This window comes from Acomys minous, assembly GCF_964271855.1.
Source record: "Acomys minous genome assembly, chromosome: 20".
Taxonomy (NCBI): Eukaryota; Metazoa; Chordata; class Mammalia; order Rodentia; family Muridae; genus Acomys; species Acomys minous.
The window spans coordinates 18,515,828-18,639,432 of NC_140502.1; the positions used below are offsets into that span (position 1 = coordinate 18,515,828).

At 42.9% G+C, this 123,605-nt stretch overlaps 3 protein-coding genes across 3 annotated transcripts; 2 read left to right on the top strand and 1 right to left on the bottom strand.

The window, feature by feature from the left end:
• Window positions 1–579: 579 nt before the first annotated feature.
• On the top strand, window positions 580–18,229 carry LOC311591130 (pregnancy-specific glycoprotein 22-like; the record flags this gene model as incomplete). The annotated part of the gene is made up of 6 exons (XM_084770497.1): window positions 580–913; window positions 1,940–2,299; window positions 8,169–8,525; window positions 11,505–11,864; window positions 16,556–16,689; window positions 17,948–18,229. 6 exons carry the CDS (start codon window positions 580–582, stop codon window positions 18,227–18,229), a joined length of 1,827 nt encoding a protein of 608 aa, XP_084626623.1.
• A 20,036-nt stretch (window positions 18,230–38,265) lies between these two features.
• Window positions 38,266–62,054, top strand: LOC311591131 (cell adhesion molecule CEACAM3-like; the record flags this gene model as incomplete). The annotated part of the gene is made up of 7 exons (XM_084770498.1): window positions 38,266–38,329; window positions 39,339–39,698; window positions 51,852–52,022; window positions 55,521–55,880; window positions 57,252–57,608; window positions 60,391–60,738; window positions 61,771–62,054. The coding sequence occupies 7 exons, from the start codon at window positions 38,266–38,268 to the stop codon at window positions 62,052–62,054; spliced, it is 1,944 nt and encodes a 647-aa protein (XP_084626624.1).
• A 21,195-nt stretch (window positions 62,055–83,249) lies between these two features.
• On the bottom strand, window positions 83,250–101,365 carry LOC311591132 (cell adhesion molecule CEACAM3-like; the record flags this gene model as incomplete). Its single annotated transcript, XM_084770499.1, has 7 exons — window positions 83,250–83,545; window positions 84,589–84,936; window positions 86,453–86,809; window positions 88,189–88,548; window positions 91,639–91,998; window positions 99,729–100,088; window positions 101,113–101,365. The coding sequence occupies 7 exons, from the start codon at window positions 101,363–101,365 to the stop codon at window positions 83,250–83,252; spliced, it is 2,334 nt and encodes a 777-aa protein (XP_084626625.1).
• Between the last annotated feature and the right edge of the window lie 22,240 nt (window positions 101,366–123,605).

Sequence of the window (123,605 nt, forward strand, 5' to 3'; positions counted from 1 at the left end):
CCCCTGTCTCAGGAACCTTGAAGTCCCCTCTTTCCCAGTATCTTACATAGGGGAATACAGGATTAATGCAGGGAAATAATTTAGACCAGGACAGAGTTGATCAAGAAAATTAGAGAGAAAGTAGGCACTCTCAACACACATCCTCACCCAACACAATGTGGGAAGGCTGCCTTGACACCCTCTATAGGAAGAGGGAGCCCACAGTCCTTTCAAGGACACACTAACGACTTCTTCCTCAACACTGAGGAAGTGAAACTCCTCAAACAAACGATCCTGGGCTTCTCTCCTGGATCAGGAATTTGACTGGTGACATCAGTGATAAAGGATTGATCTTCATCCTTGGCCATCACTCATCTGGTCTCTTCCAAGCCCTCAGAGGCATCTCTGTCACCGTCCTGATGGGAAATCCCACATTCCCAGAGAAATGGGACCCACGGCAGACTGTTTGCTCTGCTTTCTCTCTGTGTCACAAGGACACAAATACATGATAGAGTCTCACTTTTTTAGTTGACAAACCCAAGGCCAGGACATGGCAGATATCAGGCCTGGGATGAGCTGTTGTTTTCTGAGGTCACAGGGATGCTTATCAGCCTTGTTGCTCAATGTGTTGCTTGGGGGAGAAACTTAAAGAGAAAAGTTGAGAAGGATGCTGGGGCAGCACTGAGAGTGGAAGGGACAGAGCAGCTCCTTGGACAAAGACCCCACCACTCACAGTCCCAGTCTGTGGGATTCTGTGAAGTGCTCCTGCCTGAGAAGACAATCAGCTCAGAGGGAGGAAGGACAGCAGACCTGGGAGCCTTGCTGGATCTTAAGCTCTTCTCCTCAGAGGGCATCACAGTGAGAAGTCTGATGGCGGTGTCCTCTGTGCTTTCCTTCAAAGACTGTAACCCCTGGCACAGACTCCTACTCACTGGTAAGTGTCCCCAATCCCTGACTGTGTGTGGGTGGAAGAGAATTTAGAGTCAGGCTTGAGTCTTCTAAAGATGACAGGAACCCTAGATGAGACTCAGGGCTTCTCCTTCAAGTTATAGGGCAAAAGAGCAGATTCAGCCTCCTGAAGCTCTCCAGGGACAGGTAGTGATGAGGAGAGAAGAGCGCCAATGTTCCCTACTCAAACCAAGTCACGGTGGCTGCTCTGTTCTGAAGACTGATGTTCCAAACCATGACTGGGTGACTCTTCAAATAGAAATCAAACAGGAGTGTCCATCAAAATGGCTCAGTGTGTGGAGCCCATGACAACCTGAATTCAGTCTTCAGCTCCCATGAGGCAGATGAGAGAACAGATTCATGCAGGCTCTTCTCTTCCCTTTGCACTCTTGCAGTGGCATATACTTTCATGTGCACACACTAAGACATGAGCCTTCACAAACCCACACACACAATAAATAAGAAATACAAGAATATTTAAATTGCCATTGAGTATCATTATTTGTTGTTAGCTACAAACACGGGAACTATGTAGATTAACCCATGAACACACCCTTCCCTCCTTCCTTCCTTCCTTCCTTCCTTCCTTCCTTCCTTCCTCCATTCATGCCCAAGTCTTTTCCAGGAAGTTATTCATCCTAATATGGCAGACTAACCCCTGTCCTCACATAGCCCTGGTCATAGAGGACCAGAAGTCAGAGTATCTGCAAGATGATGTCAGGGGTTGCCTGGTACCACAAAGAGAAAGGAGAAAGTCAGAAAGTGAGGACATTCTAGAGAAAGAGGTCAGTGAAGCATCCTCACACCAAATATAGGGATACTGTAGGGTGAACCAGGCAGACACTTGAGCAGAGAATTTCTAAGAGAGGTAAGTACACAGTGAGAGACTCTGAGGGGATGGTGGTCATACTGCTCACTTCTATTAAGGTGGGTAGGTGCACCCCTACCCACACACTTGAGTGATGATCACACCCACACAATATTGATTGTTTCTCTCTCTCTTTCCCTTTAGCCTCCCTTTTAACATGTTGGCACCTGTCTACCACTACCAATGTCACCATTAAATTAGTGCCACAGCACGTATTTGAAGGAGAAGACGTCCTTCTCCTTCCTAAAAATCTACCAGACAATCTTCTAGCCTTTGTCTGGTTCAAAGACATAACAAAGAAGAGCCACATGATTGCACTATATGCAGGGAACATTGAAGGAAATATGACAGGACGTGCAGACAGTGGCAGAGAGACAATCTTCATTGATGGATCTTTGCAGATCCGCAATGTCACCCAAAAGGACACAGGATTCTACATTCTTAAAACCTATAATTGTCGAGCAGAAACAGAATCAACAACATCCGTATACCTCCAAGTGTACAGTAAGTGATTCACTTCAGCTGCTGGGTGGGGTTGATTCCATCAGACACACACATTTCCAAGGTATCATGTTCACTTCCTCCCTTTATGTATTTCCTTTGGGATAGAGGGGTTATCCTAAGGGAATTACCTAGAAAGAGGTCCAAGGCACTTCAGAAAGCCACAGTGAACATATGTGCAGACCCATCACACAGCTGAGAAAGTGGTAGCATCGTCTTGAAGCCCTGCATGGGATGGTGGAGCTCAGAGACCTCTTTCAGGGACTCAGGTCACCTCCTCCCACACACGCAGGGTATGAGAGGCTCCTGATACATCTACTTCTGGGACTCTGTTCTGTGTCAGAACCCTGACTGGCGATTGCAGTGAGAATGGGTCAGTCCTCTCCCCCACTCATCACTCAGCTGGTTCTTTTGGATCCCTCACAGGCATTTTTGCCACATGCTTGCTGAGAGCAAACTCCATGTTTCCAGACCATTGAGAACACAGGTCAGACTGGATGCACAGCTGGTTTTCTGTTTCACACAGGAAATGCTGAGGGTCTCTAATTGTTGCTGACAGACCAAGCCGAGGACAGAGCAGAGGGCAGTCCTGCATTGAACGGCTGTTCTCTCAGGGCACATGGATGCTCAGCAGTTTGTAGCTCACCATGTGGACTCAAGGACTGAAGATGCCGCATGGTGTAAGATTTCATTCATTCATTCATTCATTCATTCATTTTCCACAGGTGTTGAAATTTGTTTTGAGAGGTGATACTTTTCATTAATTTGTTTATTTAACCTCTTTACAGCCGGATCACAGTCCCTTTTCTCCTCACCTCCCAGTCCCACCCTCATGCCCCCCTAAATTCCCCCTTTCCTATTTATTTATGTATTTATTTATTATGTATACAATGTTATGTCTGCATATACAACTGTATACCAGAAGAGGGCACCTGATCTTATTATACATGGTAGTGAGCCACCATGTCGTTGCTAGCAATTGAATCAGAACCTTTGGAAGAGCAGCCAGTGCTCTTAACCTCTGAGCTATCTCTCCATCCCCTTTTTCCTTTTTATCAGAAAACAGGAGGACCCCAAAAGGGAATAACCAACTCAGGCACTTCAAATGGCAACCAGATTAAGCACATCTTCTCCCACTTTCACCTCACAAAGCTGCACAGCTAAAGGAATGAGATCCAAAGGCAAGCCACAGAGTCAGAGACAGCCTCCACGTTCATTGTTAGGGAAGCCACATGTTGACCGCACTGCACATTGACCACGTATGTGTAAGGGGCCTAGTTCCAGCCCATGCATGCTCTATGGTTGGTGGTTCAGTCTCTCTGAGCCCCCACGGGCTCAGATCATTGACTCTGTAGGTCTTCTTGTGGTGTAGTTGAACCAACCAGCTCTATTCTTCTTCCCATTCTTCCCCCCCCCCAAAACTCCCTGAGGTCTGCCTATTGTTTATCTGTGAGTCTCTGCATATGTTTCCATCAGAGGCTGGATGAAGCCTCTCAGAATACACGTATTCTAGGTGCCTGCCTGCCCGCATAGGAGGGTGTCATTAATAGTGTCAGGGGTTGGCTCTTTCCCATAGGGTGGATCTCACATTGGGCCTGTCATTGGTTTGCCATTCCCTCGATCTCTACTCCTTTACCGCTGCACTTCATGAAGGTAAGACAAATTTTGTGTCAAAGATTTTATGGGTGGGCTGGTGTCCCCCTCTCTCCACTGTAAGTCCCACCTGGCTACAGGAGATGGCCACTTTAGGCTCTATAGTCCTCAGTGCTAGTAGTCTCAGCAAAGGCCATAGATACCTGGGACATCCCATGTCCCAGGAAGCCCCCATTTCTGCTCTCTCTCCCAGTCTTCCTCCTACTCTCTGAACACATGATTCCCATCCATTACACTTCTCACCCCCTCATCCACACAGTTCCCTCCCCTATATACTTCAGATGTTTATTTTATTGCCTGTTCTGAGTGAAATTCAGCATCTTCCCTAGGGACCATCATGTTTTTTTCTGTCTGTGCATAGTATCATGGTTATCCTGTACTTTATGGCTAATATCCACTTACAAGTGAGCACATTCCATGCACCTCTCTCCGGATTTGGGTTACCTCACACAGGATGATCTTTTCTAGTTTCATGAATTCACCTCCAAATAGCATGATATCTTTGTTTTGAATAGGTGTGTGGTATTGCATTGTGTAAGTATACATTTTCTTTATACATTCTTCAGTGGAGAAACATCTAGGTTGTTTCCAGTTTCTGGTTATTATCAATAAATATGTTATGAATGTAGTTGAGCAAGTGTACTTGTGGTATGGTGGAGCAGCTTTTGGTATATACCCAGGAATAGGGTAGCTGGGTCTTGGTGTAGACCTATTCCCAATTTTCTGAGAAAATGCCTTATTGATTTTCACCATGATTGTATAAGTTAGCACTTGCACTAACAATGCAGGAGTGTACCCCTTGCTCCACATCTTCACCAGCATGTCCTGTCCCTTGAATTTTTATCTTGGCCGTTCTGACAGGTGTAAGATGGATTCTTGGAATTGTTTTGATTTGTGTTTCCCTGATAACTGAATATATTGAACCGTTTTTAAAAAATGCTTCTCATCCATTAGGGATCCCTCTGTTTAGAAACTTCTGTTTAGCTGTGTAACACCCTCCCCCCCTTTTTTTGGCTTTTTGGGACATGGTTTCTCTATGGAGCTCTGGCTGTCCTTTATAGACCTGGCCGGTCTTGAACTCACAGTGATCCACCAGCCTATGCCTCCTGAATACTGGGATTACAGGGGTGTTTCATTATGCCTAGCCTTTGTACTCCATTTTTAAATTGGGTTTTTTTGTTTCTTTGTGTTTAATTTCTTGAATTCTTTATATATTTTGGATATTAGACTTCTGTCAGATGTAGGGTTAGGGAAAAGCTTTTCTCTTTCTGTAGGCTGCCATTTTTTTCAATTGACAGTGTCCTTTGCCTGTAAAAGCTTTACAGTTTCATAGGTTCCATTTATTAATCGTTGATCTTAGTGCCTAAGCTCTTGGTGTTCTGTTGAGATAGCTGTCTCTTCTACTATAAGTTCAATGATATTGCCCACTTCCTCTTGTAATAGATTTAGTGTATCTGTTTTTATGTTGAGGTCTTTGATCCCCTTGGACTTGAGTTTTTTGCAGGGTGATAGGTATAGGTCAATCTGCAGTCTTCTGCATGAAGACGGCCAGTTAGAACAGCACCATTTGTTGAAGATTCTTTCTTTTTCCATTGTATGATTTTGGCTTCTTTGTAAAAAGTTAGGTGTCAATTGGTGTATGGGTTTACCTCTGAGTTTCTTTGTGACCATCTCTATTCTCAATTTTGAAGAAGTTGTTTGAGCTGCTGTGCTGAGTGTTGAGGTCTCCTTCTATTAATGTGTGGGGTTCATTGTGTGATTTAAGCTTTATTAATGTTTGTTTTAAGAATGTGTGTGCCTTTGCGTTTGGGGTATAGATGTTCAGAATTGTGACATTTTCTTGGTGGGTTTTTCCTTTGGTGAGTATGAAATGTCCCTTTCTATCTCTTTTGATTAATAATGCCTGAAAGTCTATTATCTTACATAGTAGAAAGGCTATTCCAGCTTGCTTCCTGGGTACATTTGCTTTGAAAACTTTTTTCAAGCCCTTTATTCTGAGATAATGTTTATGTTTGTTGCTGAGGTGTGTTTCTTGTATGCAGAAAAAGGATGGATCCTGTTTTCTCAGCCACTCTGTTAGCCCATGTCTTCTTATTGGGAAATTGAATCCATTGATGTTAAGTGGTATTAATGACCAATGATTTTTAATTCCAGTTACTTTGATGTTGGTGGTGTGAACGTGTATATTTTTGTTTGCTCTCCTTACTTTGTTTTTGCTGGTGTGGAATTATTTATTTCCTGTGGGGATTTTCTTGGTGTAGTTAATCACTTAGAGTGGATTTTTTTTTGCCTCTAGTAATTTTTGTAGGGCTGTATTTGTGGATAGATATTTTTAAATTTGATTTTGCCATGGAATATCTTGTTTTCTCTATCTATAGTAAATTAAAGTTGTGCTGGATATAGTAGTCTGGGCTAGTATCTGGGTTCTGTTAGTGTCTTCATGGTATCTGAGCAGGCCCTGCTGGCTCTTAGAGTCTCTGTTGAGAACTCTGGTATAATTCTAATACTCTGCCTTTATGTGTTACTTTGCCCTTATCCCCTGTGACTTTTAACATTTATTATTTTTAGGTAGATTTAGTGTTTGGATTATTATGTGTTGAGTGATTTTATTTATTCATTTATTTATTTTTGGTTTTGGTTTTTAGTTTTTTCAAGACAGAGTTTCTCTGTGTAGCATTGGCTTTCCTGGGCTTGCTTTGTAGAGCAGGCTGGCCTCGAACTCACTGTGATCCACCTTCCTCTGCTTCCCTGAGTACTGACTGCAGGCACGCATCACCACACCCAATGGGGATGTCATTTGTAGTCCAATATGTTTCATGATCTATAAGCTTCTTGTATGTTTATAGGTATTTCTTTCTTTAGGTTAGGAAATTTTTCATCTATGATTTTGTTGAAGATGTTTTCTGGGCCTTTGAGTTGGGAATCTCATTCTTCTATTTGTATTATTCTTATGTTTGGTCTTTTCATGGTGTCCCATATTCCCTGCATGTTTTCTATTAGAACTTTACATACCTAGCATTTGCTTTGACCAATGTATCACTTTCTTCTATATCTTCTAATCCTAATATTCTCTCTCCCATCTCTTCTATTCTGTTGGTGATGCTTGTGTCTGTAGTTCTTGTTCTCTTCTTAGGTTTCGATTTCTAGGATTGCCTCAGTTTGTGTTTCCTTTATTGCTTCTATGTTCATTTTCATGTTTTTGACAGTTTTATTCATTTCCTTCTCCTGTTTGCTTGTTTTTTTTATTTCTTTAAGTGATTTATTCATTTCCTTCACCTGTTTGATTATATTTCCTGAGTTTCTTTGAGGGATTTATTCATTTCCTATTTAAAGGCCTCTATCATTTTCACAAGATTAGATTTAAGGAAGTTTTCTTGCTCTTTTGCTGTGTTAAGATATCCATGGCTTCTTCTTGTTTTCATAGGATAAAAGGGTTCTGTTGGTGACATATTACTCTGGCTTTGTTGAGTGTGTTCTTGCACTGACCTTTCATCATCTGGTTTTCTCTAGTGTTGGCAGTCCTGGTGGATCATGATAGCAGTAGGCCTCTGGGATTGCAGGTAGTTCTGGGAGTCTGTGGTGGCTGCAGACCTCTGGTGATCCATGGTGGCTACTGTCTTTGTAGTCAATAATGGCTGTCATGCCTGGAATTGAAGGTACTGATGGGGCCAGGATAATTGAATGTTGATAATTGAAATTTCAGCAAGAAATGATGTTTTTTCTTCCTTTTCAACTCCTTAATGGCAGGTAGAATGCCTGAATTTTTAAGAGCAGTATTTTTTAAAAGTATACAGATCTCAGTTTTCACAATAACCTAGTCAGAGTTAGCTTAGAGTAAATGAAGCTAAAACATAAAGTAGGTGTTGACAGAAACTACAAGTTGAACAGAACAACAACAAAAACAGTTAGAGACTGAAGTTCCTGATCTTGTAGGGAAGGAAATAGTGGAGGAATCACCCAATATCAATCTATATGGAGTGTGAGCAGGGAAATGAGGGCACTGAGCTAGAGCTATACTGATACCCAAGTGAGAGCTTCATGTTCACAAAATGCCAAGTGCAGGGACACTGAATTTGTGGAAGTAATTTGCTGACCTCCATAATGTAGGGTAGGAAGACACCCACACAGCTTGGCTGAGGAATGAACACATCTCAGGACACAAGGATCCATCTTAACCAAATACAAAAGATCTAAGATGGATCTCTATCTTTCCTTCTAGCTTCCCTTTCGACATGTGGACGCCCTCCCACCTCTGCTCAGCCCACCATTGAATTAGTGACTCCCAATGTTGCTAAAGGAGGAAGTGTTCTTCTACTTGTTCACAACCTCCCAGAGAAGCTTCAAGCCCTTTTCTGGTACAAGGGGGTAGCGGTGTTCAAGAACGAAGAGGTTTCTCGGTATGTAATAGCCAAGAATGAAAGTATGAATGGACCTGCACACAGTGGTAGAGAGAACATGTACAGCAATGGATCCTTGCTCATCCACAGTGTTACCCAGAAGGACACTGGATTCTATACCCTACGAACTCTGAGCACAGATATGAAAGATGAAGTGGTGCATGTACAACTCCTAGATGGTGGTAAGTGATTGTTTATGATTAGTCAAAAATGCTGGGTGGGGCTTAGACACACAAGACTGTCATGCATGGCATGTGACCTCTCTGCCTCTGTACTGTGTCCCTTTGTTAGATTTTGAGCACTTAGTGCTGTACATGCATGGTATAGAAATTAGACATAGATTAGACTCTTTTTCTAATTCCAATTTCATAGATGACAGAGAAAGAGAGAGACAGACAGACAGACAGAGGCAGAGAGAGATAGATACAGGGGGAGAGAGAGATGAAAGAGAAAGGATGATAGGAAAGGATTGCTTAGTCAATTAGCATTGGACTCAGTCTAGTTTCTAGAGGTTCTCATCATGAACGTGGTATTGAGAAAGACCCTATTGACAACAGGCAGAAGTCCTGGCTCCAAACCTCTGTTCTAGCTTGGACTACAAGTGATCCTGAAAATATTTTGCCAGTACTGGAGTCTTGCTGTTGCAGCTGACAGGGAACCATGGTTGTTGTCCATCCATATTACTTGGGAAACCAGCAGGTGCACTGAATTGAGAGACTCAGCTAAGCAAAGTCAACTGGGCACCTCCTGAGACTTGGCATGAACAGCCGAGCTGACCAGGCCATGAGCCAACTGTCCGCATCGGCTTATGAGACCTCATAGGAAGTTCAAGGTACCCAAAGGGAGGAACAAAGGACAAAGGTCCTCCTGTCAAATACTTGTCCTCTGAGCTGCAGCCAAGGGAATTCTCTCCTGTCGCCAAATATTAACAGGCTCTGTTGGTCATGACAGATCCCAGACATGAGCATCAGGCATCCTATTAATCACCAGGGGACAGTAACAGTGCACAGTCAAACACTGAGAAGCTGGTTTCCTGGAGAAGATGAAAGAAATGGTTTCCATTTCTGTCCCAACAGACATGGAGGTCCCTCTCATAACGAATGTTTAAGTTACTGGCTGTTTCCTGTATTCCAGAAAAGTACTAGGGAACCCTGTTTAACATCTCTTCCCTCTAGCATCTTGAGTTGGAGAGAGAGTGATGACAAGGGAATTGCCAAAGGACTGAGGCATCCCTAAAAAGTCAGGGTGGATGTGGGCAGACCTGAACAACATCTCAGACAACACAGGAGGCTGCAACTCATGTTCCTCACTGAAATCTTCCACAGCAGAGTGAGCTCACTCTTCTCCAGGCCTCAGGTGACCTTCTGGCGCACACAGAACATGAATTTCCTGGTACAACTAACTGATTATGAATGTCTGTCCTCGGTCACACCCTGAATGGTAACACTAGTGATAATTGGTAACTGTCCTATTCCTGGTGTCATCCTCCTGGTCCCTTCCCAGCTCTCACAGACATCTCTGCCATCTTTTGGCTTTGTACAAATCCCACATTGCCAGACCTGAGGACATGGGGGTCACTTTGTGCCCAATGGAGTTTCTGTGTCACCAAGGATGCATAGGGAGCACAGGATCCCCTTCTTGGACGTGAGAGAGACAAGGCTAGCACAAACCAGAGGTCAGCCCTGGAGCGAGATGCTGGATTCTGGCTCAGAGGGGTGCTTATCAGCCTATTGCTCACTGTGCAGTCTGGAGACTGAAACATAAAGAGAAGGGAAGGGAGAGAATCACCTGACAACACTGAAAGGAGGAGACAGCAGTGCCTCAGACAAGCACCCCATCTACAGCCATGTGACTCTGGGAGAGAGTTTGGTATCAGTGCAGACTCAGCTGAGAAAGAGGCAGGACCACAGAGATGCTGAAGCAGAAGCTCCTCTACATTGTGCAAGGATGGCACGTGCACCAGACTGTGGAGCCTCCAATGTTCCACCATACAAGGGGCACGGTGGCCAAGGGCCGGTACCCTAAGTGAGGAGAAAAATTCCATGACAGTGTATGGCAGGGCACAGCTCAGGCTCTGGCTGGAGTCTCCAGGGAGGACAAGAGTCTGAAGGACTTCACAGTGTCTGCTTGCCCCTGAATGGGGTTGACACAGAGGTGGACAGAGGTTCAGCAGCAGGAAGTTCTCAGTGAACAGGAAACGGTAAAGGGTGTGCACAAAAGCCAGATTGTTCTCTACTCAAAGTCAATCACATTGGCCACCATATTTTAAAGAGTGCTGTTCCCAACTATGATGGAGTGACTCAGAAAAATATTGGCCATTATAGGCCAGTGGGATGTCTCAAAATGTGAAGGCAAATTGTCCAGGCCAGAGGACCTGAGGTAAATTCTCAGCTCCCATGTGATAGAAAGACAGAACTCTCTGACTCCTCAAGGTTGTCCTTTGCCACACAGAGAGGTACTATGGCATACACCCACCAATATGTAGGTCCATGCAGAAATGCATGTAGTTCACTCCTGCACGTATTCACACACATATGTAATAGATACAAAAGTAAAAGTATTAAGTGAAAGTGAGGTATTCACTCATCCCAAAGCTGAGTTCTTTCATAAGTAAAACCCTTGACAGGTTGGAGTTTAGGACCATCAGTCTCTCATTAATTTTCATTCATTCTCTCATTCATTCCTCAGAGGTATCTGAGTTTTTTTCTAGGCACCATTTTTTTCCACAAGAATATTTAAGACAGAAAATGATTCTCATAAGGCTGTCTTCCAAATAGACTGGAAGAGAAGCCAGTGGTGGATGATAAAATATGAAGTCATGTTGCTGCCATTAAAGGAAAACAACAACAAGATTCAGAGAGCCCAGGCACAAAGTCCAAGGGGAAGGAAGTCAGTGAGGCATCCCCCTTCCGCCAATGTACACTGAGTGTGAACAGGGATCAAAGCACAGTGAACCAGGGCCATGTTGACACCTGAGGAGAGAGCGCCATACAGATTAAATGACAAGTGCAAGTATTTTGCTGACCTCCACCAAGTAGGACAGGACCCTCACCCACACACCACTGCAGAGCAATGGATACATCTGCTCAGGATACAGGGCCCCATCTTAGTGGAATTAAAAGGTCCCAATATTGATGGATGTCTCACTTCCCTCCTAGCCTCCTTTGTGCCCTGTGGAAGCTCGCCCACCTCTGCTCAGTTCAGTATTGAATCAGTGCCAACCCATGTTGCTGAAGGGCGAAGTGTTCTTCTACTTGTTCACAATCTCCCAAGCAATCTTAGAATGCTTTTCTGGTACAAAGGGCTGGTTGTGTTCAATGACCAAGAGGTTTCTCCGTATGTAACAGCCAATAATTCAAGTGTGGAAGGACCTGCACACAGTGGTAGAGAGACAGTGTACAGCAATGAGTCCCTGCTGATCCACAATGTCACCTGGAATGACACTGGATTGTACACCCTGCGCACACTGAGCACAGATCTGGAAGCTCAAGTGAGGCATGTGCAACTCCAAGTGGATGGTAAGTGATTGTCTGTGATCAGTCAGTGGTGGGTGGGGCTCTGAAACACAGTGCTGTGTCTTCTGGTCTTGGAATGCTGTCTCATGTTTAGATGTGAGGACTTAGAGCAAGACACACATGGTGGAGACAAATGGGCATAGATCAGACTCTACTAATGTATCATGTAAGGTTTTATGGAAAGTAACAGAGCCTAGGATGTCAGACACCACCGAGTCTTGTGGAAATATCAATGCTGTTTTGCTAAGAAAGAACCAGTGGGCATCAGGTAGGGGCTGGTTGGGGAAAACTATGGCATCCTAAGAGAGGTGGCCACCAGGAAACCCTGGCTGTACTCATCCATGCTAGGTTCAATTTCTAGTGATTCTAGGGAGCGATTTGTCAGGGCTGGACTATTAGTTAATATCGCTAATCACTGACAAAGGACAATAGTTTTGGTTGTCCATGTCAGACTGGTGTGGTTAGTCCCCAAAAGTGAGAGTCATAAATCAAATCTATGAACTGTTGCAGAGAGTGTGGAGTGCTGCCTACTGGCTTGCTCCTCATTATTTGTTTAGCATTGTTTCTTGTAGCCCCAGCATCCCTTAGGACTGAAGTGGAACTCCTTGCAATGAACTGCACCCTCCCATATCAATCAGTAGTGGCATTTTTAAAATTTGTGTTCCATCTTTCATATCTACTCCTTGTCTTTTAAATTTGGGTATTCCTAGACAGGTTCTCTGTGTAGCCTTGAATTTCCTGCCCTCACTTTATAGACCAGGCAGACCTCAAACTCATAGATATTTGCCTGGTTCTGCCTTCTTTAGGGTTGGGATTATAAGTGTGGTGTATGTCACTTTGACTAGTTTCCGATCTACCGTTGCTTGTGTGAAGCTCTCAAAAAGCCAGCCAGAATAGTTTCTTAGCATTTTCCAAGACTTAAGTCAGCTGGGAAAACCAGACTGCTCCCTGCCTTCACTGATTCCTAGACCTGTGAGCTGCAAGGCAGAGCAGCAAGAACACCTAGAAGGTTGAGTCAGGGGTTGACTGAAGCCACAAAGGAAACTGAACAAATGTCAGAGAATAAAAATGGGTCTGTGGAGAAAGAAATTCAAAGTAGGCATAATCTCAACCTACAGTGTGCATGAATGTGTGCAGTGTCTGCCAGCCATGGAGAAACATCAGGAGAGAGATTCATGCAGTGGAGATGACACATTCCAGGGCACTGAGGGAATGGAAGATGTCATGTTGCTGACCTCCACCATGTGAGATAGACTCATCCATACTTGTATCTCTTGGCTGAGTGATGAGACAACCCATCTGGTCAGTATGGGGGTCGCCATCTTTCCACCAAATACAATGATTCCATCTAACGTATTTCTCTCCTTTCTCTTCCAGCCTCACTTTCTACTTGCTGTAACACTCTCACCTCTTCCCCACTCATGATTTGTCAAGTGCCACAGGCTGTTGGTAAAGGGGAAAACGTTCTTCTCCACATTCATAATCTGCCACAAGATCTGCGAGCCTTTTCCTGGTACAAATCTGCCTATAGAAACCAGCATTTAAAAATTGCACAATACAGCAGAGCCACAAATTATATCATCAGGGGGCCTGAGCACAGCAGAAAAATGACAGTGTACACCAATGGATCCCTGCTGCTCCAGAATGTCACTGAGAAAGTTACAGGATTCTACACACTAGAAACTGTAAACAGTGGATTCAAAATTGCAACAACACACACACGCAACTTCAAATAAGTAAGTGATTTCTAGGATATGGGTATGTTGTATCCTGTTTTATACAGTGAACTGTGAGGTCTGGACATTGCCTGCTCTCGATAGATAGATAGATAGATAGATAGATAGATAGATAGATAGATACATAGATACGTAGATAGATAGATAGAGATATAGATATAGATAATATAGACATAGATATATAGATACAGATAGATAGGATAGATAGATAGATAGATAGATAGATAGATAGATAGATAGATAGATACATGGATACATACATAGATACATACATAGATACATACATAGATACATAGGTAATGTTGTCATTGTGTCTCCACACTAGAAATTGGACACTCATGACAGGACACACATGGGGTAGACCAACAGCATTAGATCAGGACCCCTCACTTGTCCTGGGGTAAACTGAGCTCCAAGATGTTAGACTCAGCCCACACACTTGGCTCACTCACTGTGCCCATGGACCTGAGGAAATCTCTGGGAGTCAGGCAGGCCCTGGCTGAGGAAGCCCTGGGTTCCTCACAGAGAACAAATCTCCATCCCTGGCAAAACTCCAGATGACATTAGAAGCTTTATGTCACTGCTTGGTTATGCCTTATTATTAGAGCTGACAGGGGAAAAGGATATGTTGGCCTCTGGAACCAGCCAGCACACTGCCATGATAACCATGGGTACATTAGGTCCTCTGGTCATCTTCTCCAGTGACTCAGCAGGGAGAATAGCTGGAAAGGTGTTCCCACCTTTAGCTATCTGTCCTAATGGACTCAGGAGACCCCACAGGAAGGTCAGGGTCCCCAAGAGCCAGAGTAAAAGTGACAAGTCCTCCTTGCAAGTACTTCTTCTAGGGGTACGGCTCTGGAATTCTCTCCTGCAAGCACTTTGTAACAGAGGTGCTCATCTGGACAGCTCCCAGACCCAAGGTGCAGTTCCCCCAGCAATCACTAGGGGGCTATAGAAGGACACATACTCACCACCGAGAAAATAATTTCCAGGAGCCAGGAGATTAACTGTAGCCTGGTTTCCACTCCCATTCCTACCTTCTCAAACCTACGGGCTGCTCCTGGGTTTCTAAGCAGTACTACCCTGCCAGAAGATCCTGTGTAGTCACATGTCTCTCCTGGCACCTTCCATGGGAATATCTAGATGGAGGACATGTGCATCCCAGGAAGGGCATGGGCTGACCCAACGCATGGCTCAGCAAGCACAGGAAGATGGAGGGTCCCTCTCAAAGTCTCCCTAGGCACATAGAGTCAGTGTTCTCTCTTCAGGACTCAGGTCACCTCCTGCTTCACACGCACAAGCACAATTCCTGGACTCATGAAGCTCCTGAGATTCATGACAATGCACTCTGACTGGTTCCTCCAGTGATAATGGCTCTGTCCCTTTCCCATGGCATCACTTGGCTGGTCTCTTTCCAGTCATGTCACCGTCTGGAAGGACCCTACAGATCCTTGAGAACAAAGGACAAACTAAGTGCTCAGATAGGATTCTGTTATAAAGGACATATTAGAACACAGAAAGGGCAGCCCTTGGGTGAGCTGTTGCTGTGGAAAGGCACAGAGATGACCATCAGCCTTGTTGTATGCGTGTGCTCTGGAGGACTGAAACATCTCTCTCTCTCTCTCTCTCTCTCTCTGTCTCTCTCTCTCTGTCTCTCTCTCTCTCTGTATCTTATCTATCTCTATATCATCTATCTCAGTCATCTATCTATTATCTATCTGTCTTTGTATCTATCTATCTATCTATCTAGCTGTGTATTATCTATCTATCTTCCAGATTGGAACCAGGAAGAAATATGTGTGGAAGGTACAGACATAGGTCTAGGACATCATCCTTGACAGCAGTCAGCATTACCCTGTGAAGGCCCCCTGTGTGTGAGGAGGCTGAGCTCAGAGGGCGGAAGACAGCAGAGCTTGGGGATAGGGCTAGATCAAATGCTGTTCTCCACAGATGGAGGGCACAGCAAGCATCAGGGGACATGGAGCCCCATTCTGTAATTCCTTGCAAAGGGTACAGTGTCTGGTAGTGTCTCCTGCTGAACCATCCCGCTGACAACACTGCTGGATGGTAGGGGAGGAGGAAGAAGGGAGCTCAGAGCCTGGGGAAAGGATAGGGAAAGCTCAAAAGTTTTACTCTGATCTCAATTTAGGGTCTGTGACAAGAACACCGGTTTCATACACATTCACAAACACATATACTAATACACACCTGCCCCCACACAGCCACTCCCCTGAAATGAATAGGTTAATGTGAGATGGAGGTTTAAGCTGTATTTATACTTCCAGATATGAGAATTTCATTAACATCTGGACTTGCAAGGCCCAGGGACGTTCATTTACCACTCACTTTTTTTGATTTTTTTTAGTCACAGTTTCTCTTTGTAGCCTTGGCTATCCGTGATGGCATTGATCTTACAGAGACCTACGTGCCTTTCCCTCCTGCGTGCTGGGATTAAAGGTGTGCACCACCATGCCTTCTCACCACTCACAAGTATCTGAGCCCATCCAATTTCTGGACCTTCCAGAACCATAAAATTTGTTTTTCCTAAAAAGACCCTAGCTCTTGTGGACTGTAAGACAGAGAATAAATAACTCACTGACATGAAGTGAGTAGTTGGTTGGAACAACGAAAGAAGAATATTTAAGATGTCAAAAGAAGAAGCCTGGGGGACTGTAGAGGAATAAGAGATCAGGGAAGGAACCCCCTCCCATATTTTCCTAGAGTAAGCAGGCATGTGAGGACACTGAGGGTAGAAACAACAGGCGGAGCAATTTCAACGTAGAGGAAGTGATATAATCAGGTAACATCAAATTGTTATTTGCTTACTTCCTCTGAGTGGACAGACACACCTACCTTCTTCGTGTGATAGATTTAGGCTTTCAGGGCCATCTTTTCACCAATGATAAAAGTCTCAATATTAATAAAATCTCTGTCTTTTTGCTCTACTCTCCCTTTTAGCCTGCATTCACCCTTCCATCACTGGGCAGCTCATTATCGAACCAGTGCCTCTCAACATTGTTGATGGGAGCAACACTCTCCTACTTGTTCATAATATCGCAGAGAAACTTCGATCCTTTTCCTGCTACAAAGGGGTAGCCATTCTCCACAAAAAATTAATTTCATGGAATGAAATAACCACGAATAGAAGTATGCTGGGGCCTGCATACAGTGGTAGAGAGACAGTGTACCCCAATGGGTCACTGCTACTACACAATGTCACCCAGAAGGACATTGGATTATACACCCTACAGACCTTAAATATGCAGCTTGAAAATCAGGACACATAAGGACAGCTCCACATATACAGTAAGTGACCCTCAGTGATGTCTGGGTGCTGGTAGGGTTGATTTCCCTGTACAAATACAGGGCTGTCAAGTGTGGACTATGCCTGCCTCTCCTCTACTTTGTGTCTCTACATTGCAGTTTGAGCACTCATTGTAGGGCACACACTGAGTAGCTATACAGAAATATATAAGAATACCTCATCTGACTCCATCTACAGAGGAAGATCTGTGTTAGGTAATTCAGCCCACAAGTGCCATTAGCCTCAGACACTTGGGGCTCTCACCATAAACGTGGCCCTGAGAAAAAGTCTGCAGATGTCAGGTAGCAACTAGATGAGAGAACTATGGCTTCCTTATTGTGAGGTGAACATGAGGAAGTCAAGGGTCCAGGTCTCTGTCACAGATTCAACTCTACTTGTCCCAAGTAAACATCTCTTCGGAGCTACAATTGAACTTCCTGTTCGAGATGATAGGGAACAGGGCTTTACTGACTGTCCAAGTCTCATAGAGTGTGGGAGCAGATGTGCACCACCATGAGAGCTGCAGTGATGTAGGCCATCTGGGCATCTCTGTTTCTTGAGTCTCAGTGGAGAGGTAACAGGTCATAAGCCAACTGTTCTGATGGGCTTAAGAGACTTATGGGAAGGACATGTTCTCAAGGAGAAGGACAGAGAAGATGGTTCTCCAGAAGCTCACTGTCCTCATGGCTCCAGCCCAGTGAACTCTCTTCTGCAGGTAAATGGTAACAGATGTTGCTTATTTGAGCAGCTGCTCCCATCCCAAGGTCAGGCTGTTGCTCATATCTAACTGTGACTCATGGACACAGCAATGATTATGTACCATGTGTTCAAGTATAGAAAAATTGAGACACATCAGACTCTGTGTCAGAATCAGAGTCACACAGGCTGTGAGTGGAAAGTTCAAAGCAGAAGAAACTTGTTTGTTGTCACAGTCCCAATGTCTCCACCATGGAGGCTCTTTGAGGTGTCTGTTGACTACAGAGGGTCTGGTTGAGCTCTCTGAAGGATGATTGTCATTTGCTCCCCTCCTCTGTTTCTCCATACAGCCCGTGACACAGCCCTGCATTCATGTCACCAACACCACAATCAGAGTCCATAGCTCTGTCATCCTCACTTGTCTCTCAGTCAACACTGGAATCTCCACTCAGTGGTTCTTCAATAACCAGAATCTGCAGCTCACAGAGAGGATGGCACTGTCCCCGACAACGTGCCAGCTCACCATAGATCCTGTGAGGATGGAGGATGCTGGAGAGTATCAGTGTGAGGTCTCCAGCCCAGTCAGTGTGCAGACCAGTCTCCCACTCAGCCTGGCTGTTATAAACGAGTGACCCCTCTTCTCATCCCATAGCAGATTGTGGACATTTCTTTATCAATTGGCTACAAAAATTGGAAAAGGTTACATATATAAGCCATCCCTGAATGCCTGGAATGAAGCCTGCCTCGTCATTTTGAATGATATCTTTGATATATATTTATATTCATTTTGCAAGTATTTTTGTGTCTATGTTCATAAGAGAAATTGGTCTGAAGTTCTCCTTTTTTGTTGGGTCTTTGTGAGGTTTAAGTATCAATGTGATTGTGGCCTCAAAAAAAGAATTTGGTAATGTTCCATTCATTTCTCTCTTTTGGAGTAGTTTGAAGAGTATTGGTATTAGCTCCTCTTTGAAGGTCTGGTAGAACTCGTTAGTTCAGAGAAATGCAAATCAAAATGGCTCTGAGATTCCATCTTACACCCATCAGATTGGCTAAGCTCAAAAATTCAAATGACACACATGTTGGCAAAAATGTGGAGAAAGAGGAACACTCCTTCACTGATGGTGGGAATGCAAACTAGTACAACCACTTTGGAAATCTATGTGGTGCTATCTCCGAAAACTGGGATTAAGGCTTCCTCAGGATCTAGCTATTCCACTCCTTGGAATGTACCCAGAAGATGCTCAAGTACACAACAAAGACATATGCTCAACCATGTTCATAGCGGCCTTATTCACAATAGACAGAACATGGAAACAGCCTAAGTGTCCCTCAGTAGAAGACTGGATAAAGAAACTGTGGTACATTTACACTATGGAATACTACTCAGTTATTAAAAACCAGTGGCACTCAGAGGAAAGATAGCAAGCTACCAAGAAGAGACTTGATACCCAAGGATCATATACAGTGGGAGGAGGTCCCCCTCAGTCACAGTCATAGGGGATGGGAATAGGGTATAAGTGGGAGGGATGGAGAAATGGGAGGGTACAAGGGATGGGATATCAATTGAGATGAATAATGAATGAATTAATAAACAAATGCTAAAAATGAAAAAAATCTAAAATTGTCTTTTTATTTATTTATTTATTTATTTATTTTTTATTAATTTATTCTTGTTACATCTCAATGGTTATCCCATCCCTTGTATCCTCCCCTTCTTCCCTCCCTCCCATTTTCCCCTTATTCCCCTCCCCTATGACAGTTCCTGAGGGGGATTACCTCCCCCTCTATATGATCATAGGGTATCAAGTCTCTTCTTGGTAACCTGCTGTCCTTCCTCTGAGTGCCATCAGGTCTCCCCGTCCAGGGGATATTGTCTTTTTTACTGTGTATCTTTCTGGATTTGCTATCAGTATGATGGTAGCTTTGGAGAATGGTTGTCTAAGTTATAGAATAACTGGAGAGTAACTGGGTTTTGTTCTTTTCAAAGATATGCTAGAGAACCAATGAGATGGCTTAGTAGTTCAGAGCAAGGGCAGTATAATTTGATTCCCAACAGACAAATGGTGGCTCACAACTATCTGTAACTCTAGATCCAGACACAAAGCACTCTTTTCTGATATCTACAAGCTCCAGACATGAAAGTGGTACAAGACATAAGTGCAAGCCCAAGACATGTATGTGTCAATAAAACAATTTTTTTAAACTAGGTAAAGATATGGAAAAATTCTGTGATGATTCCATTTTCTTGTAATATGTTCTCCGATTTCTTTCAGAAATTTTTATATTTATGTGTACTATACTTTATATGTGTGCACCACACATATGTAGGTCAGAATATGGTCTCAGATTCATTTGGAACTGAAGTTACAGATGATTTGTCAGCTGCCATGTAAACCCTGGGAATCAAACCCAGGTGTTCTTGAAGAGCACCAAGTGCTCTTAAGTGTTGAGCCATCTCTCCAGAAGCTGAAACATTTTATTACTGTTTCAATCCCATTTCTTGTTGTGTACATGCCCAATCATGTACCGTAACATGGTTTTTGGAAATCCATCCATTTATTTCATATGTCCTGAATTGATGAAATGAGAATTTCTTATGTATGACCTCTTGGGTTTCAGGATTTGATGATGTATCTTTTCACCTCTAATCTCAATATTTTGCATGTACTAGCACTTCCTTTTGGTTAATTTAGTTAAGAATTTGTTAGTCTTATCCATTTTAAAATCCACTTACTTCATATGCTCTTTATGTTATTATGTATTGTAGTAGGTGTCCATTTATTTATGCCCTGATGTTGTTCTTTCCTGTACTAGTTTGCATTTCTACAAGGTCTTAAGAGACATTAAGTTACTTGTTTAGATTCACACTTTCTTTGTAACATAGGCATTGGGAGTTGCAAACGTACCTCTTAGGATGGCCTTCATTATATCCCATAGCTTTTGACATTTTGTGATTCACTTCGTCCAATTAAAGGACCTTTCACATTGTATCTTCATTTTCTTCTGAGCTATTGAGTACTCATGGATGTGCTGTTTACTCTCCGTGTGTCTTTATATTTTCTGCTGTTTCTCTTGCTGTTAATTTCTGTCTTTACCCCATTGTACTACAATAGAATATGAGATTTTATATCAAATTACTCATAGTTGTTGAAGATTTCTCTGTCCTCTAATGTTATATACCTAGACAAGACGTATGGTATGCTTTGAAGATTATGTACCCCATACTGTTTGAGTAAAATATCCTGGAGATGCATGTTATCTATTTCATCTATGTTTCCATTTAACTCTAATGGAACCTCATTAACTTTTTGTCTGTGTGACTACTCTATTGGTCAGAGCACTAAAAGAGATCATCTCAAAAACTCACAGACATTTCTTTTTTTTTAATACATTTTTATTAATTTATACATATTACATCTCAGTTGTTAGCCCATCCCATGTATCCTCCCATCCCTCCCTTCCTCCCACTTCCCCCCCCCCTACTCCCCTCCCCTATGTCTGTGTCTGAGGGGGATCTCCTCCCCCTGAATATGCTCATACGGTATCAAGTCTCTCCTTGGTGACCTATTATCTTTCCTCTGAGTGCCACCAGGCATCTCCATCCAAGGGACATGATCAAATATGGGGCACCAGAGTTTGTGTGAGAGTTAGATCTTCTTCTCCACTCAACAGTGGAGAATGTCCATCGGCTAGTCCGGGTAGGGGTTCAAGGTTTTTACTGCCTATTTTTTCCTTGGCTGTTGCCACAGTTTGCGGAGGACCCCAGGGCCCAGACTCGCCTGTAGTTTTCCAGGACCCACTGGATCCTTCCATTTCCTCTTTCTCCCAGGCTTCTCACACCTAAAGTTTCAATAGGATGTCCTCCCCTCTTACCCATTATTCTGGTAGGGCTTCCTCAAGACCCAGCTATTCCACTCCTTGGAATATACCCAGAGGATGTACTACCACACAACAGGGACATATGCTCAACCATGTTCATAGCTGCCTTATTCATAATAGCCAGAACTTGGAAACAACCTACGTGTCCCTCAACAGAAGAATGGATAAAGAAACTGTGGTACATTTACACTATGGAATACTACTCAGCTATTAAAAACAAGGAATTTCCAAAATTTGTGGACAAATGGATTGAACTAGAAATTGTCATAATGAGTGAGTTCACACAGAAGCAAAAAGAGCTAAATGGTATATACTCACTTATATCGAGACACTAGCCCAAGGTGTACGTCCCCATGAAAAACTGTACCTCACAGACATTTCTAAACAAGGGGTAAAGGAACCTAAAGTTGGAAAGTGGAATCAGCACCGTACATTATTTCTCCACCATGAATCTGCATTGCTAATCGTAGGGTCCTTCCTAACCCATGAAAATGTGGGTAGAATATGAAAAACAATATGACATCTGCATTAGAGAAGTAGAAATCAAGCATCCCTGGTGATGGGAGAATTGAAAACACAGCAAAAGAGGCTGAAATTCAGAGATGCTCATAAACTCCTGTGCTGCCTCCATAGTGTGAAGAATCCCTGCGGAACAGGATTTCTGTCAGAAATTACTGTTTGACATGTTTTGAGATTTATTTTTATTTTATTTTTTAAGATTCATTTCTTTATTATTTATACAGTGTTCTGCCTACATGTGAACTTGCACACCAGAAGAGGGCACCAGATCTCAGGATAGGTAGTTGTGAGCCAACTTGTGATTGCTGGGAATTGAACTTAGGACCTTTGGAAGAGCAGACAGGGCTCTTAACCACTGAGCCATCTCTCCAGCCCTATTTATTTATATTTTAAATGTGAAGATGTTCTTTCTATATCTATACTTATGTATTACAAGCATTCCTAGGGGAAAGCTCTACACTACTGCCCAGGAGAAGTATAAGGACTGCTCTCCTGAGTATTGTAGCCTGTGAGGGACATGGGCAGTTCTCTCACTCACATGTCCCTGGAGCCATATCTTTTACCTGCCATAAATAGGATGAGATATCTCTCCCTCATCTGTGCCACCACAGGTCCAGCTCTCCTTCACTCAAATCCCTGAGGCTAGCTTACCTGCAACTTCCACATCCAGGTCCAATTCTATTGTGCTTCTCAAACAAAAGACAGGCCTTGCTCTCCCTAGTGATGCAGCAGGTGATGGGCAGAGACATCTCTCCTATTCTGATGACCAGGCCAGCTGTCCTGCCTACCACTGGTGGTGAAGAGAAATAGGAAGTGAGAGGATCTCTCTATTACTAATACCACCACACAGCAGACAAGAAGCTGTATTAGTTCTCCCACATTCATGCTCTTGGGGCAGCTCACCCACAACCCACACACTTATGGCACCAGCTCTATTGTGCTCCCAAGATTAAGACAGGGCCTGCTCTTCTGAGTGCTCCAAAAGGTGAGTGAAAGTGACAGTGCTCCTTCTCTGATGATGTAAGGTATAGCTCCTATGCCTGCCATAGGTTGCAAGGGGCAAGGAGGGCATATCTTGCTTACACATGTCACCATTCAACAGAAAGGTTGCAGGGCCCCCTCTCCCATGTTCTTGGGGCAGTCTCAAACATGCCACTAGGTGAGGTGCAGGGCTTGCTCTCCAGATTGCTGCAGCTGGTGAGGGTCAGGACCAGCTCTCCTCCTCTCTTGACTCCAGGGCCCCAGGATCTCCCACCTGCCACAGGTCATGAGGGATGAGAAGGGAAGATAGTATCTCTCTCTCTCTCACCTACAGCACTGCACAGGAGACAAGTGGTAACCCCAGCTGGTCTATGCTACTATTCTTAGGGTCAGCTCACCTGTAAACCCACAATGTGCAGGGCTCATTTTCCCAAGTACTGCACCTGACTACAGACAGGAACAGCTCTCTTGAGATCATGCCCCAGAACCAGATATCCCAAACTGCCAATGGTAGGGGTGGGCCACTTCTGCACAGCCTTCAAACATCAACATGTTTCTGGGTAGCAGACCAGACCAGGAAAATCTGCCTGGGATTTGTTTGTAACAGACCCCTGCTGCTACTGGGCCAAGGACCCAGACATGATCCCCACTCACAGTACACGTGAGGACTCCACCATAGTCCCAGGTGGCATCACTGGATACTCACATCAGGCTGTTTCTCACTACCCAAGTCTCTAGTTTTGCCTCTCTTCATTGTGTCAACATCCCTCTCTTTCTCTATCTCTTCCATTTCTCCAGCCCCTCTCCATTAAGTGGAGCTATGGTCTCTGCATGTCTGCGGTCATCTCAGATGTGGTCTTAGCAGTGCTATGCCCCACTGCTATGGCACCAGGTAGAGGTCATCTCAGGCAAGACCTGCCCTGCTCCCAGGTCTACAGGGCACTGGACTTGTGGTCAACTTAGTGTAGCTCCATGTCCAGGCCTGCTAGCAATGGTGTGGTGGTCATCTAGTGCTTGTTCCTTCCTCGGCCCACCCAAGTGACCCTATGCAAGGATATTCTGTCTCAGGCTCACTCCTACCTGGGCCCGACATCATAGGTGGGGTTTGTCTAGTCTCCAGCCTTCTCCCTATCCTGGGAGCTTGCCTGGGCCTGGGGAGTAATGGACTTAGTTGCCTCAGGCTACTTTCCTTTCTGGGGCCCCTGGCATAAAACTGGTGATCATCTCACACTTGCTTCTTTATGGAATGTTAGGCTACTAACATTCAGATGTTCACAGGTCAGAGCACTCAGCACAGAGATAACCTCGATGCTCTCTGTTTTACTTTGACTTCTTCCTTTCCAAGCTGCATCTCCATTATCTCTTTTAGCTGTCTTATTGCTTCACCTCAAACTACAAGGACTATATGAAATAGATAGGAAGAGAGTGAACAGCTTTATCTTGTTCCTGAATTTAATTGAATTCCTTCAATTTGATGTTGGCTATTGGCTCCCTGTGGCTAGCTTTTACTATGTTTAGGTATGCACCATGTATCCCTGATTTCTCCAACACTTTTTATCATGAAGAGGTGTTGGATTTTTGTCAAAGGCGTTTTTTGTCATCTAACAAGATGATCATGTAGCTTTTCCTTGTCAGTTTATTTATATTACATTAATGGATTTGCATATATTTACCATGCCTACCTCTCTAGTAGGAGGCCTATATGATCATGGTGGGTGATGTTTATGATTGTGCTCTTTTAATTATTTTGGAAGTATTTTACTGAGTATTATTGCATCAGTGTTTATGAGGAAATTGGTCTGTAATTCTCTTTCATTACTCATTATTTCGGTGGTTTGGTCACAGTAACATACTGTCTATGGCCTCATAAAAATCATTTAGTGGGGCTGGAGATATGGCTCAGTGGTTAAGAGCACTGGTTGCTCTTCCAAAGATCCTGAGTTCAAACCCCAGCCCCCACATGGGTGGCTCACAACCATCTGTATTATGATCCAATGCCCTCTTCTGATGTACATGAAGACAGTGTACTCATATACATTATATATATATATATATATATATATATATATATATATATATATATATATATATATATTTAAAATAAAAAATAAAAATTTCTCAATGTTCCTTCTCTTCCTTCTATATGTGATAATTTGGGGGACCTTTGCGACAGATTTTACGTCTGTGCCTCAAACAAACTGTGCATCAAAACCACTTAGATGCAAGTTATGTCCAGTGGGAAAGATGGACAGTACCCTCCCCTGTCACTCTTCCTCACTTCACATGGATGACTGGTGTCTAAAAACCATCAGTCTTATGTGAATCAGTTATACACAGAATATATTTAATCATATAAAACGTGTTTATCTTTGAAAATATTACACCATGTTAACAGGGGACTCAGAACATCCAGAAGTTTGTAGCTCCTAAAATGAATTCATATACATTCTGAAGGTTGGCTATATGTGTGTCCAACAACCTTAGTTCTTAAGGCCTTTGCATGTCTCTATAGTATATTGATGTATTTGTCTCCCTTTGGAAATGGCTTCTCTCTTTACTTCCTGGCTGGTTGTTGTACATGTTTATGCCAGTATTGCACCTGTGAATCAACATGCTGGCTGTACCTGAGTGGTACATAACAATTTCTACCACTTAACTTTTTCCCATTTTTTTATATCAAATGATAAAGAAATGCCCCCACTCTGCTGTAGGATGAGAGGAGGGGTCATGCTCTGATGACAGCCAGGAAGATTGGGCTGACATCTGCCATGTTCAGGATTTAGTCTGTCAACATCAAAGAGGGAGACTCTGTCATGTCTGTGTGTCCCTGTGATGCAGAGACAAAGCAGAGCACCCACTCTGACTTGGGACCCCATTGATCTGGGATTTCCCAGCGGGAAGATGAAACATGCCTCTGAGGGCTTGAAAGAGACCAGCTGAGTGATGACCAGGAATGATTATCAATCCTTTATCACTAATGTCCCCAGTCAATCTCCTGAACCAGGAGAGAAACCCAGGAGCATTTGTGTGAAGAGTTTCACATCCGTGCTGTTGGGGGAGAAGTTGTCAGTGTGTCTTGGAAATGACTGTGGGCTCCTTCTTCCTATGGAGGGTTTCAAAGCAGCTGGCCATCAATTTGTGTTCACTGAGCTGTGTGTTGGGAGAGCTGAGGTTGTTTCTAATCTTTCTGGGTCACCTCTGCCCTTGGTCTAAATCATATTTCTGCATAAATCCTGTATTTCCCTATGGAAGATGCAGGGAAGGGGAACACAAGGTTCCCCAGACAGTGGTGTTCTCAAACAAAATTAATTGAGCAGGACCTTGGGAGGGAGCTCCATGTTAGGAGGGACAGGATGGATACCAGTCTCCTAGGCAAGGTCATGGCTCAGGGAAACAATTTTCTGAGTGTTGAATGTGTGTCCTGATATTGCCTCCTGGAGATCAATAGGAAAACAGCAAGATCATGCCTCGGCCAACAGCAGGGATGACCCACAAGTCAAATTTGACCTGCCATTGTCCTTTCATCACAGGTGGGAAGTATGGCCTATCATCTGGCTACTGTGCACTCCAGAACTCCTGTTTCCATCTAATGTAGGGTACATCTAGACAAGATTCCACATTTTTTCCTGGGAATCCCTGGACTAAAGGTGAGATAAGACTTGATCCAGAGAAGGAGCTTTGTGCTCAGAAAATTTCAAAGAAATTCAAAGAAAATCATTCCTTCTGTTTGCCCACCTTAGGGGATTTGCTCTTGACTACATAGAGTATTGATTCAAATGGCTGTGTCCTCTGCTCTTCCCTATAGACTGTTCTAGGTCTCTTTTTGTTTCTGTGACTAAAAAGCACTGTGAGAATCAGCACATCAAGAGAGAGTAAATGACATGTTTCCTTTCTTGGTCAGGGTCATTTTGTAGCTCTGAAAGCAATCAAGACTGAAAACTGGATTCTGGCTGGCTCATCATCCACTGGCTGGATCTCTGGTTTATGCATAGCTAGCTAACTTTCTTATATAACCACTGACAATCTGCCTAGTGATAGTGCTGTCCACATTGGCCTTGTCCCTCCTGCATCAATTAAGTAAATAACTCACAAACATGTCCACAGCCCAACTTCAGAAGGAACTTATTCAGTGGAATCTCTTTCCCCCAAAGACAACTCTGGGATGTGTGAACTAGGATAACTATAAGACTGTTTCAGAATGTTAGTCGTCCTTGTCCACTGGGAAATGCCAAAAGAAGGTCTCTATTGTCCAAGTAAATATTCTCTCTGTTTCCTGCAGTAATCACAAGCATTGATGTCCACAGCCCTGCACAGCTGGACTCTCAGAGTTAGGACACAGCTCATGGGATCTCTCCTGGGTTTCACTACTTCCACTCCCTGAGGCTGAGGCCATGGACAACACTATGTCCACCACTGATATTGTGCGGAGTAACTGAAACAGCATAACCAAAGTCCTGCTTGCATCCTGACTCAGGAGAAGCTTCCCAGGCACATACATCACCTCTTTCTTCCAGCACCAATTGAATCAGAGAAGCCAATGCCCAGCCGAGACAAGTCAGGACCTGTGAGCATTGTGGTAAAAGAGTGTGAGCAAGGTTCAAGGCTCTAATTGGTCCTTCTGTGTCTTGAAGAACAAAAAACAGGAAATAAAATAGAGGGGACAGGAAAGCATGAATGAGTGACTGAAAGAAAAACGTACTTGAGCTAAAGTACATTGTTCCAAAACGGTGGGTCCTCCTTCTTCGAAAAATACATGCACTCATATTGAAGACCAATCCATGTTTAACCAGAAGAAATTAGAGTTATAGGGAGAGAAGAAAGAAATGGAGCTGGAATCTCACAAGAGTATTTGGAATTTTTTTTTGCCTGTGAGCATGAGTTGGTAATTTACTTCTATATTCATAAGGCATCTCCCCAAAGCTCAGTGCGAGTATTTCGGAGATCCATGTACCAGGATCTTGACTGTGGACCCATTGAGGACAGGGACAGAGTTGGAGACAAGGCAGATATAGGTCCTGCTATTGTTAATAGAGATGTTTGGGATAAAGGACCCTAGAGAGTATGACAGGGACTTTCAATGGGTAAGCTAAGAGTACTGTGCAGGTGAGTGAGAGGCTGCATGTCAGGAGACGTTGAAGTTTGCCCCTAGATGGAAATGGACATATGAGGAGGATATAACTAGGGTCTCTGGACCATCTGGAGTAACAGAATAAAGCCACATGTGATGTCAGAATTGGGAAGGGGAAATACTGGTCTCTAGAAGGCTATATTAACTGTATTTCAACCTCAGGTAAGTATAGCTATTATTGGCTGCATATGAATTTGTCCACCATAAGCATGCCTGGTGTCCACAGAGCCAGAAGGGGGCATTGGATCCCCTGAAACTCAAATTAAAGAATGTGGTGAACTGCTTTGTGTGTGCTGGGAGTTGAACTTGGGTCTTCTATAAGAGCACACAGTGCTCCTAATCATTGAGCCATGTCACTAGCCCTCCCAGGTAGATGTTTTTAGAGACAGATCTGACTGGTAAAGGGAAAGAGCAAGGATTTGCTGGAACTATGCCAGGAAGGGATGTGTGAGTTTGGTGGATCTGGGCTAGGGATTTAGGACACTAACTTTCTTCATATGAGACTATTGTATTTAATACCCAGGATTAAGGGCAATGCATGCAGTATTACCTCTCCAAAATAGACAGTAGCATAAAAAAAGAGGCAGACAGCAAAGTTGTTTGAAGTAAGTGACTCACTGTGCAGAAAATTCCTTTGATAGATACAGGATCTACTAAAGGAGGAGGACAAAAGAAAGGCTTGTCACTTACTCTCCAGGGGTAGTGACATCAGTAACACACAATTTTCTGTCTACGAAATGACTTTTGGATTATTAGAAATCTGCAGAAATCCTCCATACTAAGGTGGCTTCGTTCCGTAGTCAAATCTAACTGTTTGTTCTCACTTCCTGAACCAGACGTCGTGACAAGCTGCTGATCACCAATATTAACATCAGTTTCTCTCCATTCCAGACGCTTGAGAAGGCTTCCAGGGCGGAGACAGTGATTACCTGACTGCAGACAGACAGCTTGTTCTTCTTCACATCTGCTGACTGTGTGAGCCTCACGTCGTCACTGTTTTGGCTGTATCTCAGTTCCCCAAGGATACTACACAGCTGTGGGTGTGAGGAAAGTTGATTTTTAGCTTGTGTGTCAGTACCAAACCTGGTGGCATTTGGGAGATCAGAGCACCAAGCCCTAGTCAGGTGGCTACAGAGGCACCTGAAAACACCAGGCATCTCGCTCTGTCAGATCAACACTACAGTAGGCAGAGATAAACAGCTGAAACTGAAGGCACCCATGCAAGGCAAGCTCTAGTGGTGCCCATTGAGATTCTGTGGTGACTCCCTGGCCAGATGTCAAATATTGGAGCCTGGAAATGGATTCTTCATGGAGAAAGGAGGTCCTTCTTTCCACAGTTCTACAAGTCAGTGTAAACGGCCTGTCTGAGATATCTGTAGGTTAAATAGATAGTGCTCACAGCAATATTTCATGAGAAACAAGGATTTAAGCACCTTTGGCAGTACGGAGGGGTTTTGAGGATGAATGTGTCTCATTAGCTGAGAGGAAGGACATTGATAACAGTTTATTCACATGGGGAAACATAACTGGAGGTAAGATTACACCTGGGGGTTGTATCATGTGCTCCTGAGTATGTCATGAAAACAAGGAGAGAGCTTGACCTTACTCCTTCTGTTCTCAGGAAATTTTAAATTTCAAATTTCAGATTGCCAGGGCCAATCATCTGAAGACATGAATCCAACAGACAAATATAAGCAACAGAATCCAAAGCAAGGAGGAGAGAATCTCAGGGGCTGGAGATACAATAGAGGAAACTGATACATCTCGCAAAGAAAATAGTAAAACAGAAAACTTTGTGACACAAACCATCCAAGAAATCAAGGACACCATGAGAAGACGTAACATCAGGATTATAGGAGTAGAAGAAAAGGAGGATGTAATGTTCCAAGGACCAGAAAATGTTTTCAAGAAAGTCTTAGAGAAAAATTTTCACAATCTAAAGAAAGAGATACCCTGGAACAAATAGAAGACCTACAGAACATCAACTAGTCTAGACTGGAAAAGAAATTCCTCCTGCCACATAATAATCAAAATACTAAATCTGCAGAGCAAGGAAAGATATTAAAGGCATCATTGGAATACGTCAAGTAGCACAAAAAGGCAGACCCATCAGGATTACACTTGACTTCTCAGAGACAATGAAAGCCAGAAGGGCCTGGGCTGAGATCATCCAGACACATAAAGATCACAGATGCCAACCCAGACTACTATATACAGCAAAACTTCCAATCACCATAGATGGAGAAAATAAGATATTCCATGACAAAACCAAATTTAAATAATATCTAAACACAAATCCACCTCTACAGAAGATAGTAGAAGGAAAACTTCATTACAACGAGGTCAACCACACCCAAGAAAATGCAGTGTATAATTAAAGTCACAACAGCAGAATCAAAACAGATACTGACACACACAATCACCACCAACTCCACAATAAAGAGTTCTAATAACTGTTGGTCACAAATATTTCTCAACATCAATGGCTTCAACTCCCAAGTAAAAAGACAAGGTTAGCAAAATGGATGTGAAGACAAAGATGCATCATTCTGCTGCATTCAAGAAACACATCTCAGCAACAAAGATAGATGTTACCTAAGAGAAACGGGATGGAAAAAGTTTACAAGCAAACAGCCCAAGGAAGCAAGTGTGGGTAGTCATTTTAATTTCTGATAAAGTAGATTTTCAATTAAAATTGATCAAGAAAGATGGAAAAAGACACTTTGCTCCCATCAAAGGAAAAATCCATCAAAAGGACATTACTATTCCAAATATCTATGCCCAAAATGCTAAAGTGCTCACATCCATAAAAGAAATAATTTTAAAGTATAAATCACTCATAGATCATAACACAATAATAGTGGGAGACCTCAACTCTTTACTCTCACCAATGGACAGATCTTCAAGGCAGAAACTAAATAGAGAAATAGTCAAGCCAACGGAGGTCATGAATCAAATGGACATAAAAGACATCCACAGACCTTTTTACCCAAGCAGAAAAGAATATACCTTCTTCTCCACTCCAAAACTCACCATATAATTTGTCACAAAAGAAGCTTCAACAGATAAAAAAAAAATCAAAATAACCCCCTGCATCTTATCAGACATACATGGCCTAAAGCTGGCCATCAACAACAATAGAATTTGAACCCATGGAAACTGAAATAGGTTTTACTTGATGACAACTGGGTCAGGAATGAGATAAACAACAAAATGAAAGAGTGCTTAGAATTCAATAAAAATGAACGCACAATATATCTAACCTTTGGGACACATTCAAATAGTTAAGGTGCCTTTCATAGCACTAGGAGCCTTTAAAAAAATAGAGACATCATATAGAAACAATTTAATGGAATACCGGAAAACTCTACAAAACCAGAGAAGTAGACACACCCAAAAGGAATAGATGGTTGGAAATCATCAATCTCAGGGCTGAAATGAATAAATTAGAAACAAAGAATACAAAAAAAGAAACAAAGAATACAATGCAAAGAATCAACAAAACCAAGAACTCTTTCTTTGAGAAAATCAACGAGGTAGACAAACCCTTAGCCAAACTAACTAACATGCAAGGGGAGAGTCCACAAATTGAAAAAAATCAGAAGTTAAAACTGAGAAATAAGAACGAATACATAAGAAATACAAAGAAACATTAGGTTTTACATAAAAAACCCATATGCCACAAAATTTGAAAATCTAAATGATACGGACAATTCCCTTGATAAATTTCACTTACCAAAGTTGAATCAAGATCAGGCAAACCAATGAAATATCCCTATATCCCCTAGGGTAATGACACAGTTATCAAAATTCTCCCAACAGCAACAACAACAACAAAAGCCTAGGGCCAGATGGATTCAGCACAGAATTCTACCAGACCTTCAGAAAAGAACTAATAGCAATAATCCTCAAACTATTCCATAAAATAGGAACAGAAGGAGCACTACCAAACTCATTCTATGAAGCCACAGTTACCTTAATACCTAAGCCACACAAAGACCCAACAAAGAAAGAGAATTTCAGAAAAATTCCCTAATTAACATAGATGCATAAATAATCAATAAAATTCTGGCAAACCAAATCTGAGATCATATAAAAAAATCTCATCCATTATGACAAAGTAGGATTCATCCCAGGCTTGCAATGGTGGGTCAATATATGGAAATCCATCGATGTAATCAACAATATAAACAAAATCAAGGAAAAAACAAAAGATCATCTCTTCAGAGGCTGAAAAACCATTCGATAGAAATCCAACACAGATTCATCTGAACAGTCTTAGCGAGATCTTATATATAAGTCATGTACCTAAATATACTAAAGGTGTTATACAGCAAGCCTGTAGCCAACATCAAAGTAAATGGAGAGAAACTTAAATCAATCCCACTGAAGTCAGGTACATGACAAGACTTTCCACTCTTCATTTCTTTTCAACATCATGCTTGAAGTCCTATCTAGAGCAATAAGACAGCTAAAGGAGATCAATGTGATACAAATAGGTAGGAAGATGTTAAACTTTCAATATTTCACATAAAACGATATATACATCAGTGACCCTCAAAATTATACCAAAGAACTCCTTCAGCTGATAAACAATTTCATCCAAGTGGCAGGATACCAAATTAACACAAAAAGTCAGTAGACTTCCTGTATATAGATGACAAAAGGGCTAAGAAAGAAATTAGGAAAATCACTCCATTCACAATAGTATCAAATAATATAAAGTATCTTGGTGAAATATAATCTAGCAAGTGAAAGACTTATATAAAAAAAAACTTCAAAGCTCTGCAGAAGGAAATTGATGAAGATCTCAGAAAATGGAAATATATCCCCTTTTCATGGACTGGGATAATCAACATAGTAAAAAATGCTCATTCTAGGAAGAGGAAATCTACAGAATCAATGCAATACATATAAAATACCATCATAATATTTTACAGAACTGGAAAGATCAATTCTCAACTTCATATGGAAAAAACCTAGGATAGCTAAAATGATCCTGTACAATAAAAGATCTGACAGAGAAATCGTCATCCCTGATCTCAAGTTGTACTATAGAGCAACTGTAATAACAGCATGGCACTGACATAGAAATAGGCCAGTTGACCAATGGAATTAAACTGAAGACCCAGAAATAAATCCACACACCTATGGTCATTTGATTTTTGACAGGAAAGCAAAAAACATACAATGGAAAAAAGGTAGCGTGTTCAACAAATAGTGCAGGTCTAACTGAATGTCTACTTGTACAAAATACAAATAGATCCATATTTATCACCCTGTACAAAACTAAAGTCCAAGTGGATTAAAGACCCCAAGGTAAAACCAGGCACACTGAATTTTTTAGAAGAAAAAGTGAGAAAGAGGCTAGAACTCATTGGCACAAGAGACAACTTCCTGAACAGAACACCAACAGCTCAGGCTCTAAGATCAAGAATTAATAAATGGGACCTCATGACACTGAAAACTTCTGTGAGGCAAAACGCTGTCAACAGAACAAAGTAACAGCCTTCAGATTGGGAAAAGATCTTTACCAACCCTACATCCGACAAAGAGCTAATACCCTACTGTGTTTTTTTCAGAGGTAATCCTGCATGGATTGTCCTTAATCCTGGGTATTAAATACAATGGTCTCATATGAAGAAAGTTGGTGTCCTAAATCCCTAGCCCAGATCCACCAAAGTCACATGTCCCTTCCTGGCATAGTTCCAGCAAGATCTTTCTCTGTACCCTTTACCAGTCAGATCTGCCTCTGAAATCACCTACCTGGGAGGACTGACAAGACGGCTTCGTGATTAGGAGTACTGCATGCTCTTATAAAAGACACAAGTTCAGTTCCCAGCACACACATAGCAGTTCACCACATTCTTTAACTTGAGGTTCAGGGGATCCAATGCCCCCTTCTGGCTCTGTGGACACGAGGCATGCTTGTGGTGAACAGATTCATATGCATCCAAGAGTAACTATACTTACCTGGGGTTGAAGTACAGATCATATAGCCTTCTAGAGACCAGTATTTCCCCTTCCCAATTCTGACATCACATATGGCTTTATTCTGTTTGTTTCAGATGGTCCAGAGACCCTGCTTATATCCTCCTCATACATTCATTTCTATCTAGGGGCAAACTTCAACCTCTCCTGGCATGCAGCCTCTCACCCACCTACAAAGCACTCTTGGCTTACCTATGGTAAGTCCCTGTCATACTCCCAAGAGCTCTTTGTCTCAAACAACTCTAGTAATTATAGAGGAACCTATATCTGCCTAGTCTCTAACTCTGTCACTGGCCTCAGTGGGACCACAGTCAAGAAGTACAGTCCTGATAAGTGAATCTCTGAAATACCAGCAGTGAGCTTTGGGGCAAGGACTTATAAATAAGAGAAGTAAATTATCAACTTATACTTACAGACAAAAAATATCCACATAGTCTCCTGAGATTCCATCTCATTTCTTTCTTCTCTCCCTGTATCTCTGATTTCTTCTGGATATCCTTGGACTGGTCTTCAATATGAGTAGAGGAATTTTTACAAGTAGGAATACTACCCAGTGGGAACAATGTAATTTTGCTCAAGCAGGATTTTTTTTAGTCACTTTTTCATGCTTTCCTGTCCTCTCTTTTTGATTTCACGATTTTTGTTCCTCGAGACACAGAAGGACCAATCAGAGCCTTGAATCTTGCTCATGCCCTTTTAACACAAATGCTCACAGCTCCTGACTTGTCTCAGGTGGTGACTGGCTTCTGCTCTGATTCAATGGAAGCTGGAAAGGGAGGTGATGTATGTGCCTGGGAAGCTTTTCCTGAGTCAGGATGAAAGCAAGTTTTGGTGATGCTGTTTCAGTTACTCTTCACAATGTCAGTGGTGGACATCAGGGTGTCCATGAGCTCAGGATCTGGGAAGTGGGAAATGTGAAACCCAGGGTAGATGCTCTGAGCTGTATCTTACCTCTGAATGTCTGGCTGTGAAGGGCTTTGGACACCAGTGGTTGTGATTACTGAAGGGAAGAGAAGGGGACTCTTACTTGGAGAATGGGGAACTTTCTTTTGGAGTCCCCCAGTGGACAAGGAAGCCTTAAAAGTCTGAAATAGTGTTGTAGTTAGTCTAGTTGACAAAGCACAGAGTTGCCTTGGGGGAAAAAGAATTTCAACTGAATAATTTCCTTATGAGGTTGGGCTGTGGACATGTCTGTGCGGGATTGTCTTAAGTGATGCAGGAGAGACCAGGCCACTGTGGACAGCGGTGGCCTAGGAAGATTGTCCCTGGTTATATAAGAAAGATAGCTAGCTAAGTGTGAGCCAGAGATCCAGCCAGTGGATGAGCCAGCCAGAATCCTGTTTTCTATCTTGACTGCTTTCAGTGCTACAAAATGTCCCAGACTCAGAAGGGAAATTTGTTATTTACTCTTTCCTGATGTGCTGTCTCTCAAAGTGTTTTTTAATCACAGCAACAAAAAGAGACCAGAACAGTGTGTAGGGAAGAGCAGAGGACACATCCATTTGAATCAATGCTGTATGTGGGCAAGACAATCCCCTAAGCACCCGGTGGGCAAAAAGAATGAACAAGTTAGACACTACAGTTGAGCCAGAAAGTGAAGGTACAGTCCGTTTGTAAGGCTCCTATCCTTTGAATACATAGTCAATGTTCTAAAACATTTGTTTGAAATTATCTGAGCAAAATGCTCTTCCTTTGTATGAACTCTTATTCCACCTTTAGTCTAGGGATTCCCAGGAAAAATCTGGACCCTATCTAGATCCAACCTACAATAGATGGAAACAGGAGCTCTGGAGTGCACAGTGGCAGGATGACAGGCCTTACATTTCACCTGTACTGAAAGGACCAGGGCCGATCACATTTGACTTGTGGACCATCCCTGCTTTTGGCCTAGACATGAGGTTTCAGTTTTCTCAGTGATCTCCAGGGGGCAATATGAGACCACACCTTTTTTTTTATTCTAAACATACTTCTTTTTTTAAATTTTTTTTATTTTTTAAAAATTTTTATTTTTTTAATTAATTTATTCATATTACATCTCAGTTGTTAGCCCATCCCTTGTATCCTCCCATTCCTCCCTTCCTCCCACTTCCCCCCTACTCCCCTCCTCTATGTCTGTGTCTGAGGGGGACCTTCTCCCCCTGTATATGCTCATAGGGTATCAAGTCTCTCCTTGGTGACCTATTATCCTTCCTCTGAGTGCCACCAGGCATCTCCATCCAAGGGACATGTTCAAATATGGGGCACCAGAGTTTGTGTGAAAGTCAGATCTCCTTCTCCACTCAACAGTGGAGAATGTCCTGTCCATCGGCTAGTCTGGGTAGGGGTTCGAGGTTTACTGCCTATATTTTCCTTGGCTGTTGCCATAGTTTGCAGAGGACCCCAGGGACCAGACTCGCCTGTAGTTTTCCAGGATCCGCTGGATCCTTCTATTTCCTCATTCTCCAAGGCTTCTCACACCTAAAGTCTCAATAGGATGTCCTCCCCTCTTACCCACTTTCCTGATAGGTACAGTTTTTCATGGGGACGTACACCTTGGACTAGTGTCTCGATATAAGTGAGTATATACCATTTAGCTCTTTTTGCTTCTGTGTGAACTCACTCATTATGACAATTTCTAGTTCAATTCATTTGTCCACAAATTTTGGAAATTCCTTGTTTTTAATAGCTGAGTAGTATTCCATAGTGTAGATGTACCACAGTTTCTTTATCCATTCTTCTACTGAGGGACACGTAGGTTGTTTCCAAGTTCTGGCTATTATGAATAAGGCAGTTATGAACATGGTTGAGCATTTGTCCCTGTTGTGTGGTAGTGCATCTTCTGGGTATATTCCAAGGAGTGGAATGGCTGGGTCTTGAGGAAGCCCTATTCCCATTTTTCTGAGAAAGCGCCAGATAGCTTTCCAAAGTGGTTGTACTAGTTTGCATTCCCACCAGCAATGAAGGAGTGTTCCTTTTTCTCCACACCCTCGCCAGCATGTGGTGTCAGTTGAGTTATTGATCTTAGCCATTCTGATGGGTGTAAGATGGAATCTCAGTGTCGTTTTGATTTGCATTTCTCTGATGACTAAGGAGGTCGAGCATTTCTTTAAGTGTTTCTCAGCCATTTGATATTCCTCTGTTGAGAATTCTCTGTTTAATTCTGCGCCCCATTTCTCAATTGGGTTATTTGGTTTGGTGGTGTTTAATTTTTTGAGTTCTTTATATAGAGACCACACACTTAACACTCAGAAAATTGTTTCCCTAAGCCATGACCTTGTCTAGGAGACTGTTACCCCCTGTCCCTAGTAACCTGGAGCTCCCTCTCAAGACCCTGTTCAGTTTCTTTTGTTTGAAAACACCCATGTCTGGGGACCCTTAAAGTGACCTGCTTCCCATCATCTTCCATAGAATAATACAGGATTTGTGCAGGGGAATCATTTCGACCAAGTGCATAAGTGATCCAGACAGAGTGAACTTAGGCTCTCCCAACATACAGCTTAGCTAAAACACAATGCAGGAAGGCTGTTTTGAAACCCTCCATAGCAAGAGGGAGCCCAGAGTCCTTTCCAGAACACACTCACAACCCCTTCCCCAACACTGAGGAAGAGAAACTCCTCACACAAATGCTCCTGGGCTTCTCATCTGGCTCAGGAATTTGGTGATATTAGTGATAAAGGATTGATCTTCATCCCTGATCATGACTCACATGGACTCTTTCAAGCCCTCAGAGGCATCTGTCACCTTCCTGATGGTAAATCCCACATTCCTAGAGCAATGAGGACCCAGGGTAGACTGTGTGCTCTGCTTTGTCTCTGTGTCACAGGGACACACACATGATAGAGCCTCCCTCTTTGATGCTGACAGACCCAAGGCCAGGACAGCAGATGTCAGCCCTGGGATAAGCTGTTGTTCTTTGAGGTCACAGGGATGCTTATCAGCCTTGTTGCTCAATGTGTTGCTTGGGGGAGAAAGGTAAAGAGAAAAGTTGAGAGGGATCCATGGCAGCACTGAGAGTGGAAGGGACAGAGCAGCTCCTAGAACCAAGACCCCACCACTCACAGTCTGTGGGATTCTGTGAAGTGCTCCTTCCTGAGAAGACAATCAGCTCTGAGGGAGGAAGGACAGCAGAGCCTGGGAATCTTGCTGGATCTGAAGCTCTTCTCCTCAGAGGACATCACCGTAAGAAGTCAGATGGCGGTGTCCTCTGTGCTTTCCTTCAAAGTGTGTAACCCATGGCAGGGGCTCCTGATCACAGGTAAGTGTCCCCAGTCCCCGATTGTATGTGGGTGGAGGGGAACTCCAAGTCAGGCTTGAGTCTTCTAAAGAGGACAGGAACCATTGATCAGACTCAGGGTTTCTGCTTGATCCAATAGGACAAAAAGTACAGAGAGGAAATTGATTAAGCTTCCTGAAGTTCTTGGGGACAGGTAGTGAGAGGAGATAAGAGCACCAATGTTCTCTACTCCAACCAAACCACATTGGCTGCTCTGTTCTTCAGACTGATGTTCCCACCATGACCAGGTGACTCTTCTACCAGAAACCAAAGAAGAGTGTCCAGCAAAAAGGCTCAGTGTGTGGAGGCCATGACAACCTGAATTCATCTTCAGCTCCCACACACTAGTTAAGAGAACAGACTCGTGCAGGATCTTCTCTGTCCTTTACACTCTTGCTGAGGCATGCACTGTCATGTGCACACACTGAAATATGAGCCTTCACAAATCCACCCATATAATACATAAGTGATATAACCATATTTAAATTCCCATTGAGTATAATTATTTGTTCTTAGCTACAAACAAACTTTTCCTTCCTTTTCCCCTTCCTTCCTTCTTTCCTTCCATCCTTCCTTCCTTCCTCCATTCATGTCCAAGTCCTTACTAGGAAGTTAACTGTCCTTACGTGGCCGACTAAACCCAGTCCTCACATACCCCTGGTCATAGTTGACCAGAAATTCTAGTGTCTGCAAGATGATGTCAGAAGTTGCCTGGTACCACAAAGGGAAAAGAAAAAAGTCAGAAAGTGAAGACATTCTAGACAGAGGTCAGTGAAATATCCTCACACCCAATATAGGGACCCTGAAGGGCAAGACAGGCACACACTTGGGCAGAGAATTTCTAAGAGAGGTAAGTACACAGTGAAAGACTCTGAGGGAATGGTGGTGATATTGTTCACTTCCATTAAGGTGGGTAGGTACACCACTACCCACACACTTGAATGATGATCACGCCAACTCAATATTGATTGTTTTTTCTCTTTCCTTTTAGCCTCTCTTTTAATATGCTGGCACCTGTCTACCACTTCCTATGTCACCATTAAATTAGTGCCACACCACGTGTTTGAAGGAGAAAACGTCCTTCTCCTTGTTAAAAATCTGCCAGACAATATTATTGCCTTTATCTGGTTCAAAGGGATGACAGAAATGAGCCACGCATTTGCACTGTATTTCATGACTGCTAAAGGAAATGTAACAGGGTTTGCATACAGTGGCAGAGAGAGAATCTACAGTGATGGATCTCTGCAGATCCACAAGGTCACCCAGAAGGACACAGGATTCTACATTCTACAAACCTATAATGAGCAAGCAGAAATTGTATCAACATCATCCATATACCTCATTGTTTATTGTAAGTGACTTCCCCTGGCTGCTATGTGGGGTTTATTCCACCAGACACACACACATTTCCAAGGGATCATGTTCACTCCCCCCCTTTATGTATTTCTTTTGGGAAAGAGGGGGGTATCCTTAGGGAATTACATAGACAGATGTCCAAGACATTTCAGAAAGGCCCAGGGAGCACCTGGGCAGACCCAACGCATAGGTGAGAAAGTGGTAGCATCGTCTTGAAGCTCTGTCTGGGATGGTGGAGCTCAGAGACCTCTTTCAGGATGCAGGTCACCTCCTCCCACACACCCTGGGTGTGAGAGGCTCCTGATACATCTGCTCCTGGGCCTGTTTTCCTTGTCAGACCATGTCTGGTGATTGCAGTGAGAATGGGTCAGTCCTCTCCCCTAGCCATCACTCAGCTGGTTCTTTTGGATACCTCACAGGCATTTTTTTTGCCACATGCTTGCTGAGAGCAAACTCCATGTTTCCAGAGCATTGAGAACAACAGGTCAGACTGGGTCCACAGCTAGTTTTCTGTGTCACACAGGGAATGCTGAGGTTCCATGATTGTTGCTGACAGATCAAGTTCAGGACAGAGCAGAGAGCTGTCCCAGGTTGAATGACTGTTCCCTAAGGGTTTTTGGGTTGCTCATCATTTGTAGGTCACCATATGGACTCTAGGACTGAAGAATAAAGGTAGAACAGAGCGGGACATCAAGAAGCATGAAGAGTGATGCGTGGTCTGAGACTTCATTCATTCACTCATTTATTTTCCATAGGTGTTGAAATTTGTTATGAGAGGTGATTTTTTTCATTTTCATTAATTTGTTTATTAATCTCTTTATAGCCATAATCCTGTCCCCTTTGTCCTCACCTCCCAGTCCCACCCTCTTGCCACATACATTGCCCCCTTATTTATTTATTTATTTAGATTTTATTTATTTATTGGATTTCATGTGGCTTTTTAAAGATTTTATTTTATTAATTTATTCATATTACATCTCAATTGTTAGCCTATCCCTTGTATCCTCCCATTCCTCCCTCCCTCCCGCTTCCACTGACTCCCCTGCCCTATATCTGTGACTGAGAGGGACCTCCTCCCCCTGTATATGCTCACAGGGTATCAAGTCTCTTCTTGGTGACCTGTTATCCTTCTTCCGAGTGCCACCAGGCCTCCCCATCAAAAGGAGGTCAACAAATTTCAGGAATTGCTTGTTTTTAATAGCTGAGTAGTATTCCATATTGTAAATGTACCACAGTTTTTTTTTATGCATTCTTCTACTGAGGCACACTTAGGCTGTTTCCATGCTCTGGCTATTATGAATAAGGCAGATATGAACATGGTTGAGCATATGTCCCTGTTGTGTGGTACAGCATTTTCTGGGTATATTCCAATGAGTGGAATGTCTCGGTCTTGAGGAAGTCTATTCTCATTTTTCTGAGAAAGCACCAGACAGCTTTCCAAGGTGGTTGTAGTAGTTTGCATTCCCACCAGCAATGAAGAAGTGTTCCTCTCTCTCCACATCCTCGCCAGCATGTGGTGTCACTTGAGTTTTTGATCTTAGGCATATTGATGGGTGTAAGATGGAATCTCAGAGTCTTTTTGATTTGCATTTCTCTGATGACTAATGAGGATGACCATTTATTTAAGCGTTTCTCAGCCATTTGATATTCCTCTGTTGAGAATTCTGTTTAGTTCTGAGCCCCATTTCTCAATTGGGTTATTTGGTTTGGTGGTGTTTAATTTCTTGAATGTCTCCTGCCATACAGAAGCTTCTCAGCCTCATATGAAGTTGACAATTGATGTTTCAATATCTTCAAAATATTTTGTAGGTATTTTGATAGGGATTGCATTTAATCTGTAATTTGCTTGGTTAGAGTTACTCCTAGATATTTTATATTGCTTGCAGCTATCATGAAGGGTGTAGTTTTCCTAATTTCTTCTTCTGCATGTTTGTCATTTGTATATAGGAAAGCTACTGACTTTTTTGAGTTAATTTTGTATCCAGCCAATTTGCTGAAGGTGTTTATCAGCTGTAGGAGTTCTCTGGTGGAATTTTGGGGTTTACTTATATATACTATCATATCATCTGCAAATAGGGATAATTTGACTACTTCCTTTCCCATTTGGATCCCCTTGATATCCTTGTGTTATCTTATTGCTCTGGCTAGAACTTCAAGAACTATATTGAAGAGATATGGAGAAAGTGGGCAGCCTTGTCTGGTCCCTGATTTTAGAGGGATTTCCTTGAGTATCTCTCCATTTAATTTAATTTTGGCTATTGGCTTGTTGTATATAGGCTTTATTATGTTTAGACAAGTGCCTTGTATTCTCAATCTCTCCAGAATGTTAAGAATGAGTGTTGGATTCTGTCAAGTGCTTTTCTGCATCTAGGGAGATGATCACGTGGTTTTGCTCTTTCAGTTTGTTTATATGGTGATTACATTGATAGATTTCCTTAGTTAAACCATCCCTGCATGCCTGGAATTAAGCTTACCTTTTTATTGTGAATGATGTCTTTGATATGTTGTTGTGTTCATTTTGCAAGTATTTTATTGAGTATTTTTTCATCAATGTTCATAAGAGAAATTCATCTGGAATTCTCTTTTTTTTTGTTGGGTCTTTGTGGGGTTTAGGTATCAATGTGACTATGGCTTCATAGAAGGAATTTGGTAATGTTCCATCCATTTCTATTTTTTGGAATAGCTTGAATAGTATCGGTATCAGCTCCTCTTTGAAGGACTGGTAGAATTCTGTGCTGAAGCCATCTGGCCCTGGGCTTTTTTTGGTTGTTATACTATCAATGCTTGCTTCTATTTCTATAGGTGAAATAGGGCTATTTAATTTGTTCATCTGGTCTTGATTCAATTTTGGGAAATGGAATCAGTCAAGAAAATTGTCCATTTCCCTTAGATTTTCAAATTTTGTGGCATAAATGCCTTTAAAGTAGGTTCTTATGATTCTTTGTGTTTCTTCGGTGTCTGTTGTTATGTCTCCCTTTTCATTTCTGATTTTGTTGATTTGGATAGCGTTTCTCTGTCTTTTAGTTAGTTTGCTAACAGTTTGTCTATCTTGTTAATTTTCTCAAAGAACCAGCTCTTGGTTTTGTTGATTCTTTGGATTGTCTTTGTTTCTAATTTATTGATTTCAGCCCTGGATTTGATTATTTCTAGGTGTCTACACCTCTTGGGTGTTTCTGCTTCTTTTTTTCTAGTGCTTCCAGATGTGTTGTTAAGTTGTTTATGTGGGATATTTCCATTTTCTTTTTAAAGGCACTTAGTGCTATGAATTTTCCTCTTAGCACTGCTTTCAATGTGTTCCACAAATTTGGGTATGTTGTTCCATCATTTTCATTGAATTTCAGGAAGTCTTTTATTTCTTCCTTATTTCTTCCATGACCCATGTATCATTAAGGAGAAAGTTGTTTAGTTTCCATGTATGAGTAGGCTTTTTGTTATTTCTGTTGTTGTTGAAGTCCAGCCTTAGACCATCATGATCTGATAAGATACAAGGTATTATTTCAATCTTCTTGTATCTGTTGAAGCTTGCTTCGTGACCTACTACATTATCAATTTTAGAGAACATTCCATGGGGTGCTGAGCAGAAGTTTAACCCTTTGTGTTTGCGTTAAAAGTTCTGTAGATATCTGTTAGATCCATTTGATTCATGACATTGGTTAATGAAGTTATTTCCCAGCTTAGTTTTTGATTCAAAGACCTATCCTTGAGTGAAAGTGGGGTGTTGAAGTCTCCCACTATTAATGTGTGGGTATTGATGAGAGGTTCAGGCTTTGTTAATAGCTCTTTTATAAATGTGGGTGCCCTTTTATTAGGAGCATAGATGTTCAAAATCGTGATGTGTTCTTGGTTGACTTTACCTTTGATGAGTACGAAGTGTCCTTCCTCACTCCTTTTGATTAATTTTGGTTGAAAGTCTATTTTATTAGATATTAGAATGGCTATCCCAGCTTGCATCTTGTGACCATTTGCTTGAAATATTTTCCCCAACCTTTTACTCTGAGGCAATGTCTATCCTTGTGGTTTAGATGTGTTTCTTGAATGCAGAAGAATGTTGGGTCATGTTTATGCATCCACTCCGTTAGTCTGTGTTTTTATTGGAGAATTGAGGCCATCGATGTTGGGAGATATTAATGAGCAGTGACTGCTAAGTCCCTTCATTTCTGCTGTTTGTTACTGTCGAGAGTTTGTGAGGTTGTGATTTTGTGATGGTGTAGTTATCTATTTCCTACATAGTTTTGGTTGCAGTTTGACCCTTTGCATGAAGTTTTCTCCTAGTAACTTCTGTAAAGCTGGATCTGTGGCTAGGTAGTGTTTGAATTTGTTTTTGTCATGGAATATCTTGTTTTCTCCATCAATGATTATTGATAGTTTTGTTGGATATAGTAATCTTGCCTGGCATCTCTGTTCTCTTACAGTTTGCATGACCTCTGTCCAGGCCCTTCTGGCTTTCATGATTTCTGCTGAGAAGTCAGGAGTAATTCTGATAGGTTTGCCATTATATGTTACTTGGCCTTTTTCTCTTGCTACTTTTAATATTTTTTCCTTCTTCTGTATATTTTGTGTTTTTATTATTATGTGACAGGAATGTTTTCTTTTCTGGTCTATCCTTTTCAGTGTTCTGTAGGCCTCTTGTATGCTCATATGCATCTACTTCTTCAAATTGGGGAAATTTTTTTCTATGAGTCTGTTGAAGATATTTTCTGGGCTGTGGAGTCGGTTGTCCTTTCTTTCCTCAATACCTATTATTCTCAAGTTTCATCTTTTCATGGTGTCCTTGATTTCTTGGATGTTCTGTGTCAGGAACTTTTCAGATTTAGCATTTTTTGATGGTTGTTTTGAGTTCTATGATTGTATCTTCAAGTCTTGAGATTTGTTCCTCCATTTGTTGCATTCTGTTAGATAAGGCCACCTCTGAAATGCTTGCTTTCTTTTCTGATGCCTCTCTATCACGTTTTTCTTCTGTGTGTTCCTTTATCATAGCTTCCATTTTTATCTTCAGGTCTTGAACTGTTTTAATGTTTTCCTTCATCTGGTTATTTGTATTTTTCTGAAATTATTCAAGTGCCTCTTTATATGACTCTTTTAAATCTTCAGTCCTCTTGTTTTCGTCCTCCTGCAGTTGTTTACAGATTTTATTTGTTTCTTTCATTATCATCTTCTTTACTAAGAACTTGAGGTCATTTTCTTGTATATCAATTGTTTTTGGGTTCTCCAGATTGTTTTCATTGGAATTGCTGGGATCTGGAGATGCCAAACTGTTTTGGTTTTTGTTAGCGTTCTTTCACTATCCTCTTGTGTTTTTGGTGACTCTGATGTTGGGAGGTAGTTTTTAGTGACCTTCCCTGGTTGAGAGTTGATGACTGATTATAGGTAGGGTGTCTTTGCCTGTGGTGATCAGGGAGTATTTCCCTGGAACAGGTGGGTGATTTGGTTTTCACTCCTGGAGATTTTTCTCTACACCTTAGGCTCCAGGCTGAGTCAGGCAAAATAGGTTTCTGTTTGGGCCCTTTCATCTTACTGCTGTAATTCAGATCAGCAGTTTTGGGACTTAGAACAAGGTCAGCACACAAGCACTCTGATTGGGTAGGTTGGTCCCAGCTGTCTATCTTTCCTGTCACTTTGTAGCCAAGACGCCAGGTGATCAGATCTTCTGGGCTGTAGCCATCTTTTAACTGTGCCTCTATACTCTGTAGAAGTGTCCAGCCTCTCCCAGGAACATAGGAGATCTTGCTGGCCTGAGGGAGCTGACTCAGCTAGGTTCTGTCTGTTGGAGAAGGCAGGGTCTGTGCACGGTAGGTCGGAGACAGTATAGATTCAGACCGCTGGTGGTGATCCAATGTGCCAGTCCTTTCTGTGCCGCTCAGAGATCCCTCTAGGTCACCAATTAGACACGGCAAGCACAACCCACATCTCCAGATAGCACGGGAGATCCTGCTGGGCCTGTGGGAGCAGTCCAAGCTGATTTCTAACTGCCCATGTTTGCAGGCTCAGTTCGCTGTGTCTGGCTTTAGATTGGGCCCAGGACAGTCCACAAATTGCATGCCCACTCTGTTTTTGGTGGGCCTCGCTGCCTGTGCTTCCACTCAGCCTGGGTGGGCGACCTCCTCAGTTTGGAATGGTGTGGGTGGAGGGATCCAAGGGTAGTTTCACCCTAATCCCTGAGTCTCCTCAGGCCAGGGGCTCCAGAGAACCACCTCCTCACAAAGCGAGTTTGTGCTTTATATGCCAGCTGCAGCTCGCATGTGGATTCTGTTCCAGAGTTGGGGGGGTTGGAGGAGTGCGCATAGCACCGCTGGGCTATTGCTTGTACCGGGCTTAGTCCCACTAGCGCTCTGCAGAGTTTGGGGCCCCACTCACCTACAGTTCTCAAGATCCAGCTGTCTGTGGCTCCATTCACTTTCCTGGTCTCCTCGGAGTAGATCAGACATGGTACATACTGATCGATGCCATCTCGGAACCTATTTACTTATTTATTTATTGTGTATACAGTGTTATGTCTGCATATACAACTGTATACCAGAGGAGGGTGCATGATCTTATTATAGATGGTTGTGAAGCACCATGTGGTTGCTAGGAATTGAACTCAGCACCTTTTGAAGAGCAGCCAGTGCTCTTAACATCTGAGCCATCTCTCCAGCACCTCTTTCTTTTTTTATCAGAAAAAGGTTATTATCAAGGAGGAATAACCAACTCAGGCACTTCAAATGGAAGCCATATTAAGCACATCCTCTCCCACTTTCACCTCACAAGGCAGCACAGTTAGGGGAATTGGATCCAAAGGCAAGCCACAGAGTCAGAGACTGTTTCTACACCCATTGTTAGGGAAGCCACGTGTTGGCCACACTGCACATCAGCCATATATGTGTAAGGGGACTAGGTCCAGCCCATGCATACTCTGTGGTTGGTGGTTCAGTCTCTGTAAGCCCCCATGGACCCAGAGAAGTTGACTCTGTAGGTCTTCTTGTGGTGTCCTTGACCCATTCAGCTCACTCTATTCTTCTTCCCACTCTTCCACAAAAGTCCCTGAGCTCTGCCTATTGTTTGTCTGTGAATTTCTGCATATGTTTTCATCTCAGAAGACACTTATTCTAGGCTCCTGTCTGCAAGCATAGGAGGGTGTCATTAATAGTGTCAGGGGTTAGCTCTCTCCCAAGTTTAAAGTTTTGGAGAGCTAGGGGATACAAGGCACATACCTAAACATAATGAAGGTTATATACAACAAGCTGATAGCCAACATCAAATTAAATGGAGAGATACTCAAGAAAATTCCTCTAAAATTGGGGACAAGACAAGGCTGTCCACTATTTCTATATCTCTTCAATATAGTTCTTGAAGTTCTAGCCAGAGCAAAAAGAAAACACAAGGATATCAAGGGGATCCAAATGGGAAAGGAGGAAGTTAAATTATCCTTATTTGCAGATATGATAGTGTACATAAGTTACCTCCAAAATTCCACCAGAGAACTCCTACAGCTGATAAACACCTTCAGCAAATTGGCTGGATACAAAATTAACTCAAAAAATTCAGTAGCCTTCCTTTATACAAATGACAGTCATGCAGAGGAAGAAATTAGGAAAAACACACCTTTCATGTTAGCCACAAGCAATATAAAACATCTAGGAATTACTCTAACCAAGCAAGTGAAGGGATTGATTCAAAAAAACTTCAAATTTCTAAAGAAAGAGACAGAAGATGACTTGAGAAGATGGAAGGATCTCCCTTGTTCATGGATCGGGAGAATTAACATAGTAAAAATGGTGATCTTACCAAAAGTAATTTACAGATTCAATGCAATACCTACCAAAATACCTATACACACTTCTTTAAAGACAGTGAAAGGGCAATCCTCAACTTCATATGGAAAAACAAAAAACCCAGAATAGCTGAAACAATCCTGTACAATACAAGAGCCTACAGAGGAATCTCCATACCTGATCTCAAGCTGTAGTATAGTGCAACAGTAATTAAAACTAAATGGTACTGGCATAGCAATAGGCTGATTAATCAATGGAACTGAATTGAAGACCCAGAAATGAATTCTCACATATATGGTCACTTGATTTTTGACAAAGAAGCCAAATTTATTCAATGGAAAAACAATAGCACCTTCAGCAAATGGTGCTGGTCTAACTGGATGTCTACATGTAGAAAAATGCAATTAGACCCCTATATGTCACCATGCACAAACTCAAGTCCAAGTAGATTAAAGACCTCAACATAAAACCAGAGACATTAAATAGGTTAGAGGAAGAAGTGGGGAAGATCCTGGAACCCATTGGCACAGGAGAGGACTTTCTGAACAGAGCACCAACAGCCCAGGCCTTAACATCAACAATTAATAAATGGGACCTCATGAGGCCGAGAAGCTTCTGTAAAGCAGGAAACACTGTCAATAGAACAAAGCGACAGCCTACAGACTGGGAAAAGATCTTCACCAACCCTACATCTGACATAAGTCTAATAGCCAAAATTTATAAAGAACTCAAGAAATTAAACACTACCAAACCAAATAACCCAGTTAAGAAATGGGGCTCAGAACTAAACAGAGAATTCTCAACAGAGGAATATCGAATAGCTGAGAAACACTTTAAAAATGCTCAACCTCCTTAGTCTTCTGGGAAATGCAAATCAAAACGACTCCGAGATTCCATCTTACAGCCATCAGAATGGCTAAGATCAAAAATTCAAGTGACACCACATGCTGGTGAGGATGTAGAGAAAGAGGAACACTCCTTCATTGCTGGTGGGAATGTAAACTGTACAACCACTTTGGAAAGCTATCTGTCATTTTATCAGAAAACTGGGAATAGGGCTTCCTTAAGACCCCACTATTTCTTTTTTTCTTTAATTAATTTATTCTTGTTACATCTCAATGGTTATCCCATCCCTTGTATCCTCCCATTCTTCCCTCCCTCCCATTTTCCCCTTATTCCCCTCCCCTATGACTGTTTCTGAGGGGGATTTTCTCCCCCTGTATATGCTCATAGGGTATCAAGTCTCTTCTCGGTAGCCTGCTGTCCTTCCTCTGAGTGCCACCACGTCTCCCCCTCCAGGGGATATGGTCAAATGTGAGGCACCAGAGTACTTGAGAAAGTCATATCCCACTCTCCACTCAATTGTGGAGACCGTTCCGACCATTGGCTAGATCTGGGTAGGGGTTTAAAGTTTACTGCCTGTATTGTCCTTGGCTGGTGCCTTAGTTTGAGCAGGACCCCTGGGCCCAAATCTGCCTACCATAATGTTCTACTTGTAGGTTTCTAGGACCCTCTGAATCCTTCTACTTTGCCATTCTCCCATGCTTCTCTCATCCAGAGTCTCAATGGGATGTCCTCCCCTCTGTCCCAGTTTCCTGGTAAGTGAAGGCTTTTATGGGACATGCCCCCAGGCTAGTATGCAGATATAAGTGAGTATATACCATTTGAGTCTTTCTGCTTCTGGCTTAACTCACTTATTATGATCATTTCTAGCTCAATCCATTTATCCACAAAACTCAGGAATTCCTTGTTTTTAATAGCTGAGTAGTATTCCATAGTGTATATATACCACAGTTTCTTTATCCATTCTTCTATTGAGGGACACTTAGGCTGTTTCCATGATCTAGCTATTATGAATAAGGCTGCTATGAACATGATTGGGCAAATTTTCTTGTTGTGTGCTGGAGCATTTTCTGGATATATTCCAAGGAGTGGAATAGCTGGGTCTTGAGGAAGCCCTATTCTCATTTTTCTGAGATAGCACCAGATAGATTTCCAAAGTGGCTATACTAGTTTGCATTCTCACCAGCAATGAAGGAGTGTTCCTCTCTCCCCACATCCTTGCCAGCATGTGATGTCACTTGAATTTTTGATTTTAGCCATTCTGATGAAGACCCCGCTATTTCACTCCTTGGAATATACCTAGAAATTGCTCTACCACACAACAAGACCATATGCCCAACCATGTTCATAGCGGCCTTATTCATAATAGCCAGAATCTGGAAGCAGCCTAAATGTCCCTCAGTGGAAGAATGGATAAAGAAATTGTGGTTCATTTACACTACGGAATACTACTCAAGTATAAAAAACAAGATATCTAGAAATTTTAGGCAAATGAATGAAATTAGAAGTGATCATACCGAGTGAGTTAACCCAGAAACAAAAAGACTCACATGGTATATACTCACTTATAATTGAACAGTAGCCCAAAACACATGCCCCATGAATATGAATGTCTTCAGTGACCAAGATATTGGGACAGATGTGAGGACATCCTACTGGGACTCTAGGTAAGAGAAATATAGGAGATGGGGAAATAGAAGGATCCAGAAGATCTTAGAAACCTACAAGAAGAACATCATGACAGGTGGATCAGGGCCCAGGGGTGTCTGCTGAAGCTATTGCTCTAACTAAGGACAATGCAAGTTGTGAACACTGAACCCCTACTCTTATCCAGCCAATGGACAGGACATCCTCCACAGTTATGTGAAGAGCAGGGACTAACTCTGACATGAACTCTGGCGCTCCATATTTGATCACCTTCCCTTGATGAGGAGCCTTGGTGACACTCAAAGAAAGAATAGGCAGACCACCAAGATGAGACTTGTTAGCCTGGGACCATAAAGTGGGGGAGGAGATCCCCCTTGGACATGGACCTAAGGGAGGATAATAGGGTTGGAGTCGGAGGGTAGGTGGAATGGAAGGATAAGAGTGATGGGAAAACAATTTAGTTGTAATCTCAATAAATTAATTAAAAATGTAATTATGTAAAAAAATTTAGATCTTGAATTGTCTTTGACCAATGTATCAATTTCTTCTAACATATCGTCTATGCCTAATATTCTCTCTTCCATCTCTTGTATTCTGTTGGTGATGCTTGTGTCTGTGGTTCTTGTTCTCTTTCCTAGTTGCCATATCTAGAATTGCCTCAGTTTGTGTTTCCTTTATTACTTCTATTTTCATTTTCATGTTTTGGGAAAATTTAATCATTTTCTTCTCCTATTTCCTTCTATTTTTTCCTGTATTTATTTCAGGGATTTATTTATTTCTTTTACCCACTTGATTATATTTTCATGAATTTCTTGGAAGGATGTATTAATTTCCTGTTTAAAGGCCTCCATTATCTTCCTATGATTAGATCTAAGGAAGTTTTCATGCTGTTTTGCTGTGTTAGGATATCCGTGGCTTGGCTTAGTAGGATAGCTGAGTTGTGGTAGTAACATATTGCTCTCAGTCTTTTTGAGTATGTTATTACACTGGTCTTTAGCAATCTGGCTTTCTCTAGTATTGGCAGGCCTGGTGAAACCTGTTGGCAGTAGGCCTCTGGAATTGCAAATTACAAGTAGATCTGGGAGACTGTGATGGCTGCCGGCCTCTGGGAGGCCCTGATGGCTACTGTCTTGGTAGTAGCTAATGACTGACACCTCTGGAATTGAAGGCACAGCTGTGACCTGGTAAAATGTCATGGCAATAATTGAAAGCTCTACAAGAAATTCTGGTTTTCTTCCTTTTCATCTCCTTAATGCCCAGTAGAATGCCTGAATTTTTCAGGGCAACATTACAAAAATTATACAGAACCCAGTTCTCACAATAACCTAGTTCTAGTGGGCTTGAAGTAAAGGAAGCTAAAAGGTTAAGACAGGCGTTGACAGGAACAACAAAAGGAACAGACAAACAACAGAAAGAGTTAGAGAACAAAGTTCCAGATCTTGTGGGGAGGGAAGTAGTGAAACAATCACCCAATATCAATCTACGTGGAGTATGAGGAGGGAAATGAGGGCACTGATCTAGAACTATACTGATACCCAAGTGAGAGCACCATGTTCATGAAATAACAAGTGCAGGGACACTGAGTTTATGGAGGCAATTTGCTGACCTCCAGAAAGTAGGGCAGGGAGATGCTCACACACACAACTTGGCTGAGGAATGAGCACATCTCAGGACACAGGGCTCTATCTTAACCAAACACAAAAGTGCTAAGATGGATCTCTATCTTTCCTTCTAGCTTCCCTTTTGACATGTGGACGTCCTCTCACCTCTGCTCAGCCCAGTATTGAATTAGTGCCTCCCTATGTTGCTAAAGAAGGTTCACAACCTCCCAGAGAAACTTCGAGCCCTTTTTTGGTACAAGGGGGTAGTTGTGTTGAATAACAAAGAGGTTTCTCGATACATAATAGCCAAGAATTCAAGTGTGGAGGGACCTGCACACAGCGGTAGAGAGACTGTGTACAGCAATGGATCCTTGCTGATCCACAATGTTACCCAGAAGGACACTGGATTCTATACCCTACGAACTCTGAGCACATATACGAAAGATGAAGTGGTGCATGTCCAACTCCTGGTGGATGGTAAGTGATTGTTTGTGATTATTCAATTCTGGGTGGGGCTGAGACACGCAGCACTGTCACTTCTGGCATGTGACCTTTCTTCCTCAGTACTGTGTCCCTATGTTGGAGTGTGAGCACTTAATGGTAAATACACATGGTGCAGAAAGGGGAGATAGATTAGACTCTTTTTCTGATTCCACTTTCCTAGATGACAGAGAAAGAGAGAGAGAGAGAGAGAAAGAGAGAGAGAGAGAGAGAGAGAGAGAGAGAGAGAGAGAGAGAGAGAGAGAGAGAAAGTACGATGGAAAGGGTTTCTTAGTCAAGGAGCATTGGACTCAGTCTAGTTTCTAGAGGTTCTCACCATGAACATGGTATGAGAAAGACCCTGTAGGCAACAGGCAGATTTTGTAACCTCACAGAGATTGAGCACCAGGAAGTCCTGCTTCCAGACCTCTGTTCTAGCTTGGACTACAGGTGATCCTGAAAAGTATTTTGCCTGGGCTGGTGTCTTACTGTTGCAGCTGACAAGGATCAATGATTTTTGGCCACCAATATTTCATGGGAAACCAACCAGTGCACTGATTTCAGAGCCTCAGTTAAGCAAGGTCACCTGGGCACTTCTTGAGACTTGGCTTGAACAGCAGAGTTGACCAGGTCACCAAGCCATAAGAAAATGTTCACATCAGCTTATGAGACCTCAAAGGAAGTTCAAGGTACCCAAGGGAAAGAACAAAGGACATAGGTCCTACTGGCAAGTGCTTGTCCTTTTAGGTCCATCCAAGGCAAACAGTAACAGGCTCTGCTAGTCTTGACAGCTCCCAGACATATGCATCAGTCATCCTATTGATCAACAGGGACAGTATTAGTTCACATTCAAACACTGAGAAGCTGGTTTCCTGGAGAAGATGAAACAAACAGTTTCCATTTCTTTCCCAACTGACCTGGGTGTGCCTCCCACAAGATCAGCTGACCTACTGGCTGTTTCCTGTAGCTGAGAACAGTACTAGGGGACCCTGTTCAACATTCTCCCTTATAGCATCTTGAGTTGGGCAGAGTGATGACAGGGGAATTGCCAATCAAAGGACAAAGGCATCCCTCAAAAGTCAGGGTGGATGTGAGCAGACCTGATCAATATCTCAGCCAACAAATGAAGCTGGAATTCAGGTTCCTCACCGAAATCCCACACAGTAGAGTGATCCCACACCTCTCCAGGGCTCGAATGACCTTCTACAGCACACACAGAACATGGATCTCCTGATACAATTAACTGCTCCTGAATGTTCTGCATCAGACCCTTAATGGTAACACTAGTGATAATAGATGAGTGTCCTACCCCTGGTGCCACCCAGATGGTCCCTTTAAAGCCCATACAGACATCTCTGTCACCTTGTGGCTATGCATAAATTCTACGTTCACAGAACTGAGGACATGGGGATCACTAGGTAGCCAATAAATTTTCTGTGTCACCAAGGATGCACAGGGTACACAGGGTCCCCTACTGTGGTTGTGACAGAGTCAAGGCCAGGATGAAGCAGAGGTCAGCTCTTGGATGAGCTGTTGTGCTTTGGCTCACATTGGTGCTTATCAGCCTGTTGCTCACTGTGTAGTCTGGAGACTGAAACATAAAGAGAGTGAGCATGGGAAAAGCACCCTGACCACAGCCATGTGACTCTGAGAGTGGCTTTTGACTCAGTGCAGACTTATCTCGGAAGGAGGCAGGGACACTGAGATGTTGAAGCAGAAGCTCCTCTATATTTTGTAAAGAAGATACATGCACCAGAGACCCTCACTGTTCATCCACACAAGGTGCATTATGGGCAAGGGCTGATACCCTAAGTGAAGAGAGAATTCCCTGACAGTGTGTGGCAGTGTGGAGCTCAGGCCCTGGCTGGAGTCTCCAGGGAGGACAAGCATCTGAAGGAATTCAAGGTGTCTGCTTGCCTCTGAGTGTAGTTGACACAGAGGCGGACAGAGGTTCAGCAGCAGGATGTTCTCAGTGAACAGGAAATGGTAAGGGGTGTGCACAAAAGCCAGATGGTTCTCTACTCAAAGTCAATCACATTGGCCACTATAATGTGGAGAGTAATGTTCCCAACTATGATGGAGTGACTCAGAAAAAAAATGGCTGGGACAGGACAGTGAGGTGTCCCAATATGTGAAGGCAACTTCTGCTAGGCGAGAGGACATGAGGTAAATCCTCAGCTACCACACTGTAGAAGGAGAGGACTCCCTGACTCCTTAAGGTTGTCCTTTGCCATACACATAGATACTGTGGCTTGCACCCACTCATATACATGTCTATGCAAAAAGGCATATGGCTTACACCTGCATGCACTCACATACAAATGTAATAGATATAAATGTAAAATAATTAAATTAAAGTGAGGTATTCACTCATCCCAAAGCTGTGTCTTTTCAAAAGTATAATCCTCAAAAAAGCAAAAAAGCTGGACCCTAGGACCATCAGTTTCTCATTAATTTTTTTCTCCTTTATTAATTTATTCTTGTTACATCTCAATGGTTATCCCATCCCTTGTATCCTCCCATTCTTCCCTCCCTCCCAATTTCCCCTTATTCCCCTCCCCTATGACTGTTCCTGAGGGGGATTACCTCCCCCTCTATATGATCATAGGGTATCAAGTCTCTTCTTGGTAACCTGCTGTCCTTCCTCTGATTGCCACCAGGTCTCCCCGTCCAGGGGACATGGTCAAAGGTGAGGCACCAGAGTATGTGAGAAAGTAATATCCCACTCTCCACTCTACTGTGGAGAGTGTTCTGTCCCTTGGCTAGATCTGGGTAGGGGCTTAAGGTTTACTGCCTGTATTGTCCTTGGCTGGTGCCTTAGTTTGAGCGGGACCCCTGTGCCCAAATCTGCCTATCATAATGTTCTACTTGTAGGCTTCTAGGACCCTCTGGGTCCTTCTACTTTGCCTTTCTCCCATGATTCTCTCATCTAGAGTCCCACTAGAATGTCCTCTCCTCTTCATTTGCTCATTAGCTCCTCTCAGTTATCTTAGTTTTTCTACACACCATTTTTTTCCACAAAAATTTAAGACAGATTCTGATCTTTACAAGACCCTATCCAAGTAGACTGGAAGAGAAGCCAGTGGAGGAACATAGAAGGTGAAGTCATGTGAGCACTTCATTAACAACAACAACAACAACAACAACAACAACAACAACATCAGCAGCAAAAACAACACGAATAATAAGATTCAGAGACACTAGACAAAAGTCTATGGGGAAGGAAGCCAGTGAGGCATCACCCAACCATCAGTTTACACTGAGTGTGAACAGGGATCAAAGTGCAGTGAGCCAGGGCCATGTTGACACCTGAGGAGATAGTGCCACACAAGGTAAATGACAAGTGCAGTTATAGTGCTGACTTCCACTGCAAAGGACAGGATGCTTGCCCATATACTTCTGCAGAGCAATGGATACCTCTGCTCAAGACACAGGGTCCCATCTGAGGTAAATAAAAAGGTCCCAATATTGATGGATGTATCTCTTCCTTTCTAGCTTCCTTTTTGCCCTGTGGACGCTCTCCCACCTCTACTCAGTTCAGCATTGAATCAGTGCCACCCCATGTTGCTGAAGGGGGAAGTGTTCTTCTACTTGTTCACAATCTCCCAAGCAATCTTCTAATCCTTTTCTGGCACAAAGGGGTGGTTGTGTTCAAGAACCAAGTGATATCCCGGTATGTAATAGCCATGAATTCAAGTTTTGAGGGACATGCACACAGTGGTAGAGAGACATTGTACAGCAATGGATCCCTGCTGATCCACAATGTCACTTGGAATGACACTGGAATCTACACCCTGCGCACCGTGAGCACAGATCTGAAAGCTCAAGTGGTGCATGTGCAACTCCATGTTGATGGTAAGTGATTGTCTGTGATTAATCAGTACTGTGTGGGGCTCAGAAACACAGTTCTGTGTCTTCTGGCCTTTGAACGCTGTTTCCATGTTGAAGTTTGAGCACTTATAGCAAGACACACATGGTGGAGACAAATGGGTATAGATCAGACTCCATTATCTGGCTCCCTCTGCATCAAATAAGATCTTCATGGAAAGTAACACAGCCCAGGATGTCAGACACCATCCAGTTGTTTGGTCATCTCAATGCATGTTTTGCTTAAGAAAGTCCTTGTGGGCATCAGACAGTGGCTGGGAAACTATGGCATCCTAAGAGAGGTGGCCTACATCAAAACCTGATTGTACTCATCCACACTAGGTTTAATTTCTAGTGATTCTAGGGATCATTTTTCCAGGGCTGGACTATAAGATAATACTTCTCATTGTTGACAGGAAACAGTGGTATTGGCTGCCCCTGTCAGACTAATGTGCTTATATTCTCCAAACGTGAGGATCATAAAATCAAATCTAATAACTGTTGCAGAGAGCATGGAGGAGTGCTGCTTACTGGCTTGCTCCTCATTACATGCTTAGCCTTGATTCTTGTAGCCCCAGGGTCCATTAGGTTAGGATTGGAACTTCTTGCAATGAACTGGACCCTCCCATATCAATCAGTAGTGGCATTTTTAATTGATGCTCCATCTTTCAAATCTACTCTTTTTCTTTTAAATTTTGGTATTTCTAGACGGTTTCTCTGTGTAGCTTGGCTTTCCTGCCCTAATTCTGTTGACCAGGGTGGTCTCAAACTCACAGAGATCTGGCTGGCTTTGCCTCCCTGAGTGCTGGGATTACAGGTGTGTGTCATTTTACCTACCTTTATATTTACTCCTGCTTGTGTGAAGCTCTCATAAAGCCAGCCAGCATAGTTCCTGAGCTTTTCCAAGACTTGAACCCGCCACAAACCAGAATGCTCCCTCTCTTCACTTATCCCAACCTGTGAGCTGCAGGGCAGAACAACAAGAACATCTAGAAAGTGGAGTTAGGGGTTGACTGGAGCCATAGAGGAAATAAAAATGTCAGAGAGTGAATATGGGTCTGTGGAGAAAAATTCAGAGGAGGTATAATCCCAACCTACAGTGTGTATAAATGTGTGCAGTGTCTGGCAGCCATGAAGACACCTGAAGTGACACCAGCATGCAGAGGAGATGACACATTCCAGGTCACTGAGGGAATGAAGGATGTCATGTTGCTGACCTCCACCATGTGAAATAGCCCCATCCACATTTGTATCTCTAGGCTGAGTGATGAATCAGTCCACCTGGTCAGGATGGGGGTCGCCATCTTTTCACCAAATACAATGATCCCATGTTATATGTTTTTCTCCTTTCTATTCCAGCCTCCCTTTCTACCTGTTGTCACCCTCTCACCTCTGCCCCACTCATGATCGATCAAGTGCCACAGAATGTTGCTAAAGGGGAAAGCGTTCTTCTCCATGTTCATAATCTGCCACAGGATCTGCAAGCCTTTTCCTGGTACAAATCTTTGTATAAAAGCCAGCTTCAAAAAATTGCAGTATACAGCAGTTTCACGAAGTCCATCATGAAGGGCCCTGCACACAGCCGAAGAATGACAGTGTACACCAACGGATCCCTTCTGCTTCAGAATGTCTCTGAGGAATATGCAGGATTCTACACACTAGAAACTGTAAACAGTGCTTTCAAAATTGCAACAACACACACACAACTTCACATAAGTAAGTGGCTTCCATCATTGGGTATGTTGTATCTTGTTTTATACACTAAATTGTGATGTCTGGGTTGTGCCTGCTCTCATTCTTTCTCTGTCTCTCTGTCTCTCTGTCTGTCTTTGTCTCTGTCTCTCTCTGTCTCTGTCTCTCTCTGTGTCTCTGTCTCTGTCTCTGTCTCTGTCTCTCTCTCTCTCTCTCTCTCTCTCTCTCTCTCTCTCTCTCTCTCTCCTCTCTTTCTCCCCTTGGCACCATGTCACCACAATGGGGATTGGGAACTTATAGGACACACATGAGTTAGACCAACAGCATTAGATCAGGACTCTCACCTGTCCTGGGGTAAACTCAGCCCAAAGATGTTAGACTCAGTGCAGGCTTGGGTCTCTCACTGTGCTTATAGACTTGAGAATATCTCAGGGAGTTAGCAGGCCCTGCCTGAGGAAGCCTCGGGGTCCTCCCAGAGAGCAAATCTCCATCCCTGGCTGGATTCCAGATGGCATTAGAAGCTTTACCTCAATGCTCGGCCTTACTTTCCTATTAGAGCTGACATGGGACAAGCCTTTATTGGCCTGTGGAACCAGTCAGAACACTGCCATGAAAGTCATGGTTAGCATAGGTCCTTTGGTCATCTTCTGCAGTGATTCAGTAGGGAGAATAGATGGACAGGTGCCCATGCCATTAACTAACTGTTGTAAAGGTCAGGATCTCAAAAGGATGGGATAAAAAGCAAAAGTCCTCCTTGCAAGTGATTGTTCTACTTGTCTATCTCTGGAATTCTCTCTTGCGGGCCTCTGGTAACAGAGGTGCTGATGCAGACAGCTCTCAGACCCGAGGTGCAGTTCTCCCCGTAATCACTAGCTGGCTATAGAAGAGCACACACTCACAACCTAGAAAATTATTTCCAGGAGCCAGGAGATTAGCTGTAGCCTGGCTTCCACTTCTATCCCTACAGACCTGAGGCCTCAGGCCCAACCTTCTCAGACCTACTGGGTGCTCCTGATTTCTAAACAGCACTACTCTGCCAAAGGATCCTGTGCAGTCACACCTCTCTCCTGGCACCTCCCATGGGGAAATCTAGACAGAGGACATCTGCATCCCAGGAAGGTCATGGGGAGAACCAATGCATGGTTCAGCACACACAGGAAGAAGCAGAGTCCAAGGAAAGTCTCCCTTGGCAGATAGAGACAGTGTCCTCTCGTCAGGTCTCAAGCCACCTCCTGCTTCACATCCACAAGCACAATTCCTGGACTCATGAAACTCCTGGCTTTCATGGCAATGCACTCTGACTGGTTACTCCAGAGAAAATGGTTCTGTCCCTTTGCCATGGCATCACTTGCCTGGTCTTTTCCAGCCATGTCAGCTTCCTGCAGGTCTTTGACAACACAGGGCAGACTAGGCTCTTAGGTAGGATTCTGTGTTATAAAGGACATGTTAGGAGGACAGAGAGGGCAGCCCCTGTGGTGAGATGTTGTCCTAGGGTACAAAGATGTCCATTAGCCTTGTTTCTTGTGTGTGGTCTAGAGGACTGAGCCATCCCCCCCTCTCTCGCTCTTTCTGTCTCTGTCTCTCTCCCTCCATCATTTACTTATCTATCTAATCTATCTATCTGCCAAATGGGCCATCAGGCAGAAATATGTGTGGAAGGTACATAGATGGGTCTAGGACACCATCCTTGACAACAGTCAGCATTATCCTGGGACCAGCTCCTGCCTGGGAGGAGGCTCAGTTCAGAGGGAGAAAGACAGGAGAGCTTGGTGATAGGGCTAGATCAAATGCTATTCTCCACAGAGTGAGAGCAGAACAAACAACATGTCCCAAGTTTCCCCATTGTGTAGTACCATGCAAAGGGCACAGCTTCTGGTAGTGGCTTCTGTTGACCCGACAACTTGGACAGCACTGCCAGATGGTAGGGGATGGGGAGGGGAGCTCAGAGCCTGGGGGAAGGATAGGGAAACCTCCCTTAAATTGTTCTCTGACCTCAATCTAGGTGTCATGACAAGTACCCACCCATCACAAATGATTTCATACACCTTAACAAACACTTATACTCATACCCTCCGAAACCTACATACTCATTCCCCACAAATGAATAAGTTAATGTGAGCTGGAGGTTTAATTAGTGTCAGTATGTCCAGATATGAAAATTTCATTAACACCTGGAATTGAAAAGTGAAGGGACTTTCATTCACCACCCACTTTTTTTGTGTGGTGATTCTCTTTGTAGCCCTGGCTGTCCATGAAGACCTTGAACCCACAGAAACCTACTGGCCTCTGCCTCCTGATTGCTGGGATTAAAATGTGTGCCACCATGTCCTCTCACCACCCACATACATCTGAGCCTGTCCAATCTCTGGATTTCCAGAATCATCAAACTAGTTTTTCCTAAAAAGACACTAGCTCTAGTGGACTGGAAGACAGATAATAAATCCTTCATTGAAATGAAGTCCAGGGTTGATTGGAACAAGGAAAGGAAAATACTTAATAGGTCAAATATTGAAGCCTGGGAGTTTGTAGAGGAATAAGAGATCAGGGAAGGCATCCTCTCCCACACTTTCCTAGTGTGAGCAGGTATGTGAGGACAGTGAGTGTAGAACCTTCATGAGGAGAGATTTCAAAATCGAGGAAATGACATTGCTGATCAGGTGCAGCAAGATGTTATTTGCTTACTTCCCAACCACCTCTTCTGACTGGTGGACCTAGGCTTTGAGGACCCAGGGTCCATTTTTTACCAATGATAAAAGTCTCAATATTGATAAAATCTGTGTCTATTCCCTTCTACCTTCCCTTTTAGTCTGCATTCACCCTTCCACCACTGGGCAGCTCATTATCGAACCAGTGCCTCTCAACATTGTTGATGGGAGCAACGCTCTCCTACTTGTTCATAATATGCCAGAGAAAATTCGAACCTTTTACTGGTACAAAAGGGTAGCCATGCTCTACAAACATTTAATTTCATGGAATGAAATAACCATGAATAGGAGTATTCTGGGATCTGGATACAGTGGTAGAGAGACAGTGTACCCCAATGGGTCACTGCTACTGCACAATGTCACCCAGGAGGATACTGGATTCTACACCTTACAAATCTTAAATATGCAATATGAAACTGAGGAGACACATGTGCAGCTCCACATATACAGTAAGTGATTCTCTGTGTCATCTCTTTGCTGCTGGGGTTGATTTCCCTTTACAAACACAGGACTGTCAAGTGTGGACTATGCCTGCCTCCCTTCTACTTTGTGTCTCTTCATTGGAGTTTGAGAACTCATTGAAGGACTCCCACTGAGTAGAAATACAGAAATAGATAAGAATCCCTCACTTGACTCTATTTGCAGAGGAGAATGTGTGTTGGGTAACTCAGCCCAAGGGTTCCAGTTAGCCTCAGACTCTTGGGGCTCTCACCATAGATGTGGCCCTGAGAAAGATTCTACAGATGTGAGGCAGGGACTAGATGCAAGAACCATGGTTTCATTATTATGAGGTGAATATCAGGAAGTCAAGGGTCCTGGTCTTTTTTCCAGACTCAACTCTAGTTGTCTCCAGGGAGCATCTCTTCAGAACAAGAATTGGATTTCCTGTTAGGAACAGGGCTTTATTGACTTTCCAATTCCCATAGACTGTGGGGGAGCAGCTGTGCACTGCCAAGACAGCTGCAGTTATGTAGGTCAGCTGGGCATATCTTTTTGTTGAGTCTCAGTGGAGAGGTTTCAGGTCATAAACCAACCGATCTGATGGGTTTAGGAGACTTACAGGAAGGACATGTTCTCAAGGGGAGGGACAGAGGAGACAGTTCTCCAGGAAGCTCCTTGTCCTTATGGGTCAAGGATGGACTATTCTTTTCTGCTGATAAAGAGTAACAGATGTTGCTCTTTTTAACAGCCGCCCCATCCCAAGTCATGCTCTTGCTCATATCAAAGGGTAACCCAAGGACACAGCAATGATTATGTACCATGTGTCCAAGTATAGGTAAACTGAGGCACACCAGACTCTATCAGAATCAGGGTCACACAGGCTGTGGGTGGCAGGTCTAAAGCAGAAGAAATTTATCTGTTGTCACAGTACCAATGTCTCCACCCTGGAGGCTCTTTTAGGTGTCTGTTTACTATAGAGGGACTGGTTAAGCTCTCCGAAGGATGACTGTGATTTGGTGCCCTCCTCTGTTTCTTCACAGAGCCTGTGACACAGCCCATTATTCAGGTCACCAACACCACAGTCAGAGTCCAGAGCTCTGTGGTCCTCACTTGTCTCTCATCCGACACTGGAATCTCAACTCAGTGGTTCTTCAATGACCAGAATCTGCAGCTCACAGAGAGGATGACGCTGTCTCCAACAAAGGGCCAGCTCACGATTGATCCTGTCAGGATGGAGGATGCTGGAGAGTACCAGTGTGAGGTCTCCAACACAGCTAGTTTTCAGACCAGTCTCCCAGTTAGCCTTGCTGTTATGAATGAGTGACCCCTCCTGTCATCCTTCAGCATATTGGGGGTGTTTCTTTGTCAATTGGATTAAAAAATTGAAAAAATTTACATGGTACAAATTGTTAGGTACCACTCACATACATCCATCACATTAAGTAACACTTGTAATCCTGGGATAAACATGTACAACAACCAGCCAGGACATAAAGAGAGATTCAGTTTCCAAAGTGGGACAAACACATCAATATAGTAAACAGACATTACAAAGGCACTAAGAACTTAGGTTGGTATCAAACATATAGCCAAACGTCAGAATCTTTGAGATCACATTTCAAGAGCACCAAACTTTTGTTTGTTCTGAGTCCCCTGTTAACATGGTGCGATGTTTTCATAGAGATAAACAGATTTTTATATGCTTAAACACATTCTGTGAATAACTGATTCACATAAGACTGATGCTGCTGAGACACCAGTCATCCATGTGAGGTGAGGAAGAGTGACAAGGGGAAGGTACTGTCCATCTTTTCCACTGTACAGTTTCTTTGATGCAGAGATGTAAAACCGATTACAAAGGAATGACTGGATGCTATTTATTCTGGCAGTGACTTTCATATTGTGAATTTATATAATATTCTTTTTCCTGTTAACAATTTTTGGGACATATATGGGATTTCCCACTTTGGTCATATCTGAGTGGGCAATTAAGTGGCACAAAGTACACTCATATTGTCATGTGGCCATCAACATTAACCACTCTCAAATCATTTTTAAACCCATTGCTGTGTAAATCCATCTATTTCACTCTCTATTCATGTAAGAAAACAGTTCTTCTAATTGTGGTCTATTTAAGTTTACAGAACTACAGCTCACGTGGGTGTGTTCGCTCATGAGTTCCAGAAACTTCTGTAGAATCTCTCAGATTGTCTACAAATAAGTTCATGTCATATATAGACATATTTTACAGTTGATCAACTGCCTGCCTTTAGTTTCTTTGAGATGGCTCATAGTTCTGTCTAGGACTCCTAAGGGAATACTGAAGAGAGGTGGCCACAGCAGCATCCTTGTGTCCATCTAGTCTTAGAGAGAATACCAGCACTTGTCACCACTGAGTACTGAGTAGGATATAGGTTTTCATGTGTGTCCCTACTGAACTGGCATAGTGTTATATCCCTAATTACCATTTTCATCATTAAAAATTGTTCACTTTACCTGGTGGTAGTGACATATACTTACAATTTCAGCATTCTCGAGATAAAGGCTAGCCTGGTATACAAGCAAGGTCCAGAAAAGCCATGGTTACAAGAAGCCCTGTCTTGAAAAAAAACAACAACCAACCAACCAAACATTCCATAAACAAAAAAAAAAACAAATAAAAAACTAAAAGGAAAGAAAATAGGGACAATAACTTGTTGCACCTGTTCTGGTGAGCCAGGTGTTTGATATGTGTGCAAGCCACCACACCTGGATTTTGTCCCTATTTTCTACATGTTACATAAGCAGTATCCAACTGAACCTCAAGGAATCTCTCTACAACATCCACAGATATGAGAGAAGGAATGTTAAAACCCATTGCCAAAAAGTGGCTCTGGTGAAAGCCTGACCTGATCCTTAGCATTTGTTGATCATTCCTAGATTCATGTTTTATCCTTAAAGAAACAGTGGCTCACGTCAGTCATCAGGAACCACATGAACAGAATGGCTCACTGTATTATTCAGTTGGAGTACTGAACTGAAAGGAGAGGTTTCTGGTCATGCATCAAGTCCTGAGGAGAGGCTGTGAGGCTTCTCAGTGAAGCGACTTGTTAACGCTCAGAACCACCTATCTGTAGTATCCATGTAGGGTGCTCTCTTATACTGAACAATGGAGGTCAGTGCATCTGGAAGGGACACAACACTCTATGCTGCAATGTTGTCCTAGGTCTAAGTACCATCATCAAGCTCTGTAGCTCAGCTCACACATGAAAATCTGTGTTTCTCCAATACAGCACATGAAGTGTGAGTAAAGGCACACAGATCCTCTGCATCTGCCTGTGCTTTGCCCCCTCATGCATTTTCTTTGGACTCTGGTTGGCAAGGAGGAAATACTTCAACACTAGTGAAAAGACCCTTGCTAGTATCAGAGGTTCCATACATGGCAATCTACTCTGTGTTGTCTGTACAGCACTGTTACATACAACCATAAGCAACAAATCCAGTCCAATGGAGAGTGAGGCTATGGTAGCATTGACAGGTGAACTTGAGGTTCATGATATAAAATACACTGTGGCAAATAAGAGCCTCTCAGAAGGTGATAGACTGAGGATGTCTGAGAGCAACAGGACTCTCCCTTTTCTCAGTTTTATTAGGACTGACTCAGATCACTGTGTGTAATCTAGAATCCAATGAATGCAACACCTCATGACCTAGTCAACAAATGATAGTTTAGGTTCCACTATAGCCACAACTGTATAAGTACACAGGGCCAGAGACAGCCTGCTCTGTTCCTGTTAGTTTCATGACAGAGAACAACCTATATGAACACCTAGGTTGGCCATGTCATCCTGGGCTTGCTCACACACATCCAGCAAAGTGCATCTTGATGCCAAGAATGACATAGAGGGAATTTTCTTGTCTGGATAAGCTCAAAGCTGGCAACTGTGGTGGAGAAATGTGACATCTCCTGTTCAGTTACCATATGTGAGTATAGTTGGGGGTTTTCAGTATGAATGATGTTCTAGCACTGGAATCCAGCTGTGTGCTTGGCACAGAAGTACCTGCTTATTCAGTACACTTCAAGCCTCGGTTGGATGGTATTTTTAGAGTTTGACATGGCTTTAAGATCAACTGTAGCATTTTAAAGACAGAAACATTATCTCATGTGACTCCACATTTAGATTTGTTCTGTTTACTCCATAAACATAATCCTATCTCCTCTGATATGGGGCAATTATGAATTTAGGTTATTTTTCTATTGCTGTAATAAAACACCACGATCAAGCCAACCTACAGTGAAAATAATTTATTAGGGTTTATGGTCCACCAGGGCAGGGAAGCATGGCAGTAAGATACAAACATTATGGTATGAGCAGGAAGGTAGGGTTGTCAGCTCTTGAACTACAAGCACAATGCTCCAGGGATTTTTAGTCTCAAGGCTTTCCCAAGTGGCCACTTCCTGCAGAGGTCATCCTAAACCTCACCAAACAGCACCAACAGCTGTGGACCTAGAGTAAATATGGCTGAGGCCTATGGGGGACATTTGTCATTTAAACCATGACCAGGGAAAAACTTCAGACATTTTCTATGCACTCTCAAAGTGGTTAGCGAAATAGTCTTACCTTTTCAATGTGAAGCCTTATCTAGTCTCCACAGGACCCTTTATCCTCAATATTATTTCTAAAAATGGGACCTCATACATAACTCTGCCACTGGTCACAGTAGGATGATAGACAACAAAATCATAGTCCTTTCTTCTAATTGGAAACCTGAAGTGTCAGCACTAATATTGAATTTTAAAATATTTTGAACTTCTGAAAAGATACAGCAGTTGGCTCCTAGCTTGTGCCCATCAGTCTCAGCAAATCCTAATCATTCCAACTTGAAGCTTCATTCCCAGTCTCTCCAATCCTTGCATCCCTGATTTCTATTTTCCAACTATGGACCCAGCCTGGAATGTGAGTAAAATGTCTCCCAGCCCTGTACAGTCTCATGTAATCCAAAGGACTTTCCAGGGGGCAGAGTGTCTTTAAGGGAAAGTTGATTTCTTTTTGTCTCAAATTCATGACCTTTTGCCTCTGTCAATAATTTTTTACAACAGTCCCTATATAGAGGAGCCACTAGGGATTTGAGACATACTCACATTTCCTGTATCTCACATGAGAGGAGAAAATACCATATGGATGGGGACTAGCATTTCAGAGCTCTTCTCCCTCCCAGATCAGTCTCACAAGGTGAGTGGCTTTATGCTGTGGGTGAAGAATGTCTCTTACAGGTCTATTATAGGTCAGGATAAGACATTTCTGCAATGACTTGATGACACTATTTAACTGATTTATTTTCTTCTTCTTTTAAAACTATTCATTTAAATTTTTTATTGATCTTTTTGTGAATTACACATTGTGATCCCCAGCCCAACTCACCTCTCCAACTATTGATATCCTCCTTCCACACTTGCAACATCCACACAAATACAAAACAAAACAAAATCCCACCTCCTGCTGCTTTCCTGGAGGCCATGACAGCAGGAGGGATTTCAGGTATGACCCTTCGTCAAGCCTTCCAACTTTTCTTAAAAGCAGACCCAGCCAGCCCTAAACTGCACCCCTTCCTTAGGCTCCAAATTCTGTACCATATCTTTGGTAGAAATACTCTACTTTTGTGAAGGCCACTTCAGTTCTAGGGACCACAATGGCAACATTGCCACCCTAAGCCACAGAAGTCACACAGCTCACAAAAATGCCAATGTGTAAACTCTACTGGAAGTGAAGACAAGTTGATGAGCAGAAGCACAGTCCACTTAGACAAGAAAAGCAGAGAAAAAAAGAAACCAAGAGAAAATATCCAAACCCCACCCATCCATTAAAAAAGAAACTATGCTATCAGCACCTAGAGATATAATAACCTCAAACTGATATGACTAGAGGCCAGCATAAGAACACTATAAACAACAGCCAGGGCAAAATGGTACCATCAGAGTTCAGCTACAGGAAGACCTGGAGATTCCAACTTAGCTGAAACACAAAGAATGACTTTAAACCAAACATGATAAAAGTGTTTGAGACATCAGGCATACAAGAGGCATACCAAAACATAATAAAACCAAGTTATAGCAAGCCAATAGCCACCATCAAATGTAATGAAGGGAAACTTGAAGGAATTCAATTAATTCAGGAACAAGACAAAGCTATCCACTCTGTTCATGTCCATTTAGTATAGTACTTGTAGTTTTAGGACAACTAAAGGAGATAAAGGGGACACAAACTGGAAAGGAAGAAGTCAAAGTGAAGCAGAGAGGAGTAAGGCTATCTCTATGCTCAGTGCTCTGACTTGTAACACCTGAATGACTGGTAGCCTAGCATTCCATGAAGAAGCAAGCCTGAGATGATCACCAGTTCTATGCTGGGCCCCAGATAGGAAAGTAGCCTGAGGCAACCAAGTCCATTACTTTTCAGGCCCTGGAAAGTTCCCAGGATAGGGAGAAGGCTGGAGACTAGAAGAACCCTATCTAGGACTTCGTGCCCAGGTGGAGTGAGCCTGAGACAGAATATCGTTGCATTGTGTGACTTGGGTGGACTGAGCAAGGTTCTACCCTAAGATGACCACCAGTCCAGTGGCCCATAGACCTTGAGGCAGGGAAGATGTTGCCTGAGATGACCCCTACCTGCTGCCAATGCAGTGGGACATAACACTACTAAGACCACTCCTGATATGACCCCAGACACTCAGAGACCAGACCGTGGCTCCACTTAGGGGAGATACGGTGGAGAAATGGAATTGACAGAGAAACAGGAGGTAGACACAATTAAGAGAGGCAAAACTAGAGACTTAGATACAGAGAAACAGCCTGATGTCAGTATTTAGTGATGCCATGGGACCATGGTTGGGTCCTGGCTTGTACTGCCCCTAGGGGTCAGGTCTGGGTCCTTGGTCCTGCAGCAGTAGGTGGCTGTTACAAACAAAGGGAAGGCAGATGTCCCTGGTCTGGTCTGCCACCAAGAATTATGTTGGTTTTTGAGGGCTGTGCAGAAGTGGTGTACTCTAGGGGTAAAATATCAGGAGAGTTGTTCCTGTGTGTAGCCAGGTGCAGTACTTGGGAGAATGGACCCTGCACTTTGTGGGATTTGCAGGTGAGTCGACCCTGAGGATACTAGCATAGACCAGCTGGGACTACCACTTATTTCCTGTGTGGTGGTATGGGTGAGGGAGAGATATCTACTTCCTCCTTCACCCCTCATGACCTGTGGTAGGTGGGAGACCCTGGGGCTCTGGAGTCAAGTGAGCAAGAGAGCTGGTCCTGACCCTCACCTGCTGCAGCACTCTGGATTTCAATCCCTAAGCCTTACCTGGGCAGCAGTGTAGAGCTGACACTGGTAGCAGTGGCATGTGTGAGCTTGACCCAAGAATAGGGGAGAGCTACCACTGCAACTCAGCTGTTGTGTGGTGACATGGATGAGGGAGAGATGCCCTCCTTTTCCTTTGTCACTTATAACAGGCAGAAATCTTGCCCAGAGATAATAGAGCAGAAGAGCTTTCCCTGCTTGTACCTCCTGCAGCTCTCAGGAAAGCAGGTCCTGCTCTGCATCATGGCAGCACAGTAGAGCTGGTGCTGTATGTGTGGGTTGTTGGTGAGGTGTCCCAAGACAAGGAGTATGGGAGAACCAGTCCTGCCTCTCATCTGTTGTGGTATTTGTCTTTACCACCAGTGGCAGGTGGGAGAGCTGGCCTGGTAATCAGAGCATGAGAGCTGTGCCTGACTCTCACCAGATACAGCACAGAGAAGAGTTAGACATGCTTCTTGCTTGGGAAGCACAGTAGAGCTGGAACTGGATGTGGGGGTTGCAGGCGGCCTCAGGGGTGTGAGTGAAGGAGAGCTGAACCTGTGGTGGCACAGATGAGGGAGAGATATCCTCATGCCATTCATGGCAGTTGAAAGATCTAACCCCAGGGACTTGAGAGTGGTGGAACTGTCCATATCACACAGTGGCTGCAATACTCAGGAAAGGGCTGCTTGTACCTCTCCTGGGCAGTAGGATAGAGCTTACCTCTAGGCAAGCTTGTAATGCATAGGTATACACGTAGAAAAAATATTCATACATTTAAAATATAAATAAATAAATCTCAACAAAACATATCATAATGTAATTTGTGTCAGAAAAACCTGATACACCAGGATCTTTCATATTATGGATGCAACACTGGTGTTTATGAGCATCTCTGAGGATCAACCTCTCTTGCTGTGATTCAATACTCCCATAGTCAATGATGCTTGATTTCTACTTCTCTGACCCAGATATCACATTTTTTCATATTATCCCCACATTTTCAGGGTTTATGACGGACCCTACAATTAGCAATGCAGACAGGTGGTGGAGAAATGATGTATGGTTGCTGATTCTGCTTCCAAAATTTAGGTTCACTTACCCCTTTTCTAGAAATATCTGTGAGTTGTTGAAATAATCTCTTTTGATTCTCTGGCCAAATAGTAGTCACACAGTCAAAAAGGTAATGATGTTCCATTGGAGTTAATTGGAAATATAGACAAAATAGATAACATAAATCTCCAGGACATTTTACCCAAAAGTATGGGGTACATATTCTTCAAAGCTTACCATAGGTCTTGGTGTAGGCCTAACATTAGAGCACAGATGAAGCATCAACAAATATGAGTAATTAGATATAATGTCTTGTAGCCTATTGTAGTATAAAGGAGTAAAGACAGAAATCAATAGCCAGAGAAACAACAGAAAGCATAAAGACACATGGAAAAGTAAACATCACACTCATGAGTACACAATTGCTCAGAAAAAATTAAGATACAATTTAAAAGGTCCTGTAATTGGGTGAAATGAACCACAAAATGTCAAAATCTATGGGATATAATGAAGGCCATGCTAAGAGGTACATTTACCATTCCATATGCCTATGTTACCAAGGAAGGGAGATTCTAAAACAAGTAACTTAATGCATCTTAAGGCTTTGTAGAATTTTTAGAGGAAATAACAATGTCAGAGCATAAATAAATGAACAAAACACCTACTAAAACACATAATGTTATAAAAAGTATATAAAGTAAAGGGCTTTTAAAAATTAATCCATTGATATTACATCTCAAGTGTTATCCCATCCCTTGTATCCTCCCATTCCTCCCTCCCTTCTGCTTTCACTCTATTCCCTTCCCCTATGACTGTGACTGTGGGGGATCTCCTCCCCCCCGTATATGATCATAGGGTATCAAGTCTCTTCTTGGTAGCCTGCTATCCTTACTCTGAGTGCCTCCAGGCCTACCCATCAAGGGGACGTAGTCAAATATGGGGCACCAGAGTTCATGTGAAAGCCAGACCCCACTCTTCACTCAACTGTGGAGAATGTCTTGTCCATTGGCTAGCTCTGGGTAGGGGTTCGATGTTTACATCACGTATTGTACTTTATTGGTGCCATAGTTTGAGCAGAACCACTGGGCCCATATCATCCTGTCATAAGTTCTTCTTGCAGGTTTCTAGGACCCTCTGGATACTTCTATTTCACCATTATCCCATACTTCTCTCACCTAGAGTCCCAATACAATGTCCTGACATCTATCCCATTTTCCTAGTAGATGAAGACTTTTATGGGACATGTCCCTTGGGCTAGTGTCCAATTATGAGTGAGTATATACCATTTGAGTCTTTCTGCTTCTGGGTTAATTCATACATTATGATCATTTTGAGGGATATTAAGAATTGAGATGTCATATTGAGGAGATTTTCCTTTGATGAGTATGTAGTTTTATCTTTCATCTCTTTTGATTAATGTTGGTTGACAGTCTATTTAATTAGGGATCATAATTACTACACCACCTTGCTTCTTAGTGTCATTTGTGGGGAAATAACTTTCCAGCCTTTTTTCTGATGTAATGCTCTGTTTGTTACTGATGTGTTTTTCTTTTTTTTCCATTTTTCTTCTTTATTAATTTATTCTTGTTACATCTCAATGGTTATCCCATCCCTTGTATCCTCCCATTCTTCCCTCCCTCCCATTTTCCCCTTATTCCCCCCCCATGACTGTTCCTGAGGGGGATTACCTCCCCCTCTATATGATCATAGGGTATCAAGTCTCTTCTTGATAACCTGCTGTCCTTCCTCTGAGTGCCACCAGGTCTCCCCCTCCAGGAGACATGGTCAAAAGTGAGGCACCAGAGTATGTGAGAAAGGAATATCCCACTCTCCACTCTACTGTGGAGAGTGTTCTGTCCATTGGCTAGATCTGGGTAGGGGTTTAAGGTTTACCGCCTGTATTGTCCTTGGCTGGTGCCTTAGTTTGAGTGGGACTCCTGTGCCCAAATCTGCCTATCATAATGTTCTACTTGTAGGCTTCTAGGACCCTCTGGATCCTTCTACTTTGCCATTCTCGCATGCTTCTCTCATCTAGAGTCACACTAGAATGTCCTCCCCTCTGTCTCAGTTTCCTGGTAAGTGAAGGCTTTCGTGGGACATTCCCCTTGGGCTAATATGCAGATATAAGTGAGTATATACCATTTGAGTCTTTCTGCTTCTGGGTTAACTCACTCATTATGATCATTTCTAGCTCAGTCCATTTATCCATACATTTCGGGAATTCCTTGTTTTTAATAGCTGAATAGTATTCCATAGTGTATATGTACCACAGTTTCTTTATCCATTCTTCTATTGAGGGACACTTAGGCTGTTTCCATGTTCTGGCTATTATGAATAAGGCTGCTATGAACATGGTTGATCAAATTTTCTTGTTGTGTGCTGGAGCATCTTCTGGGTATATTCCAAGGAGTGGAATAGCTGGGTCTTGAGGAAGCCCTATTCCCATTTTTCTGAGATAGCACCAGATAGATTTCCAAAGTGGTTGTACTAGTTTGCATTCCAACCAGCAATGAAGGAGTGTTCCTCTCTCCCCACATCCTCGCCAGCATGTGGTGCTGCTTGAATTTTTGATCTTAGCCATTCTGATGAGTGTAAGATGGAATCTCAGAGTTGTTTTGATTTGCATTTCCCTGATGATTAAGGAGGTTGAGCATTTCTTTAAGTGTTTCTCAGCCATTTGATATTCCTCTGTTTAGAATTCTCTGTTTAGTTCCATGCCCCATTTCTCAATTGGGTTATTTGGTTTTGTGGTGTTTAATTTCTTGAGTTCTTTATATATTTTGGATATTAGACCTTTGTCAGATGTAGGGTTGGTGAAGATCTTTTTCCAGTCTGTAGGCTGTCGCTTTGTTCTCTTGACAGTGTCACCTGCCTTACAGAAGCTTCTCAGCCTCATGAGGTCCCATGTATTAATTGTTGACATTAATGCCTGGGCTATTGGTGCTCTGTTCAGGAAGTTGTCTCCTGTGCCAATATGTTCCAGGCTCTTTCCCATTTTTTCTTCTAAGTGACTTAGTGTCTCTGGTTTTATGTTGAGGTCTTTAATCCACTTGGATTTGAGTTTTGTACAAGGTGACAAATATGGGTCCAGTTGCATTTTTTTACACATAGTCATCCAGTTAGACCAGCACCATTTGTTGAAGATGCTATCCCTTTTCCATCGAATGGATTTGGCTTCTTTGTCGAAAATCAAATGACCGTATGTGTGTGGATTCATATCTGGGTCTTCGATTCGATTCCACTGATCAACCAGCCTGTTGCTGTGCCAGTACCATGCTGTTTTAATTACTATTGCTTTATAGTACAGTTTGAGATCAGGTATGGAGACTCCTCCCGAGCACCTTTTATTGTACAAGATTGTTTTAGCTATTCTGGGTTTTTTGTTTTTCCATATGAAGTTCAGAATTGAACTTTCAATGTCTTTAAAAAATTGTGTAGGTATTTTGATACGGATTGCATTGAATCTGTAGATTGCTTTCGGTAGGATGGCCATTTTTATTATGTTAATTCTCCTGATCCATGAGCAAGGAAGATCCTTCCATCTTCTCATGTCATCTTCAATCTCTTTCTTTAGAGTTTTGAAATTTTTTTCAAACAAGTCCTTCACTTGCTTAATTAGAGTAACTCCTAAGTACTTTATATTGCTTGTGGCTAATGTGAAGGGTGTAGTTTTCCTAATTTCTTCCTCTGCAAGGTTGTCATTTGTGTATAGGAAGGCTACAGACTTTTTGGAGTTAATTTTGTATCCAGCCAATTTGCTGAAGGTGTTTATCAGCTGTAGGAGTTGTCTGGTGGAATTTTGAGGGTCACTCATGTAGACTATCATATCATCTGCAAATAGGGATAATTTGACTTCCTCCTTTCCCATTTGAATACCCTTGATCTCCTTTTGTTGTCTTATTGCTCTGGCTAGAACTTCGAGTACTATATTGAAGAGATATGGAGAGAGTGGGCAGCCTTGCCTTGTTCCTGATTTTAGAGGAATTTCCTTGAGTATCTCACCATTTACTTTGATTTTGGCTATTGGCTTCCTATATATATAGCCTTTATTATGTTGAGGAAAGTGCCTTGTATTCCCGATCTCACTAAAACTTTAAACATGAATGGGTGTTCGATTTTTATCAAATGCTTTCTCTGCATCCAAAGAGATGATCATTTGGTTTTTTATTTTCATTTTGTTTATGTGGTGGATTACATTGATGGATTTCCGTATATTAAACCATCCCTGCATGCCTGGAATGAAGCCTACTTGGTCATGATGAATGATATCTCTGATGTGCTCTTGTATTCGTTTTGCAAGTATTTTATTTAGTATTTTTGCATCGATGTTCATCAGAGAAATTGGTCTGAAATTCTCTTTCTTTGTTGAGGCTTTGTGAGGTTTAGGTATCAATGAGACTATGGCCTCATAGAATGAATTTGGTAATGTTCCTTCCCTTTCTATCTTTTGGAGTAGCTTGAAGAATATTGGTATTAGCTCACCCTTGAAGGTCTGGTAGAATTCTGCACTGACACCATCTGGCCCTGGGCTTTTTTTTTGTTTGGGAGACTATCAATGATTGGTTCTATTTCTGTAGGGGAAAAAGGACTATTTAGCTTGTTTATCTGTTCTTCACTCAACTTTGGCAAGTGAAATTGATCAAGAAAATCATCCATTTCCCTTAGATTTTCAAATTTTGTGGCATATATGCCTTCAAAGTCAGATCTTGTGATTCTTTGTATTTCTTCAGTGTCTGTTGTTATGTCTCCCTTTTCATTTCTGATTTTGTTGATTTCAATACTGTCTCTCTGCCTTTTAGTTAGTTTGGCTAATGGTCTGTCTATCTTGTTGACTTTCTCAAAGAACCAGCTCTTGGTTTTGTTGATTCTTTGGACCGTTTTCTTAATTTCTAATTTGTTAATTTCACCCTTAAGTTTGATTATTTCCAGACGTCTACTCCTTTTGGGTGTTTCTGCTTCTTTTTTTTCTAGGGCTTCCAGTTGTGTCGTTAAGGTGTTTATGTGCAATGCTTCCAATTTCTTTTTAAAGGCACTTAGTGCTATGAATTTTCCTCTTAGCACTGCTTTCAATGTATCCCACAAGTTTGGGTATGTTGTTCCTTCATTTTCATTGAATTTCAGAATCTCCTTGATTTCTTTCTTTATTTCTTCCCTGACCCAGGTGTCATTTAGCAGAGAGTTGTTTAGTTTCCACATACATGTAGGCTTTTTGTTATTTCTGTTGTTGTTGAATTGCAGCCTAAGCCCATGATGATCTGATAGGATACAAAGTATTATTTCAATCCTCTTGTATCTGTTGAGGCTTTCTTTGTGAACTATGATGTGATCAATTTTGGAGAAGATTCCATGGGGTGCAGAGAAGAAGGTATATTCTTTCTTGTTTGGGTGAAAGGTTCTATAGATATCTGTTAGATCCATTTGACCCATGGCATTGGTTAATGATGTTATTTCTTGGCTTAGTTTCTGTTTCAATGACTTGTCCTTCAGAGAGAGTGGGGGTGTTGAAGTCTCCCACTATTATTGTGTGGGGATTGATGTGTGGTTTAAGTCTTTTTAGCAGATCTTTTACATATGTGGGTGCCCTTGTATTGGGGGCATAGATGTTCAGGATTGTGATGTCATCTTGATTGACTTTACCTTTGATGAGTAAGAAGTGTCCATCCTCATCCCTTTTGATTAATCTTGGCTGAAAATCTATTTTATTCGATAGTAAAATGGCTACACCTGCTTGCTTCTTGTGACCATTTGCTTGGAATATTTTTTTCCAATTTTTTATCCTGAATTAATGCCTATCATTATGGGTGAGATGTGTTTCTTGAATGCTGAAGAATGTTGGATCCTGTTTATGCACCCATTCAGTTACTCTGTGTCTTTTTATTGGAGAATTGAAACCATTGATGTTGAGAGATATTAATGACCAGTTACTATTAAGAGTCTTAATTTTGATGTTGGTTGCAGTCGAGCGTTTGTGTAGTTGTGTTTTTGCCATGGTATAGTTATCTATTTCCTGAGTAGTTTTGGTTGTAGCTTGACCCTTTGGGATGGAGTTTTCCTTCTAGTACCTTCTGTGAAGCTGGATTTGTGGATAGGTACTGTTTGAATTTGGTTTTGTCATGGAATATTTTGTTTTCTCCATCAATGTTTATTGATAGTTTTGCTGGGTAAAGTAGTCTGGCCTGGCATCTGTGGTCTCTTAGGCTTTGCAGGATCTCTGTCCAGGCCCTTCTGGCTTTGATGGTCTCTGCGGAGAAGTCGGGTGTAATTCTGATAGGTTTGCCATTAAATGTTATTTGGCCCTTTTCCCTTGCAGCCTTTAATATTTTTTCTTTGTTCTGTATGTTTTGTGTTTTGATTATTATGTGACGGGCAATTTTTCTTTTCTGGTCAATTCTATTTGGTGTTCTGTATGCCTCTTGTATGTTTATAGGCATCTCTTTCTTTAGATTGGGGGAATTTTCTTCTATGATTTTGCTGAGAAGAGTTTCTGGGCCTTGGAGTCTGATATCTTCTCTTTCTTCAATGCCTATTATCCTCAGATTTCTTCTTTTCATGGTGTCCTTAATTTCTTGGATGTTTTGTGTCAGGAGTTTTCCAGATTTGGCATTTTCTTTAATGGCTGCATCAAGATCTGTTATTATATCTTCTAGACTTGAGATTCATTCTTCCATCTCTTGGATTCTGTTAGAAAAGCTCAGCACTGTGTCATTCGCCTTCTTCTCTGAGGCCTCACGTTCTCGTTTTTCTTCTGTCTGTGTGTTTATCATTGAATCCATTTTCATCTTCATATCTTGAACAGATTTTTTTATTTCTTTCATCTGGTTGTTTATATTTTCCTGAAAATTTTCCAGTTCCACTCTATGTGCTTCTTTTATGTCTCACACCTGCTTCGCTGCGTCTTCCTGCATCTGATTTCGAATTTTATTTGTTTCCTCCATTATCATCCTCATTACCAAGGATTTGAGGTCATTTTCTTGTGTTTCTGTTGTATTTGAGTTCTCCGGGTTGTTTTCTTTGGGATACCTGGGAACTGGGGATGCCATGTTCTTTTGGGGTTTTTTGCGTATGCTTTTACGCTGTCCCTTAGACATCTTGCCTTCTCTGTTTTTGTTGGGTAACTTCCAGAGTTGGGTGGAGGGAGTCTGATGATAGATTCCCTTGTTTTCTCACAATTTCCGTAGGCTGTAAGCCCTGATAATTCACTGGTGTGGATGTCAGGAGGTTAGCCCTGTCGTTTTGGGCTCTCACAGCCAGAGATCCTCAGCTCCCCTTTGGTGTGGGTCCTGCAATTGTTATGGGTCTCCTAATGAGCATTGGATCAGGCCAAGGTATCCACAGCCTTTTGGGTTCCCTGCTAAGTCCAGCCAGGGATACTGGGCCCGAACCACGTGTTGAGCTCAGCTAGTTTCTCAGGGCCTGAACCGTCTGCCACAGCAGAACTGCGACTGCACTGAGCAAGTGCGTAGGGTGGCAGTGAGTGCTCTGCCGAGTTGCGTCACAGCAGGAAAAGTGAGACTGTGCTGAACAAGCACCTAGGGTGAAAGTGAGCGCTCTGCCCAGTTTGCATCACAGCAGGGAAACTGTGACTGCGCTGAGCAAGCACCTGGTGGAATGAGCGCTCCGCCCAGCTTGCTTCGCAGCAGGAGAACTGTGTCTGCGCTGAGCAAGCACCTAGGGTGGAACTGAGCTTTCCGCCCGGCTTGTGTCACAGCAGATAAACTTTGACTGCGCTGAGCAACCACCTGGTGGAAGTGAGCGCTCCGCCCATCTTGCGTCGCAGCAGGAGAACTGCGTCTGCGCTGAGCAAGCACCTAGGGTGGAAGTGAGTGCTTGCCCATCTTGCGTCACAGCAAGAAAACTGCGGCTGCGCTGAGCTGGAGCCTAGCCTGTGTCACAGCAGGGGAGCTGTGCCTCAGGCAGAATTGCTTGCCGAGCTGAGCCAGCTTCTCCACGGCACCGCTCACTGAGCAAACCCAGGATTCTGGGACTTAACTGTCTGCTGAGTCCATTTGGGTCTCTAGGCACCACGCCACCCAAATCCTGTCCAGAGTCCCCTCTCCCACAGCAACTCCCACCATCCACCACACCAATCGCCTCCACTGGAAGTCTCTGAGCTGCAAACCTCAGCCACCGCCGCTGGTGCCGCTGGAGCCGCTGGTGCCGCTGGAGCCGCTGGTGGCACTGTTGTCTCTGCCACTGCTGCTCTGATCCGAGAAAGTCCATGCTCCTCCCGTGTGCAGGGGCAAGCAGGTCCTCTGCACCCTGGTCCCTCTGAACTGTGGAGCACTTCTGCTGCTGTGGTGTGGGGACCTTGGTGTTCCTGGCTCAGAAATCTGTGCAATTCCCTGAATTGTTCACAGGAGCTTTCAAACACGGTCCTCACTGCTCGCCGCCATCTTGGATCCGAAGTGTTTTTCTTGTGTGCTACAGAAGGATGAATTCTATTTTTCATCCCTTCTGTTAGCCTGTGCCTTTTTATTGGGGAATTGAGAGATAGTAATGACCACTGATTGTTAATTCCTGTTACTTTGATATAGGTGGTGGTAGTGGTTGTGGCGTGTGTGTGTGTGTGTGTGTGTGTGTGTGTGTGTGTGTGTGTCCTTCTTTTGGTTTATCTGCTGTGAAAATACTTGTTTCCTCTGTTTTCTTGGTTGTAGTTAACCTCCTTGCGTGAAATTTTCCTTCTAGTGTCTTCTGAGGGGTTGGATTTGTAGATAGATATTGTTTAATTTTGGTTTTGTCTTGGAACATCCTGTTTTCTCCATTTATGGTGATTGAAAAAGTCACTGAATATAGCAGTCTGTGGTGCATCTGTGGTTCCTTGGAGTCTGAAAGACATCTTCCCAGTGAATTCAGGTTTTTAGGGGCTCTTCTGAGAAGTCATATATGATTCTTAATTTTACTTGCCCTTTTCCCTTGCTGCTTTTAATATTCTTTCTTAGTTGTGTGTTTATTGTTTCAGTTATTGTGTAGTATGGGGAGTTTCTTTTTTTGGTTCAATCTACTTATTGTTCTGTAAGCATCTTTTACATTTGTGGGCATATATTTAAGTTAGGGACATTTTCTTATACGATTTTGTTGAAATTATTTTGGGTCTTGGTGCTGGAAATCTTCTCATATTCCTGTTATTCTTAGGTTTTGTCTTTTCATAGTGCCCCAGATATTCTGGATGTTTCATGTCAGGAACATTTTAACAATTATATTTTCTTTGACCAGAGTATCATTTTCTTCTATTATGTCTTCTATGCCTGAGGTTCTTTTCCATCTCTCTGTTGGTGACACATGTGTCTGTAGTCCCAGTTCACTTGCCTAAAATTTTCATCTTCAGGGTTCCCTCAGGTTGTACTTTTTTATTGCTCCTATTTCTATTTTCAGGTCTTGAACAGTTATTCATTTATTTCACCTGTTTATATTTTCCTGTATTTTTGAAGGAATTTATAATTTCCTCTCAAATGGCCTCTATCGTCTTCACAATGTTTGGTTTAAGGTCATTATTTGTGTTTCAGCTGACTTAGAATATCCAGGTCTTGCTGTAGCTAGACTCTAATGGTGCCATTTTGCCCTGGCTGTTGTTTACAGTGTTCTTATGCTGGTCTATTCATATAATTTTTGGGTTATTATATCTGTAGGTGCTGATAGCTGAATTTCTCTTTATTGGATGGGTGGAGTTGGGACATTTTCCCTTTGTTTCTGCTTTTTCCCTGGTCCTTTGGCCTAAGTAGACTATGCTTATGGTCATCAACTAGTCTTCACTTCCAGTGGAATTTATGCATTAGACTTTTTGTAGCCTGTGTGACATTTGGTGCATAGGGTGGCAATGTTGCTGTTTGGGTCTCTAGAACAGGAGTGGCCTCCACAAAAACAGAGTGTTTCTCCCAAGATATGGGCCAGAATTTGGAGCCCAAGGAAGGGGTGCAGTTTGGGGCTGGTTGAGTCTGCTTTGAAGAAGAGTTGGAAGGCTTGGGGCAGGGTCATACCTGGAATCCCTGGTGCTGGCATGGCCTCCAGGAAAGCAGCAGGAGCTGGGCTTTGTTTTGTTTTGTATTTGTGTGGATGTTGCAAGGGTGGAAGGAAGATATGAATAGTTGGAGAGGTGAGTAGCGCTGGGGATCCCAATATGTAATCCACAAAGAAACAATTAAAAGTTCAAATAAATAGATAATTTTAAAAGAAGAAGAAAATGAATCAATTAAATAGTATTATCAAGTCATTGGGGATGGGTCTTAATCTGAGCTATAATAGATCTGACAGAGACATTCTTCACCCACATAATAAAACCAGTCAGCAAGTGAGACTGATCTGGTAGGGAGAAGAGCTCAGAAATGCTAGTCCCCATCCATGGGCTTTTTTCTCTTCTCATGTGAGATACAGGAAATATGAGTATGTCTCAAAACCCTGGTGGCTCCTCTATATAGGGACTGTTGTAAAAATTAATGACAGAGGCAAGAAGTCATGAATTTGAGACAAAAAGAAATCAACTTTCCCTTAATGACACTTTGACCCCTGGAAAGTCCTTTGTACTATATGAGACTGTACAAGGCTGGCAGAGATTGTAGTCACATTCCAGGCTGAGTCCATAGTTGGACAATATAAATCAGGGATGCAAGGATAGGGGAGACTGGGGAATGAAACTTCAAGTTGAGAAGAATATGATTTGCTGATAACCAGACACAAGTTAGGAAAAAAAAACTACTGTATCTTTTCAGAAGATCAAAATATTTTAAAATCCAATATTGTTGCTGACATGTCAGGATTCCAGTTAGTAGGAAGGACTATGATTTTCTTGTCTATCATCCTATTGTGATTGGTGGCAGAGTTATGTTTTAAGTCCCATTTTTAGAAATGATTTTGAGGATAAAGGGTTCTGGTGAGGCTGTGTGAGGCTTCGCATTGACAAGGCAAGACAGTTTTGCAGAACAGTTAGAGACAGCATAGAAACTGGATGATGTTTTTCCCTTGTGGTGGTTTTAATCAGAGATGTCCCCCATAGGTCTCAGCCATATTTACTCTAGGTCCATAGCTGGTGGTGATATTTGGTGAGTTTTAGGATGACTTCTGCAAGAAGATGGACAGTTGGGCAAGCCTTAAGACTAAAAAACTATGAAGCCTTTCCAAATCAGTCTATCTGCATTGTGCCTGTAGTTCAAGAGCTGACAACCCCACCTTCCTGCTCAAACTTCAATGCTTGTAGCTTACTGCCATGCTGCCCTGCCCTGGTGAACCATAAACCCTAATAAATTATTTTCACTGTAGGTTGGTGTGATCATGGTGTTTTATCACTGCCATAGAAAATGAATTAAATTCATAATTGCCACATATCAGAGAAGTTAGGTTTATGTTTATGGGATAAACAGAAAAAAATCTAAATGTGGACTCACCAGAGACAATGTTTCTGTACTTGAAAGGCAACGGTTTATCTTAAAGCCATGTCAAACTCTAAAAAGACCATCCAACCAGGGCTTGGAGTGTATTGAATAAACAGGTGCTTCTGTGCCAAGCACACAGCTGGATTCCAGTGCTAGAACATCATACATACTGACAACCCTCAACTATACTCACGTGTGTTTACTGAACCTGAGATGTCACATTTCTCCATCACAGTAGCTAACTCTGAGCTTATTCAGACAAGAAAATTCTCTCTCTGTCATTCTTGGCTCTAAGATGCACTTTGCTGGATGTGTTTGAGAAAAAACTGGATGACATGGCCAACCTAGGTGTTCATATAAGTTGTTCTCTGTCATGAAACTAAGAGGACCAGAGCGGATATCTCTGCCCTGAGTATTTACACAGTTGTACCTATGATGGAACATAACCTATCATTTGTTGACTAGATCATGCTGTGTTGCACCCCTTGAATTCTGGATTACACACTTATAATGATCTCAGTCAGTCCTAATGACACACTCAGTCTATCACTTTCTGAGAGGCTCTTATTTGCCACAGCATATATTATCTCATGAGTCTCAGGTTCACTTGTCAATGCTACCAAATGCTCACTTTCCACTGGACATAAGTTGTTGCATATGGGTGTATGTGACAATGCTCTGCAGACAACACAGTGGTGATTGCCCTGTATGGTACCTCTGATACTTGTAAGTGTATTTTCACTGGTTTTGAAATATTTTCTTTCTGCCAACCAGAGTCCAAAGAAAGTGCATGAGGGGGCAAAGCACAGGCAGATGCAGAGGATCTGTGTGCCTTTATTCACACTTCATGTGCTGTATGGGATAAACACAGACTTTCATGTGTGAGCTGAGCTACAGAGCTTGATGATGGTAGTTAGACCGAGGACAACATTGCAGCATAGAGTGTTGTGTCCCTTCCAGATGCACTGACCTCCATTGTTCAGTATAAGAAAGCACCCTACATGGATACTACAGATAGGTGGTTCTGAGTGTTAACATGTTTCTTCACTAAGAAGCCTCACAGCCTCTCCTCAAAACTTGATGTGTGACCAGAAACTTCTCCTTTCAGTTCAGTTCTCCAACTGAATAATAAAATGAGCCATTCTGTTCCTGTGGTTCATGATGACTGACATGAGTCACGGATTCCTTAAGGATAAAACATGAATCTAGCAATGATCTACAAATGTTAAGTGTCAGGGCAGGCTTTCACCAGAGCCACTTTGTGGACATGGTATTAACATTCCATCTTTCATATCTGTGGATCTTGTAGAGAGATTTCTTGCCGTTCAGGTGAATACTGCTAATGAAGCATGTAGAAAATAGGGGCAAAGCTAGGTGTGGTGACTGTCACACCTATCAAACACCTGGCTCACCAGTCCAGGTGCAACAAATTATTGGCCCTATTGTATTATCCTTTTTGTTTTTGTTTGTTTGTTCTTTTGATTGTTTGGTTTTTCAAGACAGAGTTTCTCCTTGTAACCCTGGCTGTCCTGCACTTTGCTTGTAGAGCAGCCTAACCTCAAACTCACAGTGATCTGCCTACCTCTGCCTCAAAAATGGCTGAAGTTAAATGTGTGTGCCACTACCACCAGGTAGAGTGAATATTTTAATGATGAAAGCAGTAATTAGGGATAGAAGAAAATGCTAGTTTAGTAGCAGTGTACATGGAAACCTACATCCAACTCAGTACTTGGTGGGGACAAGTGACAATAATCTCTCCAAGAGGAGATTGACACTTGGATGCTGCTGTGGTCACTTCTGTCCAATATTTCCTTATGAGTCTCAGACTGAACTTTTAGGTAACTTAAAGAAATGTAAGGCAGCCAGTTGATCAGCTGTAAAATATATCTGTATATGACATGAACTTCTTTGTAGACAGTCTTAAAGATTCTACAGAAGTTTCTGGAACTCATGAGCAAACACACCCTCCTGAGCTGTACTTCGGTAAACTTTTATTGACCACAATTAGAAACCCTGTTTTGTTACATACATAGAGATGGAAGTAGATGGATTTACACAGTATGGGTTTAAAAATGATTTGATGGCCACATGATAATATGAGTATGATTCATGCCATGTAATTGCCCACTTAGATATGACCAAAGTGGGAAATCCCATAAGTGTCTCAAAAATTGTTAAGAGGAAAAAGAATTTTATACAACTTCACATTGTGAAAGCCACCACCAGAATAAATAGAGTCCAGTCCTGCGTTTGTGATCGATTTTACATCTGTGCATCAAACAAACTGTGCATCCAAACCATTTAGATTCAAGTTCTGTCTAGTGGAAAAGATGAACAGTACCTTCCCTATGTCACTCTTCCTCACCTCACATGGATAACTGGTGTCTCAGCAGCATTAGTCCTGTGTGAATCAGTTATTCACAGAATATGCTTAAGTATATAAAATGTATTTATCTTTATGAAAACATTGTAGCACGTTAACAGGGGGCTCAGAATAAACAGAAGTTTGTTGCTCCTGACATGAGTTCTCATAGATTCTGAGGGTTGGCTATATGTTTGATCAACAAGCTAAGTTCTTAATGCCTTTGCATGTTTCTTTACTATATTGATGTATTTTCCCCATTAGGAAACTGAATCTCTCTTTGTGTCCTGGCTGGTTGTTGTACATGTTTATACCAGGATCACAGGTATTACTCAACATGCTGGCTGTACCTGACTGGTACTTAACAATTTCTATGATATACCTTTTTTCCAATTTTTGTATCTAATTGACAAAGAAACACCTCCCAATCTGCTGTAGGATTAGAGGACGGGTGATTCATTCACAACATACAGGGTGACTTGGAAACTGGCCATGAAACTGACTGGGTTGGAGGCCTCACACTGATAGTTGCCAGCATCCTCCATCCTCACAGGATCTATTGTGAGCTGGCACTTTGTTGGGGACAGCGTCATCCTCTCTGTGAGCTGAAGATTCTCATCATTGAAGAACCAATGGATTGAGACTCCAGGATCGGGTGAGACACAATTGAGGACGACAGAGCTCTGTACTCTGACTGTGGTGTTGGTGATCTGAAGAAAGGGTTGTTTCACAGGCTCTGTGAAGAAAAAGAGGAGGGGATGAAATGACATTATTCCTTCAGAGTGATCAACCAGCCCCTCTATATTAAACAGACACCTAAAAGAGCCCAGGGTGGAGACATTGGGACTGTGACAATAGACACATTTTTTTCTGCTTTGGACTTGCCACTCAAGGCCTGTGAGACTCTGATTCTGACACAGTGTCTAATGTGCCTCAGTTTCCCAATACTTGGACTTGTGGTACATAATCACTACTGTGTCTATGAATTACACTTAGATATGAGCAACAGCCTGACCTGGGACGGGGAAAGACGCTCAAATAAGTGACATCTGTTACCATTTAGCTGCAAATGAGTGTTCCCTGGGCTGGACCCAGAAGGAGAAGGAGCTTTCTGGAGAATTGTCTCATCTGTCCCTCTCCTTGAGAACATGTCCTTCCTATAAGTCTCCTAAGTTCATCAGAGCAGTTGGCTTATGACCTGTTACCTCTCCACTGAGACTCAAAAAAAAAAGAGATACCCAGGTGACCTACATAACTGCAGCTTTCATGGCAGTGCACAGCTGCTCCCACACTCTATGGGATTTGGACAGTCAATAAAGCCCTGTTCCCTGACAGCTGTAACAAGAAGTCCAATTCTAGCCTTAGGAGATGCTCTCTTGAGACAACTAGAGTTGATTCTTGGACAGAGACCTGGACTCTTGACTTTCTGATATTCATCTCATAATAATGACACCATGGTTCTCTCATCTAGTTCCTGCCTGACATCTGTAGAGTCCTTCTCAGGGCCACCTGTATTGTGAGAGCCCCAAGAGTTTGAAGCTAATAGGCACCCATGGGCTGAGTTACCCAACACATATCCTCCTCTGCAGATGGACTCAGGTGAGGGATTCTTATCTATTTCAGTATTTCTACTCAATGTGAGTCCTGCAATGAGTGCTCAAATTCCAATGTAGAGACACAAAATAGAGTGGAGGCAGGCATAGTCCACACTTGAGAGTCCTGTGTGTGTAAACGGAAATCAACCCCAGCAGCACCCAGATGTCACAGAGAATCACTTACTGTATATGTGGAGCTGCGCGTCTGTCTCCTGAATGTATAACTGCATATTTAAAATTGCTAGGGTGAAGAATCCAGTGTCTTCTTGGGTGACATTGCGCAGTAGCAGTGATCCATTGGGGTACACTGTCTCTCTACCGCTGTATGCAGGCCCCAGCATACTTCTATTCGTGGTTCCTTCACGGTGTGAAATTTCATGTTTGTAGAGCATGGTTTCTCCTTTGTACCAGGTAAGGGCATGAAGTTTCTCTGGCATATTATGAACAAGCAGGAGAGCATTGCTCCCATCAACAATGTTGAGAGGCACCGGTTCTATAATGAGCTGACCAGTGGTGGAAGGGTGAATGCAGTCTGAAATGGAGGATAGAAGGGCAAAACACAGGTTTTATCAATATTGAGGCATTTATGGTTGGTGAAAAGATGGGCCCTGTGTCCTGAATGCCTAGATCCATTACTCAGAGGAGGTGGTTGCGAGTGTCTGTCCAATCAGAGGAAGTAAGCAAATAAAAATTTGATGGAACTGATCATGCCACTTCCTCTATGTTGAAATCTATCTTCTTGAAGTTTCTGCCCTCAGGGTCATCACATTCCTGCTCGCACTAGGAAAATGTGGGAAGTACCTTCCCTGACCTCTTATTCCTCTATAGACCCCCAGGCTTCACCTTTTGACCTCTTCAATCTTCTGCTTTCCTTGTTCCAACCAACCCCTGACTTCACTTCAATTTATTCTCTGTCTTCCAGTCCACTAGAGCTAGGGTCTTGTTAGGAAAAAGTAGTTTGATGTTTCTGGAAGGTCCAGAGCTTGGATGGGCTCAGATACATGTGGGTGGTGAGAGGGCATGGTGGTGCATACCTTTAATCCCAGCACTCAGTGGGCATAGGCAGGTAGGTCTCTGTGAGTTCAAGGCCATCATGGACAGACAGGGTTACAAAGAGAAACCCTGCCACACAATACACAAAAAGTGGGTGGTGAATGAATGTCCCTTGGCCTTGCATGTCCAGGTGTTAATGAAATTCTCATATCTGGAAATACTGACACTGCTTAAACTTCCAGCTCACATTAACTATTTATGGGGAGTGGGGGTGTGGGTGTGGGTGGGGGTGGGGGTGGATATGGGTATATGTGTTAGTTAAGGTTTATGCAATCCTGTGAGATGTGTGGATTTTTATTATGATATGTAAATGGAGGTCAGAGAACAACTTAAAAGAGATATGGCTATCATTTCCCCAGGCTCTGAGCTCCCCTCCTCCTCTCCTAACATTTGGCAATGTTGTCTGTGTTTGGGGGTCAACAGAATCCACTACCAGAAGCTGTGCCCTTTGCAAAGAAGTACATAATATTTCCCCCAAGGCACTTATTGCTTGCTCGGCCCTTTCTCTGTGAAGAACAGCATTTGATCTACTCCTATCCCCAAGCTCTACTATCTTTCACTTTCTGAGATGAGCCTCCTGCTAGGCAGGAGCCATTCCCATGGTAATGTTGACTGTTGTCAAGGATGGTGTACTAGACCCATTTCTGTCTTTTCCACACTTATTTCTTCCTGGTGTCCCATTTGGCAGATAGGTAGATAAATGATAGGTAGATAGATAGATAGATAGATAGATAGATAGATAGATAGAATAGATAGTTAAGTAGATGAGGAAGAGAGAAAGAGAGAGAAAGAGAGAGAGAGGAGAGAGAGAGAGAGAGAGAGAGAGAGAGAGAGAGAGAGAGACAGAGGAGAGAGAGAGAGAGAGAGAGAGAGAGAGAGAGAGAGAGAGAGAGAGAGAAAGAGAGAGAGAGAGAGGGAGGGAGGGCAGTGCCGAGACATCACAGTTCACTGTACAAAACAGGATACAACATGTCCATACCTTAGAAGCTACTTACTTATATGAAGTTGTACATGTGTTGTTGTGACATTGAACTCTCTGTTTACAGTTTCTAGTGTGTAGAATCCTGCATCATTCTCATTGACATCCTGGAATAGCAGGGATCCGTTGGCATACACTCTCATTCTTCTGCTATGTGCTGGGCCCTTCATGATGGAATTCATGGATGAGGTGTATAGTACAATTTTTAAAAGCGGGCTTCTATATGCAGATTTGTACCAGGAAAATGCATGCAGGTCTTGTGGCAGATTATGAACCTGGAGAAGAACGCTTTCTCCTTTATCAACATTCTGTGGCACTTGACTGATCACAAGTGAGGCAGAGGTGAGAGGGTTACAGCAAGTAGAAAGCGAGGCTGGAAGGGAAAAGAGAAAAACACATCACATGGAATCATTGTATTTGGTGGAAAGATGGCGACCTCCATCCTGACCAGGTGGGTTGACTCATCACTCAGGCTAGAGATACAAGTGAGGATGAATCTATCTCACATGGAGGAAGTCAGCAACATGACATCCTTCATTCCCTGAGTGACCTTAAATTTGTCATCTCTTCTGCATGGATCTCTCTCCTCAGTGTCTCCATGGCTGCCAGACACTGCACACATTCATGCACCCTGTAGGTTGAGATTATGACTCCCCTGAATTTTTCTCTACAGACCCATCTTTATTCTCTGACTTTTGCTTGATTTCCTTGTGGCTCTAGTCAACCTGACTCAACCTTCCAGGTGTTCTTTCTGCTCTGCCCTACAGTACACAGGTCAGGATGTGTGAGTGCAGGGACCAGTCTGGTTTTTGTGGCAGGCTCAAGTCTTTGAAAAGGCTCAGGAACTATTCTGACTGGATTTATGATAGCTTCACATAGGCAAGATTAGATTTAAAATTAGGCGAAATGACACACACTTGTAATGCCAGCACTCAAGGAGGGAAAGCTAGCCAGATCTCTGCGAGTTCTAGGCCAGCCTGCTCTACAAAGTGAGGGAATTAAAGCCAAGGCTACACAGAGAAATTGTCTAGAAATACCAAAATTTAAAAGAAAAACCGTAGATTTGAAAGACGGAGCATCAATTAAAAATGCCACTACTGATTGATATGGGAGGGTCCAGTCCACTGCAACAAGTTCCACTTCTGTGCTAAGGGATGGTGGGGCTACAAGAATCAAGGCTAAGCATGTAATGAGGAGCAAGCCAGTAAGCAGCACTCCTCCATGCTCTCTGGAACAGTTCCGAAATTTGATGTATGACCCTCGCTTTTGGAGAATATAAAGACAACAGTGTGCCATGAACAACACCATTGTTCCCTGTCTGTAATGAGAAGTATTAACTAATAGTCCAGCCCTGGCAAAATGCTCCCTAGAATCACTAGAAATTGAACATAGGGTGAATGAGTGCAGCCAGGGTTTCCAGGTCACTACCACTCTTAGGATGCCATAGTTTTCTCTAACCAGCCCCTTCCTGATGCACACAGGATCTTTCTTAGCAAAACATACATTGAGATTCCCACAAGCCTGGATGCTGCCTGACATTCTAGGCTGAGTTCCTTTTTTTTGAAGATCATATTTGATGCAGGAGGGAGACAGACAATGGAGTCTAATCTATGCCCATTTGTCTCCATCATGTGTGTCTTGCTACAAGTGCTACCACCTTAACATCATGGAGACTGTATTCAAATACAAGAAGATACAGCACTGTGATTCTGAGCCCCAACCAGCACTGACTGATCACAGACAATCACTTACCATCCACATGGAGTTGCACATGCCTCACTTGCTCTTTCAGATCTGTGCCCAGAGTGCGCAGGGTGTAGAATCCAGTGTCATTCCAGGTGACTTTGTGGATCAGCAGAGATCCATTGCTGTACAATGTCTCTCTACCACTGTGCGCAGGTCCCTCCATACATGAATTCTTGGATGTTACATACCGAGAAACCTCTTGGTCCTTGAACACAACCACCCCTTTGTACCAGAAAAGCATTCGAAGATTCCGTGGGAGATTGTGAACAAGTAGAAGAACACTTCCCCCTTCACCAACACTGGGTGGCACTGATTCAATGCTGAACTGAGTAGAGGTGGGAGAGCGTCCACAGGGCAAAAAGGAAGCTAGAAGAGAACAGATCCATCCATCAATATTGGAACCTTTTTATTCAGCTAGGATGGGTACCTGTGTCCTGGGCAGATGTGTCCATTGCTCTGCAGAAGTGTGTGGGTAAGGGTCCAGTCCTACTCGGTGGAGGTCAGCACAATACTCGCACTTGTCATTTAATCTGTATGACACTCTCTCCTCAGGTGTCAACATGGTCCTGGCTCACTGTATTTTGATCTCTGTTCACATTCAGTGTAAATTGGTGGTGGGGTGATGCCTCCCTGACTTCCTTTTCCATAGACTTTGTCCCTGGGCTCTCTGAATCTTGTAGTAATAGTAGTAGTAGTAGTAGTAGTAGTAGTAGTAGTAGTAGTAGTAGTAGTAGTAGTAGTAGTAGTAGTAGTTTTCCTTTAATGGCTACAGTACTCACATTACTTCATTGTCTAGCTTCCTCCACAGGTTTCTCTTCCATTCTACATGGAATAGAGTCTTGTAAGGATCATTCTCATTCTTAAATATTTTTGTAGAAAAAAATGGTGTCTAGGAAAAACTCAGGTACACCCGAGGAATGAGTGCGAGAATGAACAAAAATTAAGGGGAAACTGACGGTCCTAAGGTCCAGCTTGTGCAGAATTTTACTTATGAAAGGACTCAGCTTTGAGATGAGTGAATACATGATTTTGATTTAATTCATTCACATTGATATAGATTACAAATTTATATGAATACATGCAGGAGTGAACCACATGCATATCTGCATAGATGTGTATATGGGTGGGTGCATGCCACAGAATTTCTGTGTGTTGCAAGGGACAAACTTGAGAAGGCAGAGAGTTCTCTCTGATCATGAGGGAGCGGAGCATTTACCTCAGGTCCTCTGGCCTGGCAGATATGCCTTTCCTTTTTGAGACACCCCACTGGCCTATCCAGGCCAATTTTTTTCTGAGTCACTCCAATGTAGGAGAAGCACTCTTCAAAACATAGTGCACAATGTGATTGACCTTGAGTAGTGAACAATCTGGCTATTATGGACACCTTTTACCATTTCCTTTTCGTTGAGATTTTCCTGCTGCTGAACCTCTCTCCACCTCTGTGTCAACTCCACTCAGGGGCAAGTAGACACTTTGAATTCCTTCAGACTCTTGCCCTCCCTGGAGACTCTAGCCAGGGCCTGAGCGGTGCCTTACCACACACTGTCAGGGAATTCTCTCTTCACTTAGGGTACTAGCCCTTGCCCATAGTACCCCATTTATGGAGTAACAGTGGAACCTCCACAAACTCTGTTGCATTGGCCAACCTCACACAATATAGAGGAGCTTCTGCTTCAGCATCTATGTGGGCCTGACTCCTGCTGACATGAGTCTGCACTGAGGCCAAAGTCCTTCACAGAGTCACATAGCTGTGGGTGGGGTGCTTGGCTGAAGCACTGCTGACTTCTCCCCTCAGTGTTGCCAGGTGCATCTCTCACTCTCTTTATATTTCATTCTCAAGTCTAAACATTGAGCAATAGGCTGATAAGCACCACTGTGAGCCAGAATCCAACATCTCACCTCAGGGCTGACCCTTGCTTTGGCTGACCTTGGCTCTGTCACAACCAAGAAGGGCACTCTATGCATCCTTGGTGACACAGAAACTCCATTGGGCACCAAGTAATCCCCATGTCCTCAGATCTGGGGCAGTGAAATTTATTTATAGCCAGAAGGTGGCAGAGATGTCTGTGAGGGCTAGAAAGGGACCAGCTGGGTGACACCAGGGATAGGACACTCATCTTTTATCTCTAGTGTTACCATTCAGTGTCTGCTCCAGGACAAACATTCAGGATCAATTAGTTGTATCAGGAGATCCATCTTCTGCGTGTGAACCAGGTCTTCTGAGGCCTGGAGAGGAGTTAGCTCACTCTGAGGTTGAGTAATTCAGTGATGACCCTGAATTCCAGCCTCCTTTGTTGGCTGAGATGAGGTTTAGTCTGCTCACATCCACCCTGACTCTTTAGGGATGTCTCTGTCCTTAGATTGGCAGTTCCACTGTCATCACTCTTTCCCCAACTCAAGATGTTAGAGGGGAGAAATGTTGAACAGGGTCCCCTAGTAATTTTCTGGGCTAGAGGAAACATCCAGTAGGTCAAACTGTCCTTCTGGGAGAGACTACCATGTCAGTTGGGACAGAAATGGAAACCATTTCTTTTATCTTCTCCAGTAAACCAGCTTCTCAGTATTTGACCATGAGCTAACACTGCTCCCTGTTGATCAATAGGATGACTGACACTTATGTCTGGGAGATGTCAAGATTAGCAGAGCCTGTTACTCTTTATCTACAGGAGAGAATGGCTGGACCTCAGAGGACAAGCACTTGCCAGCAGGACCTATGTCCTCTGTTCTTCCCCTTGTGTACCCTGAACATCCTGTGAGGTCCCATAAGCTGATATGGACAATTGTCTCATGGCCTGGTGACCTGGTCAGCTCTGCTGTTCATGCCAAGTCTCAGGAGATGCCCAGGTGATATTGCTCAGCGAATGCTCTCAAATCAGTACACTATTTGGTTTCCCATGAAATATGGGTGGCTGAAAATCATTGTTCCCTGTCGACTGCAAAAGTAAAACTCCAGCCCTGGCAAAATACGTTTCAGGATCACTTATAGTCCAAGCTAGAACAGAGATCTGGAGCCAGTGCTTCCTGGTGCTCACTTCTCTGTTAGGACACAAAATCTGCCAGTATCAAACAGGATCTTTCTCAATACCATGTTCATGGTGACAACCTCAAGAAACTGAAATTAATCTGATGCTCCTAGACTAAGTAACTATTTCCTATCATTCTCTCTCTCTCTCTCTCTCTCTCTCTCTCTCTCTCTCTCTCTTTCTTCTTCTTCTTCTTCTTCTTTTCTCTCTCTCTCTCTCTCTCTCTCTCTCTCTCTCTCTCTCTCTCATCATCTATGATAGCTGGATCAGAAAAGTAGTCTAATATATGTCACCTTTCTCCGCCATGCGTGTACAGCACTAAATGCTCAAACTCCAACACAGAGAGAGTACAGAGGAAGAGAGGTCAATTGCCAGGTGTGACAGTTTTGTCTGTCTACGTGCCACCCAGCACTGACTGATCAGAATCACTTACCACCCACAAGGAGTTGTACATGCACCACTTCATCTTTCACACCAGTTCTCAGGGTTTGTAGGGTATAGTATCCAGTGTCATTCCCAATAACATTGCGGATTAGCAAGGATCCATTGCTGTACATGGTCTCTCTACCGCTGTGTGCAGGTCCCTCCACACTTGAATTCGTGGCCATTATGTATCGAGAAACCTCTTTGTAAGTCAACAAGGTTACCCCCCTGTACCAGGACATTTTTTGAATCTTCTCTGGGAGGTTGTGAACGCGTAGAAGAACGTTTCCTCCTTTAGCAACATAGGGAGGCACTAATTCAATGCTGGGATGAGCAGCGGGGAGAGGGCATCCAGGGGTCAAAATGTAATCTAGAAGAGAAAATTAGAGATTGATCTTAGAACTTTTGTATTTGTTTAAGATGGAGCTTTATGTCCCGAGATGTGTTCATTGCTCAGCCAAGCTGTGTGGGTGATCATATCCCTTCCCTACTTTATGGAGGTCTGCATATTACTTCCATAAACTTAGTGTTCCTGCACTTGGTGTTTCATGTACATGGAGCCTTCATTTACTTTAAGCCAACTATGAATAGATTATTATGAGAACTGATCTGTATACCTTTTTAAAATGCTGCTCTTAAAAAGTCAGGCATTCTACTGACCTTTAAGGGAATGAAAAGGAACAAAACATGATGTTTTGTAATACATACAATTACCAGCATGCCATTTTACCAAGACCCAGCTCAACCTTTATTTCCAGGGGTGGCAGTCATTAGGTACTACCAAGACCACAGTCACTGTCTTGTGGGACTACCAGAGGTCTGCATCCATCACAGACTTCCAGATCTACCTGCAATCCAAGAGGCCTACTTCCATCAGGTTCCACCAAGCCTGTCAGCACCAGTGAAAGCCAGATGGCTAAAGCCAGATGCCAAGACCCACCCTGTTGAGGGGGCTCACTAGGCATGTGGGCTGTCTAGGAGGTGATCTGGTGTTTGCAAGGTCTTATACCATGATGTACCCCGAAACTGCTTCCAGCCTCTAACATGCTGTCAGGAGCCATTGATTTGGGAAAATCCAGGAGGCATGAGAGATCTCTGGAGGTGATCTGATATTTGCAAGGTCTGTATCGTGATGTGCCCCAGAATTGCTTCAAACCTCTGACTACCCTGTCAGTTGTGCACTGCTGCATCTCTCTGAAATCTGGCATTGGAGCTGGGCATGGTGGTGCGTTCCTTTAATCCCAGTACCCAGGGAGGCAGAGGCAGGTGGATCACTGTGAGTCTAAGGCCAGCTTGGTCTACAAAGTGAGTCCAGGACAGCCAGGACTACATTCATGGCCAGCCCAGTCTACAAAGCGAGTCCAGGATAGCCAAGATTACACAGAGAAACCCTGTCTCAAAAAACCAAAAATAAATAAATCTGGCATTGGTGTGAATTGTTATTTTCTGGGTACTGACCAGCTCTGATTGAGCAAACTTCCTAGGGGATCTTATTGAAAATGTACTTTTAGTTATCCAGATGAAGTAATCCCTGATTATGGAATTCCTGATTTGGCTCAAATAGTTTTAAAAGTTAAAGTTAGTTTATGGCTGCAGTAAATACCTTTGTGGACCTCCAGATGCATCACTAGGATAGCCTACCAGCAGATTTGTGGCTTCAGATAAGCCTCCACCGCAGATGGCACCCCGAATCCTGGTATTTTACCATAAATATAGCCAACCTTGTTTAAACTCCATGTGAACCTATGTGGAATGAAGTTACCTAGAGATGTCTGAATTTACTCTGTTTCTTAGAATGAAAGACAGACAAAATTATTGTCCTGAGCTCATAACAAACCAAGAGATACCTGGATAATGTATAGTCAGGTCCATCCTAACTGATAAGTTGTATACTCTTGTAAGTTTCAGACCCTATTAACCTTAGACCCTGTCAATCTCTTTCATTCTGAACTCGCCATGAACTTATATAATGGATACGTAGATAAGAAATGTTTAGATTTAAAACATGTAACCTGTTGTATTTTTATAATGCATCTGTTTTGTGATTAATTGTACTGTTTTGACTATGAGGTAATTACCTGTTCTCAGAAGTATAAGTATGGTCTTCTACAATAAACGAGAGAGAGAGAGAGAGAGAGAGAGAGAGAGAGAGAGAGAGAGAGAGAGAGAGAAAGTTGAGAAAAAATGAAGCAGCTCAACTTCAGTTGAAGTTAAGATGCCTGATTTCATCCACTTTTTCTCCTGATCCTCTTCTCTTGAATGTATGTGTGTGAGTGGTTTATTTTCTATCTCACTCTTACTTCTTATTTCTCTGTAGATTCGCAAATAAGTTAACAGACTCAGGGCCATCAGCCTTCTATAGCTATTAAGCCTAAATTTACACCAACTTATTGGAGATCTCCGTAAAGAGGCGTATCTACAGATCGAAGAGCCTCCTTTTACGACCCCGTGCAGTTTCTAGCCAAAAGCCGCTTTTACAGCCTCAGCCATAGGAAAAAAGGTGGTCAGTTTAAGTTCTCCTCAGCCGCAGTACAGCCAGTCCCTAGAGAAGAAACCTTGGGCTCTTTTTCCCTTTCCTTCCTTTTTCTTCTTTCAATCCTGATCGGTTGCCTGAGCCATCAGCTCTGGCCATCCAAGAGATAAAGTGAACAAGAAGGGCACCCACAATCCAACCCCAGAGAGAATCTACCCTGGACCCTCTCCAGAGCACTAGCTGGGCATTATCAGCCAGAAGAGGATCACACTCAACAAAATCCAGTGCAATATATCATCACCAGAACCCAGTTATCCTACTAAAACAAGCGATGGATATTCTAAGACAACAAAAGAGCCAGAAAACCTCCTCCAATCTAATCTTATGAAAATGATGGAGGCCTTTTAACAGGAAATGAATAAACCCCTCAAAGAAATTCAGGAAAATATAATCAAACAGATGAAAGAAATGAATAAATCCTTTAAAGAAACAGGAAAAATACAAGTAAATGGGAGAAGGAAATGAGTATATCTCCCTAAAACATGAAAATGAACATAGAAGAAAAAAAATCACACACACAAACTGAGGCAATCCTACAAATGGAAACCCAAGAAAGAGAGCAAGAGCTACAGACATAAGCATCACCAAGAGAATAGAAGAGATGGGAGAGAGAATATTTGGCACAGAAGATATGATAGAAGAAATTAATACATCAGTAAATGAAAATGCTAGGTCTATAAAGTTTCTATTAGAAAACATGCAAAAATGTTGGACACCATGAAAGACCAAACATAAGAAAAATACAAATAGATGAATGAGGTGGTCAGCTCAAAGGCACAGTAAACATCTTTAACAAAATCACATCTGAAAAATTTCATAACCTAAAGAAAGAAATACTTATAAACATGCAAGAAGCTTACAGATCACCAACAATATTGGATAAAAAATACAATCCTCCCTGAGTGTGGTGGCACATGCCTGCAATATCAGCACTTGGAGAAGCAGAGGCAGGTGGATCACTGTGAGTTCAAGGCCACCCCACACTACAAAGTGAGCCCAGGACAGCCAAGGCTACACAGAGATACCCTGTCTTGAAGTAACTAAAAACAAAAACGAAAAAGAGAATAAAAATTAAAATCCCTCAACATAATTATCAAAACACTAAATATACATAACAAAGAATGAAGATTAAAAGCCACACGGGATAAGGGCAAAAATAACATACAAAGGCAGACTATTAGAATTACACCAGACTTATCAACAGAGACTTTAGGAGCCAGAAGGGCCTGCTCAGATATCAGGTAGACCCTAACAGAAAACAGATACTAGCCCAAAGTACAGTAAACCTTTCAGTAACCATAGATAGAGAATCAAGATATTCCATGGGAAAACCAAGTTTAAAAAATATCTATCCAGGAATATAGGCCTACAGAAAATACTAGAAGCAACCCACCACCACCAAAAAAACCCCCAAACAAACCAAAACCAATCTAAGGAGATTAATTGTACTCAAGAAAACACAGGAAAAATATAATTTTATACCAGCAAAAACAAAATAAGGGGGGCACACAAAATCATACACACTCACACCAGCAACATCAAAGTAACATGAATTAACAATCATTGGTCATTAATACCTCTCAACATCACTGGATTCAATTCCCCAATAAAAAGACATGGGCTAAGAGAATGGCTGAGAAAACAAGATCCATCCTTGCTCTGCATACAAGAAACACACCTCAGCAACAAAGATAAACATTACATCAGGATAAAGGGCTGGGAAAAAAATTTCCAAGCAAATTTACCCAAGAAGCAAGATGGAATACCCATTCTCCTATATAACATAATAGACTTTCAATCAATATTAATCAAAAGAGATAGGAAAGGACACTTCATACTCGTCAAAGGAAAAATCCACCAAGATAATGTCTCAGTTCTGAACATCTATGCCCCAAATGCAAGGGCAAACACATTTCCAAAAAAACATTACTAAAGCTTAAATCACACAATGAACGCCACACATTAATAGTAGGAGACTTCAACATTCTTTTCAGCAGCTCATGGAACCTTCATCAAAATTGAGAATACATATGATCACAAAACAAACTTCAACTGATACAAAAAATTGAAATAACTCCGTGCATCTTATCAGACCACCATGGATAAAATCTGGACTCCAACCACAATAGAGACAATGGAAAGCCTAAAAGACAATGGAAACTGTATAAATGTATGACCAACAACCATTAGTTGGGAAAGAAAAAAGAAAGAAATTAAAGAAGTTCTAGAATTCAATGAAAATGAGGGCATAGCACACCCAATTCTATGGGATACAGCAAATGGAGCCATAACAGGAAAGCTCATAGCACTAAGAACCTTCATAAAGTCAGTGGAGAGATCCCACACTAGTGTCTTGACAGCCCACCTGAAGCTCCAGAACAAAAACAAAAGAAAAACCACAACCAAGAGGAGTAGATGGCAGCAAATAATCAAACTCACGGCTGATTCAGTAAAATAGAATCAAAGAGAACAATGCAAAGAATCAACAATAAAAAGAGATGGTTCTTTGATAATTTCAACAAGATAGATAGGCACTTAGCCCAACTAATTAAGAGGCAAAGAGACAGCATCTAAATGAATAACATCAGAAATGAAAGGGGGACATGCAACAGACACGGAGGAAATCCAGAGACTCATTAAGTCTTATGTGACAAACCTGTAATTCACAAAATTGAGAAATCTGAGCAAAATGGACACATTTTTTAGATAGATTACCACTTACCGAAGTGAAATAAAAATCATGTAAAATATTTAAATAGTCCTATAACACCTAAAGTAATAGAAGTAGTGTTTAAAATATCTCCCAACCAAAACAAAAAGGCAGGGACAGATGTTTTTAGAGGAGAATTCTTCCAGATCTTCAAAAAAAAAAAAATCCTTAAAATATTCGACAAGATAGAAACAGATGGAACATTTCCAAGTTTATTCTATGAAGTTTGAGTCACCCGGATGCCTAAACCACACAATGAATCAAATATGACAGAAAATTCCAGATCAATATCTTCCATGACCATTGATGCAAAACTACTCAATTAAATATTCACAAAATGAATTCAAGAACACATCAAAGATATTATCTACCATGATCAATAAAGCTTCATCTCAGGGAGGCAGGGGGTATGTAAGAAATGAAAATGTATCAGTGCTATCCACTATATAAACAAACTGAAAGTAAAAATCACATAGTCATCTCATTAGATTTTGAAAAACCTTTGACAAAATCCAACACATCTTCATGATAAAAGTCTTAAAGAGATCAGAGATACAAAGAGCATACATAAACACAATAAAGAAAATATACACCAAGCCAATAACTAACACTAAATGTATTAGAAGAGGAAGTGGGGGATAGCATCGAACTCCTTAGCACAGGAGACAACTGTCTGAACAAACACCAACAGCTTAGGCACTAAGATCAACAATAAATAAATGGAACCTCACAAAACTGAAAAGATTCTGCAATGAAAAGGGCTCTGTCAATAGGAAAAAATGACAGCCTACATTATCAGAAAAAATCTTTGCCAACCATACGGAAGGCTAATATCTAAAATATATAAAGAATTCAAGAAATTAAACAACAACATAACAAATAACCCAATTTAAGAATGGGGTACAAAGGTCAGGCATGGTGAAACACACCTTTAATCCCAGCATTCAGGAGGCATATGCCATTGGATCATGGTAAGTAGGAGGCCAGCCTGGTCTACCTAGGGAATGCAGGACAGCCAGAGCTCCATAGAGAAACCCAGTCCCGAAAAACTGGGTAGGGCAGGATAGGTTAGACTCCTAGGAATCTATGGCCCTTGCTGATATTTCTACCACTGAGGGCTAAGGAGTCTAAAGTGGCTACCTTCTGTAGCCAGGTGGGACTTACAGTGGAGGGAAGGGGACACCAGCCCACTCATAAAACTTTTGACCCAAAATTTGTCTTACCCTCATGAAGTGTAGTGATAAAGATGTAGAGATTGAGGGAATGGCAAACCAATGACTGGCCCAATTTGTAATCTACCCTATGGGAGAGAACCAACCCCTGACACTATTAATGACACCCTCCTGTATTTGCAGACAGGAGACTAGGATAAGTGTCTTCTGAGAGGCTTCATCCAACTTCTGATGGGAACATATGCAGAGACTCACAGACAAAATATTTGCAGAGATCAAGCAGTTTTGTGGAAGAGTGGGAAGAAGAATGGAGTGAGCTGGATAGGAAAAGGACACCACAAAAAGACCTACAGAGTCAACTACTGTGGGCCCATGGGAGCTCAGAGAGACTGAACCACCAACCATAGAGCATGAATGGGCTGGAGCTAGACCCCTTACATATATATGGCTGATGTGCACCATGGTGAACATGTGGCTTCCCTAACAGTGAGTGTGGAGGCAGTCTCTGACTCTGTGGCTTGCCTTTGCATCCTATTCCCCTAGCTGTGTTGCCTTGTGAAACAAAATTTGAAGAGGCTGTGCTTAAACTGGCTGCCATTTGAAGTACCTGAGTCGGTTATTCCCCTGTGGGGTCCTCCCATTTTCTGATAAAAAGCAAAGAGGGGATGGAGAGATGGCTCTGAGGTTAAGAGCACTGGCTGCACTTCCAAAGTTCTGGAGTTCAATTCCTAGCAACCACATGGTAGCTCACAACCATCTATAGTAAGATCAGGTGCCCTCCTCTGATACACAGTTGTTCATGCAGACATAACATTGTATACATAATAAATAAATAGGAAAGAGGGGAGTGTAGGGAACATGAGGGTGTGACTGGGAGGTGAGGAGGAAGGAGGCTTGGGTTTGGCTGTAAAGAGATTAAATAAACAAATTAGTGAAAAAATCACCTCTCAAAACAAATTTCAACACCCGTGGAAAACAAATGATCGAATGAAAAAATGAGTGAATTAATGAGGTCTCAGACCATGTAACACTCTTCATGCTTCCTGCTGTTCCTCTCCCTTCTGTCTTTACTATTCAGCCATAGAGTGCACACAATGAGCTACAAACTGCTGAGCATTCATGTGCTCTCTAGTGTGTCCTGGCCTTGGTCTCTGAGCAACAATGAAGGACCCTCAGCATTCACTGTGCGGCACAGAAAACCAGCTGTGCACCCAGTCTGACCTGTGTTCTCAATGCTCTGGAAACATGAAGTTTGTTTTCAGCAATCACGTTTCATAAATGCCTGTGAGGTATCCAAAACAACCAGCTGAGTGATGAGTGGGGGAGAGGACTGGCCCATTCTCTCTACAAGCACAAGTCAGAATTATGACACAGAAAACATGCCCAGGAGCGGATTTATCAGGAGCCTCTCAAACCATGAGTGTGTGTGAGGAGGTGACCTGAGTCCTTGAAAGAGGGATCTGGCCTCCACCATCCCATGCGGTGCTTCAACATGATGCTACCACTTTCTCAGCTGTGTGATGCGTCTGCCCATGTGGTCCCTGGGCCTTACTGAAATGCCTTAGACCTCTGTCTAGGTCTTTCCCAAAGGAAATACATAAAAGGGAGAAATGAACATGATTCTCTTGGCAATGTGTGTGTCTGGTAGAATAAACCCCACCCAGCATCCAGGGTGAATCACTTACTGTACACGTAGAGGTATATGGGTGATGTTGATACAATTTTTTCTTGCCAATTATATGTTTGTAGAATGTAGAATCCTATGTCCTTCTGGGTGACCTTGCGGATCTGCAGAGATCCATCACTGTTGATTGTCTCTCTGCCACTGTGTTCAGGCCCTGTCACAGTTTCGTCAGCATTCATTGAATACAGTGCAATCTGATGGCTCTTTTCTATCTTCTCTTTGAACCAGACAAAGGATTTAAGATTCTTTGGCAGATTTTTAACAAATAGAAGGGCATTGTCTCCCTCAAACACTTTGCGTGGCAGTATTTCAATCTTGACATAGGTAGTGGTAGACAGGTGCCAGCATGTTACAAGGGAGGCTAGAAGGAAAGAGAGAGAAACAATTACTACTGAGCGGGTGTGATCATCACTCAAGTGTGTGGGTCGGGATGTACCTACCCACCTAAATGGAAGTCAGGAATATCACCACCATTCCCTCAGAATCTCTCAGTGTGTATTTACCTCTCTTAGAAATTCTCTTCTCAAGTGTCTGCCTGGCTCACCCTTCACTGTCCCTATATTTGGTGTGAGGATGCTTCACCAACCTCTTTCTCTAGAAAGTCTTCACTTTCTGACTTTTCCTTTTTCCATTTGTGGTACCAGGAAATCCCTAATATCATCTTGCAGATACTCTAATTTCTGTTCCACTACCACCAGGGCTATGGGAGGACAAGGGTTAGTCTGCCATACTAGGATGGTTAACTTCCTGGAAAAGATCTGGACATGAATGGCAGAAGGAAGGAAGGAAGCATGGGAAGAATGAATGGAGGAATGAAAAGTGTGTCCATGTGTTAATCTACAAAGTTCCCAGGTTCGTAGCTAACAATAACTAGTTATACTCAAAGGGAATTCTTATATTACTTATGTATTTTATGTGTGGGTTTGTGAAGGCTCGCTCATGTCTCAGTGTGTGCACATGAGAGTGCATACCACAACAACAGTGTAAAGGGCAGAGAAAAGAATCTGTGAGTCTGTTTACTCATCTAATGTGTGGGAGCTGAAGACTGAATCCAGGTTGCCATGGCCTCTACACACTGAGACATTTTACTGGACACTCCTGTTTGATTTCTGCTTGAAGAGTCACCTGGTCATAGTTGGGAGCATCGGTCTACAGAACAGAGCAGCCACTGTGATTTGGTTTGAATAGAGAACATTGGGGCTCTTCTCTACTCATCACTACCTGTCCCCAGAGAGCTTCAGGAGGCTGAATCAATTGTACTTTCCCCCTATAATTTCAAGCAGAAACCCTGAGTCTCATCTTGGGTTCCTGTCCTCTTTAGAAGACTCGAGCCTCACTCTACTTTCCCCTCCACTGACACACAGTCAGGGATTGTCAACACTTACCCATGAGAAGGAGCCCCTGCCACTCTTTAAGTGAAAGCATGGGGGACACCATCATCTGACTTCTTATTGTGACGTACTCTGGGGAGAAAAGCTTCAGCTCCAGCAAGGCTCTCAGCCTCTGCTGTCTGTCTTCCCTCTGAGCTGTTTGTCTTCTCAGGAAGGAGCACTTCACAGAATCCCATGGACTGTGAGTGGTGGGGTCTATGTCTAAGGAGCTGCTATGTCCCTTCCACTTTCTGTGCTGCCTCTGCATCCTTCACAACTTTTGTCTTTACCTTTTCCCCCCAAGCAACATATTGAGCAACAAGGCTGATGAGCATCCCCGTGACCTCAGAGAACAGCAACTCATCCCAGGGCTGACATCAGCTATGTTCTGGCTTGGGTCTGTCAACATCAAAGAGGGGCACTCTATCTTGTCTGTGTGTCCCTGTGACGCAGAGACAAAGCAGAGCACCCAGTCTGCCTTGGGTCTTCATTACTCTGGGAATGTGGGATTTCCCAGCAGGAAGGTGAAAGGTGCCTCTGAGGGCTTGAAAGAGACCAGCTGAATGATGACCAAGGATGATTATCAATCCTTTATCACTAATGTTCCCAGTCAATCTCCTGAGCCAGGAGAGAAACCCATGAGCATTTGTGTGAGGAGTTTCACATCCTCAGTGTTGAGGAAGAAGTTGTCAGTGTGTCCTGGAAAGGACTGTGGGCTCCATATTCCTATGGATGATTTCAAAGCAGCCTTCCATCATTTTGCGTTGGCTGAGCTGTGTGTTGGGAGAGACGGGATTGTTTCTAATCTTTCTGGGTCACCTCTGGCCTTGGTATAAATCATATTGCTGCATACATCCTGTATTTCTCTGTGGAAGATGCAGGGAAGGGGAACATTAAGGTTCCCCAGACAGGGGTGTTCTCAAACAAAACGAATTGAGCAGGAACATGGGAGGGAGCTCTACGTTAGGAGGGACAGGATGGATACCAGTCTCCTAGGCAAGGTCATGGCTCAGGGAAACAATGTTCTGAGTGTTGAGTGTGTGTCCTAATATTGCCTCCTGGATATCAATGGAAAAACTGCAACCTCATGTCTAGGGCAACAGCAGGGATCGTCCACAAGTCAAATTTGACCTGCCAGTGTCCTTTCATCACAGGTGGGAGGTATGGCCTGTCATCTGGCTACTGTGAACTCCAGAGCTCCTGTTTCCATCTACAGTAGGGTGGATCTAGGCAAGATTCCATATATTTCCTGGGAAACCCTGGACTAAAAGTGAAATAAGACTTGATCCAGAGGAAGAGCCTTGTGCTCAGAAAATTTCAAATAACATTTCTAGAACATTGACTATGTATTCAAAGGATCGGTGTCTAAGAGAAAGTCTGTACCGTCACTTTCTGATTCATTGCTAGTGTCTAAATCATTCCTTCTGTTTGCCCACCATCTCCTTAGGGGGTCTGCTCTTGACTACATAGAACATTGATTCAAATGGCTGTGTCCTCTGCTCTTCCCTATAGACTGTTCTAGGTCTCTTTTTGTTGCTGTGATTAAAAACAACCCTAGGAACAGCACATCAAGAGAGAGTAAATGACATGTTTCCTTTCTTGGTCAGGGTCATTTTGTAGCACTGAAAGCAATCAAGACAGAAAACAGGATTCTGGCTGGCTCATCATCCACTAGCTGGACCTCTGGCTCATGTTTAGCTAGCTAGCTTTCTTATATAACCAGGGACAATCTGCCTAGTGATAGTGCTGTCCACATTGGCCTTGTCCCTCATGCATCAATTAAGTCAATAACTCACAAACATGTCCACAACCCAACCTCATAAGAGATTCAGTGGAATCTCTTTTCCCTGAAGACAACTCTGGGATGTGCGAACAAGGCTAACTATAAGGCTGTTTCAGAATGTTAGTCATCCTTGTCCAGTAGGAAATGCCAAAAGAAGGTCCCCATTCTCCAAGTAAATATCCTCTCCGTTTCCTGCAGTAATCACAAGCATTGGTGTCCACAGCCCTTCACAGAAGGACTCTCAGAGTTAGGACACACTTCATGGCATCTCTCCTGGGTTTTCCTTCTCGCACTTCCCTGGTGCTGAGCTCATGGACAACATGATGTCCACCACTGACATTGTGAAAAGTAACTGAAACAGCATAACCGAAGCCCTGCTTTCATCCTGACTCAGGAGAAGCTTCCCAGGCACATACATCACCTCCTTTTTCCAGCACCAATTGAATCAGAGAAGAAGCCAATGCCCAGCCGAGACAAGTCAGGACCTGTGAGCATTGTGGTAAAAGAGTGTGAGAAAGGTTCAAGGCTCTAATTGGTCCTTCTGTGTCTCGAAGAACAAAAAACAGGAAATTAAATATATGGGACAGGAAAACATGAATGAGTGACTGAAAGAAAAACCTACTTGAGCTAAATTACATTGTTCCGAAAACAATGTAATTGTTGGAAAAATACATGCACTCATATTGAAGACCAATCCAAGTTCAACCAGAAGAAATCAGAGATATATATAGAGAAGAAAGAAATGGAGCTGAAATCTCACAAGAATATTTGGAATTTTTTTTGCCTGTAAGCATGAGTTGGTAATTTGCTTCTATATTCATAAGGCATCTCCCCAAAGCTCAGTGCGAGTATTTCAGAGATCCATGTACCAGGATCTTGACTGTGATCCCATTGAGGACAGGGACAGAGTTAGAAACTAGGCAAATATAGATTCTGCTATTGTTAATAGAGATGTTTGTGATAAAGAACCCTAGGGAGTAGACTGCAACTTACAATAGGTAAGCCAAGAGTACTGTGGAGGTGAGTGAGAGGCTGCATGTCAGGAGACGTTGAAGTTTGCCCCTACATGGAAATGGACATATGAGGAGGATATAACCAGGGTCTCTGGAACATCTGGAGCAATAGAATAAAGCCACATGTGATGTCAGAATTGGGAAGGGGAAATACTGGTCTCTAGAAGGCTATATTATCTGTACTTCAACCTCAGGTAAGTATAGCTATTCTTGGCGGCATACGAATCTGTCTACCACAAGCATGCCTGGTATCCACAGAGCCAGAAGGGGGCATTGAATCCCCCGAACCTCAAGTTAAAGAATGTGGTGAACTGCTTTGTGTGTGCTTGGAATTGAACTTGGGTCTTCTATAAAAGCACAGGGCACTCCTAATAATTGAACCATGTCACCAGCCCTCCCAGGTAGATGGTTTTAGAGGCAGACCTGACTGGTAAAGAGAACAGAGCAAAAATTTGTTGGAACTATGCCAGGAAGGGACATGTGAGTTTGGCAGATCTGGGCTAGAAATTTAGTACCCTAACTTTCTCCATATGAGACCATTCTTTCTAATACCCAGGATTAATGACAATGGATGCAGTAATTCCTCTCCAAAATATACAGTAGTGTAAAAAGAGAGGCAGACAGCAAAGTTGTTTGAAGTAAGTGTCTCGCTATGCAGACAATCCCTGTGATAGATACAGGATCTCTCTATAGGAGGAGGACAAAAGAAAGGCCTGTCACTTACACGCCAGGGGTAGTTACATCAGCACACAGGAGAACACACGGTTTTCTCTCTACTACATGATCTTTGGATTAATAGAATTCTGCAGAAATACTCCATACTAAGGTGGCTTAGTTTTGTAGCCAAATCTAACTGTTTGCTCTCCCTTCCTGGACCAGATGTCATGACAAGCTGCTGATCACCAAGATTAACATCAGCTTCTCTCCATTCCAGACGCTTGAGAAGGCCTCTAGGGTGGAGACACTGATTACTTGACTGCAGACAGACAGCTTGTTCTTCTTCACATCTGCTGACTGTGGTGGACTGATGAGCCTCATGTTGTCACTGTTTTGGCTGTATCCAAATTCCCCAATGATACTACACAGCTGTGGGTGTGAGGAAAGTTGATTTTTACCTGGCCTGCCAATACCAACCCAGGTGGCAGTCGGGATATCAGGGCACCAAGCCCTAGTCAGGTGGCTACAGAGGCACCTGAAAACACCAGGCAGCTCACTCTCTCAGATCAACACTACAGTAGGCAGAGATAAACAGCACAAGTCTAAGTCCCCTACGCAAGCTCTAGTGTCTCCAATGGAGATTCTGTGGTGATTTCCTGGCCAGAAGCCAAATACTGGAGTCTAGAAATGGATTCTTCATGGAGAAAGAGGTCCTTCTTTCCACAGTTCTACAGCTCAGTGTAAAGAGCCTTTCTGAGACATCTGTAGGTGAAGTAGATGGTGCTAACAGCAATATTTCATGAGAAACAAGGACTTAAGCACCTCAGCAGTACAGAGGGGTTTTGAGAATGAATGTGTCTCATTAGATGAGAGTTAGGACACTGACAACCCTATATTCACAGGGGGCAAAATAACTGGTGGCAAGATTACACCTGGGGTTGTGTCATGTGCTCTTGAGTAAGTCATGGGAACAAGGAGAGACATGGCCCTACTTCTTCTGTTCTCAGGAGGAGATTTTAAATCTCAAATTTTAGATTGCCAGGGCCAACCATGTGAAGACATGAATCCAACAGACAAGTATAAACAACAGAATCCAAAAGAAGGAGGAGAGAATCTCGGGGCATGAAGATACAATAGAAGAAACTGATATATCGCTCAAAGAAAATAGTAAAACAGAAAATTTTGTGCCACAAACCATCCAAGAAATCAAGGACACCATGAGAAGACTTAACCTCAGGATTTTAGGAGGAAAAGAAGAGGAGCATGCAATGTTCCAAGGACCAGAAAATGTTTTCAAGAAAATCATAGGCGAAAATTTCCACAATCTAAAGAAAGAGATACCCTTTAAGGAAAGTTTATTTCTGCTTACTCAAATTCATGACTTTCTCATCTCTATCATTAATTTTTACCACAGTCCCTATATAGAGGAGCCACGAGGGTTTTTGAAACATACTCACATTTCCTGTATCTCACATGAGAGGAGAAAACACCCCATGGATAGGGACTAACATTTCAGAACTTTTCTCCCTCCCAGATCAGTCTCACATGGTGACCGGCTCTATGCTGTGGGTGAAGAATGTCTCTGACAGGTCAATTATATGTCAGGAAAGATCCTTCCCCAATGACTTTATAATACTACTTAATTGATTATTTTTCTTCTTCTTTTTAAACTATTGATTTATTTTAACTTTTTATTGACTTTTTGTGAATTTCACATTGTAAACCCAACCAAACTCATCTCTCCAACTATTCATATCTTCCTTCCACCCTTGCAGCATCCAAATAAAAACAAAACAAAACAAAACAAAACAACCTCAACTCCTGCTGCTTTCCTGCAGGCTATGCCAGCACCAGGGATTCCAGGTATGACCTGTCCCAAGCCTTCCAACTCTTCCTAAAAGCACAAACAACCAGCCCCAAATTGTACCCCTTTCTTAGGCTACAAATTCTGGCCCATATCTCTCGCAAGATCACTCTGCTTTTGTGGAGGCTACTCTGGTTCTAGGGACCACAAAGGCAACTCACCCCCAGACATCACACTGGCCACAATAAGCCCAGTAAGTACACTGTACTGGACCTGAAGACTACTTGATGACCAGAACCAGAGTCTACTTAGGCCAGAAGACCAGAGAAAAAACAGAAACCAAGGGAAAATATACAAATGGCGTCCATTCAATAAAGAGAAACTCAGAAATCAGCACCTACAGCTACAACCCCAAACTGCCACGACTAGAGGCCAGCATAAGAACACTATAAACAACAGCCAGGGCAGAATGGCCTCATTAGCCTCCAGCTACAGCAAGACCTGGATATTCCAACTCAGCTGAAACACAAAGAATGACCTTAATCCAAACATTATGAAGATGATAGAGGCCATTAAAGTGGAAATGATAAATCTCTTAAAATTCCAAGAAAATACAAACAAGTGAAATAAATGAATAACTATTCAAGACCTGAAAATGGAAAGAGAAACAATAAGAAAGCACAAACTGAGGGAAGCCTGAAGATGAAAAATCTAGGAAAGGGAACTGAAACTACAGACACATAAGTCACCAGCAGAGAGACGGAAGGGAGAACCTCAGTCATAGAAGACATAATGGAAGAAAATGATAGATTGGCCAAAGAAAATATTATTGTTAAAATATTCGTGACATGAAACATCTAGGATATCCAGGGCACTATGAAAAGACAAAACCTAAGAATGATAGGAATATGAGAAGATTTGCAGCTCAAAGGCCAGAAAATATTTTCAAAAATGATATAAGAAAATGTCCTTAACTTAAATTTATACCTATAAATGTAAAGGATGCTTACAGAACACTAAGTAGTTTGGACCAAAAAAGAAACTCCCCATCCCACACAATAACTGAATCACTAAATACACACAACTAAGAACGAATACTAAAAGCAGCAAGGGAAAAAGTAAGTAAAATAAAGGTGAGCTATAAGAGTCATACCTGACTTCTCAGCAGAGACTCTAAAAGCCAGAAGTGCCTGGGCAGATGTCTTGCAGCCTCCAAGAAACCACAGATGGCATTCAGACTAGTATACCTAGAAGCATTTTCAATCACCATAGGTAAAGAAAACAGGATTTTCCAAGACAAAACCACAATTAAACAATATCTATGCACAAATCCAGCACCACAGAAAACACTAGAAGGAAAACTCCACCCAAGGAGGTTAAGTTAACCCAGAAGCAGAAAGACTCAAATGGTATATACTCAATTATAACTGGAAACCAGCTTGAGGGGCATGTCCCATGAAAGTCATCACTTGCCAGGAAAGTGGGATTGAGGTGAGAACATCCTATTGGGACTCTAGGTGAGAGAAGTTTGGCATAATGTGAAAAATAGAAGGATACAGAGGGCCCTAAAAACCTACAAGAAGAACACTATGATAGGCAGATCTAGGCCCAAGAGTTCTGCTCAAACTATGGCACCAACCAAGGACAATATGTGCAGTAAACATCGAACCCCTACCCAGATCAAGCCAAGGGAAAGGTTATTCTCTACAGTTGAGTGGAGAGTTGAGATTGACTTTCACACAGACTCTGGTGCCCTGTATTTGACCATATCCCCTTCATCGGGAGGCCCAGTGGCACTTAGAGGAAAGATAGCAGGCTACCAAGAAGAGACTTGACACCCTAGGATCATATACAGTGGGAGGAGGTCCCCCTCAGTCACAGTCATAGGGGAGGGGAATAGGGTAAAAGTGGGAGGGATGGAGAAATGGGAGGATACAAGGGATGGGATAACAATTGAGATGTATTATGTAATGAGCAACCTCTTGCCTCTTGAACACAACCACCCATTTGTACCAGAAAATTACTCGAAGATTGCTTGGGAGATTGTGAACAAGTAGAAGAGCAATTCCACCTTCAGAAACACGGGGTGGCACTGATTCAATAATGAGCTAAGTAGAGGTGGGAAGGGGTCCACATGTCAAATAGGAAGCTAGAAGGGAAGAGAGACATCCATCAATATTGGGACTTTTGTATTTGGTTTAGATGGAGCCGTCTGTCCTGAGCAGATATGTCCATTGCTCTGCAAAGGTGTGTGAGCGAGGGTCTTCCTGTCCTACATGGTCAAGGTGAGCACAATACCTGCACTTGTCATTTTATCTGGTTGACACTCTCTCCTCAGGTGTCAACATGGCCCTGGCCACAGCACTTTCATCCCTGTTCACACTCACTGTAATTTAGTGGTGGGGTGATGACTCATTGACTTCTTTGCCAGTAGACTTTGTGTCTGGGCCCTCTGAATCTTGTTGTTTGTTGTTGTTGTTGTTGTTGTTGTTGTGTTTCTTTAGTGGCTACAGACCTCACCTGACTTCAATTTCTAGCTTCTCTTCCACTCTATTTGGAATAGAGTGTATTGAGGATCAGTATCTGTCTTAAATTTCTTGTGAAAAAATGTGGTGCCTAGAAAAAACTCTGATACCTCTGAGGAATGAATAAGAGAATGAATGGAAATTCATGAGAAACTGAGGATCCCAAAGTCCCGCTTGTCAAGGGCATAACTTATGAAAACACTCTGCTTTGGGATGGGTGAATACCCCACTTTGATTTAATTCTTTTACTTTTATATCTATTACATATGTGTGTGAATGCATGCAGGTGTGAACCACATGCATTTCTGCAGATATGTGTATATGGGGGTGCATGCCATGGTATCTATGTGTGTGGCAAAGAAGAACCTTGAGGAGTAAGAGAGCTCTCTCCTTCTATCATGAGGGATCTGAGGATTTACCTCAGGTCCTCTGGCCTGGCAGAAATTGTCTTCACTTTTTGAGACACCTCTCTGGCTGATCCATGCCAATTTTTTTCTGAGTCACTCCATTATAGTTGGGAAGAGCCCTCTCCAGTATGTAGTGGCCAATGTGATTGACTTTGAGTAAAGAAAAATCTGATTTTTTGTGTACACCCCTTACCATTGTCTGTTCACGGAGAACTTCCTGTTGGTGAACCACTGTCTACCTCTGTGTCAACTCCACTCATGGGCAAGCAAACACCTTGAACTCTTTCAGACTCTTTTCCTCCCTGTAGACTCCATCCAGGGCCTGATTTCTGCCCTGCCACATACTATCATGAAATTTTCTCCTCAATTACGGTACCAACCATTGCCCTTGGGGAGAGTAACAGTGGGGTTCCCATAGACTCTGATACAAGTACCATCCTCACATAATATGGAGGAGCATCTGTGTCAGCATCTCTCTGGTCCTGACTCCCTCTGAGCTGTGTTTACACTGAGGTACAAGCACCTCACTGAGTCACTTGGGTTGTGGGCAAGGTGCTTGTCTGAGGCACTGCTGTCTTCTCCCCTCAGTGTTGCCAGGTACTTCTCTTCTTCTCATTCCCCTTATGATAAAGATTCTAAAATACACAGGGAGCAACAGGCTGATAAGCACCACTGTGAGCCAGAGCCTAAGGCCTCACTTCTGAGGCCTCTGGACCTCTGCCTCATGGTGACCTCGGCTCTCTCACCACTGAGAAGGGGACCCTGTGCTCCCTATGAATCTTTAGTGACACAGAAATTTCACTGGACAACAAGTGATCCTCATGTCCTCAATTCTGGGAAGGTAGAATGTATGCATAGCCACAAGGTGGCAGAGATGTCTGTGAGGGCTAGAAATGGATTAGCTGGGTGACACCAGGCATAGAACACTCATCAGTAATCACTAGTGTTAGCATTCAGGGTCTGCTCCAAGACAAACATTCAGGATCAGTTAGTTGTATCGGGAGATCCATGGTCTGCATGTGCAACAGAAGGTCACCTCAGCCCTGGAGAAGTTTGGGCTCACTCTGCTGTGGAGGATTTTAGTGAGGAACCTGAGTTGCAGCCTCCTGTGTTGGCTGAGATGTTGTTCGGGTCTGCTCCCATCCACTCTGCCTTTTTAGGGAAGACACCTTCCTTTGCTCAGCAGTTCCCCTGTCATCACTCTATCCCCAACTCAAGATGATAGAGGGGAGAATGGTGAATAGGGTCCACTAGTACTTTTCTGGGTTACCAGAAACAGCCAGTGGGTCAAACTGACCTTGTGGGAGGGACCTCCAGAACTGTGGGGACAGAAATGGAAACAGTTTCTTTCATCTTCTCCAGGAAACCAGCATGTCAGTGTCTGATTGTGAGATAATACTGCCACCTGGTGATCAATAAGATGGCTGACTGATGCTTAGGTTGGAGAGCTGTCACCAACAGCAGAGTCTGTTACTGTTTGGCTACCAATGAGAATTCCCTGGCCTGGACTCCAAGGACAAGCACTTGCCAGGAAGACCTTTGCCCTTTGTTCCTCCCTTTGGGTACCTTGAACTTCTTATGAGGTCTCATAAGCTGATGTGGATAGTTGGCTCATGGTTTGGTGACCTGCTCAGCTCTGCTGTTCATGGTACATCTCAGGAGATGCCCACGTGACCTTGCTCAGCTAAGGCTCTCACATCAGTGCACTGGTTAGTTTCCCATGAAATATGGATGGCCCAAAAACCATTGTTTCTTGTCAGCTGCAACATTAATTCTCCAGCCCTTGTAAAAATACTTTTCAGGATCACTTGTAGTCCAAGCTAGAACAGAGGTCTGGAGCCAGGGATTCCTGGTGCTCAGTTATCTGTGAAGATACAAAATCTGTCTGATGCCATTAGGGTCTTTCTCATACCATGTTCATGGTGAGAACCTCAAGAAACTGGACTGAGTCCAATGCCTCTTGACTAAGAGCATCTTTCCTACCCCCTCTAATCTCTGAAAGGGGAATCAGGGCAATAGTCTAATCTATGTCACCTATCTTCAGAATGTGTGTCCAGCACTAAGACCTCTAACGCCAACATGGAGACACAGTACAGAGGAATGGAGGTCACTTGTCAGGCGTTACTGTTCTGTGTGTCTAAGCCCCACCCAATACTGACTGATTACACACAATCACTTACTATCCACTAGGGGTTGAACATGTACCACTTCCTCTTTCAGATCTGTGCTCAGAGTTCATAGAGTATAGAATCCAGTGTCCTTCCTGGTAACATTGTGGATCAGCAAGGATCCACGGCTGTACACTCTACCACTGTGTGCAGGTCCCTCCACACTTGCCTTCTTGGCTATTACATGCCGAGAAACCTCTTCATTCTTGAACACGCCTACCCCCTTGTACCAGAAAAGAGCTTGAAGCTTCTCTGGGAGGTTGTGAACACGTGGAAGAACGTGCCCTCCTTTAGCACCATAGGGAGGCACTAATTCAATACTGGGCTGAACAGAGGTGGGAGGGCATCCACACATCAAAGGGGAAGCTAGAAAGAAAGGTAGAGATCCAACTTCACACTTTGGTATTTGGTTAAGATGGAGCCCTGTGTCCTGAGATGTGTTCATTCCTCTTGCAAACTGTGTGAGTGAGCATCTCCATGCCCTACTTTATGGTGGTTAGGACCATAAAGTCAATGTCCCTGCACGTGGCGTTTCGTGTACATGAAGCTCTCACTTGGGTATCACTATAGCACTAGCTCAGTGCCCTCCTCATTCTCTGCTCACATACCATGTAGGTTGATAATTGGTGATTCCTCCACTACTTCATCCCTACGAGATCTGGAACTTCACTCTCTAACTCTTTTTGTTCTTTGTCTGTTCCACTTGTACTTCCTGTCCACACCTGACTTCACCTTTTAGGTTCATTTTACCTCAAGTCCACTATGACTAGGTTATTGTGAGAACTTGGATTTTTATAATTTTTAATGGTGCCCTTAAAACTTCAGGCATTCTACAGTGCTTTAAAGAGATGAAAAGGAAAAACAGATCATCTCTTGCAGAACTTTCATTATTGGCATGCCATTTTACCAGGACCCAACTCTACCTTCTATCCCAGGGGTGGCAGCCATTAAAAACTACCATGACAGTAGCCACCAGGGACCACCAGAGGCCTGAAGCCAACACAGAATCTCAAATCTACCTGCAAACCAGAGGCATACTGCCATCAGGTTCCACCACACCAACACCAGTGAAAGCCACACAGCTAAAGGCCAGTGTAAGAACATGTCAACACTAGTTATCCTACTAAAATAAGTCCTTGATATCCAAAAAAAAGCAAAACAGTAAAAAAAATTGCTTAAACATAATCTTTTGAGATAATAGAAGCCTTTAAACAATAAATGAATAAATCTCTCAAAGAAATTCGGGAAAATATAGTCAAACAGGTGAAGGAAATGAATAAATTCCTTAAAGAAATAAAGGAAAAATACAAACAGGAGAATGACATGAATAAAACTGACAAAACATGAAAATGAACATAGAAGCAATAAAGAAAACACAAACTGAGGCAATCCTAGAAATGAAAACCTAGGAAAGAGATCAAGAACCACAGACACAAGCATCACCAACAGAATACAAGAGATGGGAGAGAAAATATTAGGATTAGAAGATATGATATAAGAAACTGATACATCAGTCAAAGAAAATGGTAAGTCTGTAAAGTTCTAATAGAAAACATGCAGGGAATATGGGACACCATGAAAAGACCAAAATAAGAATAATACAAATAACCTAGAATAACTATCTTCTGAAAGGCTTCATCCAGCATTGGAAGGAAACATGTAGAGACCCATAGACAAACAATAGTCTGAGCTCGGGGAGTTTTGTGGAATAGTGGGAAGAAGAACAGAGTGAAATGGATGGGTCAAGGACACCACAAGAAGATCTACAGAGTCAACTAATCTAGACTCATGGGGGCTCACATAGACTGAACCACCAACCAAAGAGTATGCATGGGCTAGACCTAGACCCCTTACACATATGCAGCTGATATGCAGTGCAGTCAACATGTGGGTTCCCTAACAGTGAGTGTAGGGCTGTTTCTGACTCTGTTGCTACCCTTTGCATTCCATTTCTCTAGCTGTGCTGCCTTGTCAGGATACAATGTGATAGGATGTTCTTAGTCAGGTTGCCATTTGAATTGCCTGGGTGTGTTATTGCCCCGTGGGGTCCTGCCCTTTTCTGATAAAAAGGAAATGAGGTGCTGGAGAGATGGCTCAGAGGTTAACAGAACTGGCTGCTCTACCAAAAGTTCTGGGTTCAATTCCCAGCAACCCTGTGATGGCTCACATCCATCTGTAATAAGATCTGGTGTCCTCCCCTGGTGTACAGGTGTACATGCAAACACGACATTGTATACACAATAAATAAATAAATAAATAAAAAGGAAAGGGTGATTGAAGGGGCCATGAGGGCGGGACTGGGAGGAGAGGAGGAAGGGAGCTAGGATCTGGCTGTAGAGATTAAATAAACACATTAATGAAAAATATCGGGGATCCAAGATGGCGGCGTGCAGTGTGGACCGTGTTTGAAAGCTCCAGCGAACAATTCAGGGAATTGCACAGATTTCTGAGCCAGGAACACCAAGGTCCCCACACCACAGCAGCAGAAGTGCTCCACGGTTTGGAGGGACCAGGGTGCGGAGGACCTGCCTGCCCCTGCACACAGGAGGAGCGAGGACTTTCTCGGATCAAAGCGGTGGTGGCGAGAACAGCAGCGCCCACAGCGGCTCCGGCAGTGCCAGTGGCGGTGGCTGAGGTTTGCAGCTCAGAGCCTTCCAGTGGAGGCGATTAGTGCAGTGGACAGTGGGAGTTGCTGCGGGAGAGGGGACCCTGGACAGAATTTGGGTCGCGTGGTGCCTTGAGACACAGGCTGGACTCAGCGGACGGTTCGGCCCCAGAGTCCTGGGTTTGCTCAGTGAGCTGTGCTGTGGAGAGGCTGGCTCGGCTCGGCTCGGCGGGCTATTCTGCCCGAGGCGCAGCTCACCTGCTGTGACGCAGGCTGGGCGGAGAGCCGGCTTCCACCCTGAGCTCCGGCTCAGCGCAGACGTGGTTTTCCTGCTGTGACACGAGCGGGGCAGAGCGCTCAGTTATACCCTGGGTGCTTGCTCAAGCAGCCTTGGTTTTTCGGCTGTGACGCAAGCTGGGAGGTGAGCCGGCTTCCAACCTGGGCTCCGGCTCAGCGCAGGCGCAGTTTTCCTGCTGTGACACGAGCGGGGCGGAGTGCTCAGTTATACCCTGGGTGCTTGCTCAAGCAGCCTTGCTTTTTCTGCTGTGACGCAAGCTGGGCGGTGAGCCGGCTTCCACCCTGGGCTCCGGCTCAGCGCAGACTTAGTTTTCCTGCTGTGACACGAGCGGGGCAGAGAGCTCAGTAATACTCTGGGTGCTTGCCCAGTGCAGCATTGGTTTTTCTGCTACCACGCAAGCTGGGCGGAGCGCTCCCTTCTACCCTGGGTGCTTGCTCAGCGCGGTCTCAGTTTCCCTGCTGTGACACAAGCCTGGAGAAGCGCTTACTTCTGCCCTAGGTGCTTGCGCAGCACTGCCACAGTTTTCCTGCTGTGACGCGGGCTGGGCGGGGCGCTCAGTTATACCCTGGGGGCTTGCTCAAACAGCCTTGGTTTCCTGCGGTGACACGGGTCGGGCGGAGCACTCACTTCCACCCGGGGTGATTGCTCAGTGCAATCACAGTTCTCCTGCTGTGACAGACGGTTCAGGCCCTGAGAAACTAGCTGAGCTCGCCACGTGGCTCGGGCCCAGTATCTCTGGCGGGACTTGGCAAGGGACCCAAAAGGTTGTGGTTACTTTGGCCTGACCCAACGAACATTCAGAGACCCAGAGAGATTGCAGGATCCACAGCAAAGAGGAGCTGAGGATCACTGGCGGTGAGAGCCCAAAACTACAGGGCTAACCTCCTGACATCCACACCAGTGAAGTATCAGGGATTCCAGCCTATGGAAATCGTGAGAAAACAAGTAAATCTATCATCAGACTCCATCCACTCAACTCTGGAAGTTACCCAACAAAAACAGAGATGGCAAGATGTCTAAGGGACAGCGTAAAAGCATTCACAAAAAACCCCAAAACAACATGGCGTCTCCAGCTCCCAGCTATCCCAAAGAAAACAACCCGGAGAACTCACATACAATGGAAACACAAGAAAATGACCTCAAAGCCTTGGTAATGAGGATGGTATCAGAGGAAACAAATAAAATTAGAAATCAGAGGCAGGAAGAAGCAGTGAAGTAGGTGCGAGACATAAAAGAAGCACATAGAGTAGAACTGGAAAATTTTCAGGAAAACATAAGCAACCAGATGAAAGAAATTAAAAAATCTGTTCAAGATATGAAGATGAAAATGGATTCAATGATAAACACACAGACAGAAGAAAAATGAGAACGTGAGGCCTCAGAGAAGAAGGTGAATGACACAGTGCTGAGCTTTTCTAACAGAGTCCAAGAGATGGAAGAGCGAATCTCAAGTCTAGAAGATACAATCACAGATCTTGAAGCAACCAATAAAGAAAATGCCAAATCTGGAAAACTCCTGACACAAAACATCCAAGAAATTAAGGACACCATGAAAAGAAGAAATCTGAGGATAATAGTCATTGAAGAAAGAGAAGATATCAGACTCCAAGGCCCAGAAACTCTTCTCAGCAAAATCATAGAAGAAAATTTCCCCAACCTAAAGAAAGAGATGCCTATAAACATACAAGAGGCATACAGAACACCAAATAGAATTGACCAGAAAAGAAAAACTGCCCGTCACATAATAATCAAAACACAAAACATACAGAACAAAGAAAAAATATTAAAAGCTGCAAGGGAAAAGGGCCAAATAACATTTAATGGCAAACCTATCAGAATTACACCCGACTTCTCCGCAGAGACCATCAAAGCCAGAAGGGCCTGGACAGAGATCCTGCAAAGCCTAAGAGACCACAGATGCCAGGCCAGACTACTTTACCCAGCAAAACTATCAATAAACATTGATGGAGAAAACAAAATATTCCATGACAAAACCAAATTGAAACAGTACCTATCCACAAATCCAGCTTTACAGAAGGTACTAGAAGGAAAACTTCATCCCAAAGGGTCAAGCTACAACCAAAACTACTCAGGAAATAGATAACTATACCATGGCAAAAACACAACTACACAAACGCTCAACTGAAACCAACATCAAAATTAAGACCCTTAATAGTAACTGGTCGTTAATATCTCTCAACATCAATGGTCTCAATTCTCCAATAAAAAGACACAGACTAACCGAATGGGTGCATAAACAGGATCCAACATTCTTATGCATTCAAGAAACACATCTCACCCATAATGATAGGCATTACCTCAGGATAAAAGGTTGGAAAAAAAATATTCCAAGCAAATGGACACAAGAAGCAAGCGGGTGTAGCCATTTTAATATCGAACAAAATAGATTTTCAACCAAGATTAATCAAAAGGGATGAGAATGGACACTTCTTACTCATCAAAGGTAAAGTCAACCAAGATGACATCACAATTCTGAACATCTATGCTCCCAATACAAGGGCACCCACATTTGTAAAAGATCTGTTAAAAAGGTTTAAACCACACATCAAGCCCCACACAATAATAGTGGGAGACTTCAACACCCCACTCTCACTGAAGGACAAGTCATCGAAACAGAAACTAAGCCGAGTAATAACATCATTAACCAATGCCATGGGTCAAATGGACCTAACAGATATCTATAGAACCTTGCACCCAAACAAGAAAGAATACACCTTCTTCTCTGCACCCCATGGAACCTTCTCCAAAATTGATCACATCGTAGTTCACAAAGAAAGCCTCAACAGATACAAGAGGATTGAAATCATACCGTGTATCTTATCAGATCATCATGGGCTTAGGCTGCAATTCAACAACAACAGAAATAACAAAAAGCCTACACGTATGTGGAAACTGAACAACTCTCTGCTAAATGACACCGGGGTCAGGGAAGAAATAAAGAAAGAAATCAAGGAGTTTCTGAAATTCAATGAAAATGAAGGAACAACATACCCAAACTTGTGGGATACACTGAAAGCAGTGCTAAGAGGAAAATTCATAGCACTAAGTGCCTTTAAAAAGAAATTGGAAGCATCGCACATAAACACCTTAACGACACAACTGGAAGCCCTAGAAAAAAAAGAAGCAGAAACACCCAAAAGGAGTAGACGCCTGGAAATAATCAAACTCAGGGGTGAAATTAACAAATTAGAAACTAAAAAAACAGTCCAAAGAATCAACAAAACCAAGAGCTGGTTCTTTGAGAAAGTCAACAAGATAGACAGACCCATTAGCCAAGCTAACTAAAAGGTAGAGAGACAGTATTGAAATGAACAAAATCAGGAATGAAAAGGGAGACATAACAACAGACACTGAAGAAATACAAAGAATCATAAGATCCTACTTTGAAGGCATATATGCCACAAAATTTGAAAATCTAAGGGAAATGGACAATTTTCTTGATCAATTTCACTTGCCAAAGTTGAGTAAAGAACAGATAAACAAGCTAAATAGTCCCATTTCCCCTACAGATATTGAAGTAATCATTGATAGTCTGCCAACCAAAAAAAGCCCAGGGCCAGATGGCTTCAGTGCTGAATTCTACCAGACCTTCAAGGGCGAGTTAATACCGATACTCTTCAAGCTACTCCAAAAGATAGAAAGGGATGGAACATTATCAAACTCATTCTATGAGGCCATAGTCTCATTGATACCTAAACCTCACAAAGACTCAACAAAGAAAGAGAATTTCAGACCAATTTCTCTGATGAACATCGATGCAAAAATACTAAATAAAATACTTGCAAAACGAATACAAGAGCACATCAGAGATATCATTCATCATGACCAAGTAGGCTTCATTCCAGGCATGCAGGGATGGTTTAATATACGGAAATCCATCAATGTAATCCACCACATAAACAAACTGAAAACAAAAAACCACATGATCATCTCTTTGGATGCAGAGAAAGCATTTGATAAAATCCAACACCCATTCATGTTTAAAGTTTTAGAGAGATCGGGAATACAAGGCACTTTCCTCAACATAATAAAGGCTATATATAGGAAGCCAATAGCCAAAATCAAAGTAAATGGTGAGATACTCAAGGAAATTCCTCTAAAATCAGGAACAAGGCAAGGCTGCCCACTCTCTCCATATCTCTTCAATATAGTACTCGAAGTTCTAGCCAGAGCAATAAGACAACATAAGGAGATCAAGGGTATTCAAATGGGAAAGAGGAAGTCAAATTATCCCTATTTGCAGATGATATGATAGTCTACATAAGAGATCCTCAAAATTCCACCAGAGAACTCCTACAGCTGATAAACACCTTCAGCAAATTGGCTGGATACAAAATTAACTCAAAAAAGTCTGTAGCCTTCCTATACACAAATGACAAGCTTGCAGAGGAAGAAATTAGGAAAACTACACCCTTCTCATTAGCCACAAGTAATATAAAGTACTTAGGAGTTACTCTTACTAAACAAGTGAAGGACCTGTTTGAAAAAAATTTCAAAACCCTAAAGAAAGAGATTGAAGATGACATGAGAAGATGGAAGGATCTACCCTGCTCATGGATAGGGAGAATTAACATAATAAAAATGGCCATCCTACCAAAAGCAATCTACAGATTCAATGCAATCCCTATCAAAATACCTACACAATTTTTTAAAGACATTGAAAGTTCAATTCTGAACTTCATATGGAAAAACAAAAAGCCCAGAATAGCTAAAACAATCTTGTACAATAAAAGGTGCTCTGGAGGAGTCTCCATACCTGATCTCAAACTGTACTATAAAGCAATAGTAATTAAAACAGCATGGTACTGGCACAGCAACAGGCTGGTTGATCAGTGGAATCGAATCGAAGACCCAGATATGAATCCACACACATATGGTCATTTGATTTTTGACAAAGAAGCCAAATCCATTCGATGGAAAAGGGATAGCATCTTCAACAAATGGTGCTGGTCTAACTGGATGTCTATGTGTAATAAAATGCAACTGGACCCATATTTGTCACCTTGTACAAAACTCAAATCCAAGTGGATTAAAGACCTCAACATAAAACCAGAGACACTAAATCACTTAGAAGAAAAAGTGGGGAAGAGCCTGGAACATATTGGCACAGGAGACAACTTCCTGAACAGAACACCAACAGCCCAGGCATTAATGTCAACAATTAATAAATGGGACCTCATGAGGCTGAAAAGCTTCTGTAAGGCAGATGACACCGTAAAGAGTACAAAGCGACAGTCTACAGACTGGGAAAAGATCTTCACCAACCCCACATCTGACAAAGGTCTAATATCCAAAATATATAAAGAACTCAAGAAATTAAATACCACCAAACCAAATAACCCAATCGAGAAATGGGGCATGGAACTAAACAGAGAATTCTCAACAGAGGAATATCAAATGGCTGAGAAACACTTAAAGAAATGCTCAACCTCCTTAATCATCAGGGAAATGCAAATCAAAACAACTCTGAGATTCCATCTTACACCTATCAGAATGGCTAAGATCAAAAATTCAAGCGACACCACATGCTGGCGAGGATGTGGGGAGAGAGGAACACTCCTTCATTGCTGGTGGGAATGCAAACTAGTACAACCACTTTGGAAATCTATCTGGTGCTATCTCAGAAAAATGAGAATAGGGCTTCCTCAAGACCCAGCTATTCCACTCCTTGGAATATATCCAGAAGATGCTCCAGCACACAACAAGAAAATTTGCTCAACCATGTTCATAGCAGCCTTATTCATAATAGCCAGAACATGGAAACAGCCTAAGTGTCCCTCAATAGAAGAATGGATAAAGAAACTGTGGTACATATACACTATGGAATACTATTCAGCTATTAAAAACAAGGAATTCCCAAAATTTGTGGATAAATGGATTGAGCTAGAAATGATCATAATGAGTGAGTTAACTCAGAAGCAGAAAGACTCAAATGGTATATACTCACTTATATCTGCATATTAGCCCAACGGGCATGTCCCACGAAAGCCTTCACTTACCAGGAAACAGAGACAGAAGAGAGGACATTTAGTGGGACTCTAGATGTGAGATTCATGGGAGAAAGGCAAAGTAGAAGGACCCAGAGGGTCCTAGAAGCCTACAAATAGAACATTATGATAGGCAGATTTGGGCACAGGGGTCCCACTCAAACTAGGCACCAGCCAAGGACAATACAGGCAGTAAACCTTAAACCCCTACCCAGATCTAGACAATGGACAGAACATTCTCCACAGTAGAGTGGAGAGTGGGATATTACTTTCTCACACACTCTGGTGCCTCACCTCTGACCATATCCCCTGGAGGGGGAGACCTGATGGCACTCAGAGGAAGGACAGCAGGTTACCAAGAAGAGACTTGATACCCTATGATCATATAGAGGGGGAGGTAATCCCCCTCAGGAACTGTCATAGGGGAGGGGAATAAGGGGAAAATGGGAGGGAGGGAAGAATGGGAGGATACAAGGGATGGGATAACCAATGAGATGTAACAAGGATAAATTAATAAAAAAAAAGAATAAAAAAAATTAAAAAAAAAAAGAAAAATATCACCTTTCAAAACAAATTTCAATACCTGTGGAAAATGAATGAATGGATGCGTGCATGGATGAATGAATGAGTGACATCTCGGTATCATGCAGCACTCTCCACGTTGTATGCTGTACCTCTCCCTTCTGTCTTTACTTTCTCATTCTAGGGACCACACAATGAGCTACCAACTGATGAGCATCCATGATCCCTGAGAGAACAGCCATTCAACCTGGGATTCCCTCTGCTGTGTCCTGGACTTGATCTGACAGCAACAGAGAGGGAGCCTTTGAATTCCCTTTGTGACACAGAAACCCAGCTGTGCACTCAGTCTGACCTGTGTTCTCAATGCTCTGGAAACACGGAGTTTGCTCTCATCAAGCATGTGGGAAAATGCCTGTGAGGGATCCAAAAGACCCAGCTGAGTGCCAAGTACAGAAAAGGACAAACTCATTCTCACTGCAGTCACCAGTCAGGGTTCTGACACAAAACAGAGGCCCAGAAACAGATGTATCAGGAGCCTCTCACCCTCTGGGAGGCTAAGCTTATTAGGCTTCTAGAATATAATATCCTGTGTCCTTCTGGGTGACATTGCTGATCTGCAGAGATTCATCACTGTAGATCGTCTCTCTGCCACTGTATGCACGTCCCGTGATATTTCCTTTAACATTCACTGCATACAGTGAAATCTCATGACTCTTTTCTGTTAGCTTTTTGAACCAGCCAAAGTATGTATGAATGTCTGGAAGATTTGTAACATGGAAAATGACGTTTGCTCCTTCAAACAAAGGAAAAGGTAGAAAAGTAATGCTCATTTGGGTAGTGGTTGTTGGGTGCCAACAGCTTAAAAGGGAGGCTAAAAGGGAAGAGAGAGAAACAATCAATATTGAGTGGGTGTGAACATCACTCAAGTGTGTGGGTAGAGGTGTAACTGCCCACCTTAATGGAAGTGAGCAATATCACCACCATTCCCTCAGAGTCTCTCACTGTGTACTTACCTCTCTTAGAAATTCTCTGCTCAAGTGTCTGCCTGGCCTGCCCTTCACTGTCCCTATATTTGGTGTGAGGGTGCTTTACTGACCTCTTTCTCTAGGAGGTCTTCACTCTCTGAATTTTTTTCTTTTTCCTTTGTGGTACCAGGTAACCCCTGATATTACCTTTCAGGTACTCTGACATCTGACCCGCTATGACCAGGGCTATGTGAGGAAAAGGCTTAGTCTGCCATATTAGGATGATTATATTCCTAGAAAAGACTTGGACATGAGTGGAGGGAGGGAGAAGGAATGGAAAAAAAAAGAAATGAAGGAACAAATGAACAGAGGTAGGAAAGAAGGGTGTGTCCATGGGTTAATCTACATTGTTGCCAGGTTTGTAGCTAACAACAAATAATTATATTCAAGTGTAAATTAAATATTCTCATATTACTTATGTATCGTATGTGTGCGTTTGTGAAGGCTCACATCTCAGTATATGCACATGGGATTGCATTCCACTGCAAATGTGTAAAGGGCTGAGAGGAGCCTGCATGAGTCTGTTCTCTCATCTGAAGTGTGGGAGCTGAAGACTGAATTCAGGTTGGCATAATCTCCACACACTGAGCCATTTCTCTGGACACTGCAGTTTGAATTTTTTTGGAGGGTCGCCCAGTCATGACTAGGAACATCAGTCTTCAGAACAGAGCAGCCAACATGATTTGGTTTGAGTAGAGATCATTGGGGCTCCTTTCTCTTCATCACTACCTGTCCCGCGAGAGCTTTAGGAAGCTGAATCGATTCCCTCACTGTATCTTTTGCCCTATAATGTCAAGAAGAAACCCCAAATCTCATCTTGGGTTCCTGTCCCCTTTAGACAACTCAAGTCTGACTTGTAGTTCCCCTCCAGCCACACACAGTCAGGGATTGGGGGCACTTACCCGTGAGCAGGAGCTTCTGCCAGAAGTTCTCTTTGAAGGAAAGCATGGAGGAAACCACCATCAGACTTCTCACTGTGATGTCTTCTGAGGAGAAGAGCTTCAGCTTCTGCAAGGCCCACAGCCTGTGCTGTCCTTCTGATCCCTGAACTGATTGTCTTTTCAGGCAGAAGCACTTCACAGAATCCCACGGACTGTGAGTGGTGGAGTCTGTGTCCAAGGAGTACTCTGTCCCTTCCACTCTCAGTGCTGCCCCTGCATCCCTCTCCTCTTTTCTCTTTGCCTTTCTCCCCTAAGCAACACGTCATGCACAAAGTTGATAAGCATCCCCCCTGACCTCAGGGAACAACAGCTCATCCCAGACCAAACATCTACTGTTTCCTGGACTTGGGTCTCTCAGTATCAATGTGGGAGACTTTATAATGTCTGTGGGTCTCTGTGACACAAAGACAAAGCCAAGAACCCACTCTTCCCTGTGTCCCCATTTCTCTGGGAATGTGGTATTTCCCAGGAAGAAGGTGACATAAATGCCTCGGAGGGTTTGGGAGAGATGAGCTCAGTGATGACCAAAGATGAAGAACAATTCTTTTTCCCTAATGTCACCAGGCAATTTCCTGATCAAGCAGAGAGGCACAGTAACATTTTTGTGAGGAGTTTCACTTCCTCAGTCTTGGAGAAGAGGTTGTCAGTGTGTCATGGAAAGGACTGTGAGATTCTTCCGCCTATGGAGGGTTTCAAGGCAGCCTTGCAGCACTGTGTTGGCTGAGCTGTGTGTTGGGAGACCCCAGGTTCTC